This window comes from Haliotis rubra, unplaced genomic scaffold (genome assembly GCF_003918875.1).
Source record: "Haliotis rubra isolate DU_JTF1 unplaced genomic scaffold, ASM391887v1 Scf537, whole genome shotgun sequence".
Lineage (NCBI taxonomy): Eukaryota > Metazoa > Mollusca > Gastropoda > Lepetellida > Haliotidae > Haliotis > Haliotis rubra.
In genome coordinates, this window is record NW_025767232.1 from 486,684 (window position 1) to 601,492 (window position 114,809).

Here is a 114,809-nt window from a genome sequence, read left to right on the forward strand (position 1 = left end):
GTCTAATGATTGTCTATGGACCAGACAATCCAGTGAATGACATCATGAGCATCTATCTACGCATTTAGGATACGATGACACACATCAGCTAGAATCAGCAAGCCTGACCCCCCGACCCCGTCAGCGGCCTCTCACAACAGTCGTACATGATATAGTAACTATTTACTCTAACAACAGAGACCTAGACTTATACGTAGACTATATAAACTGACACCACGCCATGGAACTACGTCCTATAAAGCTTTTGGAGTAAAACATGCTCTATCCTTGTCCAAGGACGAAAATTATGGAGTAGATGTCCAATGTATATCACTGGATTGTCTGGTGGCCTTGTCAATTGATAAGTCGACTTATCGAAGTTGGATATGACGAAGTATCAGTTATGGCGAACGAACTCTAAGATCCCTGGCATTGTGTTATTGATGTTTACCGCGTTGACAAGAATTTCGCTTGTTGTTTGGTACATCGGAGTTGACTGTATGATGGTGCGAAAAACAGTTCTTGACTACACTCACGTCAGAGACCATGTCTGACGATATAACAGCGGATATCACAGAAGTCAGGTCACGGATAATGTCAAGGACACGTCAAATCCATATCTTGGAAACCGGATGTATGTGTTAAACATGCATTTGAGTAAAAAGAACACACAAAAAACAACTTGACATTCTTCCCCTGGTCTGAGAAGAAATGTCATGAAAACATGAGAAGACATTTTGTAATGTGAGGTTCACACGATGAGGAACTATTCCTGTAGACACAATCTGTCCCTCTCACAATGAACAGTCATCCTCAAACAAAATCGAAGTCACTTCTTAATTTACACTTGTGAGCATAATGCAACATGTGGTTTTCTGTAACTGAGATCTTCACCCCCATGGAGAGTGACTGAACTGGACAAACATACTGAGCTATATCATGACAGATGTGGGTGAGTGAGTGAGATGGGTTTGACACCGTCTTGAACCATAGGGGCGTGTCTCGCTTAGAAACAGCGTTAGAAAGCCCTATAGGTATATAGACCCTACCCTAGTACTATATAAAAGGAATATATAGTACCAGGGTAGGGTCTATACACCTATATGTCTTTCTAATGTTGTTTCTAAGCGAAAAAGCCCCTATGCCTTGAACAGTATTCCAGTTATATCACGGTGTGCCAACTTTATATATGGGCAAACTCAAAAGTGATGTAAGTCTCACATGTGTACCAGTTTGGTGAAACCGGTTTGACAAACCGAGAATCGTACCAGTTTGGTGAAACCGGTTTGACAAACCGAGAATCGCATGCAATGAACCAGAACTCGAACCTACGAGCAAAGGTTTCAACCATTCCGAAAGGACATAAGCCCGCAGACCGAATTAGCGCTTAGATATACTGAGCCTCCAATCACAATATGGCAGATATAATACGGTACCGTGTTTCATAGATGTGTGAATGAATAGTTCCACTGTATGAGCGGTGTCTGACAGTGTCAAGTATGGTCAAACATAGATATCCTGTGAGTGGTGGACCAGTCTCAAGATGAGGCAATGTATAAAGGTTGCGATAGGGCAAATACAGCTTGTAATAGGGCATATCATGGTTTGGGTTATGTTGTCTCACACTCCAATGCTATATACACTGATCAGTATGGGACCAGTAACATAAAGCGATCGAAGCTCTACCACTGTCATAACTCCAATACTAGTACATAGGGGGCGGTGGGGTAGCCTAGTGCACAGGGGCGTGTCACGCTTAGAAACAGCATTAGAAAGACATATAGGTATATAGACCCTACCCTAGTACTATATAAAAGGCCTTTTATATTTTACTAGGGTAGGGTCTATATACCTATATGTCTTTCTAATGCTGTTTCTAAGCGTGACACGCCCCTGTGGCCTAGTGGTTAAAGCGTTGGCTCGTTACGCCGAGGACCCGGGTTCGAATCCCCACATAGGTATATTGTGTGAAGCCCATTTCTGGTGTCCCCCGCCGAGATGTTGCTGAAATATTGCTAAAAGCGGTGTAAAACCAAACTCACTCACTCTCACTCACTTGTACATAGACTTATAGCGAGTGAGTTTACTTTTAAGCAGCTTTTTGCAATATTCATGCAATATCAGGGGCACTGAAATGGGCTTCACAGATTGTACCCATGTGGGGAAACGAACCCAGGACTTCTGCGTGGTGAGCGAATGCTTTAACTACTAGGCTACCCCACCATCCTACATAGACCTGTCCTGGAACTACAGTCGCTTTGTGGAAGGTAGGGCTGGGACGGGTAGGAAAAAATGGAATCGAGTACCCGCATGTACTTACCCGAATCGGAATCGAGTACCCGGAAATGTAAGGAATACAGAGCTTCTGTCAACTTTCTGAAGATTCAATCACTAGTTGAAAGAGATTATTGTAGAAAACTCGAATGGATGGCAATAAGACATTAAAACAGATCTAAGGCTATTTAATTTACGTCTGTTAAACCAATATATAGAGTAACACCATTACTTACATTCATTGTTAACATTTCGTACCCGCTGTTACTGTAACTTTCACTAGTTGGAGTCATTGTGCCTTTGTATAAGAAGGGTAACAGGCAAAACCCAAACAACTACAGGGGAATTTCTTTATTAAGTGTAATGGGTAAAATATTCACTAGTATTCTAGATTCACGTATTCGAGTTTGGCTGGACTTATGGTAAGATCTTTAGGATCTTAACAGACATATATAATAAGGTCAGAGCGTGCGTCCGAGTTGGCAGTAATAGGTCGGATATATTCACAACTTCACATGGCGTCAGACAAGGGTGTATGTTGAGTCCGGTATTGTTTATATATTTTATAAATGAGTTAGTAGAGGAAATGCAAAATAGTGGTATAAGGGGTATATTTGTCAAATCGGAACTGGGCGACACTTTACTGCTGCTCTTTTCCGATGATGTCACCATGGTAGATGATTCTGTCGTAGGGCTGCAGCGAAAATTAGATTTCCTACATACACTTTATTTGAAATTGGGTCTGGAGGTGAATTTAGATAAGTCTCAAATTATTGTCTTTAGAAATGGTGGCTATCTTAGAAGTACAGAGAAATGGTTTTATGATGGTAAGGAAATGAGAGTTGTTAGCTATTATAAGTATTTGTGTGTCATATTTTCCTCAAGGCTAGTGTGGTCTAAAGTTTGTGAAACTCTGTCGTTAACAGCAATGAAAGTGAGCATTCCTGTCAAACAAGTGCTGATAAAGTATGACGCACCTCATGAAATGGCTAAAAACATATTTGACACGAAAATAGCACCTATTTTGCTTTATGGCGCTGAAATTTGGGATATACATATAGAGCAGATATTGGAAAGCTTCAGGGGCTCGTTCTTCGGGAAGTATGTAGGTTTAGGAATATTCGTGTCTACAAAAGCTGTGTTAGGGGAGTTGGGCAGATATCAAATGGCTGTTAAAAATTTTAATCGTTGTATCAGGTACTGGTGTAGACTCGTGAGAATGAGTAGCCATTGGGGTTTACTCCCATAAGAACTACATCCCATTTGAACTACATCCCAAAATAACTACAGGGATTAATTAGGGATTAATTATTTGAGCAGAGGCACCCCCATGACACGTAATGAGCACAGTCCATCAGCTCTCCCATATGAACTACTATTGACCAGTAATTATGTTGTTGTAAACATAATAACCAGAAAGTAAAGGACAAGAGAGAAGGGTATATTGTAGTTAGTTAATGTGCTTGTATTCATATGATAGGAAAAAACCACAAGCCAAGCCTAGCATATTGGTGTAAAAGGTATATTGGAGTAAAGGTGAAATATAAACGAAAGAGTTTTGAAGTTAAAATAGTATAATTGTTTATATACTGCAATCCAGTACCACGATGCAGTTGGCTACTTATTGAAGCTGGGCTAAACTAGTTCTACATGGATCAGATTGAACACCGAGGTTGAAAGTGACACTAAATTATCACACTAAATATTTAATCCTATCTATAGATGAACTCTGTACATCTATATATATAACTCCAGACTTTATCTGCACAAGATATTTCGCCGTTCAACAGCTCTTCATGTGTACAATGAAAACTAAGTGTCGTCATAAGCGATGCATAACGGTAGTAGCTATGTCGTCATCATGGGTATGACGTTAGTGACAATAGGTAATATGTAATAGATATATAAGACACAATTATCTTCCTAGGTAGTTGAAAATGCTGTTCATAAAGCAGTAAAAGTCCCAAGAGAGACACTTATGAAAACAAAAGAAACAAATACAGAGATGGACATTCTTCTATTTGTTTGTACCTACAATCTAAATAACTGTACAATTATGCCCATTATAAAAGCAAATCTTCCAATTTTGTATAGAAGTGATACTATGAAAGAAGGTTTATCAGTCAGTGTAACAAAATGTCAAACACCACGATGTGGAACTTGTTCACTGAAGACTGCAAATTTACATTTTGTGAAGGCAAACTATTTACTATAAAAACCAACATGAACTGCCGCAGCAAAATGTTATATATGTTTTGTTTGTTTTTTCTGTTGGGCAAATCCATTAAGCAGACGCAGGTAACAGCATGAAGTTAATCTGTGCACCGGACCATAACATTTGTTGTTTTAAGCTATAGGGAGGACACCGCAATAGGTATCCTCGAGCTTGTTATGAAATGCTTAAAGTCTTTGACGAAAAGGGAAATGTTAACTGGGTTTCTCATGTTCGTTCACTATTGTTTTAATTTGGATGTTCTTTTGTGTGGATTACACAAAACTCTGGCGACGTAGATGTATTTATGACAACGTTTCAGAAACGCTGCAAGGATGTCTGTTTCCAAACCTGGAGCAGTGATATTGGTAGTAGTTCTTTTCTTAAAGTTTATTTTGGAAACAGAAGTTTATATAACTGCGTTGTACACTAATAGAGACTTGATGCGTATTTTATGTAAATTTCGTTGCTTACCGCACAAATTGGGTGTCCAACAGTTGCATTTCAATAAAGACAATGTCGATAATACTATAGCAATATGTATCAAGTGTCATGTAGATGTCGTAGAAAACGGATACCACTTTTTAGTATGTCCTTATTACCATACAAGTCGGATGAAGTTTGTGCCTGGGTATTATCATATACATCCATCTGTCTTTAAGTTTAAGCAGTTGTTATATGCACAAAAAATATGAATGTTATTAAAAGTCGAGCAATCTATCGGAAGAGAAATCTACCTGTTTGACTGCTATATATTGATGTAGTATATTTATGTATATGTATCGAATGCGCACAAGCAAAGAATTATGTATTTTCTGTACTCTGGGCCATGAGGCCATTATGCGAATAAACTCTCTCACTACTCACTGCGCAGATAAATTACAGTCGTTAATAATAACCTTCATTTATCGGACAATACCAATGATGTAATTGTGTGTTACGTCAATTGTGAAAAAGAAAAGTTATTATCTGCCCTAGTCATTACAGAGTTCCCTCCCTTTCCGGGTACTCGATTCCAAGAAATAGGACTCGATTCCAGCTGTACCCGACCCGGCTTCGAGTACCCGAGTACTCGTCCCAGCCCTAGTGGAAGGGGTCTTGATTATACTAGTCACATGACCACACAATACTAACTTCACATGCTGTGACCCAACATGTAACCCAGCATTGCTCTCACTACCTTCTTTTCAATGCTGGTTTGCATATGTTCTGATGCATCTAGACAAAATAACCTCGTGAAGTACTGAACCATCAGGACTAGATATACTATGCACAGTGTCTTTGGATCTAATTACTCTGGCAACTGGTTGCACTCTCGTCTGAAGACTCCAGTATTGTAATAAATGTGTCCAGGACGTCCGGCTTCACTGATCCAATTCTCTGCAGTAACACATTAGCATAGTCCTGTAGATTCCGACTCTCCTGATCCACCGTGTGCACCTCCAGCAGGAGCTGACGGGAAAGAAGACATAGAACTGGATCAAGTAAAGTCTAGCTGGAGCTGCAAGGAGGGACAGAGATTAGAACAAGAGGTCCAGTCTTCTCAGGTTGTAGCTGTAAGAGGAAGAAGACATAGACCTAGATCAAGTAAAGTCTGTCAGGATGAACAGGATGTCCAGTCTCCTCGAGCAGGAGGAAGCAGACGCTACACCAGAATATCCAGTTACCTCTCCCGGGAGCAGCAAGGGGAAACAGATTAGAGAAGGATGTGTTCTCCCCTTCTATCATGAGCTGTAGGGGAAGCAGACATTACACAAAAGAATATCCAGTCACTTTTCGTTGGAGCTGGAAGGGGAAACACAGATTAGAAGATGTCTTGTCCCCTCAAGCATGAGCTGTAAGGAGAGAAGTTAGAATAGCTCACCCATTCACATCTAGAAGTTGTTGGTTGATGCAGAAGTTAGGGTAGAATATCAAGTCACTTATGGAAGGACCTGTAGGAAGAAGCAAGTGTCACACTAGGATATCTGCATGATGCTGTTTGATCACTTTGGCCACATTGATACAAAGTGTCCTCTGTTGTGATATGGTTTGAATATTCTAAAAGCAGCACAAGATCTTTTTTATTCAGCATCATCAATCCTTTAAGGAAAAGCAGATTATCGTTAGCTTTAGAGTGAGTGAGTGAGTGAGTAGGTGACATGAGTGATGCACAATATGACAAATCATGTTATGATGGGATGATAAGACCAAACCTTCAGAGGTAGTAGTCATCAATTTCTCCTACCTGCTCAAACGACATTGTGTGAACATTAATCATGCATGGTCTTTTGTTCAACTGCACTCGGGGCAGTCCTTCCAGGAGGTGAGGGTCAAGGTCAAGGCACGTGGCCACCAGCTGGTCAATGAGAGTACGAATCCTCTTCTTCCTGTGTTCCAGCTTGCGAATAGCTCGTACAACCTGCAGGCACACAAGGTGAACACAAGCATCGGCGACAGAAAGGATGTTTTGGGAAGCTTTCCCAATGACCATAAAGAACTGGGTAATTTTTAAAGGTTTTCTGACATATTTGAGTGTTTTATTAAAACTTGGAAATCTGTCCCTCGGGAGAATGTGTACAGACTGTACAGTTAACCAGGATTACCTTTTCAGTTCAAAGTGGATTTCAGAATGTTTGACTTTGGATGTCAGAATGTTTGACTTTGTGCTTTGAACAAACATCTGACATCGGCATAACAGTTAATAGTGAATGTTATTTTGTTCAGAATCTCTCATGTAAATGTTACAGATGAATTCTTTCTACGAGGTGTGCTTGAAAGTTAATATTTTTCTTGATGTTTCTGTGTAGATTAATTGCATTGTTTTGGAGAGTAATATCATTGTGACCATTTCTCAAGCAAAGAAAGTGATGTTCACAGCGCTGCCATATCAATGTTGAGGTGGAATCTAATCCAAGCTTTGTATTGTGTAAGAAAAGATCGCCACTACATCATGTTTGTCAGTGGCATTGACTTTTGGCAGATTGTTTGAGGATTCTGTACAAGATCAGGTTCCCAGTACTTTGTGTTTGTCAACGTCCTTGACAGAAGGTTCCGTGATATGGTAAATAGTGTTTAATGGAATATTTATTGACTTTCAGCTTACACATATGACATACAATGACTTTCTTCTGAATCAAGGAGATGCCTTTTGCAGCATATCCAGTGAAGAATATATATACATTTGTCTTTGACTCTAGATCCTCCCTGGAAGATGAAATGAGTTTTCCCTAATTGTTTAAAGCTAGCAAACCAGAGGCTGATTGTGTACGGCCAAATCCTGGTATAACAGCACAGTTAGGGCCTGGTGATCAACAGCCATGAATTTATGTCCTTAGGGGTTGCGGGGTAGTCTAGTGGTTGAAGCATTCACTCGTCACACCATTGACCCAGGTTCGATTCCCCACAAGGGTACAATGTGTGAGGCTCATTTCTGGTGTCCACCGCCATGATATTGCTGGATTATTGCTATAAAAAGCGTAAAACCATACGTGTTCACCTGCTTATGTCCTTAATCTGTGATCCATCTACCATGGCTTTTCCCCACTATTATGCTGCCCAAACAATCCCCATTGTTACACATCATACATTGTGTATTGTCCTGTTCTCTCCAGTTGAGTATAAGCCAGTGTACTGTAGTATGTAGTCCTTTGTCCTTTGTTCAACCAGGTGAACCCATCTAACCACAGGAATCTGAACTCCTCACTACATACTGAAACTGAACTTTTGCCAACAAAACTTCCTCTCAGCATAGATGTACACCAGGGGTGCAATGTCATCACACATTGATCCCATATAACAAGTGTATATGAAACATTTGCAACCACAACTTATACACCGCAGGTTCAGTCTGACTTTGTGATTGCTATGTTACCCAATCTCTACCTCAAAATGTTTTGAGATGCCTATGCAGTTTTTGCCTTGTCCAAGAATCTGTTTTTATATTTAATGCCACACTCAGCAATATTCCAACTATATGACCGCGGTCTGTAAGTAAGCTAGTGACTGACATCATGAGCATCAATCTATGCCAAGAATCCATGACACAATGACGTCACAGACATATCTGCACTGATTACATATCTTTCAGATTCCTGTGATTAAACGAGCCAGCTGACCACCCACCTGTTGCTACCTTTTCATCAGAAAGTTCATCCGTTATTTTTCATGAAAAATTTGAAACAAGTTAATAAATACTTCCAGTTTGGATGAACTCAAAATTTCCTGCTGATATAAAATTTGCAGATCACACTTTTATACTGTTTCTGTATTGATTCCAAAATCCCATGGGCCCAGATCCACAAAGAATCTTAATGCTAAGACCACCATGACTCTGTAGCCTCACTAAACTGTGACTTAGGACAATCGCTAACATCACTTCGTGGACACCCAGGAAAACAAATATATGATGATTATGCTGCAGCCTGTAAAACTGATGATGAACTGAGGAAAAGATCGGCAACAGAAGGATAGTACAACACCCATCCCATGTCAAAATGTCAACAAAAAGAGATGGAACAAAACAAACAACAGGAAAAGCACAGTGGTATTTCAGTATTTTTATTGACGTAACAGTGCTCATTGCATGCATAAACAATACATCAAGAGCTGTACAAAATCAGTCATCAGTTGTCACATAGCTAGTACACTCAGTATAATGTATTGTACATGTAGGACTGCATGGCTGCTGGGGGAATCATTTCAGTAACATCGGCACTACTTAGTTAACCAATACCTCTAATGATATACTTGATTGATGCTCTCTGTACTTGTAAACAAGACCTCTCTCTCAGTAATGAGAAAAATCTCGGTTCAAATCTTGATTCCACATACAATGTTTGTAGGTAACTTTCATAAATAAATATGATCATCATTATGACAAAAGTGAAGTTTGTATCAATAAACTTTGTATATGAATCAAAAATGAATAATTTTTGCCTGCTCAGCAATATGAAAATGTGGGCTTGATACACATGAATACCTACAGAGTGCTGCCTACAAATTAGGATTAAAGAACCTCTTAGACAGACAGATGTTTCAACATTTAACACATGGTTGGTGAGACTGATGACCACGATAACTGAAGTATTCCATGAAATGATAACACCAGGCAGTCACTATCAGGATATCCTACAGTTCATCAGGATGTCCTGATATCGGGACATCCTACAAAGAAACCAGCAGTGTTCTGTTTTGATTCTAGTCTTGCTATAAATATCACATCAGCCTGTGTTCAATTTGTTACATGATACAACTGCATCATGACAGAGTGCTCTCCCCTTAGCGGGAATTAGCGCCGGACACTGTTTAGTATGACACAGATAACACATAATGTGTTGTTAATATAAGTAACTGCATATAATCACAACTGCTATTTTTGAATTAAGATTCATAAGGCAAAATGTTTCAAAGGCGACATTTTTTTTAAATTAGCAAACTGAACTGAGAACAGTGTGCGGAAAAATTACAGATTCCAGCAGCGAAAGTCTACAGTTTTGACATTTTGGAACATCACAGTCATTACAGGTTTTATTCTGTCACAATCTAACTGTTACATCAATGAGTTTTTTCATGTTAGGTCAGGTTATTAAATACATTCCGATATGTGGAGACTAGTCCCCAACAACAAACTGTCTAGTAACCATGGAAACACGATGAGACTCATATCAGCTGGGGTAACCATGGAAACATGGTAAGACTCATACAAACTGGAGTAACCATGGAAACATGGTAAGACTCATACCAACTGGAGTAACCATGGAAACATGGTAAAACTCATACAAGTTTGAGTAACCATGGAAACAGGATGGTTGACATAAAAAGTTGTAATAACCATGGCAACATGGTGATACACAAACCAAGCAGAAGTAACCATGGAAACATAGTGGTTCTCACACCTTGTCATAACCATGGAAACATGGTGATAAGTTGACGTAACCATGGCGATACTCAATCTGAGTTGTCTGAGCATTTGACATAAGGGGCTAGTACTTACTACAGTCAATCACACTAGTTGCTAGGGATATATATATATATCATCCACGATTGCACATATCAGTATACACACAGATCATCACAATAATTGCAATTTAACATTAAATATACCTTTGTATATACATATATCGAACTGGTAATTTATTGACTGGCAATGTAGAACAACAATTTACAAGTCAGGATCTCTTTACGTCAGACACGATGTACAACAGCTTTCTTCCAACCCTTACAGGGCCTCAAAAATCTTGATTATTAAACAACTGAAATTTGATGCAGAAGCCATTAGTATTACTGTAACAGCAGTAACACTCTTTGATTTTATACATATTTAGATATCAAATCTAAAAATACTTCCTTGCCACCTATCGCTAGTGATTACCACACTCCTAAGGATATCTGTCCTCACAGAAACTCAGTTACAATCACAAATGGTTAATGACCAGTCTAAAACAATGTCTATATACCATCTAAAAGGAACTAGGATGGGTTTCCTGGTTTAAGAACACTTAGCATCATCACAGATAGCTGTCCGAACATTTAGCCAAATTCTGCAGTTAAAGCTGATCGTATGGATTTGGCAATGTACACAGTAAGTAGGATTTTCTGTTTTGGGAGTGTAGGGCTGCGACGACACAACACTATAATAGGTTGCTTTATAGTATGTAGCATAATGGTATGCTCGCATTATGATAAATAACACATAATATGACGTCATGAAGTAGTACACCAGATTCGAGACCTTTGTCCATTTTCCTGGCAATTTCATGAAAACACCCTGAGAAAATGGTATTATCATTCAACTTTATACCACTGGAAGCATGTCCTTTAAAAAATACAGAGCTCCAGATAACCTGCTCATTTGTGTAAAATACGCAAAAATCACCTTTACCCCATATATTTTGTGTTGGACATATTGTATTACTAATTTAGCCTTTTTCAGCCGAAAATGCAGAAATGCTATGTAGCACGTATTGCAACCAACCAGTTATGGCAATTTTCTGCTGATCCGCGTATTTCCATCGATTTTATTTCAAATTGATCAATTCTGTGAATTGTCTGAATCCCCCATTCGATAAGACAACCTTATGCTTTCAGCTGAAAATAGATTTTCCTGAACCAACACATGTATCAGTGGTGGGTAGTGGTTGAACATAACAGAAGAAAATTAGAAGTTACCTGAATCAATAATTTTAGCAGAATTACATCATATCAACACCCAATAGACTGAATCAAAATATAATGAATATCCCAAAAATACCCATTGTGATTGATAACTCGTAATTACATTTCGTAAAACAATTATCTGGAGCCCTGTAGATATTGTGTGTATTACTAGAAGACATCATGCTACGATACCTGTGTCATATCCACAACTAGTTACAGCCCTAGTTCTGTAAGCCTGATCCGAGAAGTAATCTCACCACTAACACAAACCCAACTCATTCATAATACTCTAAAACATTAAGGACCATCCAATTCTTTCATACGACAATAATTAATCTGTCTGTAGTATAGGTAAGGTTGGCATGGCTCACATCCCGAAGTGTATCGGAGTATGGCTCACATCTAGTACAGTCAAGCAAGTTGACTCTAGGCATTCAAAATTTCAGAGCAAACGTTCATCTGTAAATACCATTAGATATCAAGCAGTTCATCATTACTCTTGTAACACAGAGAAAGAATTAGTTGTAACAATTACAAGGCAGTTGGAGGCCATGCAGCAACAGAGCTGCCATAATGTGGACAAGACAGAAGATTTCAGTTCAAATAAACTTGATCACAGCTGTCCAAACCGGACTTAGGTCATCTGTTCTTTCAACAAGTTAGTGTATTGGGTTAGAGTTTAGCGTCAAGTTGAAAGGCAATGTATATTTTCGGAGTGCTAAGATTAATTTTCGGAAACGGCTTATTGATGGCATAGGAAGTCAGCTGAAGCTGCATGCCACGCAGCCCCAAACTTTCTACACATGCTCAAGACTTGTACACATAGTGAGCAAAGAACGATATAACTAAAATGTTGGAGATCACCACACAGCACGCACTGGCTAAGCAGCCTACAGCAGACATGGACAAAATTCAGCACCATTGATAATCAACACAATAACAAAATACAACATGAGAACAGAAGCTAAAACAGCCATGCTAAATGGAACAGTAAATGCAGCACATCTGTAAGCTAGGGCTTAAAGCATTATGAATAACTGGATAATGAATCACGTAAGTGCTTCTATTTGAATACAGCAATGGCGGAAAGACAAGATGCTTGAGAATATATATGCACAAGGCCCTACTAGCAGATAACACTTGCTATCTGGAATGAAAACTTTTGATGTATATATATGTATAGTTGCTAATCTTTGATTTTATAGCAATATAAGTTTTGCATTATATTAATGCCAGTCATATATGCCATTTGAAAATCTACAGAACTATAGAACATAAAATGTCCCGACTTTATCAGCTGAATGTTATTCAGGTGGGAAGAGTTGTCTACCCTGTCCTCCAGAACACATGTAATCACTATGACAGACAAGCTGGCGTCGGTACTGTTGCCATGGTGATAGGTGGGCAGTGGATGCTGGAAGGATTCATTACTTATTCCTTGTTTCACTCAACACTGATCGACATATGCATGAAGGTCTAAAGACTTGCCAACCCTAATATCCAGTTTTTAATTCAAACATACCACTCAATAACACTTTATATATTCATAAAACTGTTGTTTATCTATCAAGGCAGGAAACATTAACTATTGTATTTGGACAGAAATAGGTGGTCCTAATATTTTTAGTACTATACAAAAGTTGCAATCCTTAAGGACCTGTTTTTCCTAATTGTTTTTATTCATTTCAGTTGAGAAAGTGTACAGTTGATTACATTTATCTTTGTTTTTAGACCTCAGAAACTTATTTCTGTCAATGTCTCTGCAGTTCATATTCTGGATCGGTGGGCAGAGAAAAGTACAAGTCTTATACTTTTGGGACTCATCAGTCAAGACAATCAAAATTTATTTCCACCTTTAAGCCTCTTTGCCTGATGAACATGTGATATGGGTAGTCAAAAAGTAATTAGTTATTACTCCAAAATATATTTTAAATATATTTTAATGGATATTTTAAAATAGGTCGGAGTCAAGACATTGTCTTCATTTTCCACTCGTATTATTAATACTAACGTCATTCAATAGAAAACATGGAATAAATAGCGATCCCTTCCAGCAAGCCATGGCATAACGACCATGGGACTATACAGGGTGAATCATGTAACTAAGTTGAAATGTAGGCAGTGTTTAAATGCAGAAGCCAAACAAAATGTAGTTATGATTCTTTCCAGGACCGATAAATGAAAATGGTGAAGGCAATGAAATCAGATCCCTGTGACAAAATCTTGAGACGTGTGTAAACACAATGCAGGAATTCCTCAATGGTAGATATACAACCTGGGCCCAGCCCACATGTTTCACCTAAAACAATTATGTATACATGAACTGTCAACAATATGACGCTGATTATGCATGTAGCTCGTATTATCATACAATAATAAAATCACTTTCTGCCAGACATGCTAGAGAGGAATAAGATTTATAAAAGAAAGGCTTCGTCTAAGTCAGATCAGCAGCCAGAGACAACAAGCTGCATTTCCTTTGTACATGATATCACAATATTTAAAAATGCCCTTGAATTAATGTTGTTGAATTAAGTAAAGCAATTTATGGTCTTTATCTGTAAATTCTACTGGTTGTTTCTACAGATGTCAGACAGATGATACCAGCAGACTCCACAATATTTGCTAGCTGGTTAAGCCATCAACTAAATCTTTTCAGAGATCATCTTCTCATTCACACATATTACAGTTTGATGTGGAGTTATTCGAGGTGAGTAATGGCTATCATGGAGTCGGTGTGTGCATGGAACGGATGTAATGCTATGCAGATCTGTAGACCCCAGAGGGAACGTGGAGAGTAATGACAGTTGTCAGGTAAGTAGTATGCCAAGTATCTCTAGGGATCCATGAGGGAGGCATCGGGGGCCGTGAGAACATAGGGGTCTACCTGTTCCGGCGTGGCTGACCGTAATCTCTGGGCAGCAGATTTCTTTGATTTCTTCTTCTCCTCTCTACTATGGTGTTCTTTGTGGATCAACCGCATGCGATTCTGGGTCTGTAATACAGATATGTTTGGTTGAAGGATTTGGAAAGATAACATGCAAACTGTAAAGAGTAATCACGATCATGTTATTATTTATCATACAATGGATAGCATTCTCGGCAGGATAAAAGCCAATGGATATTTTCGATATCCGTTGGGGTCAAATACTTATATCGATGCAAATTAGAGAGATCATTTGCAAATTTTAGGGACCACTTTTACAATGTAAACAAACATGGCATCATGCCCGTCTATCAGCGATCGTGTCCGGATTGACGGCCATGGTTACGGTACTGTCAGTGCTTTGATCCAAGAAAATTCCTGTCTGGTAATGATAGATGGAGTGGAGTACAAAGCGAAGATAGAAATTCATAGGCCTACAAGATACCAACACAAGTTCCCCAACCGACTGTCAGTGTTTGCGAGCAGAACATGTCATGCAAACATTATAGCGCATTTGTTGTTCAAATGGTTAATTGAAGGTTTCTGACGTTCCACACAAGTTTGTTGTTAATTTTCAAACGTAAGCTGAGATTTGTTGACAACAATACATGCTTTAACTCCTATTTTTTCAATATGATAAAGTAAGAATGACATTGTATGATAAATAGGTTGTCACGCGAGTGTGTTTTGGGATGGTTACTATCCTGCACTAGGAATAAAATTGTATTTAGCTGAACATGGAATTATAAACATGAAACTCAGGTAACCTAGGAGGAACAACATTTTAAAAGTTCTTACATCTATCTGATGTCAACAAGCAAATAAAAAACAGCTTCATAACGGTCCAAAATTATTTTCAAATATGTGTGTGCTCATACAACAAGCATGGCTGCATAAAATTGGCACAATAAACATTAAGTAGTGCTTCACAACAGTATAATACTTCCCCTTGGTTACATCAGTGTATTATTGTATAGATACATCTTAAACTTTCCTAACTGATCATTACATATGATTAGAATTACATATGATAAAAATGATAATTGTTTGTTTCAGATGTTTTGTTTGTTGTGTAACACAACACTCAGTCTGTAAAGTGAGTGACGAGTGAACACTTAACCACTAGTCTACCCCAACATCTAACTGCAGAGAGACAGAAGAACAAGGGCTCCACCTACCAACTCCTTCAGCTGCTGTGCTAACTTCTCCTTTTCTTTGGTCAGTCGTTCCATCTCCTCCGTGTTCTTCTGTTTCTTGGTGCTGGTCATCTCCAACAGAGCGATATTCGCATCCTTCTCACATATTGCTGCCTGGATTGCCTCTTGTCTGAAACAACACAATCATGTTTACAAACAGTCATACCATGCAAGAGTGATGGCTTCAGTGTGAGTGAGTGAGTTTAGTTTTACGCTGCTTTTAGCAATATTCCAGCAATATCACAGAGGGGAACACCAGAAATAGGCTTCACACATTGTACCTATGTGGGGCATTGAACCCGGATCTTTCGCATGACGAGTGAACGCTTTACCCACTAGGCTACCCCACCACCCCTGGATGGCTGCAGCCATGCTGGTCTATGATGCTTAACGCTATACACGGCCAAACTGCAGTGCCTCACATCACTAGGATGTCAATAATGTTGCATCATGGACATTATGTTGCAGGAACTGACCAGTCAGCTGTCACTAGATACAAAGTGCACATTGATGACTTTAAAAGTCTTCAAGAGGACATTTTGATCATGCTGATGTCTTTATGAGTGAGTGAGTTGGCTCTGACACCGCTTTTAGCAATATTCCAGCAGTATCAGGCGGGGGACACCAGAAATGGGCTTCACACATTATACCCATGTGGGGAATTGAACCTGGGCCTTCGGCGTGATGAGTGAACGCGTAAACCACTAGGCTACCCTACCGCCCCCATCTTTATGAGCACCTACATCAAATTTCACAGGATCTTCAGATGAAGAGGAGTGAGTTGAGTTTTACACCACACTCAGCAATATTCCAGCTATATGGCGGCGGTCTGTAAATAATCGAGTCTGGACCAGACAATCCAGTGATCAACAGCATGAGCAACGATCTGCGCATTTGGGAACCGATGACATGTGTCGACCAAGTCATCGAGCCTGACCACCTGATCCCGTTAGTCGCCTCTTACGACAAGCATGGGTTACTGAAGGCCAATATTCTAACCCGGACCCTCACTGGTCAGATAAAGAGTAATGTGTTTCCCATCAATCATGTGTATCTCCCCAGCAATGTGTACAACCACATGTATTGAATCTATCATGTGTACTGAGTGAGTGAGTTTAGCTTTACGCCACACACAGCCATATTCCAGCTAAAAGGCGCCTGTCTGTAAATAATCGAGTCTGCACCAGCAATCCATTGATCAATATCATGAGCATCGAGCTGGGATACAATGACATGTGTCAACCAAATCAGCGAGCCTGACCAGCCAATCCTAATAGTCACCTCTTACGAAAAACATGGGTTACTGAAGATCAATTGTAACCCGGATCTTCACAGGTTTATCATGTGCACTGCATGAACCTTGAATACTCACTTCATCTCAAACACTTCCTCCAGGTGTTTGTGTCGCTCAGACTGCAGACGTCGGAGACGAGCCTCCTTCTCATCCAGCTGCTTGGTCATCCCGGACACTTTGGCCGTCAAGTCCGCCTTTGTGTGCTGCAGAGACGCCTGGTCAGTCTTCAGGATGTCAATCTGAAATAACACGGGTCTTCCTGCTCAATCACAGACATAGGTGTACAAAACAGACACATTGGTGACTAGCTCATATCTCGAATAACGGTTCATGCTCATACTGCTTACTTGGTTCTGTCTAAATTGGTATAGCCAGTGTATGAAATAAGCCTAAACTTCAAAATGTTACCAGCCCAAATGGAATTTAACCAGACCAGACACCAAGGTATTTGGTGAATTTACTCAGATGTATGGGAGATCTAAACAATTTTACCAGACCATCGGGCTGGCTTGCTGATAATTTTGACCGTCTGTCATAAATCTAGCCCGTCTCGGGCAGTCGGACGGGCCTTATTTCATACACTGGCATAGTAAAATAAAATTGTCAACTGCCACAGAATTATTCACGTCTATTTCTCCCATATATCATATACAGAGCAGCCATTTATATACATATTGCAGATGACAATTAAGTTCATCAGACTTAAGGATATATACAGTTGACTAAACACAATGTACAACATCAGTATATTTTTAGATACAAATTTATGTGAAATAAAAGGTACTTTTTTTATGGATTTTATGACTGAAGATTTTGCTCATAACTCTCATTGAAAGGAGAACAAGTAACGTTGTAGGTTAGGGAATAGGCTGAGGGGTGGCAAAAGAAATATACAGTATGACATATCTCATTATGAACAGTGAGTTGTCTCCCTTGTCATGATCATGACAGTTTAAGTCAGGACATTTACAAATAAAGTAAAAAGTGAGTGAATTTGGTTTAATGCTTCTTTGATAGACAGATGCTAAATATATGTCAGCAAAACAAGAAGTGAGGCAGCTATTTTGGATACGTGGGCCTCAGGGGATATTGCTACAGATGAGTGAGTCGGTCGGTGAGTTTGGTTTTTCACCAGCATTCCCGTAACAATGAGGGCATGTCAGCTTCATGTGGGAACAAAGCCAGAAGTGATGAAGACCTAAGCCATTTAGAACTTGGATGAAACCCATGATCACAGGTATGGCCCTGGAAAACCTAGGTATTCAGAATGAACCTATGATCATGGGACGTAACATTGTAGTGCCAAAGACCATGGGGAATCCTTTCATCCTGAACTGTTTGAAAGGCATTCTAATTTCTAGAAGTTGCAAGTAATAGGCATGACAAGTGTTTATGGATGATCAACTTCTTTAATGTACAATGGCGACGTTTTGGTATAGATGCTTATACAGTTTTCAAGCATGAGGAAAATGGAATAAGTATCTATACAGAAATATCGCAAATGAAAGACTTGTCATTCCTACCCTTCTTTCATAATTAAATGAATAAGTTGAACTTGTACGATGTAAGGCTGACTTTCACATTATATACACAGAGTGTACTGACAGTGAAGTGATAGTGTACAAAAAGGGTGTACTGACAGTGAAGGAACAGTGTACCAATAGGGTGTACTGACAGTGAAGTGATAGTGTACCAACAGGGTGTACTGACAGTGAAGTAACAGGGTACCAACAGGGTGTACTGACAGTGGAGTGATAGTGTACCAACAGGGTGTACTGACAGTGAAGGAACAGTGTACCAATAGGGTGTACTGACAGTGGAGTGATAGTGTACCAACAGGGTGTACTGACAGTGAAGGAAAAGTGTACCAATAGGGTGTACTGACAGTGGAGTGATAGTGTACCAACAGGGTGTACTGACAGTGAAGGAACAGGGTACCAACAGGGTGTACTGACAGTGAAGTGATAGTGTACCAACAGGGTGTACTGACAGTGAAGTAACAGTGTACCAATAGGGTATACTGACAGTGAAGTGATAGTGTACCAACAGGGTGTACTGACAGTGAAGTTATAGTGTACCAACAGGGTGTACTGACAGTGAAGTAACAGGGTACCAACAGGGTGTACTGACAGTGAAATCATAGTGTACCAACAGGGTGTACTGACAGTGAAATCATAGTGTACCAACAGGGTGTACTGACAGTGAAGTAACAGGGTACCAACAGGGTGTACTGACAGTGAAATCATAGTGTACCAACAGGATGTACTGACAGTGAAATCATAGTGTACCAACAGGGTGTACTGACAGTGAAGGAACAGGGTGTACTGACCTCATTCTTGTACTCCTCCACCAGGTTGTTCTGTTCTGCCATGTCCATCTCCCGCTGTGCGGTGATCCTGACACTCTCCCTCAACGCCTCCTCCAGCTCCTCGATACGCTCGCCCTTCGCCCTCATGTCCGTCTACAACACGGGGAGATCCATCAGACTCTTTCTACTGCCAAACTCTTCTCTTGACTTACTCCCATCAATATTAGGTGATTATTTATATCTATATACAATCCGTTTCAAATGGCATAGTCTTCTTCTGTCACAATTGTTTCCTGACAGTCTTAAAATGTGAACTTCAGTATAAAACTTCCGCCATACGTTCCTGGACTACTATAACAATGAGACGGTACTTCCTCAACCTTTTTACAGTTTTTCATCTGTGTTAAGGCATATTGCCTGACACTGAGAGGAAAAACAAGACTGTTCATGGAAAACACTGGCACAGGTTCTGATCATGAGTTGACAGGTCATTTACCAAACAAATCTGAGATTGAAACCCATATACATCCCATTTAGGTAGGAACTGAAGGGACATAACCCCTGATCAGGGTTTTACACAATGCAGAAATGGATATATGTAACAATATACAACAGACACAGAAAAACACTGCATTACATCCGGAGGAATGCACAACATTCCTTCCAGCAAATTCCTGATGTGAAACATTACGTAATTAAGAAATCTTACATTATGGCAGTACATGGCACCATTTGATAACTTAAAAGTTTCTAATACTTCCTGCCGTGACCCTTGAAATCTATTACCCCTAATTTTGTAAATCAAGGTAAAATCCTGTCAACAAACCTTTCATTAGAAAGATGATAAACCATCTGGCTTAAAAGAGCTGACTTTGTCCTACCCCTTTTACAAGACTTTTGCATCATGCTATTTCTCAATTGTTTCAGTCAGGAAATCAGTTTTAGTACATTTGCTCATTCCAGCTGTTTTCATCTGTATGCTACCTGAAGCTGTGTTGCATCCTCGGTCATGTTCTTCTCACTCTTCCGGGCCACCTCCAGGAGCTCTGCGTTCTTCTTCTTCTCCCTCTGCTGGTTCCTCTTCAGCGTCCCCATCTTCTCCTTGTATTCCTTGATGATCCTGGAAGCAAGAGCACAACCAACTTAACACAGGGGGCATGGAATTAATATCACAAAATTAATCTTAATTGTAACTTATTTCATGCTCAGTTTTGTCACGTAAATTGTTAAATAACTGTGCTTTGTTTGTGATCAGTATGATATAACTGACAGAAACATACACCTGTTACATTATAATATCGAATTTAACAGGAGTTTAACAAAGGCAGACCCCTTGCTGATATTTCTGTTATTTTACTATGGTTTAAAACACCTCAGTAAAAACAGTACATCCAAGTCGCGACCAATAACTTCTGATTACCAAGACTTGGGATCACAGAGAGCAGTGATTGAAGTCAAGAGCTCCTTGCTATAACCCTCATATTAGATTAGGTTCTTAGATTCCAATACCATAGACGATCTAAGAGATTCCTCTTATTTTCAAACACTGCCGAAGGAATTTGTGATTGAAAAGAAAACATTTTGTCTGTTGATATACATATTGCAGCCAAAAATTAAGCTTAAGTAAAGACCTTGACAAAAAGATATATCAGCTGTATGACTCACTCCTGCATCTCCTTCATCTGGTTGTCCTTCTCGTTCTTCTCGTTCTCTCCATCCTTTATCACCTCCAGCAGTCTGTCCACCTCGGCCTGGGCCCGCTTCAGGTCGTCCTGTGTGTGGGTCAGCTTCACTGTCTGGTCAGACATCCGGCGCTCCAGGGTTCCTCCAAGCTTCGGTGAGTCGATGCCATTCTCACGACTTGTCTGAAACAGTTTACAGATAAACTTTAAGCATGTTGTTATTTTTAATTCCAAAACAGGATGGTGGGGTAGTCGAGTGGATAACTGGTCACAGTGAAGACCCGGGTTCAATTCCCAACATGGGTACAATGTGTGAAGCTTATTTCTCATGTTCCCAGCCATGATATTGCTGGAACAAAGTCTTTGGCTCAGTATTATTCGTTACACTGCTATACTGAGTCTAACAAACCCTAGTAGAAGGTCGCGTCAGGTAACCTTTTGGATTGACCAATCAGAACACAGCTTACCAAATCGCACATACTGTTTGAACCTTTACCACAAAAACTCGAACGATTCCAAATGCTATTTTCCGCATGATCACTTCCGAGTGATACACATGGAGGGCGCAATGAGTAAACCGTCGCTGAACATAGCGTTTTAGTCAATATTCAAGGATGTCATCTTGCGGAAATGTAAGCTAATAGTAACCATGTCATTAGAAACACCTAAGCGTATATACTGCACGTCAAATATCTGTGTATTATGCGGAGTTTCGTTTGTTGATAGATCAGTGTCAGCGACCAGGGAAGAGAAAATCCCAAAACCATTTTGTAAGTACCGCCGAACCCTAACAAGTAGTCGTCTGATTGGTTAAATCCGTTCTGCCGTCTTGCGATTTAATTGGACGGTCATAGGTCAGTCAAAGGTTAGCTGACACGACCTTCTACTAGGGTTTGTTAGACTCAGTATAGCAGTGAAACAAATAATACTGAGCCTAAGTTTACTTAGACTGTGCTGGAACACTGCTAAAAGTGGCGTAAAACTGAACTCACTCAACTGACAATCATCAACCATGTCAGCAAATCTGACCACCCAATCCCGTTAGTCACCTCTTACGATAAGCACGGGTTGCTAAAGACCAATTCTAACTGGGAATTTCATGGGTCGCTATTTGGTTCTAATCACTTAGTCAAATCACATTTCCAGCATCACTACATTATTTGGTTGCATGCAATATTCCATTCTCAATCTCACAAAGATTTAACAGACAAATATATTATGAGTGCTTCATTTAGTTTTGGAACTGGTATTTTTTCCCTATTAATTTGTACTGCTTGTCATTCTATTCTGTTTCAATACAAGATCTGACTTCATTGAAAAATGTTAAGAAACAGAAGAAGTCACTACGAAGGATTTTTAAAATAATCAAGGATCAAATTTGACTAAAGGTACACAAAGAACCAGTGAGCCTTAGATAATGACAGTACAGTAAAGGTACACCTAGAACCAGTGAGTCTTAGATAATGACAGTACAGTAAAGGTACACCTAGAACCAGTGAGTCTTAGATAATGACAGTACAGTAAAGGTACACCTAGACCAAGTGAGTCTTAGATTATGACAGTACAATAAAGGTACACCTAGAACCAGTGAGTCTTAGATAATGACAGTACAGTAAAGGTACACCTAGACCAAGTGAGTCTTAGATTATGACAGTACAGTAAAGGTACACCTAGACCCAGTGAGTCTTAGATAATGACAGTACAGTAAAGGTACACCTAGAACCAGTGAGTCTTAGATAATGACAGTACAGTAAAGGTACACCTAGAACCAGTGAGTCTTAGATAATGACAGTACAGTAAAGGTACACCTAGACCCAGTGAGTCTTTGATAATGACAGTACAGTAATGAAGTACAGTAAAGGTACACCTAGAACCAGTGAGTCTTAGATAATGACAGTACAGTAAAGGTACACCTAGACCCAGTGAGTCTTAGATAATGACAGTACAGTAAAGGTACACCTAGAACCAGTGAGTCTTAGATAATGACAGTACAGTAAAGGTACACCTAGACCCAGTGAGTCTTAGATAATGACAGTACAGTAAAGGTACACCTAGACCCAGTGAGTCTTAGATAATGACAGTACAGTAAAGGTACACCTAGAACCAGTAGATAATGACAGTACAGTAAAGAGTCTGAGATAATGACAGTACAGTAAAGGTACACCTAGAACCAGTGAGTCTTAGATAATGACAGTACAGTAAAGGTACACCTAGAACCAGTGAGTCTTAGATAATGACAGTACAGTAAAGGTACACCTAGAACCAGTGAGTCTTAGATAATGACAGTACAGTAAAGGTACACCTAGACCCAGTGAGTCTTAGATAATGACAGTACAGTAAAGGTACACCTAGAACCAGTGAGTCTTAGATAATGACAGTACAGTAAAGGTACACCTAGACCCAGTGAGTCTTAGATAATGACAGTACAGTAAAGGTACACCTAGAACCAGTGAATCTGAGATAATGACAGTACAGTAAAGGTACACCTAGAACAAGTGAGTCTTAGATAATGACAGTACAGTAAAGAACGGTTCAAAGTCCATTGCTGCTGGAGGGACAAAGGAAATAACAGCTATAACCTCATGCTATTTATGTCACGGTCAGCTAAAGAAACCAAGGTTTAAGTGAAGACAGAAATGACTTCTTCCATGCAATGCTGCAGTGTAGATTCTAGTGTGAGTCAGCTTAAATACTTTTATCAATTGACAAATCACTACTACACTATCAACCAATTGCTAGTTAGATGGAGGTTGTAGTGTTAGTACTGAAACATCTCACAAAATGAATCTGGAGTTGAAATCAAGAAGTCCACTCCAAGGTTTCAGGTCCGTTCATGTTCTGAAATACTGACTGAATCTCATCTAAATGTCTGAGAGATATTTTTAACTTAAAATTTTGGCCATAGCACTGAAACTCTTCAATCCAAATTAGCTAAAAATGTCCTTTTGTGTCTCTATCTATCTCACTGCTACTCTCCGTGAAACAACAGCCTTGTCAAGGTAAGGTTCAAGTGTTTGTTGGTAGCCCTCCTCACCTTCATGAGCTCTACCTCCGAGCGGAGATTCTCCAGATCAGACTTCTTCTGTTCCAGCTGAGACTCGAGTTGCCGCATCTTGGAGTCCAGCTTAAAGCGCTCGGACCTCAACTCTGCTGCCTCGGCTCTCAGCTCAACCAGCTCCGTCTGAGACAGGAAGTGGGGTAATGAATGTTTGGTAGGACAATATCTTTCAACACATAATCAGAATTAATCCTGATCTCTTGACTAACCTAAGGACAATATTTTGTTTGTTTGCTGTTTAACACCAAATATTGTGCTGTCAGCAATATTCCAGCTGTATGGTACAGTCTAAATAATCAAGTCTGGACCAGACAATCCAGTGATTAATATTGATATATAATGATCCAAGTCATTGGTGTCATCAGGTATAACCCCTCAACCCACTGGTTGCCTGAAACAAACAACGTTGGCTCATGGGGACGTTTCCCCACCCAGACTACCCATAGGCTACCCACTGGTCGCCTGAAACAAACAACGTTGGCTCATGGGGACGTTTCCCCACCCAGACTACCCATAGGCTACCCACTGGTCGCCTGAAACAAACAACGTTGGCTCATGGGGACGTTTCCCCACCCAGACTACCCATAGGCTACCCACTGGTCGCCTGAAACAAACAACGTTGGCTCATGGGGACGTTTCCCCACCCAGACTACCCATAGGCTACCTACTGGTCGCCTGAAACAAACAACGTTGGCTCATGGGGACGTTTCCCCACCCAGACTACCCATAGGCTACCCACTGGTCGCCTGAAACAAACAACGTTGGCTCATGGGGACGTTTCCCCACCCAGACTACCCATAGGCTTCCTCATATAAGAACAGATCAGAACAAAACTTTAAAGGGAAGGATTCTGTAAATGGGGAAACAAATGCCCAAGGCTTGTTGTCTGCACCTCTACAACATTTTATAGAACATTCTGCATTCTATAATGATCATTTCTCTCCTGCAGCGAGCTTATGTTACATGTTAGCGGATCATAAAGGAATTTCAATCAGAAAGTTCAATACTTGCAGTCATGCCTGAAATAGAACAACTTAATGCGAGGCAGAAACAAGTCAAGCAGTATTGATTCAGACAACATTCGGATTGCTAGAGAGAGAGAGAGAGAATGTGTGTGGGCATATGATATGTGTGTATGTTTCTTGGACCAACTGACCTGTTTGTCGTTCAGCTGTTGTTCCAGCTGATCTATCTTTAATTTCATTTCTTGTGTGTCTTTGAGGTAAGTGCTCACTTCATCTTGGTGCTCCCTGTCAACTCTTTCTCTCGCTGCTCCCTTAGCCTGCAACATGTGAAGGAAACTATCATATGGTTGCAAACAGTTGCAATCACCATGATTAAACTCCAAATCTGGGGCTCCTTTCACGAGGCAACCTTTACTAAGGTTAACCTTAATTCCCATTCTTTAACATTGCCTTAAGGTTACCTTAGTGACTTACGATCACCTTAGTGCTTTGTGAAAGGAGGCCCAGGTCTTCAGCAAGCTCAGTCTCCATATGGTATACTTCCTGCTATGACCCTGTAACTCTTCTACTGATTACATCAATCAAACCTCTCCACGGCACAAATTAAAGTGAACATAGCTTACATAAAGCACGAAAAAGGTGACAAGAAGTTACAAAGTCAAGCATTAAAGGAGGGGTCAGCCATTTATCATTGTGTGCTGTAGGTGCGATTACCTGAGTGACAGTTGTTTCTTTAGATGTGTTTACTCTACACAGCATTACAACATTACCTCTCTATCTGCTTCTCTCTTTCATTGAGAGACTCCTCTAGACTAGATATGGCACTATCACTGGAGTCTGTGAATGTCGCAGACAGTCGCATCTTCGCTTGACTAAGCTGGTCATCCTTCTCTTTCACCAACTCTTCCAAACTCTCAGTCTGAAAAAGTTTGAGATGTTTACATTTTTACCTTGTGAAGAATGTATGAGACAAGTTGCCTGTACCTCGAGTATGTTGTCAATAATTGTCAATACATGTACTAAGGAAGGGGTGCTTACAATGTGCGATGTCAGACTGGTGTCATTGAGCTGTCTGTGTGTCATTTTATTGTGTCTCTGTGCCATTGTGTTGTGTCTGTGTCATTGTATTCTGTTTGTGTCATTGTGTTGTAGCTGTGTGTCATTTTTATTGTGTTTGTGTCATTGTGTTGTGTTTGTGTCATTGTGTTGTAGCTGTGTGTCATTGTGTTGTGACTGTGCCATTGTCACGTGTCTGTGTCATTGTATTGTGGTTGTGTGTCATTGTATTGTGTTTGTGTAATTGTATTATGTGCGTGTCATTGTGTTATGGCTGTGTGTCATTGTATTGTGTCTGTGTCATGGCTGTGTGTCATTGTATAGTGTTTGTGTCATTGTGTTGTGTTTGTGTCCTATTGTGTTTCTGTCATTATATTGTGTTCGTGTCATTGCATTGTGTTTGTGTCATTGCATTGTGTCCTTGCATTGTGTTTGTGTTATTGATGTGTGTCATTGTACTGTGTTTGTGTCATTGTATTGTGTCTATGTGTCATTGTATTGTGTCTATGTGTCATTGTATTGTGTCATGGCTGTGAGTCATTGTGTTATGGCTGTGTCATTGTGTTTGTGTCATTGTATTGTGTCTGTGTCATTGTATTGTGTCATATAGTTGTGTGTAATTGTGTTGTAGCTGTGTGTAATTGTAGTGTTTGTGTCATGTCTGTGAGTCATTGTATTGTGGTCGTGTGTCATTGTGTTTGTGTCGTGTTATGGTTGTGTATCATTGTGTTTGTCTCATTGTATTGTGTCCGAGTGTCATTGTGTTGTGTTTGTGTGTCATTGTTGTGTCATTGTATTGTGGTTGTGAATTTTAAATCTATGATCCAGGGTCCGGGCATTAGCTACAACGCACTTCAGTTCACTTTTGGCCCACACTGAAGTGTTGAGTCAGATCATGGCCAGAATTAACAGGTGAGTCAGATTGTGTCCTAGACTGACGTGTTGAGGAAGATTGTGTCCTAGACTGTAGTGTTGAGGAAGAACGTGTCCTAGACTGAAGTGTTGAGGAAGATTGTGTCCTAGACTGTAGTGTTGAGGAAGATTGTGTCCTAGACTGCAGTGTTGAGGAAGATGGTTTCCCAGACTGTAGTGTTGAGGAAGATTGTGTCCCAGACTGAAGTGTTGAGGAAGATTGTGTCCCAGACTGAAGTGTTGAGGAAGATTGTGTCCTAGACTGAAGTGTTGAGGAAGATCGTGTCCCAGACTGAAGTGTTGAAGACGATGGTTACCCAGACTGTAGTGTTGAGGAAGATTGTGTCCTAGACTGTAGTGTTGAGGAAGATTGTGTCCCAGACTGTAGTGTTGAGGAAGATTGTGTCCTAGACTGTAGTGTTCAGGAAGATTGTGTCCTAGACTGAAGTGTTGAGGAAGATCGTGTCCTAGGCTGAAGTGTTTTAGACGATGGCTACCCAGACTGTAGTGTTGAGGAAGATTGTGTCCTAGAGTGAAGTGTTGAGGAAGTGTTGAGGAAGATTGTGTCCTAGACTGAAGTGTTGAAGTGGAGGAAGATTGTGTCCTAGACTGAAGTGTTGAGGAAGATTGTGTCCTAGACTGGAGGAAGTGTTGAGGAAGATTGTGTCCCAGACTGAAGTGTTGAGGAAGTGTTGTGAGAGAAGTGTTGTGTCCCAGACTGAGTGTTGAGGAAGTGTGTCCCAGAGACTGTAGTGTTGAGGAAGATTGTGTCCTAGACTGAAGTGTTGAGGAAGATTGTGTCCTAGACTGAAGTGTTGAGGAAGATTGTGTCCCAGACTGTAGTGTTGAGGAAGATTGTGTCCCAGACTGAAGTGTTGAGGAAGATTGTGTCCTAGACTGTAGTGTTGAGGAAGATTGTGTCCTAGACTGAAGTGTTGAGGAAGATTGTGTCCTAGACTGAAGTGTTGAGGAAGATTGTGTCCCAGACTGAAGTGTTGAGGAAGATTGTGTCCCAGACTGTAGTGTTGAGGAAGATTGTGTCCTAGACTGTAGTGTTGAGGAAGATTGTGTCCCAGACTGAAGTGTTGAGGAAGATTGTGTCCTAGACTGAAGTGTTGAGGAAGATTGTGTCCTAGACTGAAGTGTTGAGGAAGATTGTGTCCCAGACTGAAGTGTTGAGGAAGATTGTGTCCTAGACTGTAGTGTTGAGGAAGATTGTGTCCTAGACTGAAGTGTTGAGGAAGATTGTGTCCCAGACTGAAGAAGTGTTGAGGAAGATTGTGTCCAAGACTGAAGTGTTGAGGAAGAAGACTGTAGTGTCCTAGGCTGAAGTGTTGAGGAAGATTGTGTCCTAGACTGAAGTGTTGAGGAAGATTGTGTCCTAGACTGTAGTGTTGAGGAAGATTGTGTCCCAGACTGTAGTGTTGAGGAAGATTGTGTCCTAGACTGAAGTGTTGAGGAAGATTGTGTCCTAGACTGAAGTGTTGAGGAAGATTGTGTCCCAGACTGTAGTGTTGAGGAAGATTGTGTCCTAGACTGTAGTGTTGAGGAAGATTGTGTCCTAGACTGTAGTGTTGAGGAAGATTGTGTCCCAGACTGTAGTGTTGAGGAAGATTGTGTCCTAGACTGAAGTGTTGAGGAAGATTGTGTCCCAGACTGAAGTGTTGAGGAAGATTGTGTCCTAGACTGACGTCTTGAGGAAGATTGTGTCCTAGACTGAACTGTTGAGGAAGATTGTGTCCTAGACTGAAGTGTTGAGGAAGATTGTGTCCCAGACTGAAGTGTTGAGGAAGATTGTGTCCTAGACTGAAGTGTTGAGGAAGATTGTGTCCTAGACTGAAGTGTTGAGGAAGATTGTGTCCCAGACTGTAGTGTTGAGGAAGATTGTGTCCCAGACTGTAGTGTTGAGGAAGATTGTGTCCCAGACTGTAGTGTTGAGGAAGATTGTGTCCCAGACTGTAGTGTTGAGGAAGATTGTGTCCCAGACTGTAGTGTTGAGGAAGATTGTGTCCTAGACTGTAGTGTTGAGGAAGATTGTGTCCCAGACTGAAGTGTTGAGGAAGATTGTGTCCCAGACTGAAGTGTTGAGGAAGATTGTGTCCCAGACTGAAGTGTTGAGGAAGAGGAAGAGTGTTGTGTCCCAGACTGAAGTGTTGAGGAAGATTGTGTCCAAGACTGAAGTGTTGAGGAAGAACATGTCCTAGGCTGAAGTGTTGAGGAAGAACGTGTCCTAGGCTGAAGTGTTGAGGAAGATTGTGTCCTAGACTGAAGTGTTGAGGAAGATTGTGTCCTAGACTGAAGTGTTGAGGAAGATTGTGTCCTAGACTGTAGTGTTGAGGAAGATTGTGTCCTAGACTGAAGTGTTGAGGAAGATGGTTACCCAGACTGAATTAAACACTCACCTTTCTCTGAAGGACATTGACTCTCCTTTCTTTGATGTCCAGGTGGTCTCGGATTTCTGACATCTCCAGCTCCATGCGTCGTTTCTCGGCCTGGGCCGACTGTGACTGCCGACTCTTCTTGTCTATGGCAAACTCCTTCTCCTTCATCCTGTCCTGTAAGTCCTCGATCTGGAAGTGGGACAAACAGTGCAGGATACATGTAGTCAGTGATTTGTCAGTAACCATCACAAAATGGAAAACACAAAATGCTGATGAACTTGAAGAGAGTAGTCCAAACATATACAAGCACATCTTTGACAGGGATATTTTTATCCTTAAAATATACAAAAGATGATTCTCATAATGCCAGCTGTATATCTAAATAGAATGATATATTTGATAATCCCGAATACTTTAAAAAGTATACATTCAAAATCAAAATTGGGGTGGAAATGAATTTTATGACCAGCCAAGAATATCTCAGTCAAAGGGAACCATCAGACCTCAGGACTTTCCATTCAAAACTACTGACAAACAGATAAGAAGCCTTGGGGAAAAAACAGTGATGGTCATGGATGAATTTCATGGACTAGACCAATAGTCCTGTATAATCTATTTAAGCTATTAAGCTCCAGTATATATTTGCCCTCACATCAGTCTGCAGCATGCCCGTGTGTAGCTCCTTGGCAACGATCTGCTCCTTCAGCACTGCGATGTACTGTTTCTGTTCCATGTGCTGCCTCTCCAGCGTCTCCACCTTCATCTTTACACCTGTTAGCGTCGTGTCCTTCTTACTCAGATTGGCTTTCAGGTCCTCGATCTACAACCACAACTATCTATATCAGAAAACACAAACACACGAAGTCCTCAGTCAGAAAACCAGTTATAATCATCTTGGTTTGTTTGTTTATTTGTTGTGTAATGCAGCACCCAGGAATATTCAAGCTTCATGGCGGCGGTCTGTAAATAAACGAATCTGGACCAGACAATGCAGTGATCAACATCAGGATCATTGATATATGCCATTAGGATATAATGACACGTGTCAGTGAACCTGATTACCTAATCCCCTTAGTAGCCTCTTACCACAAACATGGGTTGCTGAAGTCCAATTCTAACCCGGATCTTCACGAGTCTAATCATCTTAGACAACAAATTATTGACTAATGGTGACAATACTAAGGCATTTTTCAAAGGTCAAATGACTCTCGACAAATTATTGCTGTGTTTTTTCTGATAGTAAATGAATAACTGTATAGACCGGTGCCGTTTTGGGCCTTATTTCTGTATTCTAGATGTAACACCCATCAAGATAAGTAAACTAATACTTACCTCTTTTTTGAGGACTTTATCCTTGGCACTGGGACTGTTTTTGAGAGATCCATCACGGCGATCACGGTCACCAGCATCCTCACATATCCTGGAGATCTGGTCCTCCAGCTCCTTCACCTCCTTCTCCAGGGCAGAGATCCGGGAATCCTGGCAAACAGTTAGATCTTAGTTACGGTGAACAGTCAGATCTCAACTATAGTGAACAGTCAGATCGTTTACACACAGTCAGATCTCAGCACTAGTGAACAGTCAGATCTCAACTATAGTGAACAGTCAGATCTCAGCTATAGTGAACAGTCAGATCTCAGCTATAGTGAACAGTCAGATCTCAACTATAGTGAACAGTCAGATCTCAACTATAGTGAACAGTCAGATCTCAGCTATAGTGAACACAGTCAGATCTCAACTATAGTGAACACAGTCAGATCTCAACTATAGTTTACACACAGTTAGATCTCTGTTATAGTGAACACAGTCAGATCTCAACTATAGTGTACAGTCAGATCTCAGCTATAGTGAACACAGTCAGATCTCAACTATAGTTTACACAGTCAGATCTCAACTATAGTGAACAGTCAGATCTCAACTATAGTGAACAGTCAGATCTCAGCTATAGTGAACACAGTCAGATCTCAACTATAGTTTACACACAGTCAGATCTCAGCTATAGTGAACACAGTCAGATCTCAACTATAGTTTACACACAGTCAGATCTCAGCTATAGTGAACACAGTCAGATCTCAACTATAGTTTTACACACAGTCAGATCTCAGCTATAGTGAACAGTCAGATCTCAACTATAGTGAACACAGTCAGATCTCAACTATAGTGAACAGTCAGATCTCAGCTATATAGTCAACTACAGTCAGATCTCAACTATAGTGAACATAGTCAGATCTCAACTACAGTGACACACAGTCAGATCTCAACTATAGTGAACAGTCAGATCTCAACTATAGTGAACAGTCAGATCTCTACTATAGTGAACAGTCAGATCTCAGCTATAGTGAACAGTCAGATCTCAGCTATAGTGAACACAGTCAGATCTCTACAGTTTTACACAGTCAGATCTCAGCTATAGTGAACAGTCAGATCTCAACTATAGTGAACAGTCAGATCTCAGCTATAGTGAACAGTCAGATCTCTCAGATCTCAGCTATAGTGAACACAGTCAGATCTCAACTATAGTGTACAGTCAGATCTCAGCTATAGTGAACACAGTCAGATCTCAACTATAGTTTACACACAGTCAGATCTCAGCAATAGTGAACAGTCAGATCTCAACTATAGTGAACACAGTCAGATCTCAACTATAGTGAACACAGTCAGATCTCAGCTATAGTGAACAGTCAGATCTCAGCTATAGTGAACAGTCAGATCTCAACTATAGTGAACACAGTCAGATCTCAACTATAGTTTACACACAGTCAGATCTCAGCTATAGTGAACACAGTCAGATCTCAACTATAGTGTACAGTCAGATCTCAGCTATAGTGAACACAGTCAGATCTCAACTATAGTGAACACACAGTCAGATCTCAGCTATAGTGAACACAGTCAGATCTCAACTATAGTGAACACAGTCACAGTGAACTACAGTCAGATCTCAGTCATAGTGAACACACAGTCAGATCTCCCCTATTGTGTAGAGTCAGATTTCAGCAATAGTGAACAGAGTCAGATCTCAGTGATAGCGAACACTCAGATCTTAGCTATTGCGAACACACAGTCAGATCGCAGTCACAGTGAACAGCGACCCTACTGTAGCACCAGCAGATCCAACCAGACACACATTATGACAACATCGACATAAGTAGGATAACAACATGCAGTATATAAATTGTTTGAACAGTTTTCAGACAATATGCTATATATTACACTCAAATCAGGGCCATCAGGAATGGGCTCACACTGCACCAAATATGGAACTGAACCAGGGTTTCTGTGTGACAAGCCACAGCATGAACCACTGGGCTAACCTGCCACCCTCATTTGTATGAAATGAAGTCTACTGAACCAAACCAATAAGGATAATGAAAGTTGTTTTGTTAATATTCCCATGAAACCGTGTTTTCAGTTTCCAGTAAAACACAGATCCTCAAAATGATCATTGTCCCAAATTTGTTTCTGTTATATATATCTTACGATTTTTAATCAGTTAAATAGATATAACTCATATTTCTATGATTGCTTTTCTTCGTAACCATGACAATAAAATTACTGTATTTTGTCTCGAAGCACAATAGAAATAGGACAATGAAGTTGAGGAAGCCACATAATGTCTTTGTCATTATCCAAACTTTTAGCATCTTAACAGAACAATAAGCATTATGCTTCCAGGCCTTCTTGGGGAATCATAACTGGGTTCATTACAGCTAACTCTGTCTTAAACTCATTGGAACCAGAGATGACTGCATGAAATGATACAAGTATGTCATTAATAAATCAGTCGAAGAAATCAATGGTGGCAGCTGTTATGATCCTAGGCTCTACAAACATCAGGGTAATGATATGTTTTACCATTTGGAAGTAAAATTACAAATAAATCTGACTTATCAATGTAAAATGTTAAACACAGCATACCCCTGTTGGCCATACGTTATTTATTGTGAGTCCAGTAAATGAGGGTCACATGGTGTCCTGTTGCAAGGGACGGAATGTGAGATGACCCCAGTTATCAGACTCCACTATCACCTCCAGAACAAGCACATGACTGAGTCTGTGTGCTTGTAGCTCTCATTACAGCATAGAACAAGGTTGCCTTCAACTTGGAGTGTTTCAAGACTCAAACATATTGTGCTAATCATGGGATGGTAAAAATGCTTGCTTATTGTGCTTATCTTTGGACTAATAACACTTTCATAATGTGCTTACCTTTGACTCTAGTAATGCTTGCATAGTGTGCTTACCACTGCCTCTAGTAATGCTTGCATATTGTGCTTACCTTTGACTCTAGTAATGCTTGCATAGTGTGCTTACCACTGACTCTAGTAATCCTTGCATAGTGTGCTTACCACTGACTCTAGTAATGCTTGCATAGTGTGCTTACCATTGACTCTAGTAATGCTTGCATAGTGTGCTTACCACTGACTCTAGTAATCCTTGCATAGTGTGCTTACCATTGACTCTAGTAATGCTTGCATAGTGTGCTTACCACTGACTCTAGTAATCCTTGCATAGTGTGCTTACCATTGACTCTAGTAATGCTTGCATAGTGCACTTACCATTGACTCTAGTAATCCTTGCATAGTGCACTTACCATTGACTCTAGTAATCCTTGCATAGTGTACTTACCATTGACTCTAGTAATGCTTGCATAGTGTACTTACCATTGACTCTAGTAATCCTTGCATAGTGTACTTACCATTGACTCTTGTAATGCTTGCATAGTGTACTTTACCATTGACTCTAGTAATCCTTGCATAGTGTACTTACCATTGACTCTAGTAATGCTTGCATAGTGCACTTACCATTGACTCTAGTAATCCTTGCATAGTGTGCTTACCACTGACTCTAGTAATGCTTGCATAGTGTGCTTACCACTGACTCTAGTAATGCTTGCATAGTGTGCTTACCACTGACTCTAGTAATGCTTGCATAGTGTGCTTACCTTTGACTCTAGTAATGCTTGCATAGTGTGCTTACCACTGACTCTAGTAATCCTTGCATAGTGTGCTTACCACTGACTCTAGTAATGCTTGCATAGTGTGCTTACCACTGACTCTAGTAATGCTTGCATAGTGTGCTTACCATTGACTCTAGTAATGCTTGCATAGTTTGACTCTAGTAACCTTGCATAGTGCACTTACATTGACTCTAGTAATCCTTGCATAGTGTGCTTACCACTGACTCTAGTAATGCTTGCATAGTGTGCTTACCTTTGACTCTAGTAATGCTTGCATAGTGTGCTTACCATTGACTCTAGTAATGCTTGCATAGTGTGCTTACCACTGACTAGTAATCCTTGCATAGTGTGCTTACCACTGACTCTAGTAATGCTTGCATATTGAGCTTACCTTTGACTCTAGTAATGCTTGCATAGTGTGCTTACCTTTGACTCTAGTAATGCTTGCATAGTGTGACTACTGGCAGGCTGCTGTTTGAGCTGTAACTGAGCTTCGCTGACATCGTCCTTCATTCTCATCATTTCCTATGGACAAAAACAAACAACTGTAATGCATAGTAAACCCCGTAACTATAATTTGATCCTTACCATAATTCAAGCATATACTTTAAAGGATCAAAGACTGGAGGCCGCAACACCAGAGTCCATTAAAAGTATGTGTGCTTGCTGCCTATATGAAGATACATGTATATTACACAATTAACTTTATCATCCCCCTTCCAAGTGCTTATCAAATTAATTCCTGACCCTCCACAAAACCTAACTGATTCCTAATGCTAAGGATCTGGATCCCGATCCACAAGATGTCTGCAGCGCTACAACATTCTTAATCCTATGATAAACTATAGAGATATGACAGGTCATAACGTTACGAACACTTCGTAGATCGGCACCCAGCTTCAGAAGTCATAACAATGCTGATTCCAATAAAACAGATGTTCTTGTTTTCATCTTATTAAACATGTCCACAGAGCGCTTTTGTTTGCATTTGAAGACTCAAATTTGTCCTGATCCAAAAACATTTGCAGCTCTTATTTTCACGATGACCCGAAACACATCACTGCAGTCGAAACTGCCACAGTATCATAACGCACATGGCGTAAATAAACGACACGTTTAATAGATTTGATATTCCCCAACTGATACTGTAAGTTATAGCACTAGAAGATCGGAAGCATATATTTTCTATTCGTTAATGATTATGTTGGGAAATGATTTTTAAGGTGGTATCAAATTATGAATACACTGTATTGGAATCTAGTTTCTCCTTAATGCTTATAATATATAAACTATAACTTGGTTCAAGTCAGAGAAATCACTTGAATCTGCTGACCCCAGAGGTAGAATCAACTTGGCACTTAGTAGCTCAATGACTCAGCTTCCAGAATCAGCATGTTTCTCGTACTTGACTTAAAGTTCGGACCACACTCACCAATAAATTAAAGATATATTTCTTGCGAAGATGTCATGGAACTTTTTGTTTGCTGTTTGAGGCCGCCCTCAGCAATATTCCAGCTATATGGCAGCGGACTGTAAACAATCAAGTCTGAACGAGACAGTCCAGTGATCAACAGCATGAGCATCAATCCGCGCAATTGGGATACAATGACATATGTCAACCAAGTCAGCGAGCCTGACCACGGGATCCTGTTAGTCACCTCTAACAACAAGCATGGATTGCTGAAGACCATTTCTAACACAGATCTTCAGGGTTCATGAAATTAACTGTGTACACTTACATCATTTAACCTCATGATTTCTCTCATTTTATCTCCTACTTTTTCTTCTGCCTTTTGTCGTTTTCTTTCTTCTTCGACTATATGTGACTTTAACGTCTCTAGTTCTTTACGGTCTTCCTCCATTTTGCCTGTCGCAAGACCTTTACTTTGTAACATTTCTAAAAGTTTCTTAATACTTTCATCTCTAGCAGACAGAGTCTGTTTTTGTGTGTCGATCCTGAGTTCCATCTCGTCTATGGTTCTACGGAGTATAACAATTTCCTTCTTCATGCGCGCCTTATCCTTCTTCATGGTGTCGAACTCCCCTACATCAACAAGGCTCTGCTCTTTGCCGGAACTGCTCAGTTCCAGGTCGTGCAGCACCCCTGCATGTTTCTGTAACAGAGAGTAGGCCATGGTCAGTAAAACCTTTGATACAAAACAATCATATAACAACAAATGAATTACAGACTCATAAGAGTGAGTAAGTGAGTTTAGTTTTACGCCGCACTCAGCAATATTCCAGCTATATGGCGGCGGTCTGTAAATAATCGAGTCTGGACCAGACAATCCAGTGATCAACAGCATAAGCATCGATCTGCGCAATTGGAAACCGATGACATGCGTCAACAAAGTCAGTGAGCCTGACAACCGATCCCGTTAGTCGCCTCTCACGACAAGCATGGGTTACTGAAGATCAATATGCTAACCCGGACCTTCACGGGTCCAGACTCATAAGAAATCTCTGCTAAGAGTAGAATTCATTAAACAATTCACACCTAAGCTATGAGTATGTGTTAATGAATCACTGATTATGTTTGAGTAAAGATATCAGGTGGTCCTGAAAAGATGAGCCTATCATAAACACTTGCAAAGGCAAGTCAATAGTTCACCTAAAGGACCATGGGAGAACAGCCTAACTACACTCATCAATATGATGTTTCTCCCACCTTCAGGGGGCTTCTTACAATATTACAGTCAGTAGTATTTAAAAAATACATCCTATACTAAAAGCTCAAATAGTTAGTTTTCCAGAGGATCTGTACCATCCGCCTCACTAACCTGCTGCCCAAATGAATCGCCTAACTGACATGAATTATTACCACTGCCTTCAAAATGAATGTCCTTCAGACATAGATTACTAGTGCTTGTCAGCAGACAGAGTCTAACCATAGGGACATATCAGGTGGACACTGAACCACACCTTCCTTCCCCTCCTGATGCTGATAATGCCTCAGGCAGTTCCACAAGCAAAGGATTATATAGATCAATGGACTTTCTACAAAACCCACACTTGTGAAGCCTGTTTGAGCTAATGAAATAATTCACATCTCTTTCAGCATCCTCTTTGCCATACAGAACTGTGTCAGCAACATGACGATATTAAAACTGAAAATGGTAATGGCACTGAAGTTTCATGGAACAGAATCAATAATATCAGTACCGGGCTTGATGAATATATATTGAAAAGTTTGCAGTCCGATTCCTTTCTATTGATCTTGAGATCTGATGCTTAATTGCACAAAATAAAAAACAAACAGTCCCAAAGTCCAGGTAGATATCATCAGAATTCAACATGAAAGTCAAGACATTGAGGGAACAGACGGAAGTGCAGTAACTGAAGGACGAGGTGAGGTGAAATTGGGTGACATTGAAGATTACTTTGGTCATATACGACATTGTGTGTGTGTGTGTGTAACAGTTTTTGTTTTATCTGTTTTTAGCAATATTCCAGCAATATCATGGCGGGGAACACCAGAAATATGCTTCACACATTGTACCCATGTGGGGAATCGAACCCGGGTCTTCAGTGTGACGATTGAATACTTTTACCACTAGGCTACGCCACCGCTCCCACAGATAAAAGAGATTCACTCAAAGATTCAACCATCTTCAAGAGCCCAGTAGACAGTCAAGTCAGACAAGACAATCACCTTGGCTCTCTGGCTACGTTTCAGCCAGTGGGCCACTGTGGAATCACTACATATAACTGGTACAGTTGTCAGTATGTCTGTTGTCTCCTCAACAAGAGTATAACATGTCAGGCCTCCACAAGCCCAGGGATACTTCAATTAGTCTTAGAGTCTATTTGGTTCAATTTGTCAAAAAAGTAGACTGAATCTTAATTTTCTGATTGGCTCTTATCCTACTAATACCAGTAAAACCTTAATTTCCTGTTTTTGAGCAAATATTGATCAGCGACCTAGAAGTCAATAGTAAATCCCCAGGGCGTTTAAAAGATCCATCATCCAGTCAGTTCTACAGAATTACGAAGAAGACAATGGGCTTCTTAACCTTTCACTCAAAGCATGGCAAGGAGGATTTACCTTTCTTGTAGTGTCATGTCTTGAAATTCTATACAGTACAACCTTGGTAATCCAGACATTAGCATTCTCAATAAAATCAGTCTGTGTCATTAACCTGAGTGTTGTCGTATTTGGCTCTTGGCATCCTTAGCAGATTTCAGTGTTATAATATGAATTATCATTAGCTGAGTTTCCTAGACCGAACAGGATTTTACCAGACTTAGACCTCGGGCCAGAAGCTAAAGTCAAAGTGTTCAGACTAAAGCATTTCAGGATTATTAATCCAATGGAACAAACTATTGTCCTGTGTCTATCTTTTACTCTGCTTGACAGCAGTGATGTCATCTAATTAAGACCTGTGTCCTACCTAGACCTTTGCTAGAGACAGCGATTTCATCTAAGTAGGACGTGTGTCCTACGTGGACCTCTGCTTGAGACAGCGATGTCATCTAATTAAGACCTGTGTTCTACGTGGACCTCTGCTTGAGAGCAGTGATGTCATGCAATCAGAGCCTGTGTCCTACCTAGACCTCTGCTTGAGGCAGTGATGTCATCTAATTAGGACCTGTGTCCTACGTGGACCTCTTCTTGAGGCAGCGATGTCATCTAAGTAAGACCTGTGTCCTACGAGGACCTCTGCTTGAGAGCAGTGATGTCATGCAATCAGAGCCTGTGTCCTACCTAGACCTCTGCTTGAGACAGTGATGTCATCTAATTAGGACCTGTGTCCTATGTGGACCTCTACTTGAGCCAGCAGTGATGTCATCTAATTAAGACCTGTGTCCTACGTGGACCTCTGCTTGAGAGCAGTGATGTCATCTAATTAGAGCCTGTGTCCTACGTGGACCTCTGCTTGAGACAGTGATGTCATCTAATTAGGACCTGTGTCCTATGTGGACCTCTACTTGAGGCAGCGATGTCATCTAAGTAAGACCTGTGCCATGTCATCTAATGACCTGTGGACCTCTGCTTGAGAGCAGTGATGTCATGCAATCAGAGCCTGTGTCCTACCTAGACCTCTGCTTGAGACAGCGATGTCATCTAAATGAGGACCTGTGTCCTATGTGGACCTCTACTTGAGGCAGCGATGTCATTTAAGTAAGACCTGTGTCATACGTGGACCTCTGCTTGAGGCAGCGATGTCATCTAACTAAGACCTGTGTCATACGTGGACCTCTGCTTGAGGCAGTGATGTCATCTAATTAGGACCTGTGTCCTATGTGGACCTCTACTTGAGGCAGCTAAGTCATCTAATTAGGACCAATGTCCTACGTGGACCTCTGCTTGAGACAGTGATGTCATCTAATTAGGACCTGTGTCCTATGTGGACCTCTACTTGAGGCAGTGATGTCATCTAATTAGGACCTGTGTCCTACGTGGACCTCTACTTGAGGCAGCTATGTCATCTAATTAGAGCCTGTGTCCTATGTGGACCTCTACTTGAGGCAGTGATGTCATCTAATTAGAGCCTGTGTCCTACCTAGACCTCTACTTGAGACAGCTATGTCATCTAATTAGAGCCTATGTCCCACGTGGACCTCTACCAGAGACAGTGATGTCATCTATTTAAGACCTGTGTTCTACGTGGACCTATGCTTGAGAGCAGTGATGTCATCTAATTAAGACCTGTGTCCTACGTGGACCTATGCTTGAGACAGTGATGTCATATAATTAAAACCTGTGTTCTACATGGACCTCTGCTTGAGGGCAGGGATGTCATCTAATTAAGACCTGTGTCCCACGTGGACCTATGCTTGAGACAGTGATGTCATGTAATTAGAACCTGTGTCCCACGTGGACCTCTGCTTGAGACAGTGATGTCATCTAATTAAGACCTGTGTGCTACGTGGACCTCTGCTTGAGACAGTGATGTCATCTAATTAGAGCCTGTGTCCTACGTGGACCTCTGCTTGAGACAGTGATGTCATCTAATTAAGACCTGTGTCATACGTGGACCTCTGCTTGAGACAGCGATGTCATGTAATTAAGACCTGTGTCCTACGTGGACCTCTGCTTGAGAGCAGTGATGTCATCTAATTAGGACCTGTGTGCTACGTGGACCTCTGCTTGAGACAGCAATGTCATCTAATTAAGGCCTGTGCCCTACGAGGACCTCTGCTTGAGAGCAGTGATGCCATGTAATTAGAGCCTGTGTCCTACATGGACCTCCGCTTGAGACAGTGATGTCATCTAATTAAGACCTGTGTCATACGTGGACCTGTGTCATACGTGGACCTCTGCTTGAGACAGTGATGTCATGTAATTAGGACCTGTGTCCTACGTAGACCTCTGCTTGAGACAGTGATGTCATCAGTCAGAGACGTAACGTGTACGCGAGACGGCAGCGCTCCGCGGTACTAACTGAAGCGCTTGACCCTAATTAATTCAATCACCCGTGGAACCAACTCGATTGGGTGCAAACACGGCGCAGGGTGAGTAAAGCGTCCCGTAAAATCACCAAGCGTGGTGGTTACTTGACAGTCGTGAATGAGCAGGTTTCTCGGGAAGAGTCGGTTGTCTACATATGCAAATTACGTAAAAATAATTAATCGCATTTGAAAAAGTGATTCATTTTAATGGATGCCATGGCTAGTTTTAGAAATGTTAAAGTATTCATCTTTGCAGTGAGTTCTGGAACATTTTGAAACTAATATGACCTCTACCGCCATTGCATCTTGCATGAATCAAAACTTACTTCGTCAAGAGTAGAAATCTTGCAAACAACTATAAAGTCATTTGCATATTTTCCGGATGTGACGTATTGTGCACCTTCACCTGCAAATGCACACGGCTCGCTTTTTAAAAAGCGGAAAAAATTATGTTATCGTGTATCCAAATGAATAGAAGTCTCAGATGTTTTGGTTAAAATGATATTACTGATCTCAATTCCTAAATTCCTAAATAGTTTTCAATATTTAAACTAGTTTAGATTGTCCTAAGTAAACGTTTGACAATGGTTTGTATATTGTGATCGTGTTGAACGAGTTGCGACTATGTGCGACAGAATTGAAGATAAAACATCAGTCAACCCGAAAATATATATAAAATGCCAAATGTCAATGGCGTTCATAATCCTGATACCGATAACATTACCTATCGCGTTAATGGAGGGGTCCCATGATGCGTGTGTCGGCTACCGAACTGTACATAGTGTCTTGATTACACAGCGGCCGGAAATCTTACCTGTTCACCTCACTAATTTTCCGCGTATTTGTAATCGTAAAAGTAACCTATCAATTCAATACTAACGTAAAACTGTCTTTGCTTGTTACAGCGTGTAAGGAGACTCAATGGTGTATTCGGAAACTGAATCCGAAAAGAAGTCACTATCAGTCTTAGTTGACATCTCGTGCTAATCAAAGTTAGTGTTAAATCAAAATGCAGCGCCGTTTCTTTGACTTTTGACGACAGCTCACGCTGTTGACGTGTCGATATTGGATCTCTGAGAATACATTTCAGCTTGGGCTCGCATCAGCCGTGTATGCTGTTTTACAGAATACCCTGCAAGCGTGCGCGACACTGTTTCAGCCAATCAAATGGAGCCTGAAGCCCTCATGTGTGAGGTGTTATCGGAAGCGCCCAGTTTCATCGGCATGCACATGGATTTTTGTAATCACATCCCAAAGGGTTTTTATGTGTGAATTAAGGCTATGATACATATCTTTGTGAATATCTTCACTGGTATCAGCGTGCATTATTTCATTTTCAAGGCGATTATAGAAAACAGACTTGTAAGCCTGGCCCGTGTCATTGGAACCGATATCGATCGTATTGACGGTTCACATATATATACGGCATATACACGGCAGGTGTATTTTAATTACTATTATTTGTTTGTGATATATCGCAAACAGATTAACATAACATTTTCAGAAGCATTTATGGAATATTATGCAAACTGTTTCAACCAAATGAGAACGTTGCTAAAACCCCTTAAAAGCAAAGTTTCAAAAATGGATATTTTTTTAGAACCGTGAATATACGATGTGATATGGGATGCGTCTATAACACTTTTCTGTTGTTGATACATCAGTTTGTAAAATGACACAGAGTAGTTATGAAGAAAACAAACTAATTAGACGCTAATTGTTTTATGGGTTCTGGAGAGCCGCACAAACGGCTCACTGATCACGGGTTTGCTTATTGCAAATTGAGGATGTTTTTTCCCTCTGCAAACACGGTCCAGGGCCTGATAACCACCCTATGCCCGCGAAAAATGATTAGTTGACAATGATGATGCACATAAGTAAGTTGTACCTAATGTATGCATTCAGAAATCGGCACTTTGTGTCGCATTATGTCAGTAAGCTCATGTTAAATCTACAAATTTTAGGAGAAGCATTTACATAGGCTGATGCAGCCTGTTTGCTGATCCTTTTTCCTTTTGTAATTTATTAATGTTTAATGTATATTACATGTCTTTGTGGAAATAAAATACTGTTTAAATCAAACCTACAAATCATCATCATCATCATCATCTTTGAAAGAAATGTGTATCATGACGTCGGCGATTTGATTAACAAGCATCATCCTGGAAGATACTATCCCATTCCCCAGCCCCTACAGTGTGCACAGTATATTAAAGGTAAGAATATGTTGTTTCACTTACCCTGTACCTATACAGGTAACTTCCATTGAGCGGAAATATATACACATGCATAAATCGTTTTTCTACAACAAAACTAAGGACACACATTATCAGATGAACTTCATGTAAAATTTGATACTTTTTTTATTTACATATATTCTATGTATCTGCGTGAAACAGAAAAGGTTTTCGTTCCTGGACGCCAGCATGGGCAGTGGTAGACAACCAACCCCGGGTACAGTCCTGCATGTTGGGTTGGACAGCCTATTTATTCCAGGGAGCATTGCATTATTTGTTATAACAACGAAAATATATAAACCCTTCACTGAATGTTTTGTATGTATTTGGTATAATTATGAAAATGCATATTTAAAATTCTTCAGTACGGCGACTTGTATTAGTCTTCGCACATATTTTGACAGAATGCAACACAATTAAATTTCAGTTAGATTACGCAATTCGCTCCATCACACATTGACACTGTTTTCCCGCGATGATTAAGCGGAATAAAAGACAAGGCGAGCAGCGGTCAGGCATAGTTTATGACTGCAGTTGGATATCGCTGAATATACAGGTGGGAGACTGGAGACCTGCAACAGGTGTGATGCAATACAGCACGTTATTTCGGGGTATATACTAGTACATATAATGGGCTTGCAGACAGCTTAGCCGGCTGACAGTCTGGTGGACCACGGCGATTGTGCAATTTCCTGCATACACGGTGCTTTTTATGGTCCGTGGCGTAATATTTTATTATCGGCTTAAAACACATAATTGAATGCTAATTATTCCATTTTCGTTGTTTGTGTTTGGATAAGCTGTGAAAGGACAAAGAAATGTTTATTCAGTTGTGACAAATATTCAGTTGACATGGAGCTGGGCAAAATCTGCTCATGGAAATGGCATCTTTTGCCAATTGAACCGATCACGTGATGACGATCGCTTCGTCGTCAGATATATCGCCATGATCGGTACCCTCATGATTAATTCAGCAACTCACTCAAATATTGAAGAGATTACATATTCATGAGCGAAAAAAAGAGAGGGTAAAATTGTTTGATATGATTACAAAATCAAAATATTGTCTGTAAAACAACTGATAGGCGACTTATAAACCCGATATATTATGGATATTGTTATTGTGTTTTGCATATATAGTGTTATATTTTGGTAAGGAGGTGCTATTCTTGTGCCGAAGACTAATCTTGAAGATTATTTGAAGATGCAATGTCGTCCTTGTGAACACTGTCATCGGCTTTTCTCTTTTAGTTTAAACATATTTTATTTCGGAATACAAGAAATGAGGATCGGTGAACAAGCCACGGGCTTATGCAAACACCTATCCCGTACAACACAGAGAGAAGAAAATATAATTTTGGTGACATCATAAAATAATCATTTGAGTGTTGTTGGTAGGGTGTAATCAATATTGCAATGTCCTATATACAATGTCCTATATTCTCTCTTTTATTTTGGTAGATGCATATACGTACATCTGTTAAATGTCGCTTTTTTGTTGTTGAGTTATATGTCTTTCTATACTAAATGTGTTTATGATGACAATGATAAAAAACATTAGGAAATAGATAATGTAGTCCACTGAATTTTTACTTACCACTTGTTGTATCACTTGATTGAGCCAGCATATTGCACACCGGGTCAGCCGGTGTCGCGTGATCTATTTGCACACGCTTGCTCTCTTGTGCGACAAGAGCTGTCAGTTCAAATGGATATGTTTCAACACGATGACACACCCATAATGGTTAGGTGTACATGAAAATGTACTTACACGAGGCAAATCTCCATTGAATGAGCTTTCAGAAAATATTAAAATCATGTTTCTGTGAAATTGGCACATAGGTCAAAATTGTCGTCAAAACTGGCTACTTTTGCTTGTGATTCTGAGAGGCGTCTCTCAGACTGTAGCTTATGTGAGGAAGGTTTGTTTGTCTATACGTTGAGCAGTGGGAGGAAAGTAGACATATTTCAACGCTGATGGCACACCTATGTGCGTTAAATTGTACATGTAAAAGTACTTTACACGAGGCAAATCTCCATTGAATGAGATTTCAGAAAATATTAAAATCATATTTCTGTGACATTGGCACATAGGTCAAAATTGTCGTCAAAAACTGACTACTTTTGCTTGTGATTCTGAGAGTCTCTCGCATGCGTAGTAACGGATATGTGAGGAAGGTTTGTTTGTCTATGGACGAGCAGTGGGGGGAAAGTAGACATATTTCAACGCGATGGCACACCTATGTGCGTTCGTGTACATGAAAAAGTTCTTACATGAGGTAAATCTGCACTGAATAAGCTTTCAAGAAATATTAATATCATGTTTCTGTGAAATTGGCACATAGGTCAAAATTGTCGTCAAAAACTGACTACTTTTGCTCGTGATTCTGAGAGGCGTCTCTTATGCGGCAGAACGGATATGTGTGAGGAAGGTTTGTTTGTCTATGACGAGCAGTGGGAGGAAAGTAGACATATTTCAGCGATGGCACACCTATAATGGATTAGGTGTACATGAAAATATACTGACATGAGGTAAATCTGCACTGAATAAGCTTTCAGGAAATATTAAAATCTTGTTTCTGTGAAATTGGCACATATGTCAAAATTGTCGACAAAAACTGACTACTTTTGCTCGTGATTCTGAGAGGCGTCTCTTGTACGGGTAACGGGGCTGTGAGGGCAGTTTGTTTGTGACGAGCAGTGGGAGGAAAGTAGAAATATTTCAGCGATGGCACACCTATGTATGCGCGTTCGTGTACATGAAAATGTACTCACATGAGGTATATCTGCACTGAATAAGCTTTCAGAAAATATTAATATGATGTTTCTGTGAAATTGGCACATATGTCAAAATTGTCGACAAAAACTGACTACTTTTGTTCGTGATTCTGAGAGGCGTCTCTCGTACGCCTAACGGGGCTGTGAGGGCAGTTTGTTTGTGACGAGCAGTGGGAGGAAAGTAGACATATTTCAACGCGATGGCACACCTATGTGCGTTCGTGTACATGGAAAAGTACTTACACGAGGCAAATCTCCATTGAATGAGATTTCAGAAAATATTAAAATCATATTTCTGTGACATTGGCACATAGGTCAAAATTGTCGTCAAAAACTGACTACTTTTGCTCATTGATTCTGAGAGGCTGCCTCTTGTATGCCGCGAACTTGAGGGCTGTGAGGGCAGTTTGTTTGTGACGAGCAGTGGGAGGAAAGTAGAAATATTTCAACGCGATGGCACACCTATGTGCGTTCGTGTACATGAAAATGTACTCACATGAGGTATATCTGCACTGAATAAGCTTTCAGAAAATATTAATATGATGTTTCTGTGAAATTGGCACATATGTCAAAATTGTCGACAAAACTGACTACTTTTGCTCGTGATTCTGCGTCTCTAAATGCGCCTTAACGGGCTGCTGTGAAGGTTTGTTTGTGACGAGCAGTTGGAGGAAAGTAGACATATTTCAGCGCTGAATGGCACACCTATGTGCGATTAGGTGTACATGAAAATGTTCTTACATGAGGTAAATCTGCACTGAATAAGCTTTCAGGAAATATTAATATCATGTTTCTGTGAAACTGGCACATAGGTAAACATTTTCGTCAAAAACTGACTATTATGACAGCAAACTGAAAATTTGCGCAGGCGCATTGTTTTTACATCGGTAGAAGTGACTCCCTCTCTTAGTCCCTTTTTCCAATGATTATACATCCACCAATAGGAAGGCCGTATAAAAAATGTTATTAGTCATTTTGTATTAATTTATTATATATCCTCTTTGTTGTAGCGTAAAGAAAAAGATCCCCATATATAGATAATGTGACGCTTCTGACAGTCCAAGTGTTTTGACTGCACAATTTAGTCAGGCACCAGTTACCCCTTAATATTTCGCTTCCCCAGTCACTTCTCATGAGGCGGTTCAGCGCAGTTTTAAAGAAAGTAAACATGTTTCAACCACGATAAAAAGCGGGTGTGCGTTGGTGTGCCTCCAAAGCTGCATATATATTTGGAATCTGCGATGAATGAACTTTCAGAAAATACTAAATGTAAGTTTCTGAAAAATATGCACATAGATTGAAATTCACCGATTCAATATAGATCAAATATTGCTTAAATTTTGCACATTTTTGTCAACATTTGACTATTTAAAGTTATCTTTTTACGTTTTCATTCATGTCAATCAATAACTTGAACAGCTATCAATGACTGTAGCAAATTTTATTTCATTATTTTCGTACATAACACTTTTAGACGCGTTTTTGTGTGAGATGCAGAACTGCCCTGTCTGTGATCAGGCAGTCACGCGAATGAGTGACCCCCTCTCAGGTAGTCACTTGTACGCGTAACGGGGGACCGTCTCGCGTACACGTTACGTCCTCTACTGGTCATGTAATTAGATCCTGTGTCGTATGTTGTACTCTGCTTGAGAGCAGTGATGTCTTCCTACCCACTACCTTGGGTCTAATTAAGACCTGTGTCCCACGTGGACCTATGCTTGAGACAGTGATGTCATGTAATTAGAACCTGTGTCCCACGTGGACCTCTGCTTGAGACAGTGATGTCATCTAATTAAGACCTGTGTGCTACGTGGACCTCTGCTTGAGACAGTGATGTCATCTAATTAGAGCCTGTGTCCTACGTGGACCTCTGCTTGAGACAGTGATGTCATCTAATTAAGACCTGTGTCATACGTGGACCTCTGCTTGAGACAGCGATGTCATGTAATTAAGACCTGTGTCCTACGTGGACCTCTGCTTGAGAGCAGTGATGTCATCTAATTAAGACCTGTGTGCTACGTGGACCTCTGCTTGAGACAGCAATGTCATCTAATTAAGGCCTGTGCCCTACGAGGACCTCTGCTTGAGAGCAGTGATGCCATGTAATTAGAGCCTGTGTCCTACATGGACCTCCGCTTGAGACAGTGATGTCATCTAATTAAGACCTGTGTCATACGTGGACCTGTGTCATACGTGGACCTCTGCTTGAGACAGTGATGTCATGTAATTAGGACCTGTGTCCTACGTAGACCTCTGCTTGAGACAGTGATGTCATGTAATTAGATCCTGTGTCGTATGTTGTACTCTGCTTGAGAGCAGTGATGTCTTCCTACCCACTACCTTGGGTCTATCTAGAACCTGTGCTACCAAGGATCTCAGCTGGACAGCAGTGATTGATCTCGAAGTAATGGCTTTCCTCACTCATATCCTGAGAGCAACACATATTCCCTGCTGAAACCTTAAGTTATCGATCACTTATACAAATGACAAAGGGCATTTCAAATTTGTTTAGGTATGTGCGTGAAATAACAGACTTAAAACAAATATACTTAAGCTGATCACCTCAGCTCATGGTGATATTCTAGGTAATCTCTAAACCAAACATAACGCTTCATAAGATGAAGAGTTCTACACCTTCCAAATGACATTTTATACTTAAACACTTGAGGTAAATAAATAGCATGCGGGATGGCCAGTGTGGAGTGCTGAGTAGACTGATCTACATGTGCGGTTGGGGGTGATAACAGCCAGGGGTGGGATATTGGGGTGGGAGAGGACAGGTATCCCTGTGATGTTGGGTGGGAGAGGACAGGTATCCCTGTGATGTTGGGTGGGAGAGGACAGGTATCCCTGTGATGTTGGGTGGGAGAGGACAGGTGTCCCTGTGATGTTGGGTGGGAGAGGGCAAGTGTCCCTGTAATGTTGGGTGGGAGAGGACAGGTGTCCCTGTGATGTTGACTGGGAGAGGACAGGTGTCCCTGTGATATTGGGTGGGAGAGGACAGGTGTCCCTGTAATGTTGGGTGGGAGAGGACAGGTGTCCCTGTGATGTTGTGAGGGAGAGGGACAGGTATCCCTGTGATCTTGGGTGGGAGAGGACAGGTGTCCCTGTGATGTTGGGTGGGAGAGGACAGGTGTCCCCTGTGATGTTGGGAGGAGGACAGGTGTCCCTGTGATGTTTGGGAGGAGAGGGGTGGGAGAGGACAGGTGTCCCTGTGATGTTGGGATGGGAGAGGACAGGTGTCCCTGTGATGTTGTGAGGGAGAGGACAGGTATCCCTGTGATGTTGGGTGGGAGAGGACAGGTATCCCTGTGATGTTGGGGTGGGAGAGGACAGGTGTCCCTGTGATGTTGGGTGGGAGAGGACAGGTGTCCCTGTGATGTTGGGATGGGAGAGGACAGGTGTCCCCTGTGTGATGTTTGGGAGGGGGATGTTGGGAGGGAGAGGGCAGGTATCCCTGTGATGTTGGGTGTGAGAGGACAGGTGTCCCTGTGATGTTGGGTGGGAGAGGACAGGTGTCCCTGTGATGTTGTGGGAGAGGACAGGTATCCCTGTGATGTTGGGTGTGAGAGGGAAGGTGTGCTTGTGATGTTGGGGTGGGAGAGGACAGGTATCCCTGTGGTGTTAAGGTGGAAGAGGACAGGTATCCCTGTGATGTTGGGGTGGGTGAGGACAGGTATCTACATGCAAATTCTACATGTGAGCACCATGCACTGTCCTCTGCACCGATGCTGCAATGCGTCCAGATGAATACCTCTGCCATTACATAGAAATCAATAGAAAGACTGTCACTTTCATTTTTTCACTGCTCATCAATACTAGTTTTCCAGAAGCAGCCAGACTGTCCAATCATGCACAATCATGCATAATTCTGCCTCATAAGCTAGGTCTAGATGACATGCCACAGTTTTCAGTTAGTCAGTTTGTACTGTTACAGGGGTATTTTCTCAAATATTTAACATGATGCTTCCACCTGTAACATACCCAGGGAAACAAATACAAGAACCCCACTTTTGATGCAGTTCCTTTTGTTCCTCATGTATTCTCAGATCTTCATCCACAGTGCAATACAAAGTTGTAAAGGAGTGAGTTTAGTTTCGCTTTCAGTAATATCATGGAGGGGGACACCAGAAATGGGCTTCGCACTTTGTACCCATGTGAAGAGCATAGAATATATGTTAAGAAGTCTTTTACTGCTGTTATACTTGTTTGGGTCCTATTTCAGTATTTGTCAATTTTAACTTTCTAGTTACTAACATCCAAAGGAGGAGAATCAAAATAGCTTATTGGAACAAAAGTGAAATGTGCATTCTGATGAGTGAGTGAGTGAGTGAGTGAGTGAGTGAGTGAGTGAGTGAGTGAGTGAGTGAGTGAGTGAGTGAGTGAGTTTAATGCCGCACTGAACAGTTTTCCAGTCAAATGAAGAAGTGTCAGCTTAATGAGTGACAAAATCCTCAAGTAAAGCCAGTCTCAGACAATCACTGTTTTTTGGTGAAACCCACAGGTAAAGTACTGACAAACTTTGAAACAGAACTCTGAACTCTGCATATTGAACACCTTAGACCACAGGGCCATCCATGCCCCCAACTGTGAACCGTGCCACATGTACACTCAAGCTGCAACTCACACATTGGCAGTTCTTGTATAATATCTGGAGATTCACCGATCCTAACATACATGCAAAACAATTTCACTGATTAAACAACCTTCTAATTGGATAATTTGCCTTTCATGTATTTGTACTGTGCATATATTTGTATATCTACCAAGGAATGCTATGACAGGGGTGGAAATAACCCATTGCCCGACGTCCGAGTCCAGTGTTTTTTTCTGTCGGGCAAGCAAATTTGTATATCATGCTGTACCGGTGTCCAGTTGACTTTACAATGTTAATTATGCTGTTTATTTAAGAAATCAACAAGAAAATCGAATTGGGTATAGTGGAAAAATTATCAGGCATGAAATAAATATCTTATCTTCCATCAGGCATATTTTCCTTCAAATTATTCAGAGGATTGACTTTTCTTTTCCAAAATAAAATGTGGAATAGTCTCACAATAAAATTTTCATTTCGTCCTCTAATCCAATGTTTGGCAACAAATTCAAAGGCAAAAGACCAAGATGTCATAAGCAAGACCATGATGCACTGCTCATCACAGAGATACCATTCCAATGATGGCAGAACATCACAGAGATACCATTCCAGTGATGGGAGAACGTCAAACAAATACCCAACAAATCTTTGCATTCAAAAATATTGATGACCACAGTAAATTGAGCTTGAGGAAAGAGGCTCCGTCTGTCAACACACAAGTGGAGCTCCTAATCATGTCTGGTGTGGAAACCCCAGAGAGTGTTTACTGTGCATCTACTCCATACTATCTCCACGGCCACTACCAAGTTACTGGTCACTGACTGACCAGAGCCTGGCCATCCAGAGCACTGGCCAACCTGATCAGGCCATCTGGCCACTTAGGGTCAGGAATGTGTAGCAGACAGATGGGAATCCCATGTAGATTGTAAACATATGGCCAGGAATGAGGGCTGTGGGCTAATTGTTTGGGCAGGTTCCATAGACTTTCATCACAGCTGCCAGCATGTGGTCTAATTCTTGTATTCACCCACATGTTTTCTCCCCACATTGTATACTGAATGTTCTGGGGTACTCATCATAGTTTTACTTCCTTGGGTCAAGTCTTCTAGATATTTTAACACGAATAAGTAAAATACAATATTGAACAAACATTATGGATGACAACTTCTTTATTTTACAACGTTTCGATAAGATTCTTTACCATTGTCAAGCAGGATGCCACTCGAACAAATCAGTAAAGTATTTCACAAAATACCTCAGCTTAAAATCCTGTCTCAAATGACTTCAAATTTGCATCTATGAGCTGCCCCATGTGCGTAATGTGTCATAAATACACACAACAACAATATACATGTCAAATAAAAATAAACAAGATGAACAGCTCTATTAATGCATCATGTACTGCACCAGGGTTCATGGATCTGTGATTTCTGCACTCAAACTGTAAATAAGGACCTGTATAGAAATACATTCACACAAATGTAAAGGATACATTTGGGAATTCTGCAGAGCATTGTTAATGTTAAATTATTTGGGTTTTACAAAAAATCAAGTCTCTTTTTACACAAGGAAATAAAAATCATTAAAAAATTGTGATCCACATCATGTAATGTCTGCAAATAAGCAGCCCATCTGAAGCTCTGTAGTGCCAAAAGGATGTCAGAAAAAAATAATTTTCTTTCTCCAAACATCTGTCATAAAGTAAAGAAGCAGACAGGAGGAACTAGGATCTCCATGCTCTATGGCAGCTGGGGCAGGCTGCTTCTTGCAAACCTTCATTATTTACATAGAACAGCAGGATATTTTTTCCTTCCCATTTTGCTTATTATGATAACATATGAGGTAGTTAATGTATTAATAGAAATCTCGACTAGACTTGGAACCGCTTGGTCTTAGACATTGGTCCCGACTTGTAACAGAACATGCTTCTAGTTCAAAGGTAATTTAACCTATCACTTATTCCGAGCAGATTAATCACATCCACATGGCCTGTTCACAAGTATAAACATGGGGGGCAGCAGACCTTTGGAGGAAGCTGGGGAACCCAGTGGAGTCGTCCTGATGGTGATGAATTCAATTAGATTCAATGTACACTAAATGCTGTGTTTAATTTCTTTGATCCAATATGTGAATTAAGTAAGTTCCTGGACTGAAGTCCAGATGCATGCAAAGTGGCTTTTAGAAGTCAGCCATGTTAGTGAATAATTCTGAAATCTTTGAGCACTTCGCCTTGCAAGAGGGCTGTTTATATCATGGTGTCTTTGTCCCTCGTATATCCATTTCTAATTAAGTTACGTGTGATTTAAAAGAAGGAATTTTGTACTAGTCGATAAGACTAGAGCAGCTTTGTTTAAGCTTGAATGAAAGAAAAGTGACAAAAGGACGAAAGCCCAACTGCTCACTTGAATTTATGAGATGTACAGCTTCTCATGTCATTGATTTGTAGTACATCAGTCTATATTGGGCAATAACCCCACGGCCAGGTCCAGCCAGTCAAACCAATGACAGTCTCGACATTAACACTATAACATTCCACAAGAATCGAGTCTAGACCAGACAATCCAGTGACTGACATCATGAGCATCAATCTACACCTTTGATCGCGGACATGCAAGGTCAAGTCAGTGAGCCTGACCACCTGATCCCATTAGTCTTCCCTCACAAGCATGGGTAGCTGAAGACCAATTCTAACCCAGATCTTCACGGGTAAACAGCAATAACCAACAAAGAAAAACTAAACTATACTGATGATAGGACGAAATAACAATCAAAACACTGGGAAACTATCACATAATCTGTACAACTAGTTCAACTTCTTCTACGAGAGTCTCATGAAATCTGAACCGAACACATGACTATACATCCAGGGATATCCATGGGTGTCCTGATCGAGTTTTCAAGGCACATGTGCATGAAGGCATCCAACCTAATCATAAGATCATGTTTTCACGATGGTTCCTGTGTGGATGGTAGGGAACACGATTGGGTACAACTATGCCGGACTGGTGAGGGATGTCCGAGGGATGTCCGAGGGATGTCCGAGGGCTCTACAGGTTGCAGGTAGGGCAGCTGGACGAGACACTACAAATGTCAGAGCTATACACGAGGTGGGATGAATGTGCTTCCACTTCCTCTCAACTACGCCTGCTGGCAGAAGTGCTATGTGTACCTCACACGCCATACATACTACACACACATGATATACAGGGAGCATCTGTGAGGCATGGAGAGGCAGGGCTTAACCCTGTTTCACAAGAGTCGACATCCGGCAAAACATGCTGTCTACTTGTTTATTACATGCATATGCAGGGCCTTAAAGTTCCTGGCATTGTTTTGTCATCTTCATCTAATAGTTGGCATCCACGTGAACCGTTCTCGTTGAAAAAGCTTAGACTCACTTTCCCCTGTATTAGTGAAGGCAATTTTAACGGGGTATTAGCACTGCTGTATTTTCCTACTGAAGTGTCAGAGAGTTATAAGAGGTATGGAGTAAAGACCATTTTATGGAACAAGGAAATTGGCACTATTCCAAGAGCTAATCTTAGCGCTAAGACTTCTGTTTGTCTACACTAGTTACAATCGTCACAGTGCAATGATCAGTCTGTGGAACTCTGGAAGTATTCTACCACATCGCCTTACCACAACAACTTACTAAGTCCATGTTAAAGGATGGGAGTTATGATCATCTCAGCATGGAGACCGCTTTGAGGTATTTCGGCCCCGAACTAGTGAGCGAGCGAGTTCAGTTTTACGCCGCTTTTAGCAATATTCCAGCATTAATAAAGCAGGGGACACCAGAAATGGGCTTTACATATTGTATCCACGTGGGGAAACGAGCCCAGGTCTGTGGCTTGACGAATGGATGCTTTATAACCACTGGGCTACCCCCCCGTCTCCCTTAACTAGAGACCGCCTCCGTGGTGTAGTGGTTAGAGCGTCCGCCCGGCGAGCGGAAGGTCGCGGGTTCGATCCCCGACCACGTCATACCAAAAGACGTTAAAATATGGTACTTGTTGGTTCCTGCCTGGCGCTCGGCATTAATGGGTACAACAAGGACTGGTCGGCTCGGAGTCAGTATAATGTGTCTGAGTTGGGTATTCATGCTTCACTGCGGGCATGGTATCTCAGTGGGCTAGCACTATCAAACCAGCCTAAGTCTGGGCTAGTACAAGCAGCCGCACATACACATACACACGCATGCACGTCGTCATATAATATGTGCGAAATATTCTCAAGCACGACGTTAACCCAATTTTTCACCTCACCTCACCTTAACTAGACATATATAATCTTTTGGACCAGACAATACTCCCTCTCAAAGGTGCTAATATTACCAACATTAACTAGCCTGGCAAATTAACTTGACTGGCGGTTGGGCATAATGGTCAAAGACAGAGTACTCATATTCAGAACCTAAACCAAACATCATGTAGTCTTGCAAAACATGGATCATGGACATTTCTTGAAAGCCTTTCCGATACAAGATGAAGGTCATTCGATCTGCTGGTACCCATTAGTTACTGCTACAACAAAACCATTATTTGTTGGCATATTTCTGTGGAGACACTTCAAAGTCCAGCAGAACTAGTGGTCAAATAGCCTTTGATGGCAGTATTGACTGGTGTACCTTGAATAGATTGGGACCTGTGGTCTCAAAAGAACTATTAACAGTATTTGGTCTATCAATTTCCTTTGAAATTATCATCCATGAACCTGTCCAATATTGACTGGTTCCATTGGACAGAATGCTGTGTCAAAGTAAGAGGGTCTTTTCTTTTTACTGTTATCCTCATTCAGTGTTCACGAATGGTGTTTCAAAGTCACAGGACATTGGGTCCTGTAAGTTTCAGATGTCTGTCTGGCCCATTGAAAATGCACCAGACCCATGGAATAAAATTAAACACACATTTCAGATTTAATATTTCTTATAATTGACATTGAAATTATTAACAAACAAAAGATTTATAAACAGCAAACAAGTGTCACATGTCACATAAAACAACTTCAGTCAAAGTCATTGTGAAATATACAGTCAGACACTGGGGCCGGCGGGTTGTAGACTTCTGTCTGACCGTTGGCAAATCTGCCAGATTTGTCAGAGGGTCAGACACTATTCGTGAACACTGCTCATTCATGAAGACACTGTTCCAGCTGCCAATGATGCTGATACAGTAGTGTTTCATTTTCTGAGACTTGAATTTGATCAAGCTGTTAGACATTAACTCGCAAACCTTAATCTACAACAAAATATATCAAATATGTAAATTCACAAGGCTAAAAGATTGAATTTTACACACAGAGCTGATAATCCTGTTGCACTTTACTTGAAAAATCTTACATATCTAAAACATGATTCATACAATACTTAGGCCAGACAAATTTTATTTATTGTTTTATGGATTTTTGACCTCAGAAAACCTAAAGGCAGGAAGAAAAAAAAAAATCACCAAAGTAATGTTCTTTCTGAATACTAAAGGTATTTTACTTTTGGCAGTTTATTAAATGTACGTGGAGCAAAAAACGATCTAAAAAATTTGTTCTTGTAAGTTTACATTTTTGGCCAGTAAAAAAACCATTAGGATTTATTTTTGGAGAGAGGAAAATTCATTTTTATTTTTTTTCTTATTCTTGAAAAAATACGACTGAAAACAAGAAATAAAATTGGTCTGGTGTTATAGTATATCACCAAGTGGTAGGATTCAAATCCATGTCAAGCTAACCAGCCACTCAACCAACAAGGTACCCAAAACTGGCTTCATGCATAGTACCCCTGTAGGAACTCAAATCCATGTCAACTTCCAAGGTAACTACCCGTGAAGGTGCGGGTTAGAATGTAACTTCAGTAGCCCATGCTTGTTGTACGAAGCGACTAACGGGATTGGGTGGTCAGGCTCGCTGGCTTGGTTGACTAATGTCATCAGTTCCCAATTGCGCAGATCGATGCTCATGTTGTTTATTACTGGATTGTCTGGTTCAGACTCGATTATTTACAGACCACCGCCATATAGCTGGGATATTGCTGAGTGCGGCGTAAAACTAAACTCACTCACTCACTACAAGGTAACTAGCCACTCAACCACTGTGCTACCTGAGTCTGCTTTGTGACCTAGCTCTCATCTGCCTAAGACAACTGGCTGAACAATACAAGGGCAATATCACAGTCCTTCATGAGCTGAAATAACTGAAATCCTTGTAAATCTTATTTGCCTTCAGGTTCGCCTGCAATACACAGATGGCGATGGTTACACCATTAAGTACAGTCCAATCTGCACTTGTTCAGCAGGGGAGAAATGTGATGTAATACACTAGTATTAAGATTCAGTTTATGAGAGCCATATTAATATCCCTTGAAGGACAAATACTGTGCAGCCACTCTGTGACTGATATTCCAACTCCGCATGATAATATTCGAACCTCTCCCATTTACACTGAAATTATTTTTTAATTATGACAACCGCATATGCTGTCCAATTGTCCTGGAAACAAAATTCAGTTGATCAACCCATATTATTGGATATACCTTGAAATGACTGTGAACCTTTTAATGATTTCACTGACCTCTAGTTAACTGACAAATTATTAATAATCAGTCTGTCCATAATTCCAGACTATCGTGTGACGGTTAACCTCTCCAACATTGACCGATTTCCTGGGTTAATATCAAACTTGCCTGTCTGTATTGATATACCAATTTGGTTCAAATTATTTTGACATTTGTTTAAGTTATTGTCCAGGATTCAGACCCGTTGGCAGGACATACAGGACATTCACTTGATGATAAAATAAAGTAAACATCAAAGTTAAAATGTCTATAGTGTATCTCTTTAACAACCTGTCTAATTGTGCCAAATCCATAGACTCCCCCCAATGACAATTCCAATACGACACAGATATACTCCTCACATACAGACAACCTCCAAATGGAAGATAATAATAGAACAACAGAACACTAATAACAGTCAGCTAATCCATTTTACAGAACTAAATCAGTTCTTACAACTCATACTGCCATTCGTATCCAAACATCTCCATATTAGCCTTCTTAATGCGGCTTAGCTTTCCTAAATAAAGCAAACGGTGGAGCCATCTGAGCCAGCTAGCCAAGTTGTCCGTCACAGAATCCTACAGCACATAGCCATATTTCTGATTACTTCCTAATCTAAGTCATGTGGTTATGGTGATATCAAAGATGACCCTCAGAGAAGATGTGAAGATGAGAGCTGCATACAGATGACGTTCCTGCCAAGACCTTGCCATGAAGTAGGACTGGTGTCAACCTTGGTGCTCACATCAACACTCTAGGGGTCGGACAGCTATGTGATTAGCCCTTATTACAACTGTCCAACTCCTAGTGCAATAATTACAGGACGAGAGGGAGATTCTACCAGTGATTTACACCTAGTTCTGTGAAGGGAATGTAGGCTGTGATTTGGACACTCTGATGATATGTGTGAGACACTCGTAAATGCAGTTGTCACAGCACATATAAAATAATGACCAGTTTGATTTGATCTTTCAAAACTCTGAAGACCAGAGGTCTGAGTGAGTGAGGGAGTTGGGTTTTACTCCGCTTTTAGCAACATGTCAGCAATATCACAGTGGGTGACACCAGAATGAGTTTAGTTTTACGCCGCACTCAGTAATATTCAAGCAATATGGCGGCGGTCTGTAAATAATCAAGTCTAGACCAGACAATCCAGTGATCAACAGCATGAGCATCGATCTGCGGAATTGGGAACCGATGACATGTGTCAACCAAGCCAGCGAGCCTGACCACCCGATCCCGTTAGTTGCCTCGTACGACAAGCATGGGTTACTGAAGATCAATATTCTAACCCGGACCTTCACAGGTGGGTAACACCAGAAATGGGCTTCGCACATTGTACTCATGTTTGGAATTGAACCCAGGACTTTGACGTGATGAGCAAACGCTTTAAACACTAGGCTACCCCACCACTCCCTTTACTTGCTCATGAGAGAGCAGGATAGATCAAATGATACTGAAGTATCTCTGAAACAGTACTTAACCCCAATACTGAATCAGAATAGTGAAATGTATTACTGAATCCTATTGCAATGGTTTTCAGACAGGTGCCCCTGTTGGGTTATGGCAGGGCACAGCAACAGTTTGAATAGCAGGTGTTTCTCTTTCAGCAAGTACTGCAATACTCATAGCAATTCATTTTGGGACAGAGGACGGAGTGTCGATCTGTCTCGCAGCCTGGGTGAAGACCTATAAATCGGTCGTGGTGTGTAAAGCGTTGGCCAATAACATCGATGGGATGCAAAGTTTTCACACATTTGAGACTGACTGGCAAAACTTGTCCAGAATTATTTTCTGCCGAGTTCAGTCTTTGAACTATTAGTATCATTAGCCAAGCCATCACGATTTTGAGAAACTTGATTAGACTCCAAATGGTGCCGTGATTAATAGCTTAATGGCGTTCACCTTTTGTTGTTTCTATTTTATTTCGACTTAGCAATATTTCCCATGTGTCAGATCGCTCTGATATCTCCAGGGAAATGATATAAATATCTTGTCTTCCTTGACAACTTCACTATTCTGCCTCTACCCAGTAGTGAGGTATCGATATTTCTAGTTCCAGATTACCACTGATTTCATGAAAGAAATTGAACTGAATATTTTCCCATCAAATCTGTCACAAAAATCAAACACAGACCATCTGATATAGTCAATATCTTTAAAAAAACCCACAATCATCAATATTAAAGTTCTTAGAATACCATGGAAACCAATACAAAAGAATTCCCAAGTTTAGAGACCTTACTTGAATGATAGCCAGTCTGACAATGAAAATGATTTCGAATGAAAACAAGAAATATATCATACATAAATGTCGGGTGTTTCTGTAATAGACTTTTTTACATGTTTTTTTTTGCAATTGTACAAACGTTTGTTTAATTTTAGTCATGGAAGGTGACTTTTAGAATGAGTTTACCCCTATGATAAAGACAACTTTTGCATTAGTATTTTCCTTTAATGTTCTCTGACAGATATTTTACCTGTAAAACCATGGTAACATAAAGAAAGTCTTTATAAGATTAAAAAGTACTAACTATTACAATGCTCCAGTTCTCTAATTGCTGATAACGGTTTCTTGTTTGAGAGACATTCTACAAGATGGGAAGTACAATACTGATAAACAGTGGAGCAGTGATTACTTGACAATGCAAGAATCTTATCGAAATGCCTCACTCATGAATTAAAAGAAGTTGTCATCCATAAAGTTTGTCAATATTGCTGCTAATTTACTAAAGTTAACAATATCAGTCAACTGTATCTCAGAACAACAGAACTCTCGACATCTCTAATCCATAATCATGAATAAATATTGTCAACAGCAGCAGAATGTCCTAACATGTTACTGCTAGAGGCTGGAAGTTACTGTGTATATTTAGCCAAACGCAACCATTGGTCGATGGTTAATTGATAGGACTGGGGAAATATTGAATATTGGTACTTGTAAACTGTTACCAGACCAGTGAACTGGAAAATGTATAACTGAACAGAAAACACAGACTTGACAGGTTTCAACTCCATGACACCCGCCGTGGTATTGCTGGAATATTGCTAAAAGCGGCGTAAAACCATACTCACTCACTCATCCCATGACATACACTGGCAGAATCCTGAACATGACTAAATGCAGCAAACATATTTTCCTTAAGACTGCCCAAATATTGAACACTAGTAGGGGAACCTCAAAAATAATATATTTCACTTGAGGAATACCTCAACAAGAATATTTGGGACAACTCGGACCCATTTTTCATCTGGTAAAGGCTGATTTCATTCAGGCAGTCATGTCAGGCTATTACCAAAGTTGGCGCCAAGCATTCAGGTGGGTGTCTATTCTGTCTTAGGTTCAAAGAAAACAGAAACATGGCTGACACCACAAACAATATCCACGCTATATCACATCTGTAACAAGCCAGTGACTGAGAGCATGAAAACATAATCTGGTCATGATTAACAAAACTGGCTAAATCTACTTGCATTTCAGTCAGCAATTACAAGTATGGACCTACTCTGCCCTGAAATCATGATATAGATTGGCCTTTAAGGCTGCGATTTAGTCCTACTTTTACAATGCTACAGTATTGTGAGCAGGCCACACCAATAACTAGCTTGACAAATCTTAACGGGTCAGTTCCTGACAGGCCAACACATTAACCACAGGTCACCTCATAGGTCTCAAGATGTAACGCTGGATTGTGTAAACCCAGCCTCACTTCACATCTGATGATCATATGATAAATATCATGGTTCTCATACTATAAATCTATTGAAAAGATACAAGGTATCATGTTTCTGTTTTTTTCAAACAATGTCCTTCAGGGATGAGGAATGTGTTTTGATAGCATCATTACGATTTTCACATTGCCCATTGGCAATCAAGTATGAGGAACTTTGACCCCTCAATCAACCAGTTGCCCTGGGCCGGTACACTAAGTTGTCTACTATAGTCTGTTTGGCTCAAAAGCGGACCGATGAATTGCAATCTAACTCGAAAACTTATAAACATAAAATACTCAATGAAACACTGATCATAATGAAAACGTCAGACCAACTCTGAGAGGTGTTTGCAGAATTTATGTCCTAAAAATAAAAAAGTTGTTTAACAAACTATCATTAAAATATCGACACAGTTCACTATTTGTTACGAGGGAGGAGTGCAGAGAAAGGGACAGCCAGGTGTGCGAGAAAGGATGGAGACGGCTCAGCACAGGTTAATGAATCAATAACTTTGTCGGCACTTGTGCACGTGCTTCTCTAACACCTGGCTGTCCCTTTCTCTGCAATCCTCCCTCGTAACAAATAGTGAACTGTGTCAATATTTTAATGATAGTTTGTTAAACAACTTTTTTTAATTTTAGGACATAAATTCTGCAAACAAATCACAGAGTTGGTCTGATATTTTGATTATGATCAGCGTTTCATTGAGTATTATATGTTTATTAGTTTTTTAGTTAGATTGCAATTCATCGGTCCGCTTTTGAGCCAAACGCACTATAGCTGTAGTAGAATGTTGAAGACCTATTGTGAGATAATGGTTGCTGACTTCATGATCTTCATCAAGTTGTTTTATATCATATCATGGATCAATGGCTGATTCCCTGATGACAATTGGTTCCAATATTCTGAAGATGACCTTGTCTGCAATTTGTCCACATTTGTATATATTCCTGTTGACGTTTTGTTCACAAAAAATCACCGTGTTCTTGTAGACAATTTGTCCACATTTGTCTATATTCCTGTTGACGATTTGTTCACAAAAAATCACCGTGTTCTTGTAGACAATTTGTCCACATTTGTCTATATTCCTGTTGACGATTTGTTCACAAAAAATCACCGTGTTCTTGTAGACAATTTGTCCACATTTGTCTATATTCCTGTTGACGATTTGTTCACAAAAAATCACCGTGTTCTTGTAGACAATTTGTCCACATAGTGTCAGTGTACCTGTTGACAATTTGCTCACATAATGACATATTCTTACAGACAACTTGTCCACATATCCTCAGTGTCGTTACAGGCAATAGACAAGGGTCACATATTGTGTATGTCCTTAATTTGTTTACATATTCTCTATGTGTCTGAACTTAACGTATTTACACATCCTCTATGTCCCCATCAGCATTTTCTTCACCAACAGACAGTGCCTGCTATTTGGGATGTCTGAAGTAAGATCAATGCCAACCAATTGGTGTTTTGTAATTGTCAGCCAAGAAGCCAGTGAATGCCAACAGAACCTGACCATGTTAACGTAGCCAATCTTAAAGCCCTTCTGATGGTCCATTGAGTAACACAACGCCAGCAATCAAGGCAATAAAGTCATTATCATTGTAGGTCTGTTCACAAACACTGTTCACCACCCATACATAAATACCTGGCAGGACTTCAAAGACCATAAGCAACCAATCTAATTGAACAGCAACTTCTACAGCCATGTATGAGCACAGAAGTAATCTCAAGTATGTCTACTGAACAGTTTCTAGTTTACAGCCAAGCCTAGTCTGTGACGCTGGCCAGCAACAGTTTACATGGAGGAGATACTCCGAGCTAGAGAAGTGGTTGGCTTGTGTGGTCTCTGGGTTCCCTGGCTTCCTAGTCTGTGACGCAGGCCAGCAACAGTTTACAAGGAGGAGATACTCCGAGATAGAGAAGTGGTTGGCTTGTGTGGTCTCCTGGCTTATGGCTGACCAGGGGGATACATGCAGAAGGTGATGAGGTGGTTAGATGAGAAGCTCGGAGGAATCAATGTAACATATGTATTCATACTTGGAGTAATCAGTGAAACACATCCAATTAGAATCAAGTTTTATATTACTGTCTGGACAATAAGACAAAATACAAGTATCACTGATTCAAGAAAAACTTTAAAATTTCCAAAACTGGCTGGCGAGACAGATGTTAAAATTTGAAATTGGAAAATTGGTAGGAGTGAGGGGTGTTGTAAATGCTTTTATCAATATTCCAGCAATATTATATTGGAGGCACCCGTGAAGATCAAACTTGGTCTTCAGCAATATTATATTGGAGGCATCCGTGAAGATCCAACTTGGTCTTCAGCAATATTATATTGGAGGCATCCGTGAAGATCCAACTTGGTCTTCAGCAATATTATATTGGAGGCATCCGTGAAGATCCAACTTGGTCTTCAGCAATATTATATTGGAGGCATCCGTGAAGATCCATCAGCAATATTATAATGGAGGCAACTTGGTCTTCAGCAACTAATGCTTATCATAATAGGCCACTACCAGGATTGGGTGGTCAGACTCGCTTACTTGGTTGACACATGTCATCGTATCCCAGATCAATGCTCATGCTGTTGATCATTGGATTGTTGGTCCAGACTTGATTATTTATAGACCGCTGCCATATATTGCTAAGCATGGCGTTAAACAATAAATAAACAAACATTGGAAGGCTCCAACAATGGCTTCCCACATTGTACCCATTCTGGAAACAAACATCCACATGACTGTGGTGTGACACACAGACATTTCACCTGAAGGCTAACCAACTTGCCCCAATTTCAAGAAAAGGAAATGTGAACTAACAAGGACCTAGAGAATATGTGAAAAAAATATGCCATCAGCAATTTCATCATTGATCCAGCAGCTTGATGACAATCATGAAGTCATCGACTTGTATCATGGAATTAGTGATGAACACTACCCTACAGCTACCAGACGTGTTAGTGTATTAGGGACATCTAGTTGAATCCAATCAGCTGTCAGATCATTGTGCCAATGGGCACAAAATAGCACAATTATAATAGGTTCCAGATGCCTTGAGGACATACAGAGAAATCATTTTGTAATACTTTGTGAACATGTTTAGTCAGTGAAAAATTTAAAAAAAGAAACCTGAACATGAGATCGGCATAGATGTTCATTCAAACCCTTTGCCAGTAAGGAAAAGCGATACATTTGATCAAACCTGATAACTTTTGGCAGCTTTTAACCAGAAAATGTTTCCTTCGGGAGGAGTTAGTGAGTGAGGTTAGTTTTATGCCATTTTCAGCAATACTGCAACAATATCACGGTGGGGGACACCAGAAATGGGCTTCACACATTGTACCGATGTGGGAATCGAACCCAGTCTTCAAGCAAACTCTGAACAACTTGGCTACCCCATCGACTCTCCTTGAGCAGAAAGACAGGGACAAGGAGTATAATATTTGTAACAAAATACCAAGTCCTGGTTGCATTGCCATTTTTTTAATCATGACAAAACTCTGTAATTTGACTGGTCCAGGATATTTCTGATGACACAATATATACAGGATACGCTGGATAATCACGAATGTGTTTGCATCTACTAAGGACACATAATATGAAATGATTTGTTCTCAGCCGTTCATGGTGTTTCATGAAGAATTCCAATATATACATTGTATAGCTGGTATCAGTTTAAGTCATCAAGTATTTAAAAAATGATGAATAACCACACTTCTATTGAAAACAGCTGTGACTATATGTAACTTCATCATGTTGATAACACACAGTAAAAACAAAACAAAACAATATATGTGAAAATTCAGACGTCAGAATATCAGAATATTTGGGTTTAACTCTAAACGCCTGTCAATCAGCCTTGCGAAGACGAAACATATCGATGGGTTCTGTAAACGATGTTCACACAACACTATCAGACTATTACCATAAAAAATGCATTGGTAGAAATGTGGTGCTAATTATAGTGTAGCTTCACCTGCCACACAGGAGACGGACAGTAAGTCCAAGGAAATCTTCACTATACCATGCTAGTGATAGGCAGCATCAGTTTTGTTTTTAAGGCTTTATCTTCCAATAATAATAATAATTAATAATAATAATGGATAGCATTTATATAGCGCTAATTTCTAAAAGGACTCTTATTTCATGGAATACATTCATTTTATTTTAAACAATGAAAATACTATGGCTCCTTTGTCAATTGTTAATGTCGTAAAATGCAATATTCCGGTTATATGACAATTGTCTGTACACAATGAAATCTGGACCTGACAAGCCAGTGATTGACATCATAAACATCAACCCATGTAACTAGGACACAATGCCATGCAATCAACCAAGGCACAAAGCTCGACAACCCCATTCATTTGGAAACAGACCTGTGAAGATCTGAGTTCTAAGTGGTCTTCAGCAACCCATGAATGTTGTAAGAGGCAACAAATGGGATCGGGTGGTCAGACTTATTGTCTTGGTTGACACATGATCATCACCCAAATGTGCAGATAGATGATCATGTTGTTGATCACTGGATAGTCTGATCCAAACTCAATTATTTACAAAAAGCCGCAATATAGCTGGAATATTGCGGAGTGCTTTCCGGGTTCCCCAAAGGTCCTGTTGAGGTGGAATGGGGTTGCAAACAATTGTGATGTCATCCAGTAAAGATGAAAGTTACAAGGATGATTACTGAAGATGGGCAGAATTTCCCCCTTGAGTCATCCGATATCAAACAGATCAACATGGGTTGATAAAATATCCTCGACAAGCCGTGGAATCTTAAACTTTTATCGACTCATGTTGTTTCATTTGATGTCCAAAGACCGTTGACTGATACTCTGTGGAAGTATCTGATCCTCGTCAGTCTGGTGGTTGGCTGATACTCTGTGGAAGTATCTCATCTTCATCAGTCTGGTGGTTGGCGAATATTACTTTCAGTTTTTTTTAAATACAGGGGCGGTTGGGTAGTCTAGTGGTTAAAGCGTTGGCTCGTCACGCCGAAGACCCGGGTTCGAATCCCCACATGGGTACAATGAGTGAAGCCCATTTCTGGTGTCCCTCGCCGTGATATTGCTGGAATATTGCTAAAAGCGGCGTAAAACCAAACTCAGTCAGTCAGTCAGTTTTTAAATACATATTCTTAACATATTCAATTGCTATGCACCTGAACAAATCGTAATTATGTGTCTACATGTGCTTGCATGCTTGTGTATGCGGCTTGCGTGCGTGTCCAGATTTGAGTCTAGATACGTTTTTATGGGTCGGTCAAATCACTGACAAACAAATCACGTTCACTTTAGCCTTGTTGCTAGGCAGACAGCAGCAGGTTTACACAAAAAGCCTTGTAAAATTACAATACACATTGAGATAAATTGCCTTCCTAGACTCATGCATACTTCAACAAGCCACACAGCAATCAAAGTCATTGTTACATTTCCATGTATTGCATGCATTAAAGTGTCATATTGTCACACTGTTCCTCGCTACCGGTTGGCTGGCCGAAACGTCACCAAGTACACCGAAGTCACTCCGGCTTTCAAGGATGGCTAATGTTTCTACTTTAACATCATTATCCAAACACAATTGCTCTTTTATTTTCATAGGAAATTGTGTATAACCTGCAGAGCTTTCAGATGTAAAGTGAAAAACATGAAATCAATAGAGCTGTGGCCTATAATTAGAGTTTATAAGCATTCCACTGGAAATACGCTGACTGTACGATGGCTGATGGAATACTAACATCCTCACAAGTATATATCCTTTACTCACAAAATGTCAAAACAAAATGTAAAGGCTACAGTTGCATGCTTCCTAAACTGAATGAAACTTAAAGGCCATGATAAGCAGATCCTGGTCGTCAAGGGACATAACTCTGTACTGCAAATTAAATCAGATAAACCAATTATCCTCCCTTTTTAAGGGCCCCGAGAAGCAACAGTTTGTTTTGTGTTTTTAACGTTACAGTTAGCAATACTTTTGCTGTATTACAGTACACCCTGGGCCAGTGAGTGAGTGAGTTGAGTTTTACGCCGCACTCAGCAATATTCCAGCTATATGGTGGCGGTCTGTAAATAATCAAGCCTGGACCAGACAATCCAGGGATCAACAGCATGAACATTGACTTACGCAATTGGGATACGATGACATGTGTCAACCAAGCCAGCGAACCTGACCACCCGATCCCGTTAGTCGCCTCTTACGACAAGGGGTTACTGAAGATCAATTCTAACCCGGATCTTCACGGGTAATCCTGGGCCTGACAAACTGGTGATTGAAAATATCTGCAATATGTATGCCATGAGGATATGACAGATCCATCACTGACCCTGAGTTTATCTAGTCACTCAACCCAAGATCCTTGACAAGTCAAAAACATCAATATTTTCCACATGATTATTATCATAACAATCCAGGAAAATTCAAACAAAATATTTTTCCAAACTTATTTGCCTTTTCACCTCAAGCTTGCTAAAGACACTCAGGAAAACTGAAGGTGAAACTGAAAACTGGACATGCTGGGAATTAAAAGATGTGTTACCATGGTTACATGGTTTCGTGTGTAACATGAAACACAGATAGCATCCAATAAGAATTTAACTCAAATATTTTCATGACCACAGGTCTAAATATTTATACAATGCCAGCCAGTTAAGTTTGCTGACTGGGTGTGACCATCTTAAATTTTTCAACATTTCATACTTGTGATGGAAATTGTGCTTGAACGTTAAGATTCCATGTTAAAGGATGTGGTATTTCCAAACACTGCTTATACTGTTCACACATCATAGACAAATGACGACAACAGCAAGCCAATAGTGACACCATTCATAGATGTCGAACACTTTGTTGAAAGTGCAAATAAACAAACAACCGTAATCCAGGCCAATCTGACTTTCTTTCCCACCATCATCAGATCCTGTTGCACCAAAGGGACACCACTCAGCAAATTATGGTGCCTTGTTTAACAGGGCCATACGTGTTCATAAGGATCTACACTGACATGTTGCTCTAATGGCACCTTAAAGCTGTTATCCTAAACTGTGTCTACTTTGTACACCATTCATGCATATCGTTATTGATTCCCGTCTTGTCAAACATGGCTACCGCTGGGCTTGCTGAATCAATAGACAAGAAATCATGTACTCACTGAATGAAGTTAATATTGCTTTGTAACATGCTGAAACATGTCAACAATGATTAATATATTAAATTGTTACCATTAATCACTTAATTAGCGTTAACTGATATAATTAGCTTGTATATTTCAGTGAAAGATCTATCTCAAAAGATTTAATCAAAAGTAGTGTCAGTGGGTCTTGCAGGGGTGGAAATAACCCATTGCCCGACGTCCGAGTCCAGTGTTTTTTTCTGTCGGGCAAGCAAATTTGCATATCGTACTGTACCAGTTTCCAGTAGACTTTCCAATGTTAATTATGCTGTTTATTTAAGAAATCAACAAGAAAATAGGCCGTTATAGTGGAAAAATTATCAGGGCAAGTGATTTTATGTGTGCCACTGTACCGGAGTACACTAGCAATTTTAAAGTTATTTCCACCCATGTCTCGTACCATAATTCATTAAAAATTAAAGATTTGGGTATCATTAGATTAGAAAAATACAGTAGAAAAATCAGACTGCATTGTATTAATGTACAACAGCAAATTGTGTAACTAACCTTGAACAATGGTTTGCAATACATTCTTAATATTTGACATCTGTGTGATAAATGAATTATTTGGATTTCTTTTCAATTCTCAATCAAAGTTTATTTATGTGTATGACACTGTGGATGTGGATTGGAGTTGAAGCTTTATTGCGTCATGTAGCAATATTCATGCTATATGATGGTGGTCTGTAAATAATCAAATCTGGACCAGACAATCAAGTGACTGACATCATGAACATTGACTTACACAAGAAGGGTATGAGGACATCGATCAACCAAGTCACAGAATCTGACCAATAAATCAATTAAGACACCCTTAAGACCTGCATAGGTTACTGGGGACCTATTCTAACCCAGGACCCCCAAGTGGGCCCTTATGTTACAACCAGCTTAGTACAATAGAAATGTGAGACAGGATTTGTGATTGTAGATAAAGGCACGTGTACACTCATGGACCCCACATAGCCAACCTTTCCCCCAGCCCCAGTCTGAGGAGATGACCAGGATGTTATCAGCACACTTGTACCAGCGCTGATGGAAGATAGGGGAACTAGCCTTTGATACCCAAGAGTGGTGAAAGGCCGAGTGTGATGATATCTCTGTGTAGTGTCTGCACTAAGCATAATTAGAAACAGGCTTGGAGAGATCCTCTTCCAAGGTTCCACTCCATATACTGAGCTAACATTTGACTAACTGTGGTAATCCGACTTTTCATGGATCAAAGGGTTCATCATCATCATCATCATCATCATCATCAGGCTATCCATAGCAATGATAACATCATTATACTTATCACTGTGTGTGTTGGGACAGAGGGCCAGAATAACATTGTGGTTAAGATTACCCTGCTGTGGTTATATTAGGAATTTGCTGGATAAAAACAATGACTTTACCTTGAAACATGAAAACATGCATACTGGGCCTGAAATAGCTGCCTACTATTTCTGTCAAAATAGGTGTAATTTATTTTAACTTGACTGAATTCTCAGTAGAAAATTTCCTTAATACTGACAATGATTTTGAAAGAAATTAATTTGTAGCCAGACGCACAAAATCTACCTTTGTATAGGAAACTATAGTTAATGGCATAAAGTAAAAAACCGAAATCTGAATAAAATAATAACAGTTTTACCCTGGCCGGTACTTAAACATATCGGCCTGCCACTGTGAAGGAAGGCTAGTTTTAATCTTGCCAGACCCATGAAGGTCCGGGTTAGAATATTGATCTTCAGTAACCCATACTTGTCATAGAAGCGACTAACAGGATCGGGTGGTCAGGCTTGCTGACTTGGTTGACACATGTCATCGGTTCCCAATTGCGCAGACTGATGCTCATGCTGTTGATCAGTGGATTGTCTGGTCCAGACTCACTTATTTACAGACCGCCGCCATATAGCTGGAATATTGCTGAGTGCGGCGTAAAACTAAACCAGAGATGCCAACCCTAATTTAGCCTAGTTAGTATTTTGGCCAATAACTGATGCAATAATTTGTATTTTTTGGCCAAAATTAGTATGAACTTTTCCAAAGGATTTTCATATTTAATACGAAAATATTTAAAATATTCTAAGAACGTGTTATTAACATTGTACTCACCTAAATCAGAAGTAAGTATCCAGATATATATAGCTTGATACTGAATAAAATGTGGTTGAAATTTATTGTGTATGGTACGTATGCTCTTTGATAATTTAATCTAATGTATTTTATTTTAAAAATTGTATATTTTCACTGCTATCGTAGTCGAGTATTTTGTGGTATTTTTCAAAAGACTACGATAAAATCGAATGGTTGGCATGATGATCTCTGCTAAACTCACTCACTCACTTTAATCTTGTCAGGAAAGGGATCAATTTGAAACAACGTATGTGTATAACCCGGTACTTGTTTTACTTTCAACAAAATGGTACAGTTTTCTGTCCATACAATATCTATGTCTTTCTTCCAAGCTGATCATCAAAGATCATGAACCTATTTTTTATATATGACACTGTGCATTTTTCCAAGTCATATTGAGAATAATAAAAGGTCAATTGTTATAGCAACAGAACAGAAGAAGATATGTCCTTGTGTTTGAAATCAACACGTTAAGGAAATAGGATCCTTGACACATTATCTAATGTCAAAAGTAAATCATTTAACGCTTCAGCAGAATATATCAAGACCCTCATCTAAGTCTGTAAATATTTAACATAAAGAATTCAATCGTCATGTTCAAGTGAGTGAGTGAGTCAATATTCAACGTCACATTGGCAATATCTCAGCCAAATCGTGATGAACATCATTTTCAACTTTCATTATTCTAGTAATTATCATAAACATAACCTCTGTTGAAAATCATGCTTACATTATTGCTGTGAAATATTTCTGGCCAAGACTAAATCATGCTTAAGTTTACATATTTCAAAAATCAATGCCAACACATGAATAGATGTCACGGTATGTTAGGGTTAAAGTGAGTGGGTGAGTTGGGTTTTACGCCACTTTTAGCAATATTCCAGCAATATCACGTCGGGGGACACCAGAAATGGGCTTCACACATTGTACCCATATGGAGAATCGAGCCCTGGTCTTCAGCATGACGAGCCAACACTTTAACCACTAGGCTACCCCATCGCCCCTGTTAGGGTTAAATGGAATATGATCTGAATTTCAATAAAGTACTTCTATTTCTAGTCAATATCCTTTCTTTTTACAGCTGAATCACTACCTGAATCAAGACATTATTTATTACGATGTTGAGTGGACACAGAGATAGGGATAGAGAACTTTGACAATGGGTCAATGGGATTATTAGCCATTTTTGAAATTTAGAATGGGCCACTGCCCTTGTATCAATAGTAAACTTCAAATTTTTAACAATGTCTAAAGGGCCATTTTTTTATTCTAATGTGCAAAATGGCCCATGGCCCCTGCCTTTCCCAATCCCTGGTGGACATAATCAAGGTCCATCACTGATCCATTGTTCAATAACTCTAATAATAGCTGATCTTAATTTTTTCACATTTTCACATGAACATGCAACATATCACAACACAGGGGATATGAATCAAGGTATTGTATTGTGAGCCTTGTATCGGAATACAATACTGTATTGCTGTAATGTTACACCACTATCAAGTGGTCAGTATGACATAACATGGACTGTGGTCAACTCAATCAATGTCCTGGTGATTCAGATTCCTGTCAATTAACAGATGTTATCCCTGCTCCGACCCAGATAAAGTAACAGCAAGAGTTGTTAGGCAAACTGCACCATACCCTGACACTGTTTTCACACTGCACCGAGCATGTGATGCGGCAACGCTATGACACTTCTGACAGCATGGCACAGGTGCGTGCATCATTAAAATCCCACACAAAACTGTGGGTGTTTTTATATATAAACAGGTCCCGACTAATCTCAACAACATTGGGCCGATTGACAAAGCAAACCTTGTTCAAAATGAATTCATCTATAAATTATAGGTTAATCTAACTACTTGGACGAGTCTTAGAAATTGAAATACAACATGAACCTCTCAGATGAATGAAGGCAGATAACGTCTCCCTAACATATACCAATAGACTTTCTCAAATAACCAGACAATGATAATGTTAACGTACACACTGATGATGTAAAGAAGAGATATTTTTCAAGAGACAAACAGCACAGATATCAGTCCATGACTTTGATAAAATCGTTAGCATGTCCAGCTACAAGGACTGCACGCTATTACCAGTATACAGCAATACGTTTTTCAAACAGTAATGTGCAATTGCAATATTTCTGACAGACGGTATTTTTGGTAAGTTTGGTAAAAAAATATTAGACATTTTGTGATTATCACTATTGTGCAAGTTAATATCTACACAGACTTTCATTCATAGCTGATGTTTCCTTTCATACTTAACTGACAAAATGGCATTCTTTACAAACAATATATTGTAGAAAAAAGAAAAGAGAATCTCAACATAATTTTCAGATGGGTGTTATCAGAAACAACATTTATTTTTTTAGCCACAGTATGAAGAAAATAGGATGTGCATTAGGCTTGTTCCAAGGCTGTACTGACTTCTAAGCCCATTGGTGTATAGTAATTCTATCCTTTAAAGAGGCAAGTCTAGACAAGCGGACAGTTCTAAGGACCCCAGTCCGTTAGAGGAATACTTATATTTTATAGAAATTATTAATTAAAATAACTATCAGTACCTTAGAGACTTGTGCAAGTCTAGATCTGCATGTACAATCAGTGTTATTCACTGTCAAATACATTAGCTCCCAGTATATTAGTATTCAATCATTTATCTGTTATTTTGACTCAGTATTATTCTTTGTTGTCAAATTATTTCATTTATGTATCCAGCTATTTGAACAATGTACTGGAGCGGCGCTTATATCAGCCACTAGGCTTGTTGCCTATCCAGGCTTCTGCTTTGACGAAATAAAAATAAATATTGTATGAACCTGGTACAATTGTACCATCAGATATAACAATAATAATTGTTTATAAGTGTTGGTGAACGGGTGGAACAGTCTACCTGATGGAGGGGAGAGAGCGAGTAAATATAAACTCAACTAGAACAGGTTGTGTATTGGACGGGTAGTCAAACTGGGTGCCTGAATCGCCACATACTACACTGCAATTTATTTGCCACTACACAGCCCTATAAGCTTCTAGTCTGAAGGTGTCTGGTAAATGTCTGTTCAGTCTTGTACCATCAGCTAGTAAATCAATGAATGTGATTACAGTAAAATCTACTGAAACAGATTCTAAGAGTCAAGAACATGTTGATGGTTTAAAGATTTGGGCAGACATTTCAATAAATTGATTTACTTTCAACAGTACATCCTTCTTGAGCATTAATTTGAAATTCATAAAATATCTTTCAACAACTTGAAAAGTAGCCTAAGTACAGACCGATGTGAAACCCTTCATCCCTTATTCAATTTGTGGGACAAATGGCCAGCTTAACTGTGCAACTGAAGCTCTTTAATCTGGATTGCTTGGTTGACAGAATAAACACATCCTGCATGCTGGTAAGTAGATCAGCTGGCCGTGTGTGTGCTGAGTTGACAATGGTTGATGCTGCAGAGAGAGGATACTGTGAAGCTCTCATACATCTTTGATGATGCAGTTAACACAGTGATGAGTGTACATGATACAGCCATACAACGTAAGCTTACAATATATAGTAGTGATGGAAACACTATTTCTTTTAAAGTTTGACTAGGGTTGACAATGTATATATTACAGATTTAGACACCTAGACTCAAAAAGCACATCAATGAACATACTAATTGAGTGAGTGAGTGAGTGAGCGAGCAAGCAATGTTTAACACTGCACTCAGCAATATTTCAGCTACATGGCTGCGGTCTGGACCAGACAATCCAGTGACCAACAGCATGAGCATCCATCTACGCAATTGGGAACCAATGACATGTGTCAACTTAAGTCAGCAAGTCTGACCACCCAATCCAGTTTGTCGCCTCTTACGACAAGCATGGGTTGCTGAAGACCAATTCTAACCCGGATCTTCACGGGTAGAGTGAGTGAGTGAATGTGTATTTACAAACTATATCATAATAAACAGAATTAAGTGGTTCCAATGATTTTGTTTACGTAGTTTACTCTATATCAGAATGATCAGACTCGTTTGTAAGCTTGAAATTTTCCTCGTTTTAAGAAACCTTTAGACACTCCATTCAAGGTCAAAACAGTGAATGAACAGTACTGAAATGTTGACTTGATGTTCATGGAAAGCTGGTCTCAACTTTGGTGAAACCCACAAGCATTGCACAAACCTGTCAGGGTGAACTGGGATGTAAATCCAATATTATAGATTTTGGGCATGCCTAAGGAACAAAACTCTCTGCACAGACAATAGCACCTCAGAAGGCAGGACCACCCAAGCAATTCAAGGTTGAATGTGTATTTGCTTTATGGCTGAATCAGTTTGGTTGCCAGGTTCACCCACTTGTTCAACTTCTTACAGCTTCAGTACAACATTGTTTTGTCAACTACATATTCAGCAGGTTATGTCCTAACTATGCATAATTTACTGTTGTTATGAAAAGAAAATCTGCTGCCATAATGCCAAGATGTGTAGTTCCTTTTGGAGTGAGTGAGTATAGTTTTACGCCTCTTTTAGCAATATTCCACCAATATCATGGTGGGGAACACCAGATATGGGCTTCACACATTGTACCCATGTAGGAACCGAACCATCTTTGGTGTGATGAGCAAACATCCACCGCCCCCAGTTCTTTCTGAAAGTGTCAAATACATTTAACAACAGTGACTGCAATCTACCCAAGCTTACAGGGAGATTGTTAAACAATGACATTATATTTCCAATATTGGGGTTCTTATTTTCATAAATTCAGTGCCATCGTATCCCAATTGTGTAGATTGATGATCATGACCGCCACCATACAGCTGGAATAATGCTGAGTACAGCATTAAACACCAAACCAACCAATCAATCTTAACTTTAGAGTTGATGTTATTGTTCTGTTAGCACTGAAATGACAGCGACTTCCAGAGGCCCAGATAAGCTGCGTATCTGGGTAAAATATGCATAGAATATTTCCAATTACGCACTGCAAAAATAATTGTTGCGTACCAATTACGCATCTAAAATGTTGGATACGCAAAAAGTTTGAAACAAATGCGTACGGAATATATTTATAAAAATCGCTTGCGTAATGAAAAAGACATCAATTGCTATCAAGTTGTATTGTTAGTATAGGACTAGTGTTGTACTGCCAGTATAGGATGAGTGATTTTTTATGAAATCATTTCCATTATATTTAAGTTGGTTTTGATTAGGTATGACATGAGGCAGAACATACCTGCTTAGTAAACTTACTCAATGACGTAATACTTAGGTGAGTAAAATGACTGAAATACGCACATATTTGAAAACAGTGGGTAACGGAAAATGAAATACCCACTCAAAATACATAATACCCACTCAAAAATACAGTGGGTACAGTACCCACATGAGCTAAATCTTATCTGGGGCTCTGGACTTCTACAAAGCCATAATATCAACATGATGAGGCATAACCATGATCATATGAACTAGGAAGTTCAACTGACATTTGCTGCCACACTACCTCTGGGCAGACCACAGGCCAAGGTAAGTCCCAGGAGGGCTGTATTAAATTTAATAACAGATTAAACTGTCAACAGAAATGAACATTGTTTTATATGAAGTAGGAAAGAAATTGTTTTGATGGTATTTCTTAAAATGTCACATTGTCACATGCATTCCAGCATTATGAAGTCTGAGGTTCAACCTGACATTTCGTGAGTGGCATTCTCATACATAATGAACCATCAACATGTGCACATCATGTTCAAGTTTAAACAGTAAGGTAGTTGTTTATCAGTTGTTGTACATCTGGACTGTTGTCAGTTTCATAGTGAGCGCCACATGAGATACCCACGCTTCAGTTTAATATTGATAACTAACTCGTTCAGATTCTGAGTCGACCAGTCCAGGCAGGGCAACAATAAGTACCATCTTTTAAAGTGTTTTGGTATGACATGGCTGGGTTTGAACCCTGGACCTTCCGCTGTCAGAGTGAGTGAGTGAGTGTAGTTTACGTCACTGTTAGCAATATTGCAGCAATATCACGGTGGGAAACACTAGAAATGGGCTTCACACTTTGTACCCATGTGGGGAATAAACCCGGGTCTTTGGTGTGACAAGTAACTACTTTATCCACAAGGCTCCCTGACTGCCCCAATAACTGTCGTTACGCTGTCAGCAGTTAGGTGCATGATTACAACTGCTTCCTCACTGGAGATTCACACTACAGTTTCACAAGCTGACAGTTTAGATGAAGCTACCAGTGTCTCACAAAACGATTGAAACCGATGTATTTAGGATCACTCATTTTGCTGGCATACAAATTTAACCCAAATGCGAAATGTCAAACACCGTAATCTGCATCGTCAAAAGTCAGTGACTCAATTATCCTCAATCACTGCCATCTCACATTGAATTGCTACATCAGTATGTGTTGCGGCAACCTGCCTGCTTCCTCCGAAAGGAACCTGATAGGAAACCCTTACCTCACAACAAAGGATCACATCTTACAGAAAAACTAAACTTGGTATACAATAAACATTGTTTGTTTGTTGTTTAACGCCACACTACAGCTACACAGCGGTGGCCTGTAAATAATTGAGTCTGGACCAGACAAACCAGTGGTCAACAGCATGAGCATCGATCTACCCAATTGGGATATGATGACATGTGTCAACCAGGTCAGCGAGCCTGACCACCCAATCCTGTTAGTCACCTCTTACAACAAGCGTGGGTTGCTGAAGACCAATTGTAACCCGGATCTTCACAGGTTTCAATGAAACTAAGTTTGTGCACCAATTAAATGACATTACAGAGCACCCGACACAATCAAAAGATTTAGTTCTTCATCTTCTTTTGATAGTGTAGTAGTATGTGTGTGTGTGCCTTTGTTTCTTTGTATCTAAAAAGAGATGAAGTTCAGCAGTGTACAGTAGTACATATATAAAGATAATCTGTATCTGTAATCTCTCCCAGAAGATAAAGCTGAATTGCGTAGGAGGGAAAATCGTGTTGTGTCATTATTTTGTGGATTTCCTTACAGTGATATATGCATATTGCAGTTAACTATTAAATCTACAACCATTGCTAGGCTAACATGGAAGTCATAGACCATGGATTTAATCATCTAAATGTCTCCACAAAACTTTCAACATTAAGTTCTGGCAAGAAGTACAATGAGTAAAATGGATTGCTGCGAAGGACTACAGCAGACAGACACACATACTGACATAAGTCTGCCTGGAACATTGGCCCCAGGACCCCAGCAAGTATGATATAGCTGTAAGAAGGGTGCTTTTTCATAAGCCCTAAATTCTATGAGCTCATCCGTAAGCTGCATAAGCTACCATAAGCTCTATTTATCTCAAAAAAAAACCCAGGAGAGATTTGTCTGTATCATCTGCATCACTGACTCCACAAGCATTGAGAGCTTAATATCCAAAATATAATCCCTGAAACACAAACGATTTACTTTCTTACCTTTAATTCAGCTTGAGCTACTTTTAATTGTTCATTCAAAAGGTTGCATTTTGCAGTTTCTTCTTTCTTCAAGGCTCGTAACTTCTTAAGCTCTGGGCTCCAAAATGTCTTAATGCTGTTCATACTGGAGCTTAATTTCTCCTTGGCTGATTCCAGTTCTTTCTGTAATTTGGCACACTCTTTGTGGTATTCTGAAACCTGCACTTGGAGTTCAAAAATGAGGGAGTTCCTATATTCTGATTGTGATGTTGGGCTTGGAGATAGGTATGGGCCCATTGGGGGAATGTAGTCCCCGTTCCTTTCATTGGATCGAGATCTTCCCACAGAATGCTCACTCCGTTCCAAAGACCGTGCTCCCATGTGAGGGTACTCTCGATCACGATCAAGCGATCGATCACGATTGTAAGTTCGCTTCTCCCTTTCCAATGAACTTTCCTTAAATGACATGTTTGGGGTGGACAGTTGCATGCGGTCAATGTGCCGATCTAACGAACGTTCACCCATCAAAATATGTTCCCTGTCCAGACGATCTAGCGATCTGTCCCTCACGTTAGTTAAACTATTAGTCCTGCTGCTGTGCATAGATGAACCTGGACTGCTTGGCTCCATGGGACTTTTACCTGACAGGGACATACCTGCTATGCCAAGATTTTCAATGATGTATCCCTGGTTTGTGGATCCATAGAGGGAGCTGTAGTTATCCATGGGAAGACTTAGGGGGCTGGTTCGGCTTGTTCCTGGCTGGTATCCCAGAGCCCCTGATCCCGACCCCTCGGACGATGTCCTGCCCCGGACACGACCGAGAGATGCACTTCTCTGCCCAATGTTGCCAGGACTTTTGTCCACATTTAGGTCGCGCTGACCTCCACTTGCTCTACTCATGCTGAGGTTGAGAGCTTGGTCAAACTTGCTTTGCTTGCTCGTAGGTCGACTTGAGCCTTGGTTGAACATGGTTTCTGAGTTGAAGTTATGGTCTCGTCAAAAAAGAAGAATTTTGGAATTCATTACCCAACTTCCTGTCATTCTTCAGTTTAGTCTGCGATCATCATCGTTTCAGAATGCTTTGTATCGTCTTAAAACTAACATTATATTGCTGTGAATGTACTTCAGAGAGATTTTCAAAGCAAATATGATGTGATCATATCGAAATTGACAAGTCCAATGACCTTATTATCATTAATGACTCAATGCACTGCCCGACTTGGAGGCTGCATCGCCATGCCTGGCACCGATTCCATTATTCATGCCATTTTTGGTGTAAACAACACGAAATGAGCGATCCGCGATGTATTGGCTTAATCAAACCTCAAATTAATCCACATGTAGTAATTCCGAAAATGAATAGTTTCCATGCTGTTACGCTGTTTCACCACATCGCCTTTTGTATGATTTGACACTTAGCCCATCGCTCGCTCCGCGACCATCTTCTTTCCTCCCTCCCAAAATGGCAGCATCCTGTTTGTGCTACTATCCGCGTGACTTACTATTATAGATTTCCACAGGCGTCTGCTGAAAGCTTTCCTTCACGAAGAAAGGGATGGGCTTGTTATTTATGTGTTCGCAATTTACAAATGTAAATATCCGAAGTTGTAGATATGTATAGAACCCCTTGTTTGTGACGCACCTTTTTTATGACATTCTCCCTCCTTGCATTGTGTAAACATGTTTAAATATAAATTTATATATATTCACTCTTTGTACTGACTCAGCATTCACCTGATGAAGGAGCAATAATTGGCTCTGAAAAGTCGTGTAAAGAATAAAAAAGAAGTTGTTGTCATGTATTCATTTTGTATAACAGTTGTTCGAGTTTGTGTATCCAGACATTCGATAGAAAGAAAAGAATTAGACTGAAGACATGCCACAAACTAAGTTTGATGACCTAATAATTATATGAGCTATTGTATTGTGCAACTTCACGGATATTGTATTTCTAGTCTGTTAAACCTTTGCCTCTATTATATCTATATTTTATTTTTGTTTTCTTTATTTATCATTTTCACAATATCATTTTATTTGCGATACATTACTGAGAATCTGTTTATGTCTTTGACATTTCCATTTCACGTTTGAGAGTTTACAGCCCTGCACATGTAAATTATTAAAAATTCCAATTATGTATTCATTAGTTTGGCTGAGTTTATACCTGTTTTCTACGTTTCTTTCATCTATCTATATATATATATTGATACTGTTTCAATGCGGATTGAACTGCACTACTGTTTAACGTAAGTGACAAGAGTACGGAGCTCCACACACACACACAACACACACACTATTTCTTCTAACACACACACACACACACCCACACCCACCCCTTGAGATACAAATATATTTCTGCTTGTGTACAGCTAGATATTCCTCTTCAAGTATACGTGTACCTGCTTGTGGCATATTCAAGGATAAGAAAGGACATTTGTTTCTGAAGAAAGTGTATTTGTTGTTTGGCGCAGCACTCCCCAAGAGGAAAATATACTTTCTGATTATACATGTATACTATTGATATTGCAGACTTTTGATATGGCCATCAGGAACTTTGCATTTAATTGTTTTAATCATCTGGGTAAATGAAAAAAAGCAATAACAAGTACGGGGAATTGATCTAGATCAGTGGCCCTTGAAAGTCATACTGAGAAAAAAACGAGTATCCAACATTGGTGATATTAATGAATTAAACATTTATACAGACACATAATTCTTTCTTTCATTCTTATTATTTCTAATAAGGTGTACAGACTCGTATTCTTTGATAGGTAGGTGTACCATGTTAATGGTGATTTTAGATTACACGGGACGGCGAATGGTCCATGTGAATATGTTGTAATGAAACTAGTACCACGAAAGACGTCAGTTTTAAAATCCGGACAAAAGCACTACATTGCAGACGCCGCAGGATGCTCTCGTATAATCGATACAGTTGTCAGTGGCATATCAGATTATTAACAAGATTAAAAGGAAGTTATTTTTTTAAAAATATTAATTATTTTTTTTAAACAAAAGTAATGTCTAAAACAACAGCAATAGCTGAAAAACAGTCATAATGTACCGGGATATAAACACTTGGTATATGTCCTCTGTGTCTTGCATATTTGCAATAACTCTTTGATGCATGTGTGTGTTGATGCATTCTTCTTTTTGTCTGTCATGCTAATGTAATTAATCTTCGTAGTACGTTTTAGTCAACGTAGATCCTTAGCAACTTAAAGAGAATATTAATCATTTTTTAAATAAAATTAATCTCTTAAACAAAAGCAATGGCTGAAAGGGGTCTTCTCGTTTATCCACCACCTATTGTTCTAGGTGGACAAGTCACTGAAGCGGAATAATCCTCAAGACAATAGATGTCCTGAAATTTTGTTCCCTGTGAAATAAGATCCCCTTGAATGTAGTAGTAAAAAAGTAAGTCTTTCTACATTTTTTTATTTCAACAATACATACAATATCAAAATTAACAATACATTCAATATCTATGACAATCCTCAATAGCCTGTTAAATGGGATACTGCATCCCAATATGCATATACATCCATATGGCCAGCCAAGAATTGCTGTTTGATGTTACATAATCTGTTTGTTAAATTGACATATTTAACTTTCTTGGGAGGAGGTTTGGCACCTCCTCTTAATTGCATACATGATGCCTCTACGTAAGATTGTTCTTTTTTCAAGAATTCAATAATCTTGAAGATATTGGGATGGTTTTCTAAACAGGAAAGCTTCCTGTGCCAGCCCTCAACATGATTAGTAGTGCGGGGGCCTTCGGTGGCGAAGTGGTTCCACATGGTCCTGCCATGGTCACCCTCCACCCAGTACGATGTCATATAGTCTGTAAACTGTTCCACCCCAGGAGGTGCATCTTCCAGGGCCTGCCACCACACATCACTCACACAGTCCACTGGTACCAGGGGCAAAGCAATCGCTCGTCTTACAAGACGACCTATGTCCAGGTTGTCCTTATATTCAGTTACCATTCCAAGCTTCTGAACTTTCTCCAAACACTCTGGCTAAAGTGAAAGTAGCAACCCTTTAATATGGCATTTTGAAAAGTCATCTTGATGGCGTTTTGAGCAGCTGACTCAAAATCAGTGAACACACTCACTGGATCAATACAATGTTCTTAGAGGCCGCTACATTCTTCACATTTTCAAAGAAACGTTCATATGTCGACTGCTTTTTATCTGGGAGCAGACCATACACCAAAGGGCACATCTTATTTTGCACAAATGCATGAATGGTGTAAAGCTGGGTGAACACACCAGGGCACTTGTCAAATGTTCCGTCACAGTAGTACACATCTGCTTCGGAGAGAAGTCGCAGGTTCTCGTCAGTCGCGAAGGTCAGGATCTTGTCATGGTCGCCGTGAGAAAACAGCAGGAAGTTGTCATTGGCATGCGTCTTAGTATATGCATCAGGAAGATCTATTGCTGATCTAGTTGCTGGCAGATGGGGGATGTCTTTGGCTCGGGAGCGGTATAGAGCAGGACGTACACTGTCAAAGATGGGCACTTCTGCAATGATGTCAGGATTCATCACTCTCAGACCTAGAACAGAGAAACACAATGTTAAATTCAAAGAAAACTGTTGTAGTATTTTAGTATTTAATAGTAATTAAAAAGTTGCCAAGCATTTATGTTAATATTTACCTGATAACTCCTCCTGATAAAGAGATGGAATTGGTTTGGAATCTTTTCGGACAAGGTCCTTAAGATTGGCCAAGAAAGAATCTACAGCGATTCTATTCTCCACAGATGCATGGTTATGCTGGTCTCTGTAGGACGTGAGAATATTATCTTTGGTGTTAACCGTGGCATGGCAGTTCTTCTGGGCGCAGTTCCAATGGACAGATGTTCTCGTCTTCTTTTAACTACAAACTTGTAATTTTGGAACACTAAGTACTGACCACCTCTACCATTAGGAATAAACTGGACATTAACCTGTTGGTTAGCCATCGTGACTGACCTTAAAGAACCTCATGTACCATTTTATAATCGTGTAATAGTGAAAAGTGTTCACTGAATTAAAAACACAAATAGCATAATCGACACAATTTAATTAAAGTTCACGAACACTGTTCACTGTAACAGGGCAAATCAGCTAATTAGTGTCACCCACCAGGACCAAATTTCAGAGTGAGCAGTGTAATCACTAACCCGTGTCAACTAATCCCATCTAATCCCTTGTCAAAACTAAAGGGTGGTGGATAAGTGAGAATGAACCGGCTGAAACACATTCTTTATTATTAAAAAATCCAATTAATTCATATCCTGTGTGTTTAGTATATTTGTAATGTATGTATTAATTTGTAATGTGGATATTTGTAATGTGTGTGTTAATGCATTCTTCGTTTTGTCTGTCGTGTTAATATAATTAATCTTCGTAGTAGGTTTTACTCAACGTAGCTCCTTGCCATCTGGGAGATGGACAGCACCTGGTCTTCCCTGTCAACATTCGTCCATTGTTACGACAGTAACACGAGAATACAATTGACACAGTAATTGGAAATACAGTAGCTAAAGAAGCAAAAGTCCTGCCACAACTGACATCTGCATAATCCCCGCTCATCAATCCTCCTAATCGGCCCCCTACACCAAGAACAATTGTAACGGCGTGTGCCCACCATTTGGTAAAGTGTACATAGCCTATCTGAAAGACATAGAAAATAAAACGACGTGAGTATTTTGACCCCGCGATTACAAGCGACCGATAATTCTCCAGTTAGTTCAGGAATTTGACTTTAAAGAATACGGTGTCAAATGCGTCATTCGGGGGAATTGTCTAGATGTGTAATCCGTAAATGTGGTATTCTAGCATATTCCAGCAATCAAGTAGGTGTTATGTGTTGTGTACGCTGTGGTATATGGGCCAGGCAGGAGCTCCATCTTGTTAGGTAGGGGTACTTCGGTCATGACATAGATGTACATATAATGTTTACACAAAAATGCAACATTTTAGAAAACATGTAGTCAACACGTTCATAGTGGTATTCAGTCGGTCATGTAGATAGTATAATGTTACACAAACGTTACTTATGATCCTGGTAAAATACATTCTTTTATACACGTACCTGTTCACTCAGTACATTATACGTTTTAATACATCGTATTGAAATCCACATCTGTAATTTGTCCACCGACAATTCGTATTCAGCAATCGTGTAATTAACTGTTTCACTTGTCATTCCAATCATGTAATTAATTTGAAAAATATATCGCCGAAGGGTATTGTCATATGTATATTTCAGTATACCAGATGATCTACCAAATGTTCGCATGTATATTGACTTCAAAACGCAATAATCAAGAGGGGCCAGGCAAACCAGTGGTTGATAGAGCGAGCAGCATATATGTCACAATCAGCTATATGGTCTCTACATGACCGACCGGACCAGAATTTAGTCGGCTCTGCCACAGGCGGCATGACCGCCTCCTTGTTGTAGTGGTTAGAGCGTCCGCCCGGAGAGCGGAAGGTCGCGGGTTCGATCCCCGACCGCGTCATACCAAAAGACGTTAAAATATGGTACTTGTTGGTACCTGCCTGGCGCTCGGCATTAATGGGTACAACAAGGACTGGTCGCCATGGAGTCAGTATACTGTGTCTGAGTGGGGTATTCATGCTTCCCTGCAGCATGGTATCTCAGTGGGCTGGCACTATAAAACCAGCTTCAGTCTGGGCTAGTACAAGCAGCCGCACATACACATACACACGCATGCACGTCGTCATATGAGCGAAATATTCTCAAGCACGACGTTAAACCCAATTTCACCTCACCTCACAGGCGGCATACTGAGGGCCTGTATATATCCTGACCCGGGATCCTGATATAGTATACAGTTGTGACGTTTATCTACAATTGATGATGTTCATCCGGTCTTCAAACCATGCTTGTCATATAAGAGTTCGGTGCCAACGTCATCGATGATCAGTCGTCGCTCATGTGGTTGATTGTTGCGTCAGCGTTTCCTTTGTTTGTTGTTTAAAGCCGCACTGTGCAAGTTTCCAGCTGTATGACGGCAGTCTGTGAATAATCAAGTCTTGACCAAACAATCCGGTAATCAACATCATGGACACGGTTCGGCAATATTGGGCCCAGGACGAATAACCATCTTGAGGGATGGCATCATCAGTTGAAGAATTATATTCCATGACATTTTGTCAATTCCAATGAATGAAATACATTCAGAAAGAATAAAGATACCTTATACCTAGAAACACTATTTTTTGGTCATTTTCCCCGTATTGCCTACAGTTGACTTTTGGTCAAGTTCATTTCAGTAAATTAGAATAGGTCGTAGATTAACTTTGCTTCCTCAACACTGGACCTTATCATGTTGTTTAACGTGTAGGCAGAATGGGACTGTAGGCAGAGGCCTCACCTCATATCGCCTACACCTCATTTCGCCTACACCCTTATCAAAACAAATTTAGGGTTGACTGCACATCACATAAATGCTGTTATACCTTTAGAAAAGTAGACTCTTCCACTAATGAGGTATTCTTCCATTAATTAAAATACTCTTGCAAGCCAGAGATATTACATTCCATTTGCTTATGATGCACTCCTCCAAACCCAATCAGCTGTATAAACATCCCCTCCTTGTTTAAACTACCCCCGTTTTCATTTGTACATCTCTGGCTTCTATGCCTTCCCCCATTGTCTACCCACTGGCTTCATCACCTCTAAGCCCACCCTGTTGTGTTAATTACCTTGTAATCTTCTTTTCTTTACACTCAGTATATATACTTTGCACCTATGTATGTTACATTCCTGCTTGACAACGGTACAAGAATCTGTATCGAAACGTCGCACTCTCGTAATAAAGAAGTTGTTATCCATAAAGTTTGTCAATTTTGATGAGTACTTACTTTGAAATATTCACTCAAAACGTTATGTACTATCACTGGAGACATGCACATTTTGGTGATTTTGACTAACTTTTTACCGTGAATCACATATAAACATGAAATTAACAGGTGAAATAAGTCAAAAGCTATTTTTTATGCGGAGACACATAAAATTACAAATGGTGCACATTTCGTGAGAATAGGTGATAATGCAGACCCTCCGGTTTAATATTGGATATGTTCGGTTTGGTCCGGATCTTGCAATCCAACCAGGCTTCGCGAACCTGTTCCGTTTCCGGTTTCTGAAAATGTGTTATTGTTGATGTTATTGTTTATGAAGTTTTCTCGGATATTATGAAATAAGGACATTTTTTCCCCAAGATTATGACAAGAGGCCAGCTAACCTAGGGAGAATGCAACGTACTGTGGTGTAAATTTGTTCGTCTAAAATGCAGCAGTGGCTTCTTGAACTTGTGAGATTCAAAATGTCAAATCTTCAATGTGGCGGCGGTAAATTCGAATTTAATATGCCTGTCGATCAACGAGAAGCATAAGGAACTTCCTGATGGAGCCCAAACCGGCGTGTTTTGGACAGGTAGAACATATTCTGAGTATATATATTCAGTGTATATGCTGTTAAATTATAATGTGTGAATAGGCTGCCTTATAAGACTAATTCAGGCTGAAGCGGTCGTTATCGGCACAGTTACTACAGATACGTACCCCAATTACGTTTCTGTATACAGATATGTACCCTAAACAAAGTCAAAATACAGAAATGTACCCGGTTCCCTAAAAGGCGGACCAGTCAATATTCCGCAATCCAAAACCAAAACCGCATGTAGTTGTTCTGTTCAACTTATCGCGAGTGGTATTCATATGCATCGCGAAATATCCTTTACTGTGTATTCTCATTAATTACATAACGCAATCAAATGTATCTAATACAACAGCATGACAGTTCTGAGCAAGAATACGACACAATGGGAATGGAATCGTCCTAGGGTACGTTTCTGTATTCTCATTATGGCCAGGGTACATATCTGTATACAGAAACGTACCTGGGGTACATATCTGTAGTACCCGTGCCGACAATGACCCCTTCAGCCTAATTCAGTTCGTGACTTCTGTCCGATTCATGTAACTACACCTTACAGTGAGAATAATTATCATGGTTACTTACGAGCATCATATGTTAATGTAATGTACATGGTTGTTTCGTGAATTCATTTTTTTCTCGTTTAGTGAAAATGTGGTATGTTTAGATTAAATGGTACAGTCTACCTAAACATATGCAAACCCTATGATGCGAGGGCAGTTGGAACAAGTTCATGAATGGATTTCAAAACTTGACATAATAAAATATAGAAGGGAAATAAGGGAATGAAACTGAATGTGAGTTTAAGACTGTCGTATAAAATTTATTTTTCCAAAACTTGACATAATAAAATATAGAAGGGAAATAAGGGAATGAAACTGAATGTGAGTTTAAGACTGTCGTATAAAATTTATTTTTCCATCACAGTCATGTTACAAATGATACAGAATTATCTCCCTTGAGCTACTATGTTATGGCAACATGGCCATGGAAAATTACCTCAGTATATACTGGTACATGGATATGTGGGCAGAGTCCCTGAAGCACACGTAAAAGGACTTTTAGTAACTGGTGGTGTCTTGCTCCTGTGCTCACAGGTGTTCATACCTGATGTAGAAGCATTCTGTATTAATCTGTGGCTTTAACGATAACAGTTAATCAGAACTACAGATAACTTTTTGGGTCATTGAGTTATGTACTGGCTTGTTTTCATCTCAATTTGGTATCCTAATTTTCCGTTGAGTAACCAAATAAATTGTACTCACCTCACTCAAACTCAATTGGGTATTTTGCCATTTTCCATTAATTGTAAAAATATATCAAAGTTTAAATGTTAGTGTTTGTTATTTATATTTGATCTGTTATAGGAGAAATGGTAATAAAGACTGCAAGTTGTTAAATTCATGTCCTGAAATAGAACCTCTCAGTATGCCTCAGTTATTTTATCTATCCATCGGTAGGCAAGCTAAGACTTGATGTTTTTGTGTGTATGCATGTAGGATCACATTATTAGGTATTGAGTATTTACAAAAATTCAATCATACTTGTACGCAATATACTTAATATGAATTGAGTTTTCACATAAATATTTCACATAAATATATGCGTAATTTACGCAGATGCGCAGCTTATCTGTACCTCTGGTTAACGAAGAGACAATATGGCGACAGAATAGGTCTCAGGTCTGTTGTAGTGACATCAGATTGTTGCAGTATGCTGATTTATTGTGTATCCAGTATTTAAATGTGTTGTATTTGAGTGGCAATGCCGTGAATAAAACTAGGGTGGTATGGTTCTTAATGAATGCACCTAGGTGGCGTATATGAAATTCAGATATCTTCTGACAATCATTATTAAATGACCTTAGTGATAAATGAACATCATGAACTCAATGAATACACAGTATGACCTGGAGAAATAGAAAACCGCTTGCATGTAGCCAGAGGGGGGAGAATGACATTCACCATGGTTACTATGTGTATGCATAAGTATTTCCTGTAGGCTGATTTGTACACATACATATTTGTTGTAGGCTGAAGTGTACGTGTGTCTATATTGTAGGCTGAAGTGTACACGTGTGTCTATATTGTAGGCTGAAGTGTACACGTGTCTCTATAGTGTAGGCTGAAGTGTACATGTGTGTCTATATTGTAGGCTGAAGTGTACACGTGTGTCTATATTGTAGGCTGAAGTGTACATGTGTGTGTCTATATTGTAGGCTGAAGTGTGTAGGCTGAAGTGTACACGTGTGTGTCTATATTGTAGGCTGAAGTGTACATGTGTGTCTATATTGTAGGCTGAAGTGTACACGTGTGTCTATATTGTAGGCTGAAGTGTACACATGTGTGTCTATATTGTAGGCTGAAGTGTACACGTGTGTCTATATTGTAGGCTGAAGTGTACACGTGTGTCTATATTGTAGGCTGAAGTGTACACGTGTGTCTATATTGTAGGCTGAAGTACACATGTGTGTCTATATTGTAGGCTGAAGTGTATGTGTCTATATTGTAGGCTGAAGTGTACAGTGTGTGTCTATATTGTAGGCTGAAGTGTACACGTGTGTGTCTATATTGTAGGCTGAAGTGTACATGTGTGTCTGTATGTGTAGGCTGAAGTGTACATGTGTGTCTATATTGTAGGCTGAAGTGTACACGTGTGTCTATATTGTAGGCTGAAGTGTACACGTGTGTCTATATTGTAGGCTGAAGTGTACACGTGTGTCTATATTGTAGGCTGAAGTGTACACGTGTGTCTATATTGTAGGCTGAAGTGTACATGTGTGTCTATATTGTAGGCTGAAGTGTACACGTGTGTCTATATTGTAGGCTGAAGTGTACGTGTGTCTATATTGTAGGCTGAAGTGTACACGTGTGTCTATATTGTAGGCTGAAGTGTACACGTGTGTCTATATTGTAGGCTGAAGTGTACACGTGTGTCTATATTGTAGGCTGAAGTGTACACGTGTGTCTATATTGTAGGCTGAGTTCTCTGATGAGGAACACACCGCCATCCAGAATGCTCTCCGCCAGCGACTTGGCCCAGAATTCATCAGCCAGAGAACAGGTGCAGCTGGACTCAAGGTCAGCATTATTTGTCACCACATGGTCACTGAACAACCCTTTTGTGTCTCATTTGCTGTCTGACCGCCTCCGTGGTGTAGTGGTTAGAGCGTCCGCCTGGAGAGCAGAAGGTCGCTGAGTTCAATCCCCGACAGCGTCATACCAAAACAACGTTAAAATATGGTACTTGTTGGTCCCTGCCTGGGCTTCGGTATTAATGGGTACAACAAGGACTGGTCGGCAGGAGTCAGTATAATGTTTCTGAGTGGGGTATTCATGCTTCACTGCAGCATGGTATCTCAGTGGGCTAGCACTATAAAACCAGCTTCAGTCTGGGCTAGTACAAGCAGCCGCGAGCACATACACACGCATGCACGCCGCCATATGGCGAAATATTCTCAACAAGCACGACGTTAAACCCAATTTCACCTCACCTCATTTGCTGTCTGGCTAGCATGAAACATGCAACATTGGACAGGGGTAGTATTGTGCATATGTGGTACATTTAACAGAACTTGAGGTTTGTCAGTTTCATTCACCTGATTGTTGTTTAACATCACAGTCAGCAATATTCCAGCTATAGTGAGTGAGTGAGTGAGTATGGTTTTACAAGCTATTAGCAATATTCCATCAATATCACAACGGGGAACACCAGAAATGGGCTTCACACTATGTACCCATGTGGGGAATTGAACCTGGGTCTTTGGCGTGATGAGCAAATGCTTTAACCACTTGGCTATAGCTACATGGCTGTGGTCTGTAAATAATTGAAACTGGACCAGACAATCCAGTGATCAACAGCATAAAAGTACTATGAGTATGACATTGAAGGTATAATTAACAGGTTTAATGAATCGGTAATTATCACAATCATGTGTTATGTTTCAGCTTGCCTACATTGAGGGGTGGCGGCTGATCAATCTCACAAATGAGACATTTGGCTTCAATGGTTGGGCACACTCGGTGTCTCACCAGACTGTGGGTAAGCTAAAATAGTAGATGGGATAGGTGACCATGTGACATATCTATAGTGACTGGAAGGAAGGCCACAACGCTTAGATATTTCTAATATCTGGAACTGTAGCAGCCATCATAGCTATGAGATGAAGATTGGATTGGTTGCTGGGAATCTGTCCCATGATTCTTTTGAGACTGTTTTTGTGTCTTTGTTGGTGTATATTATAAGTACAGTGAAACCTGTCTAAACCAGCACCCCACGGGACTGAAAAAAAATGCTCGTTTAGTCAGGGTGCTGCATTAGACAGTGACAATCATTTTCAAACATGGCTGCCATTTACACTCGTCAATATCTTTATCCTTTGATCTTTTGCAATTGTGCAACAAATTATACTGTAAGTTCTTTTTGAGAGGGCCAAGAAAGAGTATTAAAGTCATCAATAAGCTGAGGAAGAGTATCAAAGTCATTGATAAGCTGAAATTTTTTAACAAGTCTTAACTCCAAACGTGCCCGCTTAGCTGGTCTAGCCATCATGAGACATAAAGTGACTGACGAGTCAATAAAACCAATGCCTTTTTATTTACTCTCTGACACATGTCACTCACTTGAAAACAGTTAATGCAACTCCCCAGTGCTTATAAATTCAATTCAGTTCAGTTCAATTCCTACAAGCGTTTGAATCACTGTGCAATCACTACTTCCTTATTATCTAGCGTGACAAGAGGATTAATTAGTGTATTGGATTATGGGTCCTTGATTGGACTGCTCATACCAATGCCGGTTTAGACAGTGTTAATTACAGTTAAAATTGCTTGTTTGGACCGGAAAGCCTTGCCGGAATATGGAATATACAGATGCCGGATTAGACAATAGTTTAATCATCATAATATCGTTGTAAAATGGCAGAACCAAAATTTGATACCGGTTTTGACAGTGTGCATGTGTTGGCAGGTTTCACTGTAATTGTATTGCTTTGTAAACATAATGTTTGCAAAAGTTTCAGTAGAACTAGAAATAGTTTTAATTATTTTAAGATGACATGAAGTTTTAGTATTTAATTTTTTTCTGCAGATTTTGTTGATCATAACAATGGTCGGTTTTATGTTGGCGTCAGCGCGCTCTGGTCAAAGTTCAGCTGAAGGTGAGTGTAAAGTTTGACTCCAGTACTCCACTATCTCACTGTGTGAAGGTTTGACTATACCATAGAAAACAGCATCAGGTGGACCGTCAGCAAACGTTTATAAGTGAAGGATGCATTGGTACTTGAGCAAGTCATATGTTACTCTTCTACAACAATTCTGTCTCATTTCTTTACTACCTTGTTTTGGAAATGTTAGCAAATGAAAACTCACACAAAACATGTATGCTGTGTACCATGAGGACATTGGGTATAGAGTGAGTGAGTGAATCCAGTCTAAGGCCAGCTTGTTTAAACCTACTTATTATGTATAAAACACGAATACAGTATCCTGACTCTGAGCTGACTAATCTTTCTTTTATGCTTGGTAATGAGGCAGTTCGTATTTCCCATTTATAAAATAAACGATTAGTCAAAAGAATTATGTCTGAACATTTAATACACCAAAACTGAAACAAAACAATAAACCCAAGGACAAATCCCCCACACTGCACATTCACCGATAGTGTGAATGATAAGTAAACGTCTGTATAAATGTCTTCCCGATAATGGAAGCAATCTAATTAGCAATTTGAAACTCCAGGCTGGAGCTCTGTATGGACGTCTTTGTCCCTCAACAATATGTCTAACTAACTTACAATGTTAAACTGATTAACGCTGTCGTCAGCTATGACCACGAAATGCACGAGATTTTAAAACCCATGTGCATATATGCATAGCGACGGGTGTATTCGGGGACGCTGACCCAAGCTAAAAACGAAAACATCTATTTCCTTCTGTTCATAGCTCTTAATGATGATCACAGGCAAGGTAACGACAAGTGCCATCTTTTAAAATCTTTTTTCCTGACACATCCTGGGGAAACACCACCCTGTGACAGACTCTCGACACAGTTGACCTGGTCAACCAGGGATGTGGTCAGTGGAATGAGAGCCTTGGTGTAAGAACCTGCTAGTCACTCCTGTATTTTGTCTTTTACTACTGGAGTGAGTGGGGGACTCCGGCCCAAGGCCAGCTTTTCAAACCTGCATACTAGTATGTCAAGGATGGCACATACTAGGGCTGTAACAATGCATCGAACTATCGATGGATTGCAGTTATTGAGTCTCCGATAGCAATTAATCGATGGTAGAAACAAAAAACTATTGATGCATCGATAGTATGTGTGACTATCAATTAGGGGATAACTGTACTGTGTTTGACGAATTGGGGACGTATACCGGTGGTTATATAGCCGCAAATTTAGTTATATCGGCGACGTGGCGAAGCGGAGCCGATATAACGTTAAATTTGGCGGCTATATAACCACCGTATAATGCCCCCAATCATCAAACACAGTACAGTTATCCCCATTCTAAATCAACTCGTTTTACGCTGTTTTTCGTGAAAGAAATGCATTATTTAAACCAGGTCAAAGTTCCTCTAGGTCAAAGGTTAATCATATCACTCCTTCAACTTACACCATCGCCAGAGAAAGTAGTTCCCTTTTCAAACTACACACGTTTATTATGTGCACACAGACTAAATTTGACAATGATGAATAGATCATAGTATTATAGATAAAATGGGCGGTATTATGATGAAACGCCCACTAGTTACAGAAAGGAGAGGCCGCTGATTCCTCAACTTCACGGGCCATTATCAGTTCTGTTGTCAAATGGCGTCATAGCAGGTGGCGTCAGCGCCCATAATGGCGTCATAAACCTTGTTTCATGATCTAACAGTGTTGGGTCAACAGCCCGTTCTTGAGTAAGTTGTTTGAACTTAAAATTAAATTTATGATACGGTTTTGTCTTTTTTAACACAAATTCCACCCATTTTAGCTGGATAGGGGAGTTAATTGACCAATGGCTTCTGCAAATGACAATGTCCTGCGAAACAGCGTTACCCCAATGGTATAGGGATACATTCAAAGGTTTCGGTGAATCGGTTTTCAAATTGCGACATATATGCTGATTATACGGTCGGAAATTTATAGCATTGACCAATCAGAACTCGTGTTACATACTAAGTTGAATTAGAATAGTTTAGTAATTGACTTCCGTTGATAAATGTGCATCGCAAAATACAGGAAGTACCAGATTCATACTCTTTGATTTAGAGTTATCTGCCCCTGGATGTTACCTGTTTACTGTTTACTTGATCTTTGTTTCAAGTTTCTTGTCAGGTACACTTTTGGTATTTTTGTGCATCTCTCCCAACACAGTGTTTGGGGTAATTTTGTACTAAACATGTGTATGGAGTGTCAGGTACCATCTTGTATTAAACATGTGTATGATGTGTGTCAAGGATGGCGTGTACCATGAGGATATCGGGTATGGAGTGAGTGAGGGACTCGGTCTAAAGCCATCTTGTACTAAACATGTGTATGATGTGTGTCAAGGATGGCGTGTACCATGAGGATATCGGGTATGGAGTGAGTGAGGTACTCCAGTCTAAGGCCATCTTGTACTAAACATGTGTATATGATGTATGTGTCAGGAGGCAAGCGTGTACCATGAGGATATCGGGTATGGAGTGAGTGAGGCACTCCGGTCTAAGGCCATATTGTACTAAACATGTGTATGATGTATGTCAAGGATGGCGTGTACCATGAGGACATCGGGTATGGAGTGAGTGAGGGACTCCGGTCTAAGGCCATCTTGTACTAAACATGTGTATGTCAAGGATGGCGTGTACCATGAGGACATCGGGTATGGAGTGAGTGAGGGACTCGGTCTAAAGCCATCTTGTACTAAACATGTGTATGATGTCAAGGATGCGTGTACCATGAGGATATATCGGGATGGAGTGAGGAGGGACTCCAGTCTAAAGGCCATCTTGTACTAAACATGTGTATGATGTATCTCAAGGATGGCGTGTACCATGAGGACATCGGGTATGGAGTGAGTGAGGGACTCCGGTCTAAGGCCATCTTGTACTAAACATGTGTATGATGTATGTCAAGGATGGCGTGTACCATGAGGACATATCGGGTATGGAGTGAGTGAGGGACTCCAGTCTAAGGCCATCTTGTACTAAACATGTGTATGATGTATGTCAAGGATGGCGTGTACCATGAGGATATATCGGGTATGGAGTGAGTGAGGGACTCCGGTCTAAGGCCATCTTGTACTAAACATGTGTATGATGTATGTCAAGGATGGCGTGTACCATGAGGACATCGGGTATGGAGTGAGTGAGGGACTCCGGTCTAAGGCCATCTTGTACTAAACATGTGTATGATGTATCTCAAGGATGGCGTGTACCATGAGGACATCGGGTATGGAGTGAGTGAGGGACTCCGGTCTAAGGCCATCTTGTACTAAACATGTGTATGATGTATCTCAAGGATGGCGTGTACCATGAGGACATCGGGTATGGAGTGAGTGAGGGACTCCGGTCTAAGGCCCTGTCCCTTGAGAAGGCCAGGAAGGAAGCTGTCACTGATGGACTGAAGCGAGCTCTCAAGTCAGTAACATTTTCTACACATTGTTGAGCATGTTGAATACTTGTCTTTCATTTCTAACTGGTTTTCATTTAATTACAAATGCATGTATAGGTGTCCTCTGATGTTTAAACTTGACCTGCCCACACTTTTAAGTGGAACAAAAATGTTTGTAGGTCATATCTCCTCTCAATTCTGTTACATCAGCCATTTTAATTGCCAATTAATAAAATATTTTTCTCATGTTCCACAATTGATACATTCTCTGTTAGTCACAAAAAAGAATTCTGGACAGCTGACATTGTATTAAATATCGGAGTACTGTGTATGGTAGTTGTGTTCTCCCTGTGTCACTTTTGTTTTCAAACTGAAAATATAATTTAATATCTCATTGCCAGAATAAATGTGTCCAAGAAGTAAAAAAAAATGTTTATAACGTTATTTGAATACTATGACAGAAGATAGCTGTTTTGTGGCACAGGTTACAGAATTTAATATCCATTTCGGTCTTTAAGAACCTGGAGTGAGTGAGTGAACATAGTTTTACGCTGCTCTTAGCAATATTCCAGCAATATCATGGTGGGGAACACCAGAAATGGGCTTCACACATTGTACCCATGTGGGGAATCAAACTTGGATCTTCAGCATGACGAGCTGATGCTTTATCCATTAAGCTACCTCACCACCCAAACCGAACCTGGATTATATAACACATGAATTTGTTGAAGCTCACTTGAGGAATTCTTTTGAGATAGCATTATGACAAGAAAACTTTTCATACAGGCTTGTGAATATTGCACTCTAAGTTTGTGACGTGTGGATAATATAAGCTCCGAAATCATCCAAACATTCTCCTGTTAGAGCCAATCCTCACATACTGCAGCCATCAAACTTGCATGTAAGCATGTGCTCTATGTCTGAACTGCACTGTACAGGATAGGTGTACTGACTACCGAACAGTTATCGCCATATTACAGTGGTATTTACAAAATTATTCTGCCGTTCGTTACATAAGTGAAGCAAAATTAATTATGATACTTAATTAGCTATTCGCCGATGTGAAAAGCCCATTCACTGCCGCTGGTCGTGTTTCCCGGCGGAAGGGAATCACGGCAGTACATATAAATGTTTTCTCACAACTAACTGTAACTGTTATCTCCATTCAGAATTTCTCCTGCCATTCGTGAAATAATATCTTTTTATATCATACCGTAACCTCGAATAATTGATTATGTGACTATTTGAGTGTTTATTTTAAGTAGATTCATAGGGAACTTAAACTTGCTATTCTGTGTATATAGATCATGTGACATCCCCCCAACCAAGTTAATAAACATTTATAGGGTTCATACCTTTATCTTTAATTTTTTCTTATGTTACTTACCGTGCAGAATTTTCTTTTGCTGTCCTTTATTATTGTCTACTACCGTGGGGAAAAGTGTGATACTGATGTGTTGGCGATAACTGTTATGCGGCGATAACTGTTCGCCAGCCAGTATACTAATATCTGACACATGTGTGACATGGTGATATATATGAATCTCTCCCAGTCCTAACTTTACGAAAAGTACTTTAGGATATATGATATATACTTTTTTTTACTTTTGTTGCCATGTTAAATCAAGTTGTTGTTTCTGTCTGCAGGAGTTTTGGTAACTGTATGGGCAACTGCCTCGGAGACAAGGAGTACCTAAAGTGTATCGGTCGAACCCCTAAACCTGTAAGTGTGTCAGTCCAGCCCCTTAACCTGTCAGGGTATCAGTCAAACCTGGACCTATGGGTGCAACAGTCCAGCCCCTTAACCTGTCAGGGTATCAGTCCAACCTGGACCTATGGGTGCAACAGTCCAGCCCCTTAACCTGTCAGGGTATCAGTCAAACCTGGACCTATGGGTGCAACAGTCCAGCCCCTTAACCTGTCAGGGTATCAGTCAAACCTGGACCTATGGGTGCAACAGTCCAGCCCCTTAACCTGTCAGGGTATCAGTCAAACCTGGACCTATGGGTGCAACAGTCCAGCCCCTTAACCTGTCAGGGTATCAGTCAAACCTGGACCTATGGGTGCAACAGTCCAGTCCCCCTTAACCTGTCAGGGTATCAGTCAAACCTGGACCTATGGGTGCAACAGTCCAGCCCCTTAACCTGTCAGGGTATCAGTCAAACCTGGACCTATGGGTGCAACAGTCCAGCCCCTTAACCTGTCAGGGTATCAGTCAAACCTGGACCTATGGGTGCAACAGTCCAGCCCCTTAACCTGTCAGGGTATCAGTCAAACCTGGACCTATGGGTGCAACAGTCCAGCCCCTTAACCTGTCAGGGTATCAGTCAGACCTGGACCAATGGGTGCAACAGTCCAGCCCCTTAACCTTTTAAGTGTATTTGTCTACCTCTGAGGGGCGATGTCAGGGGTAGCCTAGTGGTTAAAGCGTTGGCTCGTAACCGTCCGAAGACCGACCAATGGGTGGTTCGATTCCCACATGGGCACAATGTGTTAAGCCCATTTCTGGTGTCCCCCGCCGTGATATTGCTGGAATATTGCTAAAAGCGGCGTAAAACTAAACTCAGTCAGTCAGTCAGTCAGTCTACCTCCGAAACTGTGTATCAGTCCAGCCTGATATCTATAAATGTGTCAGTCAAAACCCACACCTGAGTGTCAGTCCATCCACTAAATCTGTAAAAGTTCCATGCTAGCCTTGAAATCAATCAATAAGTCCAGCCAATAACCTTTAACTTAGTGTGTGTTGTTGTGTTTTATTTGACATATGTATGCTACTTTCAGCCCCCAGAAGTGTACAAAGTAGAAGATATGAAGCATCAGACAATTGACAAGTCTATTGCAAAGTCTTGGAAGAGGCCAACATTTCCGCGCCCATATCCATATGGAGTGAACAGACCAGGGACCAGCATAACCACGGCCTCTAGACCTGATCCTTCTAGTGAGCCACCGGCCGGGATGGTGCCTATCCCAGCAATGGCGGCCAGAGCTGACCCTGCCAGTGAGCTCCCAGACAGGGTGGTACTGAGCACCAAGTCCGGGGCTGGGAAGGATGAGGTTCATACCTCGTTCAACATGGATGATGACGATGTTGCAGCAGTTTGTGCTGTTACTGATGGCAAGAATGTCGAAGCTTATGATGCCGGGCATGTCAGTGAGGGTGAACAGAACAAGGTCAAGGGTGAATCACAGATGGTTACCATGGAAACTGAGACCAAAGTGGATGGGACTTACGTCAGCACTTCAGTGCTGGTGGAGCAGATGCTAGCTAAAGGGTATGTATGTTTGAGTAGGACAGAAACCTGCTTCTCTTGCACTTTGTACAAATCAGTTTGTCTGGTGTTGGATAAGGGTGTCTGTATGACCTTTATGTCCCTGGAATTTCCTGCTTCCAGCCTGCAGAAGTTACTAGTGATCACCCCTCAAACAGAATCCTGAAGGGGATAGCTCAAGTTTGTGTCTTTCCAGTTGGTCGTTAATAAACAGAGGAAGATGCTACATGGAGCCAGACACAATTAGCCTGACTTCTTCCTGGAAGACTTTAACAAGTTTTGATGTTTTTTATATTATTCCTCAACCTGCACCTGTATGGATTCATGGTTACAGTAGGCCCCTGGCACACTTTGCAGGTCATACAGAGTTACCTGATAGAGTTATCAGGCTCTGTGACCTTGTTGCATTGCGTTGTACCTTGACTTGATAATGAGTCCTTTGCTCAAAATATCAATCACTGGATTATCTGGTCCTGATTCTGTTATATACAGGCCACTGTTATACAGGTGGAATATTAACACCGGCTGAATGTGCCATTGTGAAGTTGGTAAACAGGTATATAAGTAAGTTATATAAAGATATCCTACTTTGAAGGGGAACAAACGTGTTTGCAGGAACTACAGGAATGAGGAGGAGCGAGCACGGCAGGAGCGCATTCTTCGGCAGAAGCTGAAGCAGCAGGAGTTTCAGGCCAAGCTGAAGCACAAACACTCCGGTGGAGAGAAGGAAAACGGTAACAGCATCTGAATAGGAAAACTTAGTCTGTTATAACCATTTGGAAGTGGGTAGAACATGAAGCATGTTTATCCCTGACAAGTTTTTCCAACATATTTTCTTCCAATATAACTTGGTATCATGAACAACAAACCAACCAACCTTACAAACAATAAAGAAATCAGATGCTTGACTGGCATTTGAGAAGATGCTATTCTAGATGAACATAGTGATTTTTCTGGGTTACATCTTCTTTTTATTCTTGAGTACAACAAGCCCTGAAACGTTGCACTCAAGAATAAAATGAAGATGTAACCCAGAAAAAATCTCTATGTTCAATAAAGTAATTGTTATTCATAAGCATTCAGGAAAACTTTGGTTAAGACTTCATATAGAAAACCAAATGTTTGGACATTTCCAGCCATCTGTACTTTAAAGAATCATTACACGTCTTTCTTGTCTGATGCTTGCCATCTTTTGTGACATGTCCTTCACCCTCACAGCCACAAGTCCCCGAACCAGACGTGCATCCAAAGTGACTGCAGCTGCAACATCCCCCAGCCTGGGTCCCCGGTAGCAACATCTACACCAGCACCTCTGTCCCGCAAATCTGTGGAGAACAAGGATCTACAGTGCAAACTTCCAACTGGACCAGCACCACTGTTGGCAGAGGAGGACTTTGGTAAGCTGCTTGGTGTCTCGTATAGCAGTCTAGAGACTGGTGGTCTTATGGTGGGGTGTGTTTGTTTCAGATGAGATCGAGGTGTGGAGCCAGGTGGTCTTATGATGGGGTGTGTTTGTTTCAGATGGGATCGAGGTGTGGAGCCAGGTGGTCTTATGGTGGGGTGTGTTTGTTTCAGATGAGATCGAGGTGTGGAGCCAGGTGGTCTTATGATGGGGTGTGTTTGTTTCAGATGAGATCGCCAGGTGGTCTTATGGTGTGGAGTTTCATGGTGGTCTTATGTTGGGGTGTGTTTGTTTCAGATGAGATCGAGGTGTGGAGCCAGGTGGTCTTATGATGGGGTGTGTTTGTTTCAGATGGGATTGAGGTGTGGAGCCAGGTGGTCTTATGTTGGGGTGTGTGTTTGTTTCAGATGAGATCGAGGTGTGGAGCCAGGTGGTCTTATGATGGGGTGTGTTTGTTTCAGATGAGATCGAGGTGTGGAGCCAGGTGGTCTTATGATGGGGTGTGTTTGTTTCAGATGAGATCTAGGTGTTGAGCCAGGTGGTCTTATGTTGGGGTGTGTTTGTTCCAGATGAGATGAAGGTGTGGAGCCAGGTGGTCTTATGTTGGGGTGTGTTTGTTTCAGATGAGATCGAGGTGTGGAGCCAGGTGGTCTTATGATGGGGTGTGTTTGTTTCAGATGAGATCTGGATGTGGAGCCAATTAGTCTTATGTTGGGTGTGTTTGTTTCAGATGAGATCGAGGTGTGGAGCCAGGAAGTCTTATGTTGGGGTGTGTTTGTTTCAGATGAGATCAGGGTGTGGAGCCAATTAGTCTTATGTTGGGGTGTGTTTGTTTCAGATGACATCAGGGTGTGGAGCCAGGTAGTCTTATATTGGGGTGTGTTTGTTTCAGATGAGATCGAGTTGTGGAGCCAGGTGGTCTTATGTTAGGGTGTGTTTGTTTCAGATGAGATCAGGGTGTGGAGAGCCATGTCTTGGGTTGTGTTTGTTTCAGATGAGATCGAGGTGTGGAGCCAGGTGGTCTTATGTTGGGGTGTGTTTGTTTCAGATGAGATCGAGGTGTGGAGCCAGGTAGTCTTATGTTGGGGTGTGTTTGTTTCAGATGAGATCGAGTGTGGAGCCAGGTGTTTTAATGTTGGGAAGTGTTTGTTTCAGATGAGATCGAGGTGTGGAGCCAGGTAGTCTTATGTTTGTTTCAGATGGGAGTGTTTGTTTCAGATGAGATCGAGGTGTGGAGCCAGGTAGTCTTATGATACGGTGTGTTTGTTTCAGATGAGATCGAGGTGTGGAGCCAGGTGCTTTAAATGTTGGGATGTGTTTGTTTCAGATGAGATCGAGGTGTGGAGCCAGGTGGTGTACCCTGACAACCTGGAGGAGCTGAACAACAGGAAGTCAGCAGGTAAGTCTCAGCAGAATAATACAACAGCATAACAGGATGTAGTGATCTGGCCTTGATACGGCAAAACGATTGGGCTAGTCACCTGCTGCCTGTATTTGTGCTGAGGGTTTGGTTCTGTGTGGATATACCAGGCTGTTGTCATGCACCTACCCTGTTGGGGGTCGAGGATAGATAGTCAGTTCTTGTTACAAAAGGGGTTGTGGGGTAGTCCAGTGGTTAAAACATCCACTCATCATGCCAAAGGCCCTTGTTCAATTCCCACATGGGCACAATGTGTGAAACCCATTTCTTTTCTCTCTCGCTGTTATGTTGCTGGAATGTTGGTAAAGGCAGCGTAAAACCATACTCACTCACTCCTACCTGGTCATGTTTTTATTTAAGTGGGTTACACTGTCACCTTCTCTATTTCCAGACGAAAACAGACCCAAAAGAAAGAGACTGTCTAGTGAACATGTGTCCTGACGACCATCAGTCATACAGGCGGGACAAGAATGACTCTTCCCTCTCACTGCTATGAATCACCGTGACACAGCAATGGGAGAGGAAGAGTGACCTTCCCTGTATTCACTGATCATCCACAAGTGTCACAGATATGAGAGGGGAATGGAGAGCTCTAGAAACCTCACCAAACAGTGTTAGTGTAATGATCGCTATGTTAAGTTTATTGTATAAATGTCTGTGTGATTCTTTGAGGCAATAAACTGATATTGTGACTGTGTTGATATCATACACAGCCACTGGTCAAAGATCAAGCCACTTGTTAAGGCTAAAGGTCAGGGTCCGTAATCACCACCACAGCATGACTTTAAAAGATGCTCTGATATTGGCCAATAGATAAGTTTAACGTCTTATAAACTCAGGTTCGACATTGTTTAAAATGTTTAAAGCAAATGATGTTATGTGGATTCCTTGATATTCTGCTTTCTTTGTTACAGTGTTATCATATATATTGATTGAAATTCTCTTTTCATGCATTTTATCTTGTACAGGTTGATTTTAATTATCTCAGAAGTCAATTTGTGGCTCAGCACACTTCATTCTTATGTATATATTGTGTATATATATGTGTATAAATGCATGCGATACTTTAGTGAGTGAGTGAGTTTAGTTTTACGCCGAATTCAGCAATATTCCAGCTATATGGCAGTGGTCTGTAAATAATCGAGTCTGGACCAGACAATCCAGTGATCAACAGCATGAGCATCGATCTGCGCAATTGGGAACTGATGACATGTGTCAACCAAGTCAGCGAGCCTGACCACCTGATCCCGTTAGTCACCTCTTACAACAAGCATGGGTTACTGAAGATTCATTCTAACCCGGACCTTCACGGGTCTGCGATACTTTAACATGTTTAATAAACAATATACCGGGTTCTACTGGGATAACTGAAAGTTATCAGACCCATTTAAATGCATATTGCTGTCTGTATAATTCCTTCTGTATTGATGGTGTATTTGACAACCACTATTTGAAAACCACTATTAAATATCCTGTGTGATACATTGATCACAACATGGACAGATGGAAGCATGAGTGTTCTTCCAGTTTAGCTATGTGGGGATTTAAGGATGAACACAATACACTGGAAGCTGTCTAAACCAGCACTCGTTGGGGACTGAAGAAATAATCTGGTTTAGACAGAGCGTGCGGATTGTAGAGCTGACACAGTTACCTACGACTAAAACTGAACCAGTCTTGTCACTCTCATATACAGTGTTGTATCATGTGGTTCTCTCAATTACTGCACACATTGACAATAAAGATTTGAGCTCATATTCACAGCTTCGACTGCTGGCCACGTCCTGGATAAGACAATGCTGATTGCTTTATAAACACTTATTCGGGCGGGTCATTTCATGCTGATATCTAGATATTGCAGAGCTTTTAAATAATGATTAATGTACTAGCCACAGATGGGACTCATATTTTATGCTGGTGTAACAGTATAGTATACCCTAGGCCAAACTATACCTGGGGTTAAAGCGGCCTAGGCTAGAATATACCCTGGGTATATTATGGCCTTGGCCAATTCATGCCTCACAGGACAGATTACACCCCCAGAATAGCCCAACTAAGGTATACCTGGGTTAAGGTGGACTAGGCCAGATTATACCCGGGTATATTATGGCCTAGACCAACCTATACTCCAGGTTTAAATTGGCCTAGGCCAGTTCATTCTGTCAAAGCCTTGTTACACAAGAGGGATATATTCTGGCCTGGAGGGGCATAGGCTACCTAGGCTGTTTTAAACACTGGGTATAGTTTGGCCTTGAACAGTTTTTTTCTCGGGGTATACTCTGTATATGATCATAATTACTATGATCATAATTATGATCATAATTGCTACTGCCAAAACCGAAGGTTTGTTGCAGAGGGTATGCATTCAACCCTGTTTGTGTGTGTATGTGTGTATTTATGTGTTAGTATCTTTACTCAAAAACTATGAGATGGATTTCAATGAAACTTACTGGATCTCTGGGGTATGTCCCCAGGACAAATCAATTAGATGTTGAAGAAAGTATACTCTTCAAAAAAAGAAACGCAAAAGCAAAATATTATTCAGTTATGTAAATCAACGAAAATAAATGGTACAGCATTGAAATTATGTAGAGCAATACATTGGTATCTGGTGCACATTTCACAAGAATGGTAGTCATCATAGTCGTTACTGCTGTCCACGAGGTGACGTTGGACCTTGTATGACCACCTCTTACTGTTAGAACTGCATGACACCTTCATTGACACAGATTGAATCAGTTGTTGGATGTTTCGTTGTGGAATCCTTCTCCATTCCTCCGCAGCATACTGAACAACAGTTACTGTTAAAGCCTCAATTTCTGATTACGACGTTGAAGTACACATTTATTTATCGGATCCCACAAGTAATCAATTGGTTTCAGATCCGGGGATCTGGAGGGCCAGGGAAGGACACTGATGTTGTTATTGGCCAGGTAGCCCACTGTAGCACGTGCTGTGTGAGGTCTGGCGTTGTCCTGTTGCTACAGCTCCCTTTGGCGGTCGACAAGGCGATGCACGTGAGGACAGAGTATTTGGTCGATATATCGAGTGGTCTTAAGAATGCCTTGGACAAGCAACAATGAGCAACGAGCAGGTGTATGAGATGCTTTTTATATGAAAGGGGAAGCCCACATCATCACACCATCTCCACCAAATCTGTCCACTTGCCTGCTGCAGTTGGATGCAAAACGTTCATTGCGTGGTCTGCAGACACGTCTTCCGTCACGTCGCTTGAGGGGATACCACGATTCATCACTGAACTATATGTGCCTCCAGTTTCCAAGTTTCCATGGCTGCACCGCGTTACACCACCTTTCGATCATTATTTTCTAATTCTATTTTGCTTTTCTTTTTTTGAAGAGAGTATGTCAAAGTACATATACACAGAGGTACTTTGAAAATAACCACAATGTTAACTAACTGGAGAATATGAATAATATCTCAAAAAGTTATGGATGGAATTCATGCTTGTGTTTGTAGGACAAATAATGTCGAAGCATGTATTTCAACAGCATATTTTGTTCTTGCAGGTTAATGACGGGTTGATTGAATATGCAAGTTACTTAATGTGAAAGTTAAAATAATTATACTAGTGCACATTATATACTACCCATCAAAAGTTTAGACTTATTTAAAATACTCACTATATGGTGTGTGTGTGTGCGTGTGTGTGTGTGTGTGTGGTTACATCGGATATGAATTTCTCCACTAACTTTGGGGAACCACCTGCAAACGTTATGCAGATAAATCGCACGAGAATCATGCATCAAATTGCTGTAAAGCATGTGCAAATATAGTGCATGTGAACAGCTGCGTTTTGGTGTAAAGGTTTGTTAAGAATTCGCCAATTTTCACTGAGTTTCATCATTTATTGAACTCATGACAATAATCTTTTCAACGTTGCGAATTTGTTTCACAATACATCAGTTCATGTGTAAACAGTACCTTTAAACAGTATGGAATATTTTGCAAAATCTAATTTAGAACAGTTGACTGAAGTAAGTGGCTACATTTACACTAGTGAGTCTAAACTTTTGATGGGTAGTATATATTGCACTTGCATACCCCACTTGTAATATGTAGTTATCTGTTCACTGTGATATAATTTGTCACTCCTGTATTAATACATTCAGTTTATTTTGACTGCAGATTTGGCTTTATGTCATTTGTCATTTAATTACCCAGACACGTGTGTCAGTGTGTCAATTCTGACTGTACTGGTAGGCCTGATTTGACACATGTGCATGACTATATGATAGTCACATTAACCTTACCTGGATACCATTATTACTACATAAGTGTGTCATAGTAGTATATATTATGGAATGGGAGAATACATGAATTGAATAAATGGTTTACTTTAAGGTAATACAGGTCAGTACTTACAATGTTGGTGTCTGATGAAGGAAAGACAATATTTGATTAATTTATATGATTATGTTATATTTTCTGTCACCAAATTGAAATTAGAAGCATATTATGTGGTTATCTCTATGTCATACATCATAACCTACCTTTTGATATGCTACATGACCATGTTGTGATATGTTTATGAAAACATGTTTTTCTCGAAATGGTGTCGCAAGCAATTTTGGTAACTCATATTCAATCACCCCACAATGACACTTATAGCAAACAGAAAAAATGGAACCATATTTTTCTGAATCCATACACAATAGTGATTACAATTAGTATTTGTTCCAAAAATTAACATGTAATTCCCACGGAATTACACAAGCCCCTGCACTAATTTCTTTTTGGGTGCTCATATAACTCCTTGTGCTATAAATCCCTTCAGTTGCATTGCATCAACTACTTTGGTGGCCAACTTGGATCTTAGTTTTTTTTTTGTTGTTGTTTATCACCACACTCCGCAATATTCCAGCTTTATTACCCACGTGGTTAATGTATGGGTAGTTGCATACTAATCTCGTACGTCACACGAGTGTCGTATCGCGTTGACCTGTGTAGTAACGACTTGACCTGAGATTCTAACGATTTGATTGGATAACCGATGACCTCTCAAATAGGTCACGTTGTGACGGAACTACTTTTTCATTCATAACAAACACGTGAATTTATTCATTCTATAACTTAAATGCATTGTGGGAATGTAAACATTGCGAACGTTGCTGTATCGCTGTTTAATTGTGAGTTGAACTGAGACATTATATGCGTCGAAAAACATAAACGCAAATTTTCCACCAGTGATGTAGCCGAGTGAAACAACTGCAAACTAAGGAACGGGGTGCTATGGAATAGTTTAATGTAGGAGGTCTAATGCGAGGTTATGACAACTGACATGCAAGGCATCGGTTACCAAGGGGACAGATCATTAGGTGTAGTGACGTACTGCAAACAGAACAACATTCTTCCGCAACCTCTTTATGAAACCCGGTTCGGGTTTGAAACCATAACAATAACAAAAATACGCTATTTTATCAATTTAAAGCATGTAAGACGTGGGTAATCAATAAAATACTTCGGTCTCATAACACACGAATTATCGGTCTCATAACATACTGAATTATATGTTGGTGGTCTGTAAATAACAAGCCTCGACCAGACTTCCTATGCTTTCTAAACCTGCTTAATGAGCTGCAGCTGTTTTGACAAGTATGGATTTACAATTCTAACACAGAAGTTGTTCCAATGAAATGTTTTATAAAACCAACATTTTGTTTCAATATATGGATGAAAAGACTGCTTTCAAAGAATTTACTTGTACACATTAGGATATTTTATGTTTGTAATGTTTTGATTCAAGATACACTCAATTGTTCGTCAACAAGTATGAGTAACGATGGGCTGCATGAGGTTCTCTTCATGTGGATGCTCTTTGATCCCAAACAAAAGTTCCAAACTGGAGTGAAAAACATATTTCTACCATAACAGCGTGTGATTATGGGTTGGATGTCACTAAAAATTTAGAAATAATATTAACCATTGTTTCCCTCAGAATGAAGTGTGATGTAATTGTGGATAAAATCAAACTTGCTTGATTAATCTGTCTTTACCCATGGTGTATTTATGAACGGTAATATTGTATGTATATACATAATCATGTATTACCTGTGTTTTATAATAATTAAATGCTGATTCTCTGACTGTGTTTGTTGATAATGTCCTATCTATATAAACTGTGAAGCCTTGTGACTCCAAGGGGCGGTGGGGTAGCCTAGTGGTTAAAGCGTTGGCTCTTCACGCCGAAGACCCGGTTTCAAGTCCCCACATGGGTACTATGTGTGAAGCCCATTTCTGGTGTCCCCTGCCGTGATGTTGCTGGAATATTGCTAAAAGCGGCGTAAAACCAAACTCAGTCAGTCAGTCAGCCTTGTGACTCCAGAAGCTCACATTCCTATCAGGGAATCTGAGGAACCTTTAAATTTAGGAACATTACTATGTAGCATACATACACTTCAACCACCATTCTCTCTTTGTTCTCTCTCTCCTTTGCTGGAATCATGATGAACATTGTACAGTATTATAACCACCATACTACCAATATTTGCTTTCATATTGTTTGTTATCCCCCGCTGCGCGTTTAATGGATATAGTATTAGGCTCTAGTCTGTCTGTCCGTCTCCGTCGTCTGTCCGTCCGTCCGTACAAAATTGAATATCTGAAGAACCTTTGACTAGATTCTTTTCATATTTGGTACCCAGGTTCATCACAGTATGCCAGTGCCAGTTAGGTTTGGTGACCTTGACCTTGATTTCAAGGTCACAAATAGTCCTTAACGTTTTACCCTTGTCAGCGAGATATCTCAAGAACCATTCACTGAATTGTCCTCGTATTTGTCACCAAGGTTCATCTAGTGAAGGGGAAGGCGCAGGGCCCAGTGGATTTGGGTGACGTTCACTTAATTTTCAAGGTCACAGTGACACTTTAAAGATTTCAGCATGTTAACCTGCATGTTAAGCTTGTTAGCGAGATATCTCATGAACCTTTCACTGGATTGTCTTCATATTTGACACCAAGCTTCATCTAGGGAAGGCGCAGGGTCCAGTAGATTTTGGTGACCTTCACTTAATGTTCAAGGTCACAGCGACACTTTAAAGATTTCAGCATGTTAACCTGCATGTTAAGATTATGAGCAGGATATCTCAAGAACGGTTCACTGAACTTTCTTCATCAAATTTCAAGACTTTTCTTGAATGTTTCTTGATAAGCAATTTGTTTATTACTATTTTTGCATATTTCATGCACCATGACATTCATGTCAAGGTCAAAGTGAGTCTTGAAAGTATTTGTGTGTTTGACCAACTACAGAGCAAGATATCAAGAGCTGTTGATCAGTCATTTTTTTGTTGACATTTAACTTCGTCTAAACTACGACCTTCACTTTCATTACTTTTTGAGTTTGAGTTGATAATTTGCGGCGGGAGATTATGTCACCTTAGTGACAATGCTTGTTGTACATCATGTGCACCCCTCCTTTTCCAAAACCTGGTGTGGTCCAGGATTTCCCCAAGCCTGTGAAAGTCGGCATGACAGTCTTAATTATGGCATATTGCATTTATTAGAGAGGCATAATTCTGAGAGTTAAGAATATTATGTGTGAGTCTTTCTTGAGTCAAACAGATCTTACAACATGTCAGTCAATGTCATCATCATTCTGTTGACTGGAACATATTTCTTGTTCCTGTCCTTTGATGGGTTGGTTGGAGGTGCTGATTGATGAATATTCTTCTTGAGTGGCATTGTACATGGAATGTCACGAAATATAGAATTCTTATCAGTAGAGTTTGTCTAGTATTGATATATATTCTTCTGATTTGGGACTTTGTACAAGGTGGTACCTGTACCACTGGTTATAAGAGTGATACTGTACCACTATTTATATGAGTGATACTGTACCACTGTTTCTATGAGTGATACTGTACCACTATTTATATGAGTGATACTGTACCACTATTTATATGAGTGATACTGTACCACTGTTTATATGAGTGATACTGTACCACTATTTATATGAGTGATACTGTACCACTGTTTATATGAGTGATACTGTACCACTATTTATATGAGTGATACTGTACCACTGTTTATATGAGTGATACTGTACCACTATTTATATGAGTGATACTGTACCACTGTTTATATGAGTGATACTGTACCACTATTTATATGAGTGATACTGTACCACTATTTATATGAGTGATACTGTACCACTGTTTATATGAGTGATACTGTACCACTATTTATATGAGTGATACTGTACCACTATTTATATGAGTGATACTGTACCACTATTTATATGAGTGATACTGTACCACTATTTATATGAGTGATACTGTACCACTATTTATATGAGTGATACTGTACCACTATTTATATGAGTGATACTGTACCACTATTTATATGAGTGATACTGTACCACTGTTTATATGAGTGATACTGTACCACTATTTATATGAGTGATACTGTACCACTGTTTATATGAGTGATACTGTACCACTATTTATATGAGTGATACTGTACCACTATTTATATGAGTGATACTGTACCACTATTTATATGAGTGATACTGTACCACTATTTATATGAGTGATACTGTACCACCACTGTTTATATAAGTGAGTGATACTGTACCACTATTTATATGAGTGATACTGTACCACTATTTTATATGAGTGATACTGTACCACTATTTATATGAGTGATACTGTACCACTATTTATATGAGTGATACTGTACCACTATTTATATGAGTGATACTGTACCACTATTTACCACTATTATATATGAGTGATCCTGTGATCCTGTACCACTATTTTATAGGAGTGATCCTGTACCACTATTTATATGAGTGATACTGTACCACTATTTATATGAGTGATACTGTACCACTATTTATATGAGTGATACTGTACCACTATTTATATGAGTGATACTGTACCACTATTTATAGGAGTGATACTGTACCACTATTTATATGAGTGATACTGTACCACTATTTATATGAGTGATACTGTACCACTATTTATATGAGTGATACTGTACCACTATTTATATGAGTGATACTGTACCACTATTTATATGAGTGATACTGTACCACTATTTATATGAGTGATGATACTGTACCACTATTTATATGAGTGATACTGTACCACTATTTATATGTGATACTGTACCACTATTTATATGTGAGTGATACTGTACCACTATTTATATATGGAGTGATACTGTACCACTATTTATATGAGTGATACTGTACCACTATTTATATGAGTGATACTGTACCACTATTTATATGAGTGATACTGTACCACTATTTATGTGAGTGATACTGTACCACACTATTTATATGAGTGATACTGTACCACTATTTATATGAGATACTGATACTGTGACCACCACTATTTATATGAGTGATACTGTACCACTATTTATATGAGTGATACTGTACCACTATTTATATAGTGATACTGTACCACTATTTATATGAGTGATACTGTACCACTATTCATGTTAGGTGATACTGTACCACTATTTATATGAGTGATACTGTACCACTATTTATATGAGTGATACTGTACCACTATTTATATGAGTGATACTGTACCACTATTTATATGAGTGATACTGTACCACTATTATATGATTAGTGTGATACTGTTACCATTTATATGAGTGATCCTGTACCACTATTTATATGAGTGATACTGTACCACTATTTATATGAGTGATACTGTACCACTATTTATATGAGTGATACTGTACCACTATTTATGTTGAGTGATACTGTACCACTATTTATATGAGTGATACTGTACCACTATTTATATGAGTGATACTGTACCACTATTTATATTGAGTGATACTGTACCACTATTTATATGAGTGATACTGTACCACTATTTATATGAGTGATACTGTACCACTATTATATGGTGAGTGATACTGTACCACTATTTATATTAGTGATACTGTACCACTATTTATATGAGTGATACTGTACCACTATTTATGTTAGTGATACTGTACCACTATTCATATTAGTGATACTGTACCACTATTTATATGAGTGATACTGATACTGTACCACTATTCATATGAGTGATACTGTACCACCACTATTTATGTTAGTGATACTGTACCACTATTTATATGAGTGATACTGTACCACTATTTATATTAGTGATACTGTACCACTATTCATATGAGTGATACTGTACCACTATTCATGTTAGTGATACTGTACCACTATTCATGTTAGTGATACTGTACCACTATTCATATGAGTGATACTGTACCACTATTCATATGAGTGATACTGTACCACTATTCATGTTAGTGATACTGTACCACTATTCATATGAGTGATACTGTACCACTATTCATATGAGTGATACTGTACCACTATTCATATGAGTGATACTGTACCACTATTCATATGAGCGATACTGTACCACTATTTGTATGAGTGGTACCACTATTTATATGAGTGATACTCAAATTTGAAGCAATGGAACCAAGACCTTGCAGGCTGCTTGAGTTATGTTGCTGGGGCCCATCACAAAGCATTCGTTGCACTACAGTATAGTTTCAATATGTCTTAACACTTTGAATTCTTTGTGAATTGGAACCCAGGAATTCAATATGTGGTTTGTAATGTAGTTCTGTACAATATCATGTGACAATTTGTCTTAGTAACTTAGATTCTACAATTGAAACCTATTTGTTTCAAGGTTAGTTGAAAACTTTAATACAGTGTTATATGAAGAATGGGAAATCTCATTAGAAGCCTGCCCACACATGCAAGTCTGTTGGGGATCAAAAATTGCAAATGAAAATAGAATATTTTCTTTTGGGAAATAACATAAAGTCTGAAAATGGAGTTTCTGAAATTGCTTTGAATATAAACATATCTGCTGTGTCATAAAGAAATGTAAAGTGGAGTGAAGTTTTCCTTCAGCATCTGACATTTGGGTTGGTATTTATAACATTGATAATTCAGAGGTTTGGGGTAGCCCTGTGGTACAGCTTTAACTTACCACTTCAAACACCCAGGTTCAATTCCCTTCATGGGGACAAGAGGTAAAGCCAGTTTCTTGTGTCACCTGCGGGAATATTTGTGGAATATTTCTGTAATACCCGGTACCATGTAATAGTGCTGTGATATTGTGTGGTAGTGTTGCTGGAATATTATCTCTTGACTGCATTAAATAATGGTAGAATATTTTGGAAATATTTCTGAAATATTGGTGGAAATTTGCAGCAAATATTGGTAGAATGTTTGCATAATATTGCTGTAATTTATTGCTAAACAAAAGTGGCATATGTGGAATAATGGTTGAATTTGGGGGCTTATTGCAATAATATTGATGAAATAAAGATGTAGTGTTCTTATAATTTGGGTGGAATATTGGAAGAATAAAGGTTATGTATTGCTGGAATAATGTTGCATGCACTGGAAAAATAATGATTTATTGCATGAAAATTCCTGGAACTCTGATGTAGCATTGGTTCAAGCAGCCTCAAACAGGTTGACTTAAACATAGCAGGTGTAATGCTTTAGTCAACTGTAGTGATGTTTACTTCCCATGAAGAATGTCATAAATGGAACATCAGTGTTTACATAATGTATACATTACACATTATTATAAAAACGTTTTTCAAAACATACTGTACGAAATAAACATCTTGTTCGAAAATGACAAAACTTCCCACTCAACCACGCTGAGGTAGATAAATCTGGAGAGAAAAACATTAGCTGAACAACTATTTACGACTTGAACCATTAAGTTGCATGTGAAATCCACAAAGGTGCATCATCCGCGTGATTATGAAACCGACGTCGGTGATGGCTGTGTTGCCTGCTACTCTGACTATGCTATGCTGCAATGTACATGTGTTGATTTCTCCTGATTGTTTTAGCAGACAAGTGATTGGCATCACTACCACTTGCTGTGTTACACTGGCATGATGCACACAGCAAACAAACACGGAGGTGTTTGTCTCAACAGTCCTGGATGTGAACCAAGAAGGTAACGTGATAGGAGGTGCTAGATTGTACCGTACATCCTCTGCTGGAGTGTGTGGGATGGACGTAGCTGTGTTCATCAGGGGAGATTTATTGGGTGATTCTGGTTGCAGATTGGTATATATTTGTTGTGCTGGTTGAATGTTTGATGAATGTTTGAGTGTGTCACTTAGGACATTGAGATCAGGGAACATTTTCTTTTTATTCAGGTTGGAGATTGGTATATATACATACCTTGTTGAAAAACTATTACAGTCTGTGAATCTCTATAAGGGAGTCCTATTGAATAATTTATTTAGTGTGAGGGAGTAGTGTTTCACACAACTTTGAGCAATATTCTAGCAATATCTCGGCATGGTACACCAGAAATGGGCTTCACACATTGTACCCATGACGGAAATCAAACCCAGGCCTTGTATATGTCAAACAAATGCTTTAACCATTAAGCCACCCGACTGCCTGTAATTGTAATTGCATACTGGTGTGAATATATCATACTGGTGTGAATATGTCATACTGGGGTGAATATGTCATACTGGTGTGAATATATCATACTGGTGTGAATATATCATACTGGTGTGAATATATCCTACTGGTGTGAATATGTCATACTGGTGTGAATATATCATACTGGTGTGAATATATCATACTGGGGTGAATATATCATACTGGGGTGAATATATCATACTGGGTGTGAATATATCATACTGGTGTGAATATATCATACTGGTGTGAATATATCATACTGTAGTGAATATATCATACTGGTGTGAATATATCATACTGTAGTGAGATGCTTGTAAACTTGATGCCTATATTCTCCAGATATCAATAAAATTAATTACCTAGTTTGATGTTGGCGGTCTACTCTTTTAAGTGTACAATTCGGTGTACTAAATTTAATATAAAAGATTGGACTTACATTTGGAATGATATATGGTTTTATATCCTTTGTATTTCAGCCAAGAATATCTATAAGCTTGCTTTCTAAGAATATCTAAGTTGTCTTAACAGAAAACAAGAATGTGTTCATTGCCAAAAATATTGATTAAAATGAAGGCTGGCCTTTTAAGTGACAATTTTGTATTCAACTTAAGAAGAATTTTTTGGTTACATACCCAGAGATGATAATTAGGATGGCACTTTATTAGACAATGACTGGTTGGCTTGGTGTCTGGGGTATCAGTGTTGAAGTCTTTTAAGGTTAAGCTGACCCTGCACTCTGGAATGAACTCCAGCCAAATATCCAGCAAATCAATGACTGTGACTTATTTCAAAGTGAGCTCAAGACTCTCCTGTTCAAGCGAGCCTATGACCTGCACCTTTGAGCAAATTTTGGATTTAGGTGCACTACAAATATGAACTTTAATAAAGTTGGGGATGGTATCGCGTGGACATTAGGCTGGACTTATGTCAGCAGTCGCACATGCATGCATGCACACATCAAGTACTCCATGTATTAATGCAATAATCTTGAATGTGACTTTAAATAATGTGTTACACCAACTCTCCTCATTACAGAGTTATTAAAGTACAACCTGCGTGTAATTCTTGGGCACAGGTGGCGAGGAGATGGAATTTGCTGTGTAGAGTTATGCCCCTTAGATGTCCCAGTACCTTCTGATCATAGGTTCAAATCCCAGAGGGCAGTGGGGTAGCCAAGTTGTTAAAGCACTCACTCATCACGCCGAAGACCCCTGTTCGATTCCCCACATGGGTACAATGTGTGAAGCCAATTTCTGGTGTCCCCCGCCATGATGTTGTTGGAATATTGCTAAAAGCAGCATAAACCTAAACTCACTCACTCGGATCAACACTGGATATGGTTTTTGATTTGTCAACACCATACCAGTGTACAAGGATTTCAAAGCCTGCCCTCCTTCAAAATTCAGGCTGATCAGAAATATGTTTCTAAATAGCGCTGACCCAAACTGGCTTACAGTGAGATATCACTTAGGTTGACATTTCCATTCATCAGATGCACTCTCGTTCCATCCCTTATTCATCTCTCAGGTATCAAGATCGATGCTCATGCTGTTGATCCCTTGATTGCCTGGTCCAGACCTGATTATTTACCGACTGCAGCCATATAGCTGGAATATTGCTGAGTGTGGCGTAAAACTAAACTCACTCACTCACTCTAAGGTATCAAGCCTGAAACATCAGTAAAAAACAAAGAAATGAGTAAAATTAAAACAACTTGGCTGACCATAAAATATGAAACATGTTTATCTGCTAACATGCATTGATGTTCCTCCATGCCCTAATTCTGTGACTTTGCTTCATGGTCTTGTTTCACCACAAATGTCTATTAAGCATCCTTGAGGAGCTGTTTAAGATCAATGACCAGGGAGTTCTGGTGACTTTGTAATGAGCTA

At 40.0% G+C, this 114,809-nt stretch overlaps 3 protein-coding genes across 3 annotated transcripts; 1 reads left to right on the plus strand and 2 right to left on the minus strand.

The window, feature by feature from the left end:
* Window positions 1–5,568: 5,568 nt before the first annotated feature.
* LOC124253241 (ELKS/Rab6-interacting/CAST family member 1-like) lies at window positions 5,569–7,270 on the minus strand. The gene is made up of 2 exons (XM_046686984.1): window positions 6,693–7,270; window positions 5,569–5,917 (listed from the first exon to the last, which is right to left on the minus strand). The coding sequence occupies exons 1-2, from the start codon at window positions 6,936–6,938 to the stop codon at window positions 5,753–5,755; spliced, it is 411 nt and encodes a 136-aa protein (XP_046542940.1). The 5' UTR covers window positions 6,939–7,270; the 3' UTR covers window positions 5,569–5,752.
* Window positions 7,271–8,988: 1,718 nt separating this feature from the next.
* Window positions 8,989–78,772, minus strand: LOC124253252 (ERC protein 2-like). Its single transcript, XM_046686992.1, has 16 exons — window positions 77,333–78,772; window positions 36,077–36,451; window positions 34,764–34,862; window positions 30,713–30,859; window positions 30,033–30,200; window positions 29,402–29,569; window positions 25,802–25,950; window positions 25,314–25,348; window positions 25,223–25,281; window positions 24,043–24,189; window positions 20,992–21,191; window positions 20,311–20,446; window positions 19,348–19,479; window positions 17,097–17,257; window positions 15,707–15,854; window positions 8,989–14,597 (listed from the first exon to the last, which is right to left on the minus strand). Exons 1-16 carry the CDS (start codon window positions 78,281–78,283, stop codon window positions 14,439–14,441), a joined length of 3,234 nt encoding a protein of 1,077 aa, XP_046542948.1. The 5' UTR covers window positions 78,284–78,772; the 3' UTR covers window positions 8,989–14,438.
* Window positions 78,773–85,475: 6,703 nt separating this feature from the next.
* LOC124253253 (DNA repair and recombination protein rhm52-like) lies at window positions 85,476–101,529 on the plus strand. The gene is given in 13 exon segments (XM_046686994.1): window positions 85,476–85,769; window positions 88,751–88,852; window positions 89,720–89,813; window positions 90,861–90,904; window positions 90,907–90,930; window positions 94,259–94,377; window positions 95,999–96,074; window positions 97,133–97,623; window positions 98,236–98,354; window positions 98,704–98,713; window positions 98,839–99,017; window positions 100,350–100,421; window positions 100,834–101,529. Coding segments are annotated over 13 exon segments (1,410 nt in total). The 5' UTR covers window positions 85,476–85,739; the 3' UTR covers window positions 100,884–101,529.
* The last annotated feature ends 13,280 nt before the right edge of the window (window positions 101,530–114,809 follow it).

Coding starts and splice junctions, on each gene's coding strand:
- LOC124253252 (XM_046686992.1), bottom strand. CDS start 78,283: ATGTTCAACCAAGGCTCAAGTCGACCTACGAGCAAGCAAAGCAAGTTT. Junction 34,863..36,076: donor AAATCATGAGGTTAAATGAT/GTAAGTGTACAC, acceptor TTTTGTCCATAG/GAAATGATGAGAATGAAGGA. Junction 25,349..25,801: donor AGAGAGAAGCAGATAGAGAG/GTAATGTTGTAA, acceptor CACATGTTGCAG/GCTAAGGGAGCAGCGAGAGA.
- LOC124253241 (XM_046686984.1), bottom strand. CDS start 6,938: ATGGTCATTGGGAAAGCTTCCCAAAACATCCTTTCTGTCGCCGATGCT. Junction 5,918..6,692: donor ACACAATGTCGTTTGAGCAG/GTAGGAGAAATT, acceptor CTTTCCCGTCAG/CTCCTGCTGGAGGTGCACAC.